Source organism: Ctenocephalides felis, unplaced genomic scaffold (assembly GCF_003426905.1).
Source record: "Ctenocephalides felis isolate EL2017-DRISC unplaced genomic scaffold, ASM342690v1 CF-g0.4_SCAFFOLD_00845, whole genome shotgun sequence".
NCBI classification, from domain to species: Eukaryota; Metazoa; Arthropoda; class Insecta; order Siphonaptera; family Pulicidae; genus Ctenocephalides; species Ctenocephalides felis.
Genome location: NW_020536999.1, coordinates 24,941,367 through 25,085,545, shown reverse-complemented (window position 1 = coordinate 25,085,545; position 144,179 = coordinate 24,941,367). Strand labels below are relative to the sequence as shown.

Sequence of the window (144,179 nt, the reverse complement as noted above, 5' to 3'; positions counted from 1 at the left end):
CTAAATAGTGTACTGTTTTGGTATTTGGATAAAAAAATCATAAAGGATTTATCTTCATTACTTTTATTATCATTTACTTTTAAACCATTTGTTGAATGTGGATGAAGTATTTGTACAAAGCGTAAAAATTTTCTTTTGTTGAAGTATATTTGATGAATATGGATTATATGTTTTAACTATAATGTACAAAACTAAATCAGCTACAACTGTTGTTGCGATATTAGCATCGTAAAGCTCCACGACAACTCAGTATACTCGTAAACTGTGATGGAAACTGCAAAATATACTTTGCAAGTCTTATGTTAATCCAGGAAAATAAAAAGTTTCATTTTTATTATTATTAAAACTGGCAGGTTCATGTTGTACAAGCATATCAAATACCTCAAAAATGTATTTATTTATGCATTGGAAAAATCGTGGCAAAAAGTTTTCTCATGTGAAACATCGGTTAATTTTGGGTACTTGTTCGCAACTAATCCAATTATATCGGAAGAAAAGTCCGTGTTTTCCTCTAATTGGACGCACATGTCGGTTAAGTTATATCTTATAGTAAGATAAGAGAGCGAGAACAAATATCGACTGGAGGAAAATGTATGTATTATGAACGGGGAACGGATATATTTCAAATGCTGTGCAAGCTTTCGCGGTTTTGTTCCATTGCGCCAAAACGCTAAATGTTTAGTGTTTCCAAATACTAATAGCAACTGTGTAATATTTCAACGAGAACTACTAACGTAAAGGATATACATATAATCATTACTTGTTAGTTGCACACCGTTTTGTGAGATGAATAAAAGTTACAAAATTGGTAATCAGCTATGCAAACTTGAGGAATTTTTACTTTTCATGAGCTCATAATAATTCAGGGTCACTTCTTCAGCTCTGCAGATGCGGGCTCCTGGGGTTGTTCTTACAAGATACCAAAGTTCTCTTTTGGCTGTCCTCGTTCGACTAACTAAATTTCTGGAATGATATAAATCTTGCTCAATTCATTTTCGCAAATTACCGAACTCTCCACCTAAAAATATAATCCAGAGAAAACGTGTCGAACACACAACATCGATGATGGTCGTCATAAAAAATATCATGATCCGGCTGTCTAAATAAATTCCGGGAGGATGACGGTGCCGGAGGAATGGCGGTGTGTGACGACAATGTGTTTGGACATAAAATACAATTTCATGTCTGGAAGCGAGAACTGTTTATGAACACTTAACTGTTATATATAAATTTTATAGAAAGCAGCGCCGTTACGAGAAATATGTGATAAATTGGACAACTTGAGGAATATATATATATATATATATATATATATATATATATATATATTGCCCACGACTACGATGTCATACAAAATTACCCCTGTGCTCTTGATACTATAAACTGTACTTAAATGATTTGTGCAAAGTTGTCTTCGTGCGGTAACCATCCGGGCGAGAGCATGGACTCTTTGGCCAAATGTTATTTAAATATTTGTTCTATCAATATTTCTATTGATACTACATATGGTTTAGATTTAAGACTGACTTCCATGATTTTGCACTGCACTGCCATTGGTTTCTCTCTCTAGACATAATAAATTTTCAAAAATGTTATAATAATATTTATATCTTTTTATTATTATTTAATTAATATTTTTGAACCAATGAAGTCCGACTGATATAGTCCAAACGTACGATTTTTTTATTTAACACACATATATATACACACACATGTCCTCATACAAGTGTGCAGTATTATAAAATGAGTAATCTCGACACGTAACGCACTCGGCGCCATCTGTTACTCACGAGCAGAATGAAGGAAACAAGAAACGGAGAATTTTCGGCCCCTTCTGATAAATTGCTTCTGTCTTCGGTGGAATAAGTGTTGTATTGCGCCAAAAAGGCTGATAAAATCGCCAAAAACACATTTCTTGCAAATTTATCTTTTGTGAGAATCGATGGAAACTACATTTATATATATTTATATATATATATATATATATATATATATATATATATACATAAGTGCATGCCTGTCGCTGATAGCTTATTTGTTTTCTTGAGAAACCGCACTAGTCTATAAGATGAATGAACTTCAAAATTGAGTGTAAAAATAAACATATAATAAAAGTGCAGCATTTATCTTTTTAATCCTTGATAATTCTGAAACAAGTTAGTAAGTATTAATGGTGTATGACGCACCCTTGTTCACAACAAAGAACACTTGAACAACTCGATATACTCAAATCAACCCTTAAAGCTGCATTTTTATAGAAAAACACTTTTGTTTCTGCAGCCAAAGATTAGGTTTTTGCATACAAAATTTAATAATTGTCGCCTCCCGCCATCTATAATTTTATTTCAATCAACACCCTGACATCTTTACATATTTTAATTATAATTCATGTGTATGTGTCAGTGGATATGTTGGGGTATACGTTCATATTTCGGTTATTAGGATTGTAATAATCCAGATTCCAGTTCTCTCATTGAAATTCTATTGTTTGTAGTGGGATTATGGTGTCCTGGTGGCGTCGGTGGAGGCTCCGACAGATATTACTACATATCTGTTCGACTCGCAAGTCGTCGTTGTTAGTTCAAAGTACGAAGATAAGTCGGACGGTTTAGTTGTGTACGAACATTTGTTATTAATAATATTTTGATAATCGATCTCACAAAGGGAATTGTGAGTTGTAATTTAATCAACTGACCGATTTGAGACGGTTGTGTACTTATCTTTTTATTTATTTCATAGTAACAGACATAAATACCTTCTTGATTGTTTTTAAAAATATCAGTTTTGGAGTACCCCAAGGTTGCACGCTAAGCCCCATTTATATTTATGCTTGAAAAATAATGTTCACTAATTATTACAAGTAGTATTGATATAAAAAATATTTTTTCCCTAGTGATGATAATATCTTAAATGTATGAACTTCTAGTTACATCGAACATCGTACCTTCGTACCATCTCGATTTCTCCACTTCACTTTATGACGTCTTCTTGCTACATTATTATCGCTATGAATAGTAGTGCTAGAGTTAGTGTTGATGTCGTTATTAATCAGCACAAGGAATCACAGTTGTCAACCTCTGGAATTGCAGCTACAATTGTAGTTCATGCCTTAATTGGGCTACAAACTACTGGGGATGGAATTATGGCGGATTTTACTCGTATCTGGTAGAAGAGAGGTAATTAAAACGTATTTATGAGCATACCGAGCGGGTATAGAGACGTAGAGTGCTAGACAAAGTCATAGCTTTGTATAACTTGTCTAAACGTACTATTTATAGTACACGAAAAGTTAGGTTATGAACTTTTAAGGGTTACAATATATATAGTAAATAAATGCACTTTTTACAAAACGAACTCTCCTCCTTCGCTTTTGGCGACATATGGCGCCTCCCAGTTCGATGTCAAGAAGTTAAAATAACCCATAAAAGTCTGAAATATGACCGCGGTAACTTATTTTAGCACAAAATGTGTCGTCTCAGAGCACCGGTGGAGGTTGTGGAGACTCCGGAGGCTCTGGGGGCTATGGAGGAGCACCTTGGAGGGGGTGTCAGTAAGTTATGATTTTACCGCGCGAACTGTAACTTTGTGTGTTACACAAAAGGCGGCAAGTGTGAAATGAAATGCAGCAGCCGCCGGTATTGTGTAATAAACATTTCTTGCGTTTTCATATAAATCATAGGATTTTGTATGATTTGTTTCGAAATATATTATTATACGCTTGCAGCAAACACGGTATACACTAAAATCGCGATTGAAATGGACTGTTCGAATCAAAGTGTGCATTTATTCACTGCATCATTTATAAATTGTAAAAATAAACATATAATTATCATCTAGTACAATATTTGTAAGGGCATTTTGTGTTCACATCACTAGCTAGTCTTAAACCATTTTTTCATTATTAATGATCAATTAGAAAATATGTTCAAAATTAAATAATGTAAAACTTTTTCCAACGACATAATATCTTACATCAATTTAGTGTATTTTAAATTTATTATCGAGCATTAAAAATTAATTCTGATGCATTTATTTGTAAACCCTACGTAGATTGATACCATAGATGTATACCGGCAATACGTTCACAATTAAATTATAAACATTGTTTTCTAATACCAAAAGTCTCTAAAACAATTCGTTCTACTCTAAATCCACATGAAAGCTTGCACAAACCGGATTGAAATACAACAAAACAAAACTCGGTTGTGGGGAAGGAAGCTTTGGGGGCAAAAAATACAGGACACAGAGAGGACAAAACGCGTATAAATGTTTTACGAGGAAAAAAACGCGAAAAAAATATAAAAAGTACGAAAATAACAAAACGTTATTGTTTCGGGCTCAGATTAAAATTAATCCGCGTGCACAATGTTTCATGCCCCTGGATAATAAATTATTAAAACTAAATAAAATACACTAAAAAATAAGTATATCGATGCGCTCGTGAATAATAAATCAATGTATTGATGGATGAATGAATCAATACATTAATGAAAAATATATTCAGGTATTCATTAATAAATAGATCAATAAATAAACTGGTGCATTAATTAATAGATAAATCATTACATTATAATTGCAATACATTGATAAATGAATAGATAGATGAATATAATATTGCAAGAATACCAATTTGAAAATATTGATTAATGATTTGTTATGAAAATATTTGTTTTTTATTTAATTTAAAATTACTTATTTACAAATAAATATTTAAATATCTATTTACTATAAAATAGTTTTTAACAAAATCGGTGCAATAGAAAGTACTTACGAACACAGGTTCGTTCTTTTCTTTATTATTGGTTCAATTAAAATATATTTTTATATGCACCGGGGGATGCATATACAACAATGAAATATGGTATTAAATATATATATATATATATATATATATATATATATATATATATAAAATTGTATGTGATCAGCAATTATTTGAAATTTTTGAAACGGACAAACGGATCGGATTTTCCACTCGATATATTTATAACAATTTATTTCGAGTTCATTACGAACTCTATCGTGGGTTTTTGCAGTAAATGGGTAGATAGATCTATATATATATATATATATATATATATATATATATATATATATATATATATAATCAAGCAGGCAATTCGTCAAATTAAAAAATTAAATATTCACAATTTTTTATTCGGTTTGTTTCGACATTGATGATGTTTACTCCATATACTGCATTTTGATAAAGTCTATATAAAATATGATAAAAACTACGAATTTAACTATTTATTATTATAATGTACATATTCAAGAATAAGATAGTGAAATTATATTATTAAATATGTCTAAAATCCAAAGAATAAAAGAACTGACTAAATTTTAAAGAGTATCTATTATTTATTAAATGTATAAACTAATTAACTATTATTAGTTAATATACTACTCAAACTTTGAATTAAAAATAATTATTTTTTTGAAATTGAATAATACATTTAATTTCAAATTTAATCATTCTTTCTGATGACTGTACTATACTCAAAAAATACATCGTGGTGTCAAAATCGGTTCCATTTCGACATCTCTAGTAGGTATGTGTGAATGTAGGTTTGTGTATGGATATATGGTTTTAGTATGTTTGGATTGATTTTTAGATGTGTGTATGTGGAGAAAGGATTTTGCACGAATAAGCGTTTATAATACAAATGGAAAATTGAAAATTCGTTTTGATAGAGGACATGATATGTGCTACTTGAAACTCAATTATCGTCCTCATATATATATATATATATATATATATATATATATATATTTATATATACATGATGCTGAAGGAATTGATTTCTCGATGATATGAGGAGACACACATATTCAAACTACAAGTACATAACAAATATACAATTAGGGACTCCGATTGTTGTACTGTTTTAAAAAGTTCTGCAGATCGCACAGTTTGTTTTATGATCTTGTAATTTAAATACGACGTACCTTAAAATATCTTTCACCATGGCAAATACTAAAATTGATAGGTTTTTTAACGAAGTTGGTAGTTGCAAAAGATTGCATACTAAAACACACCCGTTTTTGCTTGTGATGCAATCGTACAAGTGGTATTTTTAAAGATCTTTACATGCCCCCCTCTTTGTACTACAATACTGTAATTTCACTAGGTTATTACTTAAAGTGCCTATTTTGATAATAAATAAAAAAAATATTATTTTTTATATGAATATTTTAAATTGTGAACGTTTTCGTGCGAAAACTTACTGACATGTGAGCATAGATGTAAACAAATTAGTTGCATTTTCAATGAGCCCTGCTAGACGTACAGTTTGTACAAAGATCATATGATTTGAGTATATAATGTTTGCAAAGTGTCTGTTAGAACAGCATATACTAAAGTAAAACTATTAATTCACAAACCTTTTATATAGAATTTCATAAACATTTGCACTTGACTCTATTTTCGGACCAGTTTATTCAATGCAGATGATTCCTACTTTCCAAAGCCTACTTGAGTATACAAAATTCCTTAATTATCATAATAAAAAATAGAGTTTACTATTCAATGTTATGCAAATTAGCCAAATATTGTATCTATTTTAGGTAAAAGAATCAAAAGTTTCAGAAAATTTAATAAATGTACCAACGACTACTCGTACGATCGAAGTTGCCATACTACAAATATTCCTCGGTTAAAACTCAATCCTCAAAACTTGTAAATATTCACACAACTACACACATGTTCACCTACAATCTCTACAATGTAATTTCGCCCTCTCACGCACACAAGGGGGCCCCCATAGAGAGATTCGAGAGAGAGAGGGATTCCCGTATTCCGCGTCGCCGTCGTTGTCGACGCTAAAACTGATCATGCAAGAAATTCAATTTAACTTGAATTGACTGACGTGGGAATCTTATTGGGTAAAACTGGTTTCTGAGAAATTCCTCCAAAGGAAGAAAGGGGGCATCGAGAACATCCCCTAAACGCAACCCCTACGGTGAACTGAATTATGGAGTTAAAGATTACATTTCATGTAAAGGCAAATTAGGTACAGTTGTTGATAATTTATTATAATTCAAAAAATTTATTCAGAAACTATTGGTGGATACATTAAGGTAAAATATATTCAAAATACAAGTTCGTAGCACGAACAGTGCATCCTGCAGAGCTCCATTAATAAGATGAATAACAAGCACTAATATAGTGTATTATAACAAAATTGGAAAGGTTGTTTTAAAATTAATAATAATAAAATAATGGGTAGTACTGCCTTAGGGCAGATCTATGAGTTAAGTTAAACTCCAACTCGAATCAGGGAAGAAGAGTGTGAAAGGTTTCCCATTATGATTTTCACAGCTTCACATCGCAGTGCTCGAGATGGGCTTATTTTCAAATGGAAACATATTTTTAATTTATATTTTCAATTATTTTCAACAATATATGTATGTATTTAGTATTTCACGTTAAAATTGACTTAATGGTGAATAATATACTGAAATACCAATGTTGTAGTACAAACAGTGCGCTCTGCAGACCTCGCCAAAATATCATCTTGCAGTAGATTGTTATTCACTTATATACATTTACTCATGAATTACCTACCTGTCTACCTGTTTACTTGTCTGCCATTCCCGTCTACCTCTAAAATTCTAGAGCATTCTACATGTCTATTTGTTACTTTCCTACCTACCTGTTCACATGTTTATCCGTCTACCTACTGAATACATTGTTATTAAATCTCTTGTTAATAAAATTGTGCGTTCTGTAGAGCTCATTAAAAATGTAATTCAACTTTATATATATATATATATATATATATATATATATATATATATATTGTTGTTTCCGTTTGCGGTTGTTGCTTCCTGACCGCCCTTGCTCTCTCTTTTTCCCTAAAGAGTGGAAAATAAAAAGTAAAAGAATGAAAAGTTTTCGCTACCACTTTATTTTTGCAAAATTACCAAACATATTTCTTCATTTCGCGCGTCATAACTCAACACTCTGTGTTTCAATTACATTTTGCTCTATCCGCTCTCTCTCTCTATCTATAAATAAAGAGAGAGACAGAAATGTTAGTCCGAGAGCCAAGACATAAAAGAATTCAAAATAGTTATTAACTTCCCGTAAGGTAGTTATAGTAATGGGCCGAAAATCGAAAATGAAAATTTTTGCATACCTTCACGTTTTGAAGGTAAATGAACATTTTGGCATACCTCAGAAAAAATGGAGGTGTGCGTGTGTTTTGTGTATCCGCATTTTTTCATTCACGTTTTCGGGCGCACGGATCAACCGATTGGAATGGTTGAAAAAACATACCCGGATATAAATCCGTTCGGATATAACTCCGGTCGGATATGAATTTATCCGGATATAACTCCCGTCGGATATGACTCCGGTCGGATATGGACGAATCATTTAAACTTAATATAAAAATAAATAATATAACTAGTATTTTATTTTCTTCCTTTTAACACTTTTGTAATACATTAGTTACCATAAACATATAAAACTAATATAGATCCTGAAATATATGGATGGGCAATTCTTCGAGTAGGCAATCCTTAAAGTGAAACCACGTTTTTAGTATTTTAATATATATATATATTTATTTCCGTACAACAAATCTATATATTTAATATTTATATATATAATTCACAAAGTTTCTTAAATCCTATACAATTTATTGTTCATATTGATGCTGATTTTTTTATAATTATACAATAATTATTTTAATTTATTTACAAATTTTTAATAAAACAACTATAATTTTATTTTAATTATCTAAATATTTATATACATATATATATATAATTACATATAGTAAATGAAATAACTCTATAAAAATAGAAATTAACTAGTTAAAATAAAAAATTTGCATGAAGTGAAATGTACTTCTATCATAAATCAGCAAATAAATAAATAATTAAATACAAAATATTGTAATTAAATTACAAAAATATAGCCAATGCGAAATAAATTTAAAAACGTTTAATTAAAATTTAATTGCGCAAATGAAATAAAAGTAGAAACAATCGTAAAAATAAACTTCAGCATATTTATATTGAATATAAAAATAAACAATATAATGAAAATAAGAAAATAAAATTTAATATAAAAAGTTCCAAATTTTTAAACAAATTTTTAATACATATATAAGTACAAGTACAGTAACTGATTGATTGTACCTGAAGTTTTTTTTATAATATTAATATTTTTTATAATATAACAAATTTTTATAATATAAAATTTATTATATAAAATAATAATAAAAAATTATGTTATATATTTAATAAAAATAATTAAATAATAATATAATAGAGACACAGAGAGTGAAAAAAGAGGATAATAAATAATAGGTATATTATTATACAGAGTTTTTCTATCAAATATTTACAACAGGATAAATACTTATCATGATTATTTAATTTTTTGGCAAACACTCGTGAATTTGTTGTCGTTTAGTGTGTTAATTAATTAATTTTAATTAATCGTTTATGTTAATTAATTATTTTTCCGAATTTATTCTCTTGATTTGCTACCGCAGAATGCACAGAACTATGAAGACTCCGACAACCGTCGATGCTATAATTCCATTGTGGGCTATTGTGCCTGTAAGGAAACATAAAGGCAATAACAATAAATCAATAAAATTACTAATTTCTCTTAGATTTTGCTCTATACTTCGGTTCATAATTATTAATAATTAATTAGTAGTCTATCTAAATTGAGTAGGAGAAAGTGCAGAAAGCTAAAAGCAGAGGTTTATGATATAGAAACTTACGAGAAGTTCAAGAAGTTAATAAAATGTGGTGCTTCCATTTAGTGGACCTGCCTTCAGGCGGTGCATATATATATATATATATATATATATATATGTTACATATTTATAAGTTTTTTATTTCCGATTCTTCGTAATTCTCCCGTCCAACAAAATAAGATTAGACAAGAATTGAAACCTATCACGATATAAAAGTAGTGTGAAAGGAGCAGAAGCCATTTCATAAAATGAGCAGCAATATCAGGTTTCGCAATAAATTTCACACGGCGCCACTCACCATGACAAAAGACTCGAGCCGAAACGTGTGCTGCATCGTAAGGGCATAAACAGTGAGGGTTGGAAATCGATAGAAAATATAGTAAACTGGTAGAAATAGATACATTAGTTATTTGAAAAATTTGTTCGTCGTACTTCTGTTATATTGTCCTTCCCTGTTCTCCACTGTGTCAAAAGTTTGAAACGTTAAAACGAAAACTTTATCATATTACTATGATGAATTACGCTGGTGGAGTTGAACCGACGTCTGCACAGACGGTTCATTATTCATTAATTGTCAAAGTTTCAACATTATTCATTAGTTTTGCGACACAAGGATTTGTCAATTTTGTTTTAAATTGTTTCATGTACAGTGAAAAAGACGAGGACGACCGCCAAAGCCACCAAAAAAATCAAGCAAACTCAACATCAAAAGTTAACGTTAAATGAGAAGTGACAAAAAACCTTTTTGAATTTTTTGAACATTTTTTCAATTGCAGCAATGTGTATCTTTTCCTCACTTACCGCTCCCGGAGTCCCTGGTCGCCAAAATGGGCGCCAACCGGGGTCCTTCCTCAAGAATGACTTCTCCGCTAGCCTTGTACAATTGGTACAGCTCCGCGGTGCACCTGAGTTTAATTTTTCCGTCTTCGAACGCCCTCACGTCCAAGGGAAGTTCTAGATATATTTTGGACCGCTTTCGTTCTGGTGGAATGCCCCCTTTGGAGGACGAAGAGCCCCCTGCTGTAGATGGAGTCGTAATGTTTGGGGTCGGCAAAGTGTAGGGTCTTGATTGTTGGGCGCTTCTTGGGATCCTTTTGAGACCTGGAGTGGGAAAGAGAATTGCTTTGGTGAGTAAAAGAATCGAGATTGCTAAAATTGTGTATTTTGGGCTTTAATTATTTTATTTACATCGAATGCAATAGATTTCAATTAAAAAACTAGTGGGGTGAGTGGCATCGTGCCTTAAGGCAAATTGCTGGAACTTCCCGTACCGTAACGAAATGTTCGAGGAATACTGAATGTTTTCAAATAGATTATTATAAATATTGTAACATTGCCTAATATTTATAAGAATTATATAAACTGAATTGCAAAGTTGCAATTATTTGTTTCAACAAAAAACTAAAAAAAAAAAAAAAAAAAAAAAAATTGAACAAAAATTTTTTTTTCCAAAATCAATTATTTTGTTAAGACAAGCAAAAAGTTTTTTGAATCATTCAAAACGGACGCTTAGTTCTCTCAAAAACTGCCATTTTTTACATATTTGGCTCCGTATCTTCGAAATGGCTTAAACATAAACACTTCTCCCAATCATTACTAATTGAATGTTTTTTAGATCATTCAAATCGGATACTCCGTTCTCTCAAAAATTCGATTTCTATTTTCCGCACTCTTTGCTCCGTATCTCCGAAACGGCTGGACCTGCCTTTGCCAAAAACTAATCAGCTCTTTTCCCTATCAATAGGAATCGAATGTTTTTTGAACCATTCAAATCGGTTGATCCGTGCGCCCTAAAACGTGACTGGAAATTTGTATCCACACATACATACACACACACACACACATACACACACACACACACACACACACACACATCCATTTTTTCTGAGGTGTGCCAAAATGTTCAGAAACCTTCAAAACGTCGAGAAATGTAAAAATTTTCAATTCCGATTTTCGGCCCATTACAATAACTTACCCTACGGGAAGTTAAAAATATTTAAGAATTGCAAGTAAACATATTAAGGTTTTATTTTAAACTCGATTTCAAAGTATACCGAGTAGCCATATGGTTGTATGAAATATTGTAGATTAGAATTTGTAGAAATTTTCCAAATATGTAGTTTGTAACATCAGGCCAACGATTTAGAGGTTGTAATACTATTAACAGATACTGGGCTTATGATAGATGGTTCAATTTTCTATAAATTAGTCTAATTATCAATTTTCATTTCACTATTTGAAAGTTATCTAAGATTTAATAAATAAATGATCAAATAAGTCGCGCTACCGAAACGCGTATACTATAAATAGTACGTCGGGATTATTCTAGTATATTAATATTTATCCATCCAGTTATGAGTTATGAGAAATACTTTGTGAGTCGTATCTTAAAATAACTTCCGAGTCATCGTAAATAATGTAGATATAAAAATATTCATGTAATATCTAGGAATAATATTCATAGAAAGATGTATCGCGAATAGAGAGAGATCTGGGGAGCGAATTCTTCTAAATAAAATAAATATATAAAATAGATAAATTTACTAAGTTAGTAGAGTAATTTAAATAAAATAAAACTAAAGGAAAATCATATTTTTATATGTGTGCCTACTTTCTTCTCTACTCTTTTTTATATTAAAAGATAAAATATATATTATAATGAACTTTATATTATTACAATGAACTTCTTTAATATGTTGTTGTGTATCATTTTATTTTTTGGATTTGTAATTTATATTTTATATGAAATAATATTTTAAGTATTATGAAACAACTTTTGTGAAAATATTCTCACCTGGTTTTCGAAGTCGATAATCATCCAACAGGGCTTCAGCTCCAATATTTCGAAGCTCATCAATTCTTTCCATTGATATGCTTCTGGACTGCGCAATTGCATTGAAACTTTCCGGTGGATGGTTCGAGTAAAATATCTTGTTTATCTTTAAAGCAAAAAAGATAATAAGATAAAAGTTAATAGAACGATTTGTTTTATTTATTGTTTGGTACCTTGTTGTCGTTTATGTACCAAGTAAGGTTTGCTGGAGGCGTCGAAGGGGGCGACGTGCAACTTGCCTTCAGGGTGTCACCAGCGGAGTAGCGCCTCTTCTCGGCGTAGATGTCGGGAGGCCCAATCGGTAAATCTGGAATGGTAAAGGATATTTTAAAATAAAAAAACAGGAAGAGATAATAGTGAACTATTTTTTTTGTATGCTAAACTCGATCAATATAAATGATGTTCAAATCAATATTCTAAAAATGCACCTAGATCAACACTGAATATAGTAATTAAACTCATAAATTTGTAACTCGGAAATATTCTCCTAATGGTGTATAAATAAAATCGTCCATTCCTCCTTCGTCTCTTCATCTCCTGCTTCAACTTTTTAACACATGGTGGCTTTTTTATTCTATTTTCCCGGGTTTGTTAATTGAAGCAGATGTTCAGAGATATATTACTCATACTCATAAGTCCAGCCGGAAATGCGTATTGCATTAGTGCAGTTACACACACCACATGAAGATGATCCATGGCAACTGGAATCAGAGGTTCCCAAAGGAATGATGATAATTGGGAAAGATTTAACCCTAAAGTGTAGGATAACAGATACAGATGCCAATGACTTTTATAACAATGTGGCAGTGTTTTTTTTTTGTGCAGAACTTTATACCTCCTATAAATTTTGCCATACTCTAAGAATAGAAATCTATGTATATATGTATAGATCAGAGACATGGACTTTAGGAGAAGAAACACTACTTACCATCAAACTAAGTTCCAACGTCCGAAACTAATAAATCCATCAAAATTGATACACTATTGGCCTAGTATGTCGGCTTATAGGTAAAACGTATAATAGCAACCTGAGCGCTCATTCGAAAACTGATAAAATGCAACATTTGGACCAAGGAAGAGCAATATAAGACAAGTGATGAAAAAGATGCTCCTAAACCATCAACCTGCCTTCGTCATCATCAACACCCATATGGCGTCTTAAATCGCAAATTAACAAACGTGGGTGTTTCATCTATCCATCTATTCGGGGCCAAGTCATCAATAACATATATTGAGCACTTGTCAAAACATATACATGTCCGAAAGGAGGATTCTATTCCTGAATCGCTTTTAACCCGTCTTAACTCCTCTGTCGATTTATCAAAAGCAGCCCGACCGCATGCTGTACACATTCTCGGCAGATGCAGGGATTGGAAACATTTGGATAATGGATGGATGGTTGGGAAATTGGAGATGAATAAGACCATGCTGGAGTGTTAATTGATATTGGAGTCTGGGGTGTAATAGAAAGTTTTAGTACTGGTGTTGCTTAAATAGTTTATATCTGAGTTATGTGGTATTCTATGGGCATAATTTTGCATGGAGATAAAGATGTAGATACTAAGGCTTAATTAGAAGTCTCATTGAGCATTGTTGACTCTATTTGTGTCTTTGGAATAGTTCATATTAGCAATTTGTAGCATTCTGATCATTGGTTTTGAGGTTGAATTGTTTTATGGACACGTTCTTGAGAGGAATGCGAGAAAAAGTTAAGTATTATTTAATGTTGAAAATTTGCTTCTGATGATCTATATGAAAAATTAAAAAAAAAAAAACACAGAATGAATAATAAAAGAATTGAAAATAAATTAGTCATCAAAACAATGCAACGTTTGGCTAAACTCTGAGGCAAATGCATCATCTTCCAGACTTTTTTTCTTAAGTTTGTCTTATCAATGAAGAAGGAATAAGATGATTTGTTAAAAGAGACAGATGCAGAAAATTACTCCAACCAGGTTGCTAGCTCCTGAATTATGGCATCTAACACTCGAGCGTGTTAATTTCATATTTCCGTTACAGAAATAACAAGAAGCGTTTCAAATCTATTTACTTTGGTGTATATTTAGCTTCTTGGCTCATAAAATCCTTTCTGGATCGCAAAAAGGGAGTAATGTTCTCCTTGAAGATGACTTAAACGAATAATGATTATTTTATGGGTGCCTTTAGGCTTTTCATTGAAATTGTTTTTGAATCCTTTTTTAATAAATCAAGTCATGTGATGTAAAATAAAAACAACCGACCAGCGTGCCCCCCGGATAATAAAAAAGTATCCCGCTTTTGCCCACTTGATTAATGGCGAACGTGATAAGATACTGATCACTCATTTGTTTACGAGTTTTCTTTAACGTTATTTCCTCGGTTTTTCCTTCTTATCAAAACGTTATGGGCATAAATCTTATGCCATTTCTGTAGGCCATTAGAAAACGAACTGTTTTTTCCCTTTTCTTCGTTTTTTTCTTGATGGCGTGTTCGGGGGCCCTTTTACGAGACTTGTTTCTGACTTATTATTAAGAAGGAAGCCGTCTTTTGAGTACGATATCGAGATAATCGTGGAATGGTTCATAAATATTTATTTCTTTTTTTAGGTTTAATTAAGACATAATTGTGTAAATCAAGTCTGTAATGCTCAAGGTCTCGTATTAATTAATAAGCAAAGTCCCGTAGAGCTCATTAAAATTGTCGTCTGATGATGGATTAGAATTTTCAAAAAGCATATTTTGATAAAATCTATTACAATAAAAAAAATGTTAAAGAATAAAATTACATATAAGTATAAATTTTAGCAATCTTATCATTTTTAGTATTTATTACTAAAATGAACTCATATTGCAAGATTTTAGTGCGTTCTAGATAGCTCATTAAATATATCATTTAACTTAAATCTTCAATAATTTAGATTGACTTATAATTTTCAGTATTTGTTGACACTTTGTGTAATAATATAATAAAATTGTAAAATTGTAGTACAAACGATGTGTATTACAAAGCGATTTAAATATGCGTTTGTATAAAATTCTTTTCAAGAATTATGATATTTTTTCTTCCGGACTGCAAGAGATTTCCTAGAATTTGTTCCTTTCTCCTCTCTTTGGAGAAAATCCGTAAATCTAACGCGTTTACAATTTAATTATTATTAAGACGCAATTTCCTCCTAATTCTCTTATATCAGGGATTTGCATCTTGGACGTTATTTCTCAAAAGGGACGTGGACATTTATTTATTATATCTCTTGTAACTTTTAAAGCAGTTGGATGATATGGATGGTGTATACAAGTATTCTGTGCAAAATTAGATAAGTTACGATAATGGATAATATTTTGGCTGAACAGCAACTTGGTACACTTTAAAATTGTAACTAAATTAGGCGATTTTGTCCCATTTACTTTAAATTTATTATATCTATTGTAACGTTTAATTCGTACTTCCTACATAACAAATGTTTGACAAAGTTATTTATTTATAAATTACCTATAATAACAAATATTGGTTATTATCTCAAATCGGTATTGCAAATAGACAAAAGTAGGTATTTTATTACTTATTATAACATAAAAAAATTATAAGTTTATTTAAATGTGCTCTACGTAAGAGTATTAAAGATTTAAGTTAAATGATATATTTAATGAGCACCCTTTGTAATAAAATATTGCAATTTATAAATTATTTGTGAATTTATTTATAATATGTTATTATAATTATTTTTTTGTAACCAATTTCTTGAACGATTTCAAAATATACCTATATTTTAATATTAGATAAATAGTTTAGATTATTTAATTTTGTACAAATTTTCTAAATTCAACATTTATATCAATCAAATTGTTTAAAAGTTACAAGAGAGATTCAATGGATAAATTCACGAATACATTGGAACTCGACTGAATATTAAATTCGATGCACATACATAAGTATAATCTAATTAATTATTTGAGTTCAATTGCGATTTAAAAGTGCAGTTTCATTATTTCAATAAATATTGTAGTTCACATGTTATGGGTGATGCATAATATTTTTTACACTCAGGTATTACAATTTTACTTATATTAAATATTTTACTACTATAGATTTCATATGCAATAGTGTAAATTAGTGCATTATATCAGACATGTGGAAAAAATAAAAGGTTTAAGAATTACTTAAAAAATCCCACAACGATTTTTGAAAAATGAATAAAGTCCATAAGAATTGTCTTAAAGAGAGAAATACAAAAGCAATATGTTCTTATAAGTGCGTTCCAATTGTTGCTATGGGTTGATCAGGCTATAGTTTGGCATGGCGTGTTTTTAAGCAGCAAATGTTGTGGGACTATACAGTATTGTCCCATTTAATTTACGTATTATACGTAATATTAAAACGTATTATTAACGTACAGTCGTATTGAATATAATTTACGATTATACAATTTTTCCTTACAAATTATTCATCAATCAATCTATTGTTTCCAAATTTACCAGACTTTCAGTGAAAAAAAAAATGTACATGAACGAGTTACACAAGCGGGCTAACGCGTCGTTCCTCTCCCACCGGTGCGCCCCCCTGTCTATTTCGCCCCCGGGAACACCTTTTTATCGCAACGATCTAGTTTATGGCGAAGGCGCAATCGTTATGCTAATGCTCTCGCAAAGAGGAAAAAAAAAACGAAGAGATGTACAGATTTTGTGAAGTTTAAGCGCAAAGTAAATTACTACAGATTGAATTAATGGAGTTAGGAGCAAAGGGGAGAGGGTGGAGCACTCCCAACTGCTCCAACGTAGCCCATTTTCTTTTGTTTGTGCTCTAATGGATTTTTAGAATTGGAAAGTATTGTTTTAAATTGCTTGCTGGAGTTTGTTTATGCAGGTGGACCGGGATGTATATACATCACTCATATTGATGGAATTGATCGAAAAGTTACTTTTAAACGTGTCAGAAATTTATATTCGATAATAATTTAAGAATATTATGATGCATAAGAATTTACCTCATACTTCATCAAATATAATAAATATAAACATCTTGAATAACACTATATCTTCAAATGTGGTTTTAGAGTATACCGAGTTACTATAGGATGGTATATTGTTAGACATCATTACATATTAATCATTTTCGTACAAACTTCCGGAGTGCATCATCAAAATCAACCAAATGGTTTGAGAGTTATAAGAGAATGTAATGAAAAAATACACTAATCAGTTAGGAATTAACTACGTTATATTGAATTTGAATACCTTACCACTAACTTTTAAATTTCTAAAACATTAAAATTTCTACTTTATATTGAATTTGATTGCCTTGCCACTAACTACCAAATTTTAAGGTATACTAATTTGTTTTTATACATTATTTTATTAACGGTAATGTAAATGATTTAATTTATCATAAACTTTTCTCATACATCATTCACATTGATCGAATGCTTTAAGAGTTTTGAACAATTTAACAAACATATGCAACAATATAAATAGTCTACTTTTAAAACGATAACAAAATATACCGAATTATTGCATGGAATTATAATATAAGTAGACATTTTAAAGATTATTTGATTTTCTACAAATTCCTCAAAATTTATCATTGACACTTGAATTTTATAGACATATATTCAATACGAGCTTTAATTTCGATATTAACTATTATTTAGGCTTTAATTTATTTTTTATTATTTAAACTTATAATAAAAAAAAATTTGTACAAACTATTTTTTTTCAGATAGTCGACATTCTGTAAAAAAATTTTTTTACTTGTCCGTATAGTCCGTATAGTCCGTATAGTTTTTCCATGTGTTCCACATATTTGATTTGAACAATATTTGCAGTACTAAAAGAAAAAATAATAGGTTTTCGAATAACGCTAATAAAAAAGTAATTAAACAAAACGCACTATCCGAAAACATAAATTGAAAAATTATTTTATCCTTTTAAGCTAATAATAAATGATTATTTAGCATATATTAATATACATTATGTGGTCTAGCCAATGTGAGTAGAATCACATAGTTTCTTTTTCTTTATGGTTACGCCAAAAATTGAGTTTGAAAAAAAGGGCCACTTTGGCATATTTTCAATGATATCTCGGTCATAAGATGAGATACAAAGTTGAAATTTGGTATATCGGATGTTTTCAAAAAGACCTTCAAAATGGCGTACAAATTATTTAAATATAAGGGTTTAGCCGATTATATATGGCATTGCGCCCACAACCTTGCTCGTCGTAACTATTATGTACTCGACTGGCAGACCCTTGCCGCCGTCAGAATGGGCTGGCTGTTCACATATACTTTCTGAATAGTTAAAAGAATACACCCTCAACATTTGAGCTTTGTGGGAGCAAGTCATAAAAAATATTGTTTTGACATTTTCCAAAATTGAAGGGATGATGACGCAACTGCGGAATGACTGCCAGAATGGTACTTTCGATAATAAAATATCATTCAAAAAATTTCTAGCTTTGTGAAAACAGGATAGTCAAGTAGTTCACTGACTCTTAGACTAGTAGGGTAAGTAATTAATTTTTATTTTTGTCTTAATTCTCAAAATATCGGCTTTTCAAATATAGTATTGTTTGCTTTTTTTCGGCTTTTCAAAAATCGCATAAAATTCGTATCTCAAGACCAGATAATCTTTTTAAGGCACCATCCAATTAATGATCAACTGTATACATCCAAATACAATGTAAAGTATATTGAGTTTCTTTGACCTTGTGATGTTAGACAAAATCATAGATTAAATAATTTTGTACAAATTCATTAATCGATTTGCTTTAGATTTATATACCAAGTACAAATACACCTCAATCAAACCATAAACTATACCAACCTATTACAGTGAGTGTTCCGGCCACCATGGCGGTGTCGAACGATGGTGCGTCCGCCGACACCTCGCACCTATACCGGCCAGACATAGCAGGCGTCAGGTCCTTCAGGACCACCTGATGGGGCCCCGAGCGCCTCTCGTCGACCGACAGTCCCCCCGCTCCGGGAAAGGTGCGAGTGTGGGGCAACTCTTTGGGCAGGTACCGGACCGGAAGAACTCGCTTCGCCCTCGGTACCACTTGACGGTGTAAAGAGGGTCTCCTGGAAGAAAGGTAGGGTGATTGACTTTTGGTCCAGAGATTTAATTGATACAATTACTTAGTTATAAGGTTTTCATCTAATGTGTTTTTGTTGTTTTTAATAGCCGATTATGAGTACGTCGAGTTGATTTAAGAACTTGGTTGTTAGACCACATTTTTAACTGTTGAATTTCATATGGTTCAGAGGTATTATTTATAGTAAACTAATATTGTAACCTTTTCCACTCGAATGCCGCCTCTCCGGTGGCAAAATTCATATAAATCTCGGAATTTGCAGGTGGAAAAGGTTAAAAGTTATTCACGATTTATAATATAAATGCGCTTATGATAAATTAATTTTGTCAAACGAACCTCTAGTAATAATGTAGACATAGTCCTAAGATTAATTTTAGCTAAGATTAAAAAATTATTTTATTTTCAAACTTAGTTGATTACATAAATTTAATTAGTTGGTAAGTTTTCTTGGATTGAGTTAATTTTAGTTAATTTTTTTTTAATACACAATTAACAATAGATTTTCAGAATCTATATTAATTTAATGCTTGAACTATAGGGTAGCCCATTTAAAAATTGAAATTTATCGATAGCAACTTGTCTGTAGACCACACCGTGCGGAATTTGAAGTTGCGATATATGGGAAAAAAAACTAAGAATTTTGAAACCTTTCTAACGATGTGTAATACTTTATATGTTTTCTTTACAGAAATATCTAAACCGTAAGATCACTAGATCAATAGGACCACTAGATGGACTACCCGTTATTATGAAATATGCGATAACTAAATATATTATTACTACTAAATTAGTCTCAACTTTTTCTAACATTTTTTGTTTTAATTTGTTTTTAATAGCAATTTTTCACTTATCATAAATAAATAATAAAGACCAAGTTTGTTGTAAAAACCATTGTAACTAACAATATTTATTTATAAAAATGTACATATATTTTTTAAATCGTAGATAATTTTTGGATAACTAATCTTGCGCTATAATTAGTATACTCATCAGGCAATATAAACAAATTTTAATTTGTTCAAACCTTATAACAAAGTTGAAAACAATGACGTCAAATGAATATTGTAGTTTTTTTTTTTTTTGAGCTATGAGCATGTATGGGGTAAAAAGTCTTTTAACCACCTTCCATAATTCCTAAACCATTTAATTAAAATTAATAATAATTGATGTGTTTCTGTAATTTGTATAAAATTAAATAATCTACATGTCTGCCTAATACTAAACTCTTACGATAACTAAATATACTCATTAAGATCCCAGAAAATCACTTAATTAGAGTGATTCGCATATCGTTTATAATATATATTTGCATGTGTGTGTAAATATATGTGCAGCACCTGAATGCTGACTAATTAATCAATTTGGTTTATCACTCTGCAAATAATTAATTAATTAAATAAATAAATAATTAATCGGCATCCAATCGAACGGTCGATTGCGTTCGACGGTTTTGTATGAGAACTTCTGTTGTTAAATCATAATTACCAATAATTTGCTTGAAATTAATTTGTTCAAACAATTCTGAAACAACAGGAGATAAATTGTGTATTTGATAATCGGCTATTAGTGGGTAATTGACTGTAAACAAATCAGTATACTCATGAAAATGATTTTTTATAAATAAAATAATGGCACGGACTTTATAAATATATATATATATACTCGTATATATATATATATATATATATATTTGTAATTTTTATTATATTTAATTATTTACAAATCTATTTACCTTCTAGATCATAATGGCATTGAAGTACCACGGATTCTCCACTTGGCACTGCTTCTGGTATCGTCATTACCACATTTCTTAAACATTTCACTTCTGAAAAGAAAAATAAAAGGAGACTTTGAAAATTTTGGTAAGAAAATACTCTCATTCTAAAAATAAAAGTTTTCAGTTTGCTTCATTGTTAAAATATTTAAAAAGTATTGAAAATAATGAACTCATTTCCAAATTCAATAAATTAGTTTATCACTTGAACTAGTATTATTATTGTTTATTAATTTTAACCGTTTTTTTTAACTTTTTTCATTTATTTATTTATATATTATTTTCATATCTCAGTCAGACAGGAGTATCTGGTATGAGAGATTATGAAACAAAATCATATTTTATATAACATTATATATTTTATTAATGAAAAAGTTGTAATACTAATTGAATATTTCTAAATTATAATGTATCAACCATAACTCATTTTTTATAATTACTGTTATTAATAAATAAACATTAAATTACTACTAATATTACTAATAATTTAGGATCGGTTATTATTTTTTAAAATCAAAGGAACTAATTTTATTATTAACAAAAATATTGATTCTTGATGATTAATATTATTATTAATATTTATTTCAAATATTAGTATAATTAATTAAATAACCAAATAAAATAAATTAGTTATTCAGTTTTTTTTAAAATAAATTTGCATTTTCTTAAAGCTATTAGGTTCATAAATTAAAAAGATTCTTTTAAAATTTTGAAATTTTTAAATAAATTAGTATTTCCTTAAACCCATCGACTTCATAAAATAAAAAGTGTCTTCTGTATCAAAATCGCAAATAATTTTTTTTATTTTAATTTCCCACATTTGTTACTTTTTAGCAGTTAATTTATGTTGTATATATTAATACAATTATTATTAATCAGTTCATAAATCGTTTAAAAATATCGAAAACTATACAAATCAATTAGATCTATCTTAAATCTGTAATTATAAGTACAAATTTAAAATCATAATTATAAACAATACATTCAAAAAACAATAATAAAGTATCACCATAAAAATAGTAATTTTATTATTGCAAAGTACTCTATTAAACTTTATATATAATTAATATATAATATATGCATATTAATCTATTTTTATATCAAGAAGTCCTGAACTCTGCAGATAATTTTTATCAGTATGACAAATATGTTTATTGCAAATTTGTACGAAAAGATAACAATAGTATATAAAGTTGATATACGTTTATAATATAATTTCTACAAAGTTTTTTTATAATTTTTAAATAGATTGTTCAATTTTCTTCTATTATTATTGAAGGAAAAACAAAATATAACTAACAATAAAATAGTACAGTTAATATTCTCTGTAAACAATTTGCTATTGGAATAATAACTAATATTTTAAAATAAATTGTTTAATTAAATGCTACTAAATTGTAAATAGTAACACGATGATATATTAAATTATAACAAATAAATTCTATATAACAATAAATATCGAAAATTAATTGATAAACAAAATAAACAATGGCTTGAAATATTATATTACCATAAAATAATAAATATGAATATAACATAATAGAAAAATTATATATTTGTATGTTTTAAAAATAATGTTTCAGTATTAAACTATATAAAAAATTATATGAAATATAATAAAATAATGTTATTAATAATTAATCAATTTAATAAAAGCAAATATTTTATTAAATATTATATATATGGCTTTGAAGCAAATTAAAACGCTTTATGGAAGTTTTAAAATATGTATTTAAATAAATTGTTTTTGATCATACTATAATTTAAATAAATAATAATATAAATTGATAACAACAACAAAAAATCTGTGCACATACACACACACATACTTTTTCCAAATTTGGTCTCACTCGATTCAGATTAGCTTGAAACGTCAAGAAAACATAAAATTGGCGAATCGGATTTTTTATGAAAACATAAACTTCTCCTTCGGGAAGTTAATAATTTGGAATATAATATTAGTATAAATTAATAATATTAAACATTTTGAAACAAAACATACTCTATTTATAACAATAGAGCACAAATTATTTATTTGAATAAATAAATAAAATATATATTAGCCAAACCATTATATTTTTAGAAGAAATTTGTGTTAATTAAATGCAATTACATATAAAAAAATAATGGGTGTTTAATATTAAAAATTTTTTAGTACTGTAATAATAATAATTAAAATATATATCATTTATAAGAATTTGAATCCAAATTGTGCAAAACTTGAATATATTTTATTTAAATTAATATTTTTAATTTAAATAAAATATTATATATCATTTTTATTATTATAAAATTATTATCATCATTATCATAAAATAAATATCATTTTTTGCACAATTAGGATTCAAATTCTTATAAATGATTTATTATAGATTTTAATCATTATAATTATAAGGAAATATCATAACATAAATTATTATTAAGAATTATGAAAATTTTAGTATTTGTTAATATGAGAAAATGACAAATAAAGCAATTAAAGTAATAAACAATAATAAGAAGATAAAATTATGTAGATATTTAAGAATTTTTGATAAATAGATCCATATTCATCTAGTATATTATTATTATATAATGTATATATATATATATATATATATATATACTAGCAATTTACATTTAATTCCTTGTGTTATGTTTGTTAACACAAAATAATTACATTTTCATTTAAATGTACAATTAAACTCTTGGAATTTGAGATTTACCTTTCATACAACCACCTGCAAGTAATAACAAGAAAATCCACTTTACAGTAAAATAAACTGAAGGCATTTTTCACACACAACTTTCACGCACAATTTACACGCAAATCTTTTTCTGAGTTCATAAAATAATTATTCAAGTGTTAATAAATTATGACATTATGATAAATATGTATGTAGACTGGACATAATATTTTTTTTCATTTAGAATTATTATTTTAAATTTATTTATAACGACTGTTTCTTTCTTTCCTTCGCCGTGCGTCCGCGCGGTTCGCTGGTCGACGGTGGACTGAATACGAAAGCTCGGAGAGGCGATCACAGAGCTTTTGCCGGAGGGCGAATAAAGTTCGGGAGCTTTCGTTCTGTGAGAGTGAGATGGGAGGGTAGTTGATGAGGATGCATGAATGAGACGCATGACATTCTAAAAGTCCGGATAGTACGACGAGGTTTAGGAGACACCGGATTAAATGTATTTTTTAGGGAAAAAATTATGATTATTGCATATTTTTTATGAAAATGTATTAATTTTAGTATTTTTTATCATAATAAATATTTAAGTAAAATAATTTTGAATAAAGGAAATGATAACTTTGTTATAGATAATAATGAATTCCTTTGATGCACATCTAGTTTCTAATTCTATCAAATATCGAATGCAATTTTCTTATAAAAGGAAAAATAATTATTTGAGTTCTTACAGTATACATTTAATGTTTATAATTTATATTTATTCTCACTGTAGTGTATAATTATTTACTTTGTAATATTAATAGATATTTAATTATTAAATTTATGATGAAATATTTATAATTTAAGTTAAGTTTCTTGTCAATATGAATTTATATATCATTTGAAGTTTATAAAAATTTAAAAAAAAATATAGAACTAGAATTATAATATGTATATATATATATATATATATATATATATATATATATATATATATTAGCAAACCCGACGAACTTTGTTTCGCCACCAGGTGGTTTCGTGAGAAAGATGAAGAAATTTCTGGAAATTGCAATCGTTTGAAGTCAAACGGAAGACCAGTAGGAATCATTGGTATGTCACCAAATCGCCAGCAATTTTTGATTGAATGGCGAAATTCAGTGCGTGTACATCATTATTCTTTGCGGCAAGAATTGCTCGTTAACTTAACCAAGCATAAATCTGATAATTCTTACTAATGTCATTACTAGAATTTTTAATTACGGTGCGTGAAGTTCCTGCAATTTGCATTAAGGCACATTGCCATGCACCACTAATTTTCTTAGCTATAAACCGGGCGGAGCCCGAAAACCTTTTCAACGAATGCGAAGTTGTCGAAATCGGTTCGTGCGTTCTGGAGTTATATCGTCAGGAAGGAAAACCCGACTTATATATATATATATATATATATATATATATACATAAATATATATACATACATATGTGTGTATGTATCATTATTATTTAAATTTTTCTTGGTATTTATTCTTTACAAAATATAAATCGATTTAAAATTGCTTGCAAAATTGCATAAAATGTTATTAAATCAAAAATAGCCGACTGGGATTTTTTTTCGTTTTTAGGCTTTTTTAAAAATTTTGTGTTTACCACAATGACCAGATTCTTTATAAGGTGAGTACAAATAATTTCTAAACTTCACATATTTCAACTTGTTCGAACAAATTCGTTATAGTTATTTTCAACCATTTTAGCATAATTTATAGCTATTATTTAAATATTTTAAGTAGAATTAAACGTATCGAGATGGCGACAAACGTTTGCAAGTATCAATCTGTATGTTTTTATATATACTCAGCAAATGATTTGCAATATGTATCGTGGCCGAGGTGATTATTACCGTTGTCGAATAAAGCCTCAATTTGAATCTTAAAATCAACACATATTTTTCTAACATGTTTAGTTAAAAAATAAGCAAATAATTTTTCAAAGTATCCAATTTCACGAACAATTGATGGTTCTTTATTGCGTTTGGCCGTTGCTACTGTACTTTTCTTTGGAAAAAGCTTTTATTGAAACTGAAAACTATGTTACCAGTCTATATATATTTAGGTTATACTCAATGTTCAATTTTTGTTGTAAATATTATTAAAATAAATCAACAGTCTGTGCTGAGCCCTGCTTGTACAAGTGTCTTTATTAGTAATAAATTTTTATACCATAGATGATTGATTTAAAACTGTGTTTTTTCTATGAATATATGATTTATGTAAGTACCAAATAATGTTTTATATTTTAAATTTTATGCGAAGTGGTTTATGTTTATGTATTCATAAATATTTTGGCAAACAGTTGTGCATGATTTTAAATAAATAGTTCTTGAATATTTTCAACAAATGAATTGATTTATTGCTTACATCGTAATAATTATTAAATTCAAAACAATTTATGAAAACATGAATTTGTTGCTTTAAACATTACATCTATATTACAGTTTTTGAGGTTACAAATTTTAATTTGTCAAACTTGTTGACAGTAATGTTGATAGTAAACTGTGTAAGCAATCATAGATAAATAAGCATAAATGTAAGTAATGTTATTTTATTTTTATTAGGTGTAGTTCACCTAGAATTAACTTTAATATAAAGATATTGACGTTTATTACAGTAACTCGGTATAATTTGAATTTTAATTGTAATTTGAATTGACTATACCAAATTGTTCTGAAGATTTTTTAAACACATTTTACTCAAATCGTATATAATAAATATCAAATTAAAACCATAGACTATTTACACAATTTATATCAAAACGTTTCTCCAAGTTTGAAAGTGCATTCAAATATCCCGCCATCCCTGTGAAGCATGACGCTTGCAGCGCCTCTATGCAAAATCGTTCCCAGTTTGTTGGGAACTACGTAGTGACTACCGGGTTCATAGTGTTCTGTGTTAGATGCCGCCACCGGCGTCTAACGTTTGACAGTTCTTAAACGACAACTGAATATAAAATAATTTAAATATCCGTGGATAGATACTCATTTATTTATTTTACATTTTAATTTCACTTAGCAAACTCATGAAGTTAAATATATAAATGTATATATTAATGTTTTCATCATTATATATGGCCTAGTATACTTGGTTCGTATGGAAATTGGATATACAAATGTATATATCGATTTATACATGATTATATATGGCAAAGTGTACTTGTTTTGTAAGGAAATTGGATATATAAATGTATATATTGATTTACACATGACTATATATGGCCTAGTGTTTGTGGTTTGTAAGGAAATTGGATATATAAACGTATATATTGATTTATACAAGATTATATATGGCATAGTGTACTTGGTTTGTATGGAAATTGTATATATAAATGTATATATTGATTTATACATGATTATATATGGCATAGTGTACTTGGTTTGTATGGAAATTGGATATATAAATGTATATATTGATTTACACATGACTATATATGGCCTAGTGTTTGTGGTTTGTAAGGAAATTGGATATATAAACGTATATATTGATTCATACATGATTATATATGGCATAGTGTACTTGGTTTATATGGAAATTGTATATATAAATGTATATATTGATTCATACATGATTATATATGGCATAGTGTACTTGGTTTATATGGAAATTGGATATATAAATGTATATATTGATTTATACATGATTATATATGGCATAGTGTACTTGGTTTATATGGAAATTGGATATATAAATGTATATATTGATTTAAACATGACTATATATGGCATAGTGTACTTGGTTTGTATGGAAATTGTATATATAAATGTATATATTGATTCATACATGATTATATATGGCATAGTGTACTTGGTTTATATGGAAATTGTATATATAAATGTATATATTGATTCATACATGATTATATATGGCATAGTGTACTTGGTTTATATGGAAATTGGATATATAAATGTATATATTGATTTATACATGATTATATATGGCATAGTGTACTTGGTTTATATGGAAATTGGATATATAAATGTATATATTGATTTAAACATGACTATATATGGCATAGTGTACTTGGTTTGTATGGAAATTGTATATATAAATGTATATATTGATTCATACATGATTATATATGGCATAGTGTACTTGGTTTATATGGAAATTGTATATATAAATGTATATATTGATTCATACATGATTATATATGGCATAGTGTACTTGGTTTATATGGAAATTGGATACATAAATATATATTGATTTAGACATGACTACATATGGCCTAATGTTTGTGGTTTGTAAGAAAATTGGATATATAAATGTATATATTGATTTATACATGATTATATATGGCATAGCTGGCTTGTAAGGAAATTGGATATATAAATGTATATATTGATCTACATATGACTATATATGTCCTAGTGTTTGTGGTTTGTATGGAAATTGGATATATAAATGTATATATTGATTTATACATGGTCATATATGGCATAGTGTACTTGGTATGTATGGAAATTGTAATACATGATTATGTATGATCTAGTGTTTGTGGTTTGTATGAATTTTAGATATATAAAAGGATATATTGATTTATACATGATTATATATGGCCTACTGTTTGTGGTTTATATAGGATTTGGTTATATGAATGTATATATGGATTTATATATGATTATATGTGGCCTAGTGTTTGTTGTTTGTATGAAAATTGGATTAATTCAATATTATTAAAAAAGCAAAGCGCATACGCTTTTCTGTCTATTCAAACAAATCAAAAAAATAAAAGGCAAAATCTTTGTTAAAAATATCATGGATATCTTTGAAAATTTTAGAAAAATAAAACGGCAAAACCTTTGTAAAAAATACCATGAAAGTTTTACAAGAATAAAACGGCAAAAGCTTTGTTAAAAATACCATGGATATATCTTTAAAAATTTTACAAAAATAAAACGGCAAAAGCTTTGTTAAAAATACTATACCAATACCAATTATAAATGCAAACTAAAGAAGACATAGAAGGTGTTTGCTGCATTTGCATCTAATAAATCAACATTTAGTTTTATTAGTAAATGACTATATAATTTTATGTTGAATGTATATTTTTAAAACATTTTTTTTTATTTTCTTTACAGGTGTTAATGAATGTCTTACAAGGATTTTCATTAAGTTATAAAAATGCCTAACAAGGAACCTTGAAGCCTGGATGTCCCCTATAGTAGAGAAAAAATATTACCAAAAACACATCGGACAGAGCCTTATTGATGGGAAGGACGTAATTATCACAATTGATGAGCTTTCAGGACGTGTACCACTGCGAAACAACGAAATCTTTGGTTGCAACATTGGAATTTTATAAAAAAAATGGCTTTGCTTTCGCAATTTTTGAAATATTTTGACTAATTAAAAAAGATTTTAAAACGCTGATTTCAAAAATGCTATTCGTTTTTGGACATACACCCCCCGAAAAATCGAAATCTTTTGTTGCAGAATCGATTTTTCTTTAAAAAAATCGGCTTTCTTCGCGATTTTCAAAATGTTTTGATTGATTTTGAAACGCTGATTTCGAAAATATTATCCGTTTTTGTATAAATCCACATACACCCCCCGAAAAATCGAAATCTTTGGTTGCAAAATCAAAATTTTACTAATGAAATGAAAACTTTTTTTCGCGATTTTCAAAATGTTTTGACCGATTCTGAAAGTTTTCGAGGCGCTGATACCGAATATGGAATTAGTTTTTGGAAAAAAAAATTCTTCTGCCCCTGTTACCAATTTGAAGTTTGAAAAATCGCCAACTTTGAAGCTGATTTTAACTATGAAGACGATGATAAATTTGTATTTTTTTTGGTTTGGTATAAAGATTGTACTTTAGTCTACACAAAGCATTAATTAAAATTATTAATTTCATTCATTAAGTGCCTTAAAATTGCATTTGAAAGTCACGATTTTGGCCAATTTTGGCTGCTCCTGATAGACTGTCTTTTTATCGAAAAAATAATAAGATTTTCAAATTACACCAAAGTAGGTTTGGTTTACTGCTAACCAGGCGTAAATATGAATTTATTAAAAATTATCTTCCTACTTTTTCTTATCTTTTATATATATATACACGCGTATATATATATATATATATATATATATATATATATATATATATGTGTATATATATATATATATATTATATCGATTTTCGTAATACTGACACTCAATAAATTTAATTCTATCTATATGTCTTATTTATTTACACAGTTTGAAAAATTATTGGCTTCAATTATTTTTTTCAGTCAAATGGGGTTCGAACTGGCGAACCTCGAATTGATATTTTGTCATAAAGCATGACTTAACGACCTCGGCCATTCGCACATTTGGCATACCACATTTTTAGGAAACTTATATCTTTCATTTCAGAAATAAGACTTTATATTTTACAAATAGAAAACAGTTCTGTGTAACCAATTGGCCGAGATCGTTAAGTGACCACTACGGTTGCTCATTGTTTCTCGGTTCAAATCCCAAAGATGCTTGAAAATTCGAATGGTTAGTTTTTCATAAATATAAAATATTAGTTCAAGATATTAAATTCAGGTGTCGCATTTCGACCTTGACACTTAGAATATTTCTGAAAAACTCAAGGTTCGCACTTGACTGTAAGAGAGATACATAAAGAGAGGGGAAAAAAGGTAGAGGAAGAACTGGGGAAAGAGAGGGGTAGAGGCAGATGATGAATAAGAGAGATGTGTATGATACATATTCTTTATTAAAATTCAATATTAATACAATATGAGAATGAAAATAACTTTTATCATCAATAACTCAAATAGCCGAGTGGTTTAAGGGACCGCATACTCGGTGAAATCACTCTGGAGGCACAAGGTGAGACGGATCGAGTCCAGCTGAAGGCAACGACGACCAACTATGAAGCAGAAAAAATGGAGCAGTGCTGGTGAATGGCTGTTGGCAGGCGCAAAGAGGGTCCTGAAACGAACACACCAAGTGATGGTCAACCAGAGGTCCATGATGCGAGAGGTTACACGCAGGGAGACACATTACGGAAGATGCATGCCGAACCCAAAAATCTACCCAAAAACCACAACATGCGAAAAAAACACCAAAAAAGGAAAAAAATGTGAAAAAAAGCGGAAAAAAGGGAAAAAAAAGGGAAGAGAGGAGGAGGAGGAGGAAGGGGAGGGGCAGAACCAAAAAAAAAACCCCCTAAGTCCCAGATCAATTTTTCTCTTTTCTGTTCAGCGTTGAAACTTTTTTATGTTTTTTAGTGTTCCCTCACACCAATTCCCAAAGTCAACACTCGAATGAAATCAAGTCCACGTTGAAATTTTCACAACGAGAAAAAATTACTGGGACTTAGTTAAAATATTTAACTTTGCCCCAATAAAATTTTCTCGTTGTGAAATATTCAATGTGAGCCTCATTCATTCGAATGTTGGCTTTGGGATAATACAGCATGCATAAATAACTCGTCTGTCTTAATTGAAAAGGTTTCAGAAAATTTGGACTTAGAAAAAAAAATATCTGAAAGGACTTAGAAAAAAAAATTATTCGAAAGAATTATAATCAGAAAATTTGGACTTAGAAAAAAAATATATATCTGAAAGGACTTAGAAAAAAAAAATATTCGAAAGAACTATAATCAGAAAATTTGGACTTAGAAAAAAAAAATTATTCGAGAGAATTATTTAATTAATCGATGACATGAAATGATATTAATCGAATCAAAATTGTTTATACGACTTGATGAAACATATGAAACCTTTACAATTATTCGAGACAAAAACAAATTTAGTTGACTTGAATAATATACAAATTATTAGAAAAAGCCATAAAAGAAATTCAATAAAACATGTAAAATGAAATAATGAAAAATGTTCGAAAACTTGAACATTAAAAACTTCAAAACTGTTTAAAGCTGATTGTTATCCTTTAGAAATCAAGTTAAATAATTTTTACTACTTGAATCGAATAATAAACTTGTAAACAAAATTATATTTTGTCTAATCATTCAAGTCAACTCTTCGAAACTTTGATTGCAAGTCTTGATCAAAATTGTTTTTAGCAACAAAAGAATAAAAATTTATCATTTAGCTATGCAGCGATATAATTGAATAAATTTAGAATAAAACTACAGTCAAAGACTTTTAAAAGCTGCATTTAATTAACAATTTCGTAAGTTATATTGAGAGTTTTAAATATTTTGATCAAAACCAACAATCGTGTTATCATAAAAAAAAATGTTCATGCAGTCAATATCGCTACAGGGAAAACACATGATTCTTGACACTGAAAATATCAAATACAAATACAAATATTTTTTCTGTATAATAATGAACAAGAGATGTAATAAAAAAGAGTTTTTTGTTACAAAGTAAGTTTGTAATTTGTAACAAAATACCATCAATTTAGGAGTTACCTAAGGAGGATTGCTAGGGCCTCTTCAACAAATAAGTAATCAATGTACACAAAAAGCTGTATTGGTTAACTAATAATTTAGTTACAAACATTTTTATATACATATAACAATTCTGAATTCCACACAAAATCTGCCCATAGATATAAAATAAAAGAATTTCTGAACGTATTTCTGATTTCTGACTTTCTTCTTCGGCACTTGTATAAATAAATAAAAGAACTGAATCAAAATGTTTTCCCCGTAACAAATTAAATAAGAACATAGTCTTTCACACATATGCCTGCCCAATTAATTTAAAAGCTTTTATTCGCATAAAAGTTGTAGTTGAATATACAAAAGATAAATTGTATTTTATGCATTAAAAATTTATAAAGTATACCTTATTAAAAAAATGACATTGGCTCAAATATAAACAATATTTTTAGCAGATATATGTATGCAAAATAATAATAATGCACAAGTCAGAAAATATTTCAATAAAATATATACAGGTTAATTTATAAATGACACCGGATAACAAATGGACAAGTTCTCAAAGTACCTTCAAATCAATTTGATTTAATTAGAAAAACAAGCATAAAATACATAATTAATAAGAAATATTATTATTACAAGTATAAAAAGTAGCATACAAACTTAATCAATAATTGTAAACTCCTTTCGGAAAATAAATTCTATATCTTTTTATTTATTTCTATTCCAATCGTAGTTTTATTGAAGATGACAAACAATATTGTGTCAAAGAAAAAAGATTTTCAAAATTAATTGACTGCTTTAAAATCAAAATTAAGAAATACTTAATGCATATATACACATTATATATATATATATATATATATATATATATATATATATAATAGGAAACTAAATATTTAAAACATGGTGCATCGAATGCTATACGATAAATGCCTGTATATAATTCCAGAAATATAATCTTTGACTCGATTTGTATAAAACATTATTATTACTTACATTGTAATGAATCCTCTTCAACAGCTCCCAGAACACAAATCCAAGACTTCAACCACCTCTGTAGCATCTGCCAGAAACCTCAAGTACTCGACACAAAATCACTACTTTAAAACCACTATATAACTTTGTCTTTTACATGCCTATTGGACATGTTGCAATTGTCCGAGTAAAGTCTTTACACAACACACAATACATGACATACATTAGAGACTTTTGTGAACTTAAAATTCGATAACAAATTGATTTGAAGTGGAAATGTTTAAGCAATACCTACAAAAGCATACACATACATACATATATAAGTTGCACAATTGACAATTGCATATATATATAAATAAAGGATACTTTGGCTGTGCTGTAAGTAAAATGTTTAATTATAAAATTGATACGAAATAGGAGCCCTGAAAACAAATCATGGTACACACCTAAACATTTCGACACAAATCTATTTTTTGGCTATTTTTGACCATTCCACGTTATATTTTTTATATCAAGTTGTTCTACTAAATTAATTAATCAATTTGATGCACGAATTAATTAAATCTTATCAACAAATTAATTAAAAACTCTTAATTAACACGCGTACATGTTTATTCACAAAAATCTCTTTGACAATTAAAATTAGCAAAATGTCCGACATTAGTACAATTTAAAGCGCGAAATTTAAACACAAAATTTGAAATTTGCGAAATTCATTTAAATTCATCAAAATCAGTTCAAAGTGATTAGATTTGCATAAAAATATAAAATTTTTCAGTTAAATTTGTTTTATTAAATTATTTCAATTTATTGATGAATGTTTCATTTAGATTTGATACTTAAAACAAATAATATTATAAATTATATACCATAAAATTTATAATTACAATTACAATTATATATATATATATATATATATATATATATATATATATCCTCAAATGCAATCCAAGATACAAATAGCATACCAAATATTTAAAAATAGACTGAGTGAACATCTTGATGCTCACAGTGTTCTCTTCTTAAGTAAATACAAAAATTAGATTAAAATTGATATAGTTTATATATATATATATATATATATATATATATATATATATATATATATATAATATTTGCAATGTCCGTCTTCAAAGACCATTATCTCAAAAAGCATTTATCAGAAAACTGTCAAATCCTCCTCCGTCCCGACGGAGAACGAGGAATTTTCGCCTCCCAAGACTTAAAATCAGGAGATCTCCTTTTCCAAGATAGACCTTTACTTCTGGGCCCTAAAAATGCTGTCACTGCTGTTCAGTGCTCATGCTGTTATAAATCTAATGCGGATTTAAAACCCTGCAGAAAGGGGTGCTCTTTGCCATTGTGCGAAGATTGTTCGAAGGACAAAGAAGAACATGAACAAGATTGCACGATGCTGAGGAATTTGGGTATTTGTGATAGTAAGGATAATGGATATAAATATATATATATATATATATATATATATATACTAAGTATATATCATTGCAATTATTTTTTTTAGCAAATTCCTGGAGCCTGAACGTCCTCCGAGCTCTGACTCCGTTGCGTGCACTGCGTTTGCAAGAAAAAGATAAAAACGTCTTGAAATTATTAAAATCACTCAAGAACATTTCAACTAGAGATGAATTGGATAGTTTTTTGAGATTATTAGATAATCCTAATATCATAGATGTACAAGATATTGAATTTATGCATCAAGTTTGTAGTATTCTGCAAACTAATTCTTTTGAAGTGCCTGTTGTCAACTGTGGGGTGGAAATTAGTTATATCAGAGGTATATTATATATATATATATATATATATATATATAATTAACCTGGTAAAAATTCTTACTGGTTAAATTTGTTGAGAATGTGCAATATTTTTCTATAACTTTCGTAACTTTTAAACCGTAGCATGAATAGTAATTATGTATTAAGTAAATTTGTTCTCGATCAAATCATCTTCAACTTTGTCTAACATTATAATGCTCTACAAGAACTCGATCTACTTACAAAATGATTTTTTATGTAGGCATTTATCCCATGGCGGCTATGTTGAATCATTCGTGTGCGCCGAACGTGCGCCATTCTTTTGTTAAAGAAAAGGCAGAGGATTCGGTAAAAGGTAAAAACTTATTATAATTATTATATAAATTATATTTTATTATTTTATTGCTTACTCTTTTATCTAGGGGGTGTACAATTTTCGCCGATTTTAGAATTTCGTGCAAGACAAGATGTAAAATGTGGAGAAGAATTATTCATTACCTACTGCGATATCACTGATGTGACATCAGTCCGGCTCAAAAAATTGTCTTTGACTAAAGGATTCTTGTGCAAATGTCCAAGATGCTCAGATAGGACGGTAAATTATTTTATAATATGTATCATATAATTTTAATGTGCCTGTATGAAATCGCCATTTAACAACAAAAAAGAACAACTTTTATGCTGATTTTGATTAGGAATTTGGCACAAATATTTCTGCATTCAAGTGTGCGAACCAAGATAAAGACTGTGCAGGTATGATGTTACCGCAGGAGCCCCTAAAATTATCTACAGATTACATTTGTATATCTTGCAACTTTATTTTAAATAAAGATTTAGTAGAAGATTATCAAAAATCTGCAACAGCATTATTGGCAACTTTGAAAAATGGACAGTTAGACAAGGTAAGCGCTACCATCTGGTTCATACTGTCTGAAACTATTTATATAATAAATTTATTTAATTATTTAATTATTACAGGTGATAAAGTTTTTACAAAAAAACAAAGAATCAAATTGGCTGCCTCAATGTAGTTTTGTATACATAAAATTAAAAATGCATTTAATTTCTAATTTAGGACATCAAGAAGGATTCCAATGGCATGGTACATATAAATCTGTATTAAACTTTAATTGAAAATCATTATCATATTATGCTTGCAGAACTGATGACTGAACACTTGTTATTGAAAAAACAAGCATGTGATGATATTTTACAATTTCTCACCAGAGTAAATTATTGTAAATCAACTCTGTATGGTTCAGTATTGCATGAAGCTCAAAAATGTATTCGACATCTTTCACAAACAGAAGTAAATATAAAATGATTAAATATCTAGTCATTTAACTTTATTTATTCTTATTGTTGCAGAGTGATATAAAATTGGCGAATGATTATTTAAATGAAGCAAAAGACATTTTAAAAAATGATGTTACTGTTGTATTAGATGATTATTAAAGATCTTCCGCATTCTGCTTTAATATACAAGTGGGATTTAGTAGTATGTATATTATCCAAATAGATATACAAGTGGGATTTAGTAGTATGTATATTATCCAAATAGAATTAAAATAGAATGAGTCAAATAACGAATAATATTTTACAAAATTTATTCTTCATTTACTTTCAAAATATGTATATAATACAATCGAGCACCATAATTCCAATATCAACAGATATGTATAATAGTTATTTTATATATTTAAATTTCTTTTGTCATCAGTCAGCATTAAAAAAATCTTTATCAACTAGGCTGAGTATTTAAATTTCATTGTCAAATAATATCATTTAAAATAAATTGTTTGTAGTTACGCATTTGATTCAATGGCTGCATCAAGTGGTCCTACACCTTCTCCATAGTCTAATTCATCATCATATGCATCATAAGTGTCGTCTAGCTCAGCTGCTCCTTCTTTTGGTTCAGGACATTCAAGACATCTAAATAAAATAGAGATAATATTAACAAAAAAAGCATTAATCTATCATTTGAATTAGAATATTAATGTATAAAAAATGTACAAAATGTTGTTTATGCTTAATTTTTTCAATAATAAATTCTTAAAACAGATATAAAGTTATGTTTGTGTTTAAATTTTACCTGCTTTCATTAATTCCATAATTAATACAAGTGTCTCCAATACATTCACAACAACCATCATGGAACCATCGATAGCTGGAAGACCCCATAGTTTGACAATGATGTTTACATTTATTCCAAGACATACATTGAGATTGGTAAGCAACTGTGCAATTTACTGTTATGATATTGTCCCTGCTTTTAGGTTCAGTAACATCAGAGTCTACAGATTCTATAAAGCATTACAATTAGTATTTTATTATTAACTACATAAAAGTTAGTATTACTTACGTAAATAATACTCCTCTTTCTCATGCTGAATCCTGTATGGTGATTGATCAAAATCTACAGGAAATGTAAAAGTCAACCACCTTTGTAAAGGATCAGGATCTGAGGTCAAAGCTTTAAACAATCCTGGTATAGAATCATGAAAATCTTCAATATGACTTTTTTTGCTTAATACATTATTTGTCTCATTGGGCTTTGGGCACATATCTACACATGAACAACATTCGCTGTACAAGTAGCTTAGACAGCTAAAGCATTCCTTGCAACAGGAACAGTCTTTTAAATCGCATTTACAGGATTGAGTCAACATACATTTTGAAACAACACTTGCACATATAGCTTTGTTGCAACTCTCTGTAGGTCTGAATAAAACTACTGAAGCAATGAGAATTATAGCAAAAACAAGCCACTTTTTCATTTTCAAAAACTGGAAATAAAAAGGACTTAAAAGTTGGATAATCACTATTATTAATAAATCATAAAAAATTAATATATAACACTCAATTGTTGATAAATTAATAATATTACATAAAAATAAAAACTTGCTTATAAGTCTAAATAGATTAGTAATGTACAAAAGAAGTATACACAAATACAAGTAGTTTAATATTTAATCAACTCACTTTATTTTATTCCTGGTAATAAATAACTGTTTTAACGAAAAAACTACCTTATTTCAACAAAGGACAATTGAACCATCTCAACTTTAAAGGATTTCTAGGAATTATGTAAACAATAAATCAAAATAAAGAGAAAAAGAGCAAATACAAAAAAAATGCTGTCAAACGTACGTCATAGCAAAACAATGCGAGGTGTTATCCTTGGCCTTACACATTGGCAACACTGATAAATTATTTGAATTTACGCGGACTATAAAGGTATGAAAGAATAAATTAGCTCGTGCTTGTATCAATCATGCAATATGTAATTTAATAAAGTAAAATTATATTATAGTATATTTAGTAGTTTTCCACAGATTTGCATTGAAATTCATCGTCTACTATGGGCGTTTATTTAACAAAGAAAAAACAATATCCACATATCAAAATTCATATCATAGTATATCAACATTTTTAACTGAAGGATGAAATGTTATACCACATTCAGAATTCTTTACTAAATATGTACATAAATAAGTTTTATTTATTACATTTTATCTATACATTGTTTTCAGTTGATTTATTTATTCTATTATTTTTTTTACATTTGTTATACCTGAAATGGCATTTAAAACTCCGATCATCTATCAAATCTCTTCAAGCACCTTTATTTATTTGAATAAAATCCTCCTCTTGTATAAAAACATGGTGAATTCATTTATTAATAAAACATTCAACATATCTAAAAAAATATTGTTTATAAAATTTAATTCAATGAGTATTATCTAATATATACATCTCAAAAATGAGTATTAATTCTTAGTCAAGATGAGTTTTGATTTAGTGGCATCCACAACTTTTAACCACCATATTTTTATATTTTTTTAAAATAACATTAGTCTCGTCCAAGAAATATAAAACAGGTAACGGGAACAATTTCGTTGGAGCACAGCACGGTTTTGGAACCTACAATAAAAAAAATACAATTTTAAAAAACTATTTTTATTAAATTTCATATTAAAATTATATATCATATTAAATTTTTTACCTGTGTGGGGTTCATTAAGTGTACAAGTGTTTGTACAATTGCATGATTGGTTGCATTCATATGAGCATTTAATGGAAAATTACATTCTCCGCTGCAATAAAATGCTGGGTAACCTTCCGGAGCTATTATCCAGTCCTAAAAATTTAAATAAACACTGATAGAACATTTTCAAAATATTAATAATGTTAGATTTGGAGACTACCTTGATTTTTTTAAATATTCCTTTCACATTTGAAGCTTGAATAGAGAATTTATTTAAATTAAATTTATTTGCAAATTTTTAATTGTATTATTAGAAACATTGAGTCCTTGTATTGGAAAAACATTTAGATAATTTCATTTTATTGTTAAAAAAAATTAATATTTATAATAGATGTCTATATATAATGAATACATGGGTCATTTCAAGCAATGTTAATATGAGAATTATTTACCTGCCATTGTAAATCTTTGAAGTTTACATACAAAGTTTGAATTTGACAACTACGAGAAGATTTAGGCTGATACATTCCAGGATCTAAAATTATAACAATATATTAAAATGCATTTCAACAATATTTATATTAAATAATCAATCATCTTACCAGTATAAGGATTTCTATCATGTGTATAGTTTGGGCTGCTATTCTGATAATGATGATCGCTCTTCTTGCGCCTTCTTGCAGCGTCTCTTTTTCTTCTACCTTCAACGCTATGACGCCTTCTCCACGCACCCCTTCCGGCAACTCTGCTTTGCTCCATAGGCCCCCCTAAAGACTGACCGCCACGGGCTTCAAAAAATCCTACTATAAAAGCTTCTTTGTCAAAGTCTTCAGGATGATTGTGGTGGCGAGAGGTGATTATTCCTAGATCTTCTAGGTGCATTTCGTGAGCTGAAGAAAATTATAGTAAATTTGGTATTAGGCATATATTTTAGAATGCACAATTTATTGTTCAGGTATGCCTTATTACCTGGTCTATGTGATGGGGTAACAGAAATATATAAGCCTCTGTTATCATCATGTTTTTGAGCCCAAGATACCAATGCTGATGATACATTTAATTCAAGCCAGCCCTCAAAATCTCTAGTTGTATTAACAGACGATAACAGTTCTAGCTGCCTTTCACTAAATTAATAAATTTTCACGATTATCAATGCAAAATAAACTAAAGTGAATAAACTATCAATTATATATTATCTATGAAATTTGTGATGCCAAATTAAATTCAGTAATTATTCACAAAGCAACTGAAATGGATTAAAGAAAATACAAAAAGGACTAACCATTATCAAAGGAAGGGACTTACAAGATATGAATAATAATAAACTAACTTTTTAGTAACTCCAGATACAATTCTGTAAGCACTAACACTGAAAAGATGATCTTCATAATAATCGTCCTCGTTTTCCAAATACGTTTTATTTCCAGTCTGGTACAGACGAAGCTCTGCACCTCGAAGACCTGAATAGAATGAGTATTAATCTATAATTGCACTTATATATATATATATATATATATATATATATGTGTGTGTGTGTGTAAATTATAAATTACCTTCTGCTTCAGATTCTATATCAGATACATCAAAATACAAACGACGTCCAAGTTCATGAGGTCTTCTGGATGAATGGATTTTATGATCTGCAAAAAAAGAAATTATATATATACATATATATATATATATATATATATAAAAGTTTAAATAATCTAACTTAAATTAAATCGAGAAAGTCCTCTGCACTATAATTTAGTCACTCGTACGTTCTTCCTTAACTTGTAAGAGATGAACGGATTATTAGAGAAATTTATGCAAAATTAAAAAATCTATATGATTCTCTAATATAATAAAAGACTACAGCAACTCGACATAGTTCAAAATCGGAATTAAATGTAGCAAATTATAACATGCCCGTTGATAGCGTTATAACGTCTATAGATTCTGAACCATTCGATTAATATGAACAATGTATGAGAAAAATTTGTTGAAATAATCTACAAATATTGCTGATGACCAAAGACAGTAGAACGAATCGGTTTACGGTTAAATTCGCAATTTTCAACATTCGACTAATGCGGAACTTAGGTAACTCTAAAAGCCTGTAAAGATCATTACTCGTAATATTTTTTATTGATTATAAACAAAGGATCAAAATCAAAATAAAAAAATATCAAAATATTCTACAACAACTCGGTATACTCATAAATTATAATAAAAGATGAAAAATCTTCAGTGCGTCTGCTGATCCAGACGCGGTGTCTACGTCCATATCACAAAGCCGAGAACCGATATTTGTTTTAATGGATTTTTTCGAAAGATTATAAACGTAAAAGAAATAATAAGTATGTATATACATATAGACATATAAATGTACGTATGTATGTATGTATGTATATAAAAAAACAAACACCCAATTGAGACCTCACACGCTAAAAGAATGCGCCTACCTGTACAAGGAATGTCAGGGAGATAATTATTTTAGTGCCAGGTAATAAAAAAACAATGCAGATATTTCTACGAAGCTATTAAAAAATGGATTTGAAAGCTTCCAACGCACTTTACGAAATTATGCATAAATCTAGTGCAAATATTCGCACATCAATTCGATTGTTATTTTTTTATATAAAAACTAGTGGTGCATGGTATCGTGCCTTAAGGTAAATTGCTGGAACTTTACAAACCGATATTTGAATTTTTAAAAAGGTTGAACATTATTTGAAAATAAAAAAAAACAAATTTGTCTTCGATTTCTAACGGTTAAACATTATAAATCTTGGTACACAATCCATAGAATTGTAAACAAAATTTGTACTTATTATTAAAATCTCTATAAAATATCTGATAATTTCAAGTGCATATATTTAATGATCATTTTTGATGAATCAAATGCTTTTTGAATCATCAAATCGGTGAATATTGCTCTAGAAATCGTTGACGAAAAATTGTATCCGAACATGCATACATACATACACATACATATTACACATACATATTACACATACACACACATTCACACATATATCCTTTTTTTCTGAAGTATACCAAAATTGAAACATAAAGATATGCATAAGTTACCATTTTAGATTTTTTGAAATTGATTTACCCTATAGAAAATTTTAATAGCTTCAAAATTAATTCAATTGTCATTTTATATTCATAAATAAAAAAAAATTAGCTTTGCTACACTTTTCATGTTCTTCAATTTCTCTAAATAATCATATAATTCGAATAGTTTCTAAATTGTGGAAGCAGTTTACCAAGGCTATGACAGATTTATATTTTAACATTTGTAGTTTTATATATATTTTAATATTCAAAACAGTTTAAAGAATAGAGTGAGTTGTCTTTAGCAGTAATTACATATATACATATTATACGTAATAAAAATTAATTTTATCCGTTATTGTCTTCAGTTTCTAAACTGTTTATTATAACAATCATTTCTAGGTCATTAATAAACTTGAAAACACGGTTTTCCAAATAATATTATTATGCAATATTATAAATTTATTAAAGATAATGATGAACAGCTTAATATTAATGAATCCCAATAAAATTACTAACAAGTCAAAAATTGAAGTTGAACAATATTATAAACTATTTCATACTTCTACATATTTTTAAATGCTTATATATTGAAACATTTAACATTCGATTGTTTATATATATATATATATATATATATATACATATATACATATATGTATAAATTATTTTTACAAAGGAGATCATTTAACTCCTTTGATAACAAATCAATTCATAATTAAATCTGCAACTCACGTCTACTCTGGAATGTGACAATGACATCACTTTCATCAATAGCAATTAGATCCTCTCCACTCAAACTGGACATATCAGAGCTCCTGGTCTCCCTTGAATTTTCTTCCTCGGCTATAGACTTATACACATCCAACAAAAATTTAGGCGCACTTTTCTTTATAGGTATGTGATGTCGTTTTTTAGGTCTTGTCGGGAGTCCCAACAAATCCAAGATCTCGTGTTCTAATAGTATTTTTTCTTCTGTTGACATCACTCGTTGGATCATGGTTTGGTCCAGGCCATTGCTCATGTATAAACCAGAAAGGGAACATTGGCAGGGAATGGTTAGAAGGAATAGTATTGTGAGTGTTTTGAGGATCATTTTGAAGGATACATATAATAATAAGTGAGTTTATAAAAAAAAGGCACAGTTGGGCAATTAAAAACTAGTTTAATAAAATATTATTGGTGTGTTCACATTACGTTATTGTAACTTGTGTCACGATTTATAATATAATTAATTCATTAATTTTATTTTAGTTTAGCACAAACCACTCATTATTAAGCATAATATATTTATTCAAAGGTTTTTTACTAAATAAACAAACACAAAATGTTTTTAGCATTCGAGTTCTTCGTTCTTGTCAGTTCTTGTGAAATGACAGAATGACAGAATGACTGAATGTGGTACTTGAGCGCCTCTCGTGGCAGAACAATGAAAACTTGTTGACGGATAAATAAAATTCAAATGTAAACTTTCCAAAAAAATATAAAGTGTCTTTAACATAATTTTATAGTTACTAAGATGTAGATGCCATTATAAATATAAAATAGAAAAGAGACATTTTTATAATTCCACTTAGATTTACAAATCATTGCATAATGGTAAGATTTAATACAATTACTTATAAGCAATTATCAACATTTGTTTATCATTCATAAAGTTTATCCTATATTAATTCTATTTTCATTTAATCATAATATCATCAATATTATTTGAATAATATATTATATATATATCTATTATCCAGGGTACCAGACAACCTAGAAGAACCTCGCCGAGCAACTGGCAAAGTATAGTAAAAGATGAATACATTCCACTGAAAGTCGGTTCTATAGATGGTAAATAAGTTATAGAACATTAACTGGAGTTGTCATTATATATATAATTAATTTTAGCAACAGACACTCAGCCACATGACAGAGCAATAATCAGAGCTGAAACTTCAGAGTATTATCCGAATAAAAAAGTTACCGGTGAGGCCAGGAAGACTATATTTATAGGCAGATTGAATCCACATAGCACAGAAGTACTGACATAAATACTTGATTGCTTGACTGGTATTTTGAACTGCTGATTAATTATTACAGAATACGCTTATGAGATTTTTCTCAGAGTTTGGCAGGATCAGAAAGTGTCGTGTAGTTCGTGATATTGTTACAGGATTTTCAAAGAGGTATGCTTTCATAGAATATGAGCATTCTGCTGACGCCTTAAAAGCAAGTGAGAGAGCTGATGGAATGATTATTGATAAGGAGAAGATATTTGTAGACATGGAATGTGAACGGTAAATAGATATATCTGAATACTTTTATTTATATATATATATATATATATATATATAAATAAATAAAAGTACAACTATACTTTTATTGTAGAACTTTGAAAGGATGGAAACCTCGTCGCTTAGGAGGAGGATTTGGAGGACAAAAAGAATCAGGTACATTTTTGTTTATATTTTATTTCACATATATATATATATATATATATATATATATATATGAGAATAAACACAAATTTAATGTTATCAAGTATATATATATGTGTGTGTGTGTGTGTGTGTGTGTGTGTATAATGAAGACTTGATTTTCTTTATACAAAGTATTATTCGAAGCATGAAAAAACACTTTTTATTTAATTTTGGACTGGGAATTAAAGTCAATTACACAGCATTGTGAAATGTTGTGCAGAACAAAACATATATTTTTTGTGGGAGGGCCCCGCGATGTCCTTATATTTCATTCTTGCCCAAGTAGGTATAAGTTCTTATTAGAGATTGCCAGATGGCATGACAAGTGACAACAATCATAACCCCACTCATTATGTCAACATTAAATTTGTGTTTATTCTCATATTTGTGATTTTATGCAAATGAATCGTAGAAATATTAATTAAAAATGGGATTTAAATGCTGCGTACCCGATTGTAATAATAATTCAAAGTCCGAACACGTCGTATTACGTTCTTTTCCAAGTAAATCTTGTGACAAAGTAAGTATCCTAAAAAATATTGTTATTTGTATAATTTCAAACTCATTAGTTATTGTTTTCAAGATGCGTTTGAGGTGGCTCGATGCCATTAATAGAGACGATTTGAGGTGCAAAGATTTAGATAATTACAGAGTTTGCGATGAGCACTTCGAAGACGATTGTTTTTATCCAAAAGGTAGTGACAGATTGCAAAAGGGTCTTAAGAAAAGTGCTATACCTACTTTGAAGTTAACAGGTAAACCAGAGGAAGCACCTAAATTAAAAGAAGCACCTAAATTAAAAGAAGCACCTAAATCAAATGAAGCACCTAAATCAGATGAAGCACACATTATAGAGTTCGTGGATGAACTGGTTTATGTACTGGATTCTTCAGAATCTGAAGACAGTATGTCAATATTTGCAATATATTCTATACTTCTATAGTATCAACAATTATATTTTCTATTCTTATTTCAAGATGCATCTGAAACTCAATCTCAATCATGTGGTTCACCTCAAGTTCCGGATCATACATATGAAAATGTGACAATCAACAAAAAGCCCAGTTCGTACTTAACATTATGCATATTTTAAAATTTTGTATAATTTATATCTATTACCATTTTAGGACAACCACGTGCACGAACAGTTCTACAAACTTTAGGAATTGGCAAAATAGAATACTTGACGAAAAGGGAATTGAAAATGTATAACATGATCAAAGATCATGAAAAAACAATTAATGAGTTAAAACGACAAAAACTTACACTTGGAAAGCAGTTATATAGAGCAAAAGCAATGATTGCAAATTTAAAAGTTTTGAATAAAATGAATTTGAAACTTAGCTAAGAATAGAAATTATATATTCCTTGAAATTCTGTTTTGAAATGAAAGATTGGTTTATAATATGCGAGGTGTCAAGACTGAAATTTGTATTGAATGTGATTTCAATAAAGGATATTCAATAATATCAAGTTTCATTTGGAATTTAGTACTTTATTTTATTTATGTTAAGATATAATGTTTAATGTACATAAATATACATTTATATATATATATATATATATATATATACATATATAAATTAATTAAATTTCCCAAATATCTTGTATATATTGTTGGTATGATTTAAACATATATACGAGTAATGCATCTCGTTTAAAAAATGGGGGCATTTGTTATTAATAGAATTTGTAGACATTTTTTTGTTAAACAAATTTCATAGATACTCAATAATTAAATATTGTTTGGTTTTAGGTCAATTGAGGTTTGGAGGAAAAGCGAGACCATTTCTTAGACCTATTGACGCTTTCACAAGAAAACATTGAAGCTGTGTTTAGATTACTTTATTTTATAAATTTTGTACAATACTTCAAGAAATATACATGTATATATAAATATATTATCAAAAGAATTAATCAGTGTGAAATTTTCTATTACATTTTGAGATTAAATTTTTGATTAAGCATGAAATTGATAAAATAATTTTGAAGCAACATTTTATTTAAAACAACACGAATGCATATCTGGTACTTTATAAATATTATATTTAATTGAAAATGATAGGAATGCTATCATTAATAATCACAATAGTGATTTTAATTTTGTTTTTCTTTGTAATACAAATAACAAAGGTAATTGCTATGAAACTGTTGAATTGACATTACTTATATTATATTGTAATTCTTTTAATCTTATAGATTGAGGCAAGGAGTCATCATGGTCAACATAACTTGCCAAATATTGCTAATGGAATGTTTAGACCACACGAATCTCTTTTAGAACAAGATTTTGTGCTGGAAGATAATAATATTTTGTATATTTTTGATCAAAAAGATCCTTCTATTTTCGGACACCATAAGGAGAATCATGAAAAGGTATGCATATATATATATATATATATATATATATATATTGCAAAGAAATATACATTTATCTGAAAATGTACTTTTTACAGTTGATGAATGGAAATGACAAAAGGACAAGAAAGGGTTCAAGAAGCTTAGGACATCATCGAGATGCTTCACATGGTTTAGATTTGGAAAGTAAAGTTCCTGGTAAAAATAAGAATAAAAGAACCAGTGGTATGGACAACTTGTGTAGATTTGATAAAGATACTGGTTTGGATTTGTTTTTGATTATGCAGTTAATGAACGTTTTTGAAGGTGTTACCTTTCATGAATAGACAATACATTAAATTTTCATAAAAAAAATTGAACTTTGGACTTCAAAGTCATTGTGATAAATGTAGTATAGTTTAGAATTGTTTGTATATTATTAAAATAATATATAAGTATAATTTAAATAAGCTTTTTGATAGTTTTGTATTAAGTCACGCAGTCCTGTTAATTTGTTATATTATTTAACCTTATTTTAATCAATTTATCTTAATAATCTGTATTGGCCATTAAGTTTCTGTACTATTGATAATTCAAACAACGCATTTGTGCATTTTATTTATTATAGTTCTGTATCTTTTGAACGACTTGCTTAATGTGAATTATTAAGAATATTTGTACAAAGTTTTATATCATAATGCCCTAGACTTAGAGCAACGTTGGCAAAAGGTATTGTGAAAATAATTGCCACAATGTATGTAATTTGTTCGATACAAGAAAATTATCATAACCAAAGAGCAACAAGATGGAAAAGGGCTTTCTTTTGTTTGCGATCCTGATAGTTATTGGACAGAGATTTTTAATGCAAAACATGTAGCAACAAGTTGTACTGCTTGATGGAATTTAAATGTTATATTTATTGAAATAAAATTTATTCTTTATGTATTTTCTTAGAGCTTTTTGTAATAAAATATAATAAAAACAGCAAACATCCATTAAATAATTTTATATAATTATATATTTGTACCTGATATTGTTCATTGATGGCGATCCTAATATTGAGGACCTTGGATGTTCCGGAGGATCTATTTTGATGTCATTGTTCCTGATGATGGCTCATATCTGTAATCAAAAGAAACGTTCATTAATTGATGGAATTACTCTTTAAAATAGTAATAATTATTGTTTAAAATTTGTTTTAGTTGAGAACAGCAAGCGTCCAATTTATAATATCGTTGCCAAAAATAATAAAAAATGGCAAACGTCCAATTTATAATATCGTTGCCAAAAAAATAATTATAATAGCAAACGTCCAAATTATAATATCGTTGCCAGAAATATAATAAAACAGCAAACGTCCAGTTTATAATATCGTTGCTAAAAATATGATAAAAACGGCAAACGACCAATTTATAATATCGTTGCCAAAAATAATAAAAAATGACAAACGTCCAATTTATAATATCGTTGCCAAAAAAATAATTATAATAGCAAACGTCCAATTTATAATATTGTTGCCAAAAATATAATAAAAAGCAGCAAACGTCCAATTTGTAATATCGTTGCCAAAAATATAATAAAAAGCGGCAAACTTTCAATTTATAATATCGTTGCCAAAAATATAATAAAAACAGCAAAAGTCCAATTAATAATATTGTGTACTATATTAGTACCTGATAATTTCCATCACTGATGAAGATCTTAATATTGAGGACCTTGGATGTTCCAGAGGATCTACTTTGACGCCGTTGTTCCTGATGATGGCCCATATCTGTAATTAAAAGCGATTTTAATTAATAAATGGCATTACTATTTAAAATAGTAATAATTATTGTTAAAATTTTGTTTTAGTTGAGAACAGCAAGCGTCCAATTTATAATATCGTTGCCAAAAAAATAATAAAAATGGAAAACGTCCAATTTATAATATCGTTGCCAAAAATAATAAAAAATGGCAAACGTCCAATTTATAATATCGTTGCCAAAAAAATAATTATAATAGCAAACGTCCAATTTATAATATCGTTGCCAGAAATATAATAAAACAGCAAACGTCCAATTTATAATATCGTTGCTAAAAATATGATAAAAACGGCAAACGTCCAATTTATAATATCGTTGCCAAAAATAATAAAAAATGACAAACGTCCAATTTATAATATCGTTGCCAAAAAAATAATTATAATAGCAAACGTCCAATTTATAATAGCGATGCCAAAAATATAATAAAAACAGCAAAAGTCCAATTAATAATATTGTGTACTATATTAGTACCTGACAATTTCCATCACTGATGAAGATCTTAATATTGAGGACCTTGGATGTTCCAGAGGAACTACTTTGACGTCGTTATTCCTGATGATGGCTCATACCTCTGTAATTAAAAGAGACTTCAATTAATAAATGGCATTACTATTTAAAATAGTAAGAATTATTGTTTAAATTTTGTTTTAGTTGAGAACAGCAAGCGTCCAATTTATAATATCGTTGCCAAAAAAGTAATAAAAATGGCAAACGTCCAATTTATAATATCGTTGCCAAAAATAATAAAAAACGGCAAACGTCCAATTTATAATATCGTTGCCATAATTAATAAAAACAGCAAACGTCCAATTTATAATATCGTTGCTGGTCATTTTAAAAAATATAATAAAAACAGCAAACGCCTAAATAATAATTTCGTTGCCATATTCATCGTAAAATTAAAATATTAAAATAGTGTACGATGTATGTAATTTTTGTTCAATACAAAGATCATGATAATGAAAAAAATATGAACCAAATTTTCTAACAGGAAGGTTGATTGGTACTTTGCAAAAACTTCAAAAATAATTTCAAATTTTCATACAAAATTGTATTCAGCTCGTGCAATGCAATTGATTTATCATTATATTATCATTGCAGATACAATTGTATTGCTAAAATTGCATTTGAAACTTTCGTTAGTTGACAGTAGAGAGCCGCCATTTTCTTTCGGTAAAAAACCGAAAAATTTGATGTGGCTTTTTGTATAAAAAATATTGTACAGGCCCATATTTTAAATGTAATTAGATACACTGGATCGAAATGTATCGAATTTTCATTATTAATACATCATGGAAATGATTGTATTGTTTAAAACACAATAAAACCATCGGTTATGGTTATGGCCGCCATCTTGGATTTTCCAAAACCACAAATTTTAAATTGCGAAAAAAATGCAAAAATCCCAATCAATAATTAAAAAAGGTGCGATAATATCAAATAAATATACATATATTTATCGTACATCAACAAATAAAGCACGCACACGACATTTTGAAACACGCAAAATTTCGTTGGCATCTGAACCAGACGGCGTCACTTGCGGTGTTAATAAAATGCAATAATTATGCAAAATAATACAAAATAGAAGCACTTACCTTTTTTAAAAGGGTTGTACACCGGGACACACTTTTTAGACACTGTTTTGCTTTAAAATAATAATATTTACTTATTTGTTGCACTGCACCGCGCGGAGGTGTCAACAGTTCGGAGGCTAACGCGCTAATGAGCCGCGAGCTGATTAGTAGCTAATTTTATAGCTGTTGCACGGATTCAAAATGGCGGATGCTGATGCTGAAGAGAACAACCCCCGAAGGAAAACACAAATCCAGTTCGTTAAATCAGACTATATGGGCGAAATGATATGATAAATATAATAAACCGAGTTAAAACACAATTCCGCACACTAATTAAGCACTTTTCCTTGAGTAGCTAAAGATTACAACAGCTAATAGAATTGATTAAGCATTACACAGTAACAATCAATTTTAAAACAAATTATTGAAACCACATTAAAAATGAAGTACAATACCATGCTTTACACAATAAATATGCGAAAACTCAATCGCACACGTTAATTAACACATTTCTTTCACCAATCTGAATTTTGTATCTGTCAGTGACATACACAGCAACATTTTTTAACTAAATTATTAAAACTTCACACTGACACTAGCTGAAAATAACTTATAAAATATAAATCCTGGATATCAATTATTAAACAGCAAACCGCGTATTGTACTAATTAATTGAAAAAAATTCAAAGTAAATCTACTTGTTGACAATCAAATCATAACCGCATTTTCAAACACTAATAGTTTTACAAGTGTTAGCACCAAAATGGTAAAAAACGTTGGTAAACTCATTACTGATGCAAATTATCGTGTTATCAAATTATATAAACTATAAGTTATATTAATGAATATATAAATAAATAAACAAATTTTCCAATATTTTTTTGGTTTGAAATGACAGCAACATGTGAAGTACACAAACTTTGTTGCAGCGTCACCAACATTAAAAGTAATTCAAATTATCGCACAATATATATTTAAATAAATACACATTAAATATTAATTATAATTCAAATACGTATTGCTTAAGTACTCTAGAAATGATATTACAATATAAAATAATATATTTTTTTAGTTTTGGTTAAATTCTTTCACTCGTATGTCAAACCTGTACCAACGTCCATTTTGTAAATAACTATTTGAATTTCAACATTAAATATGATTATTTGTGTTTACCGAGTACAAGAACATAAAAACCTAATACATCAATACAATAGGTATGTTAATAATTTATTTAAAAAGATATTAGTATTTAGTACACAATGGTTTTTTACACACTGTTTTTTATGTGCATATAAGCACATAAAAAACAGTGTGTAAAAAACCATTTGCTGTAGCAACAAGCATATGTGCACACATAAGCTTCTCTATTTTTGCAGAATTATTAATTATAAGAACAACTATATTGATTTATAATTAAATTATGATTATATAAGTTTAAATGAAGATATTATGTACAAAATGATAATGAGAATAACATAACCATGTTATGATGACAAAATTCACAGTACAAATAAAGCAAGGTGTTATATTATTTATGGAGAATATTTATATATACTGCAAAAAAGGGTAAATATTTAATACAATGGGTATGTTGTTAATTACATAATTCATTAAAACACTTATTAGTATTCAGCTCACAATAGATTTTTAATCGGCCACAAGATATGCACACATAAGCTTCTTTATTTTTGCAGAATTATTAATTATAAGAACTGCGATGAATTTATAATGAAAATATGATTATTTTGGTGAAAATGAAGATATTATGTACAAAATGAGTACTCAGAATAACATAACCATGTTATGACATAACATAATTAATTCACAGAAAGGCACAATAACTGAATCTTTTCTGAAGATATTTGTATTCGCTGGCACAATAACTAAATCTTTCTAAAGATATTTGTATTCGCTGGCATATAATCTGCAATTTGAAGATATAAACATTTGCACAAGTACAAAACAAGACATTGTATGATTTATAAAGGATATTTGCATTTATATAGAATTAAGTCATTGTCTACAATCTGAATTAACTTTCTAGAATCTGGATTTTTCGTCTGGTTAAACTGGTAAGAACTCAATACATCAATACAAAGTGTATGTAAATAATTAGTTAATACATTAAAAAACTTGTTAGTATTTAGTACACAATAGTTTTTAATCTGCAACAAGCATATGCATGCATAAACTTCTCTATCTTTGCACAACTATTAATTATAAGAACAACTATATTGAATTTATAATGAAATTATGATTATTTAGGTTGAAATGAAGATGTCACACACAATCTGTTTACTAAGAACAACTTAACCATAGATACAATTTATTGAAAGGCAAAAGTTATTTATAAAGTATTTTCCTGTTCGCTTATATATATTCCACAATTTGAAGATGATTTACACGAATTTATTATGATTTTATTGTTGAATCAAGAGAAGTACTTCATACAGGTTACTAAACTGTACTTAATACAGGTTTTATACGTATAAAACCTTAATACATTAATACAATGGGTATGTTAATAATTACTTAATTCGCTTAAAAATTAGTATTTAGTACCAAGTTTCTTAAATGGCTAAAGTTTCTCTCTCTTTGTACGATTATCATTTATTTATTTATTTTATTACATTACGCACAGAATTGTTCCAAGTGGACTTATAATTATAATCATTACTAATACAACATAGTAGTATATATAATATAACAATCTCTTAAAATAACATAGAATAATTGTTAAACATATTTAAAAAACAAACTAAAACATATTTGAAAAGCAATATGTGTAAAGATTAAGTTGAGCAGTTGGAGATTATTTGATTTAGTGAACTATTATGATTATTATCTTTAATAATTGGATAAATTTTAGTACACATTACAATATGCGAATTGAACTAAGAATTAGATTTAGGAAAGGATAATCTAGAAACGTTAAAGAATAGTTGATAATATAATATTAATAAAAAGATAAAATACTAAAAAATTATATAAATATAATATTATTTATGAAGGATATTTATTCTCACTGGTAAAAACTTAATGCATCAATACAATTAGTATGTTAATAATTACTCAATTCATTCATAAACTTATTAGTATATAGTACACAATAAACTAATCAGTCACAAGCATATAAGCACGCATAAGCTTCTCTATTTTTACATGATTATTAATTTAAAAAACAACTATTTTGAATATATGATGAAATTTATTTTATCTAGGCTTAAAAGAAGATATGACACATAATCTGTATACTTAAAACTTTTACTTATGAAGGATATTTTTGTTCTCGCTGGCATATAATCGACAATTTGAATGAAGATGATAACAAATACACAGCAAGTCATTATATGGTTTATAAAGGATATTTTCATTTATATAGAATTTATATATAGTTATTGTCTATAATCTGGATTAATTTTCTAGAACCTGGATTATTCGTTTCGTTAAACTGATAAGAACTCGATCAATTCATCAATACAATGGGTATGTTAATAATTACTTATTTTATTCGAACACTTATTAGTAGGTATTTAGTACACAATAGTTTTTATTGGCAACAAGCATATAAATAAAAAACGACTTTAATGAATTATAATTCATTAAAATTAATCTAAATAAACTTAATTTAATTATTATAATAATTCAATTAAGTTTATTTAGGTTTACATGAAAATATAATACACAATTTGTTTACTTAGAACAACATAACAATGTTGTGAATGCAATTAGGAAATTTGCTTTATTAATCCATACGTTAATTAATTAATTAATTATAAAAACGACTTTAATGAATTATAATTCAATAAAATTAACCTAAATAAACTTAATTTAATTATTATAATAATTCAAATAAGTTTATTTAGGTTTACATGAAAATATAATACACAATTTGTTTACTTAGGACAACATAACAATGTTGTGAATGCAATTAGGACATTTGCTTTATTAATCCATACGTTAATTAATTAATTAATTATAAAAACGACTTTAATGAATTATAATTCATTAAAATTAACCTAAATAAACTTAATTTAATTATTATAATAATTCAATTAAGTTTATTTAGGTTTACATGAAAATATAATACACAATTTGTTTACTTAGGACAACATAACAATGTTGTGAATGCAATTAGGACATTTGCTTTATTAATCCATACGTTAATTAATTAATTAATTATAAAAACGACTTTAATGAATTATAATTCATTAAAATTAACCTAAATAAACTTAATTTAATTATTTGAATAATTCAATTAAGTTTATTTAGGTTTACATGAAAATATAATACACAATTTGTTTACTTAGGACAACATAACAATGTTGTGAATGCAATTAGGACATTTGCTTTATTAATCCATACGTTTCGATCTGCATCGAGACCGTCATTCAGTGAAACAAAGGCTACGCTGATTCATCGAAAACATAAATATATCTATAATAATAATACATCCAATAATAAAACAAATTTAATAAAGAAGCATATTTCTATTGCAGTTGAATATTTCATTTTTTCCTAATTGAATTGTTATTTATTGCATATTGTCATTTGTCAACATATGCGGGCAGCCGGGCCGCAAAAATATCTGCTGTGGGCCGCATGCGGCCCGCGGGCCGCGAGTTTGACACCCATGCCCTAGAGCAACGCGGTTCATTAATCATAAATGATAATGAACTAGTGAGGCACATGGCATCGTGCCTTAAGGCAAATTGCTGGGACTTTCCGTACCAAAAATTATTATATTTTTTAAAACGATTAACATTTTTGAAAAAGTTTTATTAAAAAAAAATAGATTTTTGAGAGTTTCTCAAATTTTTGGTGTTGTGTTTCATAAATTTAACACAAAATTACTTTTTTTTGAAAAAAAAAAATTATTGAAAAAAAATGTTTTCTTTATTTTGACATATTTTGAATGTAAACAAAATTTATACTTATTATTAAAATCTCTATAAAATATCTGATAATTTTATTTTGACATATTTTGAATGTAAACAAAATTTATACTTATTATTAAAATCTCTATAAAATATCTGATAATTTTATTTTTTGACCGCCAAATGGCATTTTTTTACTTTTTTTATTAGATCTCCGAAATCGCTAGACCTGCCTTCATGAAAATTTGTTCAATTCTTCATCTTGTCAATACAAGTAAAATGTTTTTTGAATTATTAAAATCGGATGCTCCGTTCTTTTAAAAACTGAGTTACCATTTATGGCCTGCCTTCGCCAAAAACTAATCAGCACGTCTAGTTATCAATATGAATCGAATGTTTTTTGAATTATTCAAATCGGTTGATCGGTGTTCCCGTAATTGTCGACGAAAATTTGTATCCGCACACACACACACACATACACGCACATAAACACACATACACACACACATACATACATTCATACAGATTCCTTAAGGTATGCCAAATGTTCAGAAGGTTTTGAAACGTAAAGATATATAAAAATTTTCATTTTCGATTTTTTTGCGATTACTATAACATGCTCTACGGGAAGTTAATAATGAATATTTCGAGACGGTGCTGGTTGATTATATGTAGGGCATAGTATTACAGTCTATAGTATAAAGTATTCTAGATCATACATTAAAGGTCATTAAAAGTCTGTAGGATAAAGTATTGTATAGATCATACATTAAAATCTAATAAGAGTCTCGTAACATATATATTTCAACAAATTTTAAAAAAATGTGTAACTATTTCGTGTTATTCTTTTTCCTTTTCACCTTTTTCTTGATTCAGGTTTGTTTTTCAAGGAGATACGGTAATTATAATATTTTTAGCTTCGATTGTATTTTTAGTGTTGCTTGTGGGTGTGTAAGTCCGCACGTGACGTGCAATGCGAACGTTTCATTTTATCGAGCGGATGTGGAAAACATTTATAGAAATTAAATTAAAATTTATTATTTGAAAAAAAATTATATTAATTCATATACATATATGTATAGTAGGGCAAGTCAATTTAAAAATAGCTTAAGCACATGTGATTTTGGATTCTAGGGATCAAATAAGAAACTTTATTTAAGAAACCATATCTCTAAAAATGAATTCCGATGTTCCGATGTAGGTTCAATTCACTTTACCATATTACAACATATCGATTTAGAATTTAAGTAAATGTACTGTATTTGAAGAGTATTTTATATGTGAAAATTCGAGTCCAAGGGTAACAAACGGTGTGTACTCTTTGAAGAGTATTTTATATGTGAAATTCGAGTCCAAGGGTAACAAACGGTGTGTCCTCCAAAATCTTGACCATTCCCAAGGTCTTTCTCCCCTGGTGTCGCGATCAAAACAAATCCCACCGCCAGTGACGTCATTCCGGCTTTCGCACCATCGCATCATCACTTCACCATCACGTCGTGCAGTCTCACCCGTCATTCGCCTCTCACGTTGCGATCACGTCGCGATCACGCATGGACCGTTCGCAGTTCACGCGCTGATCACGCTCGAAATCGGCTCCGATTGGCGGGCGGGCGACGAGCCCTCGACCCGGATTGGTCGAAGAGGCCCGGAGCACGTGGTGGTCGGATGACACATAGGACTCATACACTGATGCAGGTTGTGGCGGTGTGGTGGTGAGCGAATCGATGGATTTTAGTGCTGGAAACAATGGGGGAAAAGACGAAGCAACAAGGCTGCTGTGAGGGTTGATTACATAGATAGTATACGTTTTAGTTGATGATTTACGAGCAACATAGATCGCACCGCTTGTACTACAACCTTAAGGTGGTATTCTAGTGTAGACCGATGAATTTTAGGTCATCTTTAAAGTGTCGTAAAAGAAAGCATTAAATGTTTTTACTATCCATTTTTTTACCACTTGTTTATTAATATTATTAAAATACAAAACAAAAATTAAAAAATAAAAAAGTTAAAAATTGTAAAAACTGGCAACTGATCAGTCAGTCTTGACATGATTTCAGCCCTCCTAGCCATCGAAAATGCAAAAAGTAAAAAGATTATTAATCTACAATGATGTCGCAATCGCCCTAACTAGTGATGAGTAAAAAAATTTTTTTTCACAAATTGGCGAGTGTTTGAAAAAAAAAAGGTTTTTTTACTGTTTTTCTGAGTTTCTCGAATTTTTTAAAAATAGTAAAAATAGGAATTTCGGGATGATTCTAGTTCAGACTATAGATAGATCTATAAACAAGATTCTCTGAAAATTTCAAATAAACTGGTCAAGTAGAACTCCAGAAATCGTGACAAGAGTACTGAAAAAGTAAGTTGGGGAAAAACGCATTTAAAGTTTTGCGTGAAGCCAAACCAGTATGGAGACCGAGTCAGTAAAATGCCTATATCTCCAAAAATAATTCAAATTTTCAAATACCTTCTCGTACTTATATTCTTAGATAGTTTTACTTTGCAAATATGAAATAAAAAAAATCGATTTTTTTGAATTTCTACACTAGAATACCCCCTTAAAATTTACACATATTATTCATTTTTATACTCTTCTTTTATCTATGTATTATTCTTTAATGTGTATACGTGAAACGTCAGTTAAATCGATAAGTTTATGACAAAAAGTTAGAGACAGAAGAGATTTTATAACGATTTGTAAGCTTTACAATCTTCAACTTTTGTTTACTTCAATACATTATTATAGCTGCAAATGAAAAAAAGAATAAGTATTAACGCGCAAAACTTTTAATTAAAATTAAAAGTTTTGCGCCCGACCACCCGATTTCTTGCAATTACTATAACTTACCCTATGGGAAGTAGTAATATACATATGTAAATCATTAGTAGGAATGATAAAGATGACTAGATATGGTTATTTAATCATAAAAATGATTTCATATCGTCCTAAGCATTTATTAACAATTATCAATTTACATCGATTTTTATAAATTTCGTCCATTGCACAACACTATTCCAACCGTTTCTATGCGTTAGTATTAGTTTTATTTAAATTTAACAACAAATCTGTATATATACATTTGTTTATTACTAGAAAGGGTGTGTGCCTACATTTGACTTTTTTAGTATTTGTAGAAGAAATTGATTAAAAATTAAAATAAAACGACATTCTATGATTTTTGTTCTAAGTTGTGCGCGCATTTTGATTTCAATTCGCGACGGATCGTCGTCCTGAATACACCTATTTAAAGAGAACTGTTGTAAAAATTAATTTTAATTATTAAATATTAATTAAACTAGCGTGACTAATTACATTGTATGTTAGTTTAATAGTCTGACAGTATAAAATCATTGTAAAAAGTGACTAGTTTGTGTTTTTTACAAAAATGATTTATGAAAATTGTGCAATTTTGTCACCACCTTGGTCTCCGGATCATTTAAAGGAGGTATGGATTTATTTAATATTTTTTATAACTTTTATATCATTTAGTAAATTCGTAGAAAACTATAAACAATCTTAAATATTTTCTAATATTATAAACATAACAGCAACTATCGGTAAACTTTAAAATCGCAATAGAAAATATAGGTGAAGCGTTTTCATATCTTCTATAAGTCTTAAAATAAAAGATTTATATAATCAATTTATTAGACAAATGTGCCTAAAATTAAATCGTTTACAAATTTTACTCAGAAATAGAGATCCTGGAACAACTCTATGAACTCTAAAATCAACATTTGAAGAAATTAGTTATCAATTGAGAAATATAAAAACATAGTGTGTATTAGAATAGTGTTAAACTATTCGTGTACTATAAATAGTACATTTAGACAAATAGTGCAAACCTAAATCATCTACACCTTGGCCTGATATGAAACACCTCTATAGCAATTTTCTATACTTTTAACATGCAACAGAAATTAACCAAAGGGTAGTATGTACTTAAAAGAGATGTATTAAAGATTACTGAACGTCGAATTTGTTTTTTAAATTAATTTATAGTTTATATTTATTATAAACAATGAATTATCCGCGATCACTCACGGTTCACGTGAACACTTGCTGAATGTAGTAACAGATATCTCTTTATCTTTTCACACCCGTTTGCATTTTGTTCCCGGAGTACATTGCACGGACGCGTGGTCGGTGCGTGATTGATAAAAATCTTTGTTTTTGTATTGAAAACCCTTTAAATTTTAATTTTATCGTATAGTTTATATTAAGTTATGTTTATTCTTGATATTCTCCATGATATAATACTCTATATTTTTTATTTTGTACAAATTTAATGCATCTACTTGTTCATCCGTATTGTTATAACGGTTATATTACATATCCGCCATGAAAGTTCCGTTTTAAATAAGTTCAGTAGCGTTAATTATATTAATAATTAAACACTTAATTTTTAACAGTCAAATACTATTATAACAATTCTTATCTAGTATTTCCCCGAAAAATTGACACATTGCAATAAATAAATAATAAAAAATAAATTTATTAGAAATAAATTAATGTTAAATTAAGATATTAGATTAACTTTTAACAAATATTTATTTTTTATTTTCAGGACAATCAAAATGATCTTAAAAGAAAGTACGTGCCGTCTAGTTTTCAGAATCAAGATATTTCCGAAAATGATACTGATCTTCCGCTCAGAAAACGGCATTGTTGTCGATTGGACTTGGATGAAGCAAATAATAGATTATCAGAACTTAATAGAATTTCATCAGAATTTCAAAATAACTTAGCTGAATCTAGTAGATTCCAACAGCTTTCTAGTTTTGAAGAAAATTCGTTAGATTGTCCAGACAAATCAATGACTCACCAAAGAGAATCAGTTATAATGCGTGTGGATAAACAAGGCAAATGTTTCAGAGACTCTGATATAAATCGTGATGGTGTTTTAATTGAATTCAGACCGCCAACGCCGCCACAATCTGATAATGAAGACAAAGAAGTGCCTTTCAACGTAGTACGTTCATTAAAATTTAAAATCAAATCAAAATTACAAAATGAAACAACACAAAACAACTTAACCGTCAACCATGGCGTGACTGAACCTTGCTATACACCTGTTGTACAACAAACCAAACCTGTAGCAACAATAAAATCTGCGCCAAAAATTTGCGAAAAAAGACTTCTGCCAAAATTGGCACCAAAACAAAACGTCCAACATATACTGGATCCGACATTCATCACCCATGCCAATTTCCAAATGGAGAACAGACTCTTTCCGGTTTTATTAGTGACGCAGAATCCTGCACAAATGGTCAACTTGGTTGGGACAGTAGATGTCGCCACTCCTGCTACTGATGGTGCCAAAACTGTCGGTAAACCAGAAGACACAAGGCGAAGGATTTATGAATGCCAGTATCCTGGATGCGGAAAAAACTACTTTAAATCGTCGCACCTTAAAGCACATAATAGGTGAGAATTTTTATCATATTTACAATTGTTTCTAAGGGGACAACTCAGTAATTTAAACTCCCGCCTAAGCAGACCTTAAAATGCAGAGAAAATATATTTGTTTTCAATTTTCAACTGTTCTTTTAAAGTGTACAGAGTTGCTTTACAGCTATATAATTTCAGACACTTTTGCAAATCTCAAAACTTTGTACAATTTTGGCATATATACGATTCATATAAACCAATACATTGCAAGTTACAATATAGAAAATAAATTTATAAAGATTGACGTTGTTTGCAACATCTTACATATTAGTATTATATTTTTACCTTTCTCCTTTCTTCCAGGTGTCACACAGGCGAAAGGCCCTATCGTTGTTCCTGGCCCTCGTGCACCCGTCGTTTTTCACGTTCTGATGAATTGTCAAGACACAGGAGGTCCCACACGGGCGAAAAGAGATTCGCCTGCACCATTTGCACTGCTCGATTTATGAGAAGTGATCATCTGGCAAAACATGTTAAAAGACATAGTAAACAGAATAATAGTAATAAAATAACAGAGCAGAAATGTGTTTGAAATATAAAAAATGGATAGATAGCTTCAAAAATATTATATGATCAAAGAAGTATTATCAGTTGGCAAGTGACTGGTGTCCAATGCCAGAAAGAAGTAATGAATTTGTTAAAAGGTCTGATAAAATACATAAGATAAAGGATGATAATATAAAACCAGACACAAAAAATAATAAACACAATGATGAAGTTTAATAAAGAAATGAAGAAATGTTTATAAAGATCTGGTTAAAGACTTATTTAAAAGATGGGAAGTGAAGATTTTTTGTCTAATTCTGAAATGACTGAAGAAAAATTAAATATTGGTAGAAGAACAAGTTTATAACGTTATCATTATATTTAAAATAAAATAAATGTATTAAAAGCTGATGTGGAGATTCCCTGTAACTGGCTACAAAATGACGTAAAATGCATGAATTGATAAATGTTGATATAATATATAGCGATCAAGAAAAGATGGAATACAAAAAAATTTTAAGACTAATTGCTAAAACTTGTGCCTTGAATTGACTCTAGTTCAATTATAAAAGTAAAAAATAATATTAGGAAAACATAGGAAATGATATATTTGAATGAACAATATGTTATAATATGGGCAAAACTGTCAAATAGATTTTTTGGACAAAAATTGGCTGGTATGGGTTAAATACAAAATGAATGAGGAGAATTATGTATAATTGTGATATCAAAGTCGACTAGAATAAGGATTAATTTGTTTATATGCATATATGTATATTTATACTTGTATTGATATATTTGCTGTGATCATGAATCTATTTATATGAAAATAATATTATTAAACTATATGTATATATAAATATAAAATTTAATACAAATATTAATATTCACAAATATAGTTTGAATTTATATATGTATTTTAGTACCATTGAGCAATTTCATGTTTTATTTGGCATTGTGACGTTATACTCCATGACGTGTGAGTTCTTGCAAAATAAACCTGGCTAATTTTAAATTATGCAGGTATTATGACGCCCGAAATTTTTTTGTAAATTGAACTTCTTCAACACAATCTGATGGTACATACTATACAATCAATTCATCATAAAATAAATTCAATGAAATGAAAAAGAAAGTACCATGAACGGAAATATTGTGAAAGCTATTATAGTTATTGTTTATTAGCATTTTAACAATGATTTAGTATCTAATTTATTATAATATAATGTGTATTTCAACTAATTCTAAACTTATAAATTTTGTGTCCTACTTTCGATCAAAAAATATGTATTACAAATATAATAGTACAACTTAAATATGAAAAATAAATACAAAAAAAATCTAATTTACAATAAATTTAAAAAATGAAGGAACGTATACACAATTATATAAAATTTAATATTAATACCTGGTATATTCCAAAAAATATATAAAACCAAAGCTATTTAACTTAACAATAACTGATTTTCTTTTAAACTGTACCTATATGTTCTTTAAATATGAATAGATAAATTTGTATTTAGATATTCGACAAGCTTGTAAATATTTAAATAATAATTAAAATGCCGAACATCATTATAATGAGGTTGTAACTACCAAGAATAAATTTGTTATATTATCTAGGAAATATGTACATAAGTTCTCCTCTGTCTTATCCTTCATGCACGTTCCATTCGCGGGCGTGTAACTTTCGTAAATGACTCACTTATAAATGACTCACTGGGTTTGTCAATGTCTTAACTTTGAAACAAAAGATTAGTAAAAAACTAGTGTTAAAATTTAAATAAATATTATAAAAGAATATTTTTCATTTGTTAAGGTATGTATAAGTGTTATTTTTATATATTAAATGCGTTTGGTTAATGTGCAATGTGTCAAAATGGAAAAGTATGTCGTGCTATTGTCTTTGTTGAATTTTGCATTTGACATATTGGGAATAGTTTTCTAAACATATAATTAATAATACAGAATATATGCATATATGTAAGATATGTAATTTAATAAAAGTAATTTACATGTTGTACATAAATTGTGTAAATTTTGTACACATCTTATCTATTGTATGAGTCATTGTTTATCAAGAATTTGATATATATACATATATATATTATATATATATATATATATATATATATATGTGTGTGTGTGTTTGTGTATATATTATTGATATGTTCAATTATCCTTACTTTTCAGGTTTTCAAATTAGTTATTTTCCACAATGTCAGCTCGCAAGACAGCTGGTCGCCGTACCACAACCAAGAAACGTGCCCAGAGAGCCACTTCCAATGTCTTTGTTATGTTTGATCAGGCACAGATTGCAGAATTTAAAGAAGCTTTCAATATGATCGATCAGAACCGAGATGGTTTTATTGAAAAGGATGATTTGCATGACATGCTTGCATCTTTGGGTAAAGATATAAATGATGAGTGAATTCAATTGTAATGAATAGATTTTGATGTTAATTGTTTGTTAGGTAAAAACCCAACTGATGAATATTTAGAAGGAATGATGAATGAGGCTCCAGGTCCTATTAATTTTACTATGTTTTTGACTCTTTTTGGAGAACGGTTGCAAGGTACTGATCCTGAAGATGTTATCAAAAATGCATTTGGGTAAATATGAAGCATACACAAAAATTAATATATATAATATATATATATATATATAATAATAAAATGTTTTTTTCTTAGGTGTTTTGATGAAGACAATACTGGTCACATAAATGAAGAGCGTCTACGAGAACTTTTGACATCAATGGGTGATAGGTTTACTGATGAGGATGTTGATGAAATGTACAGGGAAGCACCCATCAAAGGAGGCTCTTTTGATTACATTGAATTTACACGAATTCTTAAACACGGTGCCAAAGATAAAGATGAACAGTGAGATTTTGTGGAAAGTTGGAGTTTTGTAAGATTTTTTTCATGTTTTAAATATAAATGCAAATTGCAAATGCTCTTTGTATTATATAATAATGTACTTACTCGTATTAAAAGATTGATGAGTATTTGCAAACAATATTTTGGTTACCAATTTTTATATAAAAAGTTTGCTATGAAAAATTTATCTGAATGGTGATCAGAATAAGTCGAAAAACTATTTGTTAACATATTGAATATTATTACTGAACACAAAATTGTTACACAAATAGTTCTGAATTTATGTTTTATAGTTTATAGTTGGCATTTTATGTATTTATATCTTACTATTGTAATATTTTCAATTAAATTTATTTTTTAACCTATCTTACATATCATTATACATATATTTTAAATTGCTTACATCAAATGACAAATATTTAACTATTTACAATATACTTAAATTCTATTTACAAGCCGGGCATAACATAAGCAATATTATCAAGCAAATCACTAAAATCCATATCAGAATTAAGTTCTGGTACCTGTTGCGATAAGCAAACTAAAGGACCTACAGAACACAAAAGACTATCAAGTAAAACACTTAAAGAACCGGACACTGCAATCTGTCCCTACAATAAAAATTAATTAGCAACATTTGCATGAATAATAAAATAAATTGTATTACATTAGAGTTGTATACCTCATGTTCTTTTAATCGTTCACCAATTATACTCAAACTCTCGCCAAGTAACTTTAGATAAGCAGCTATGTCAATTGGGGAACTTCCTGTTACCTTATACATGCCTTGAGATGATAAACCGCTGCTCATTGCTGATGATTTGGGGCTCAACATTAAATTATCAGAATTTTGTTGGGAATTAGGCATCACTTCTAAATCTTCTATATCAAGTTTCTTAGAAACTGTTGGTGAAGTGGAGAATTGGGAGGGCTATAAAGAACATAAATCATAAAATTCATATCATAACAATAAGACGGTAGTCATTTATTACCTTATTAGATTTGCTTTTATTTATAAATTGTGCTTTATTATCAGATGTTTTTATTTCTTCATCTCTCGCTACTTTCATAGCCATACGTTTAGCCCTTCGACGCCAATTATACTTCTCTCCATTAGGCACATTTGCCCAAGTCACCTAATGCACATAATGAAGATGAAAATGTAAATATTTAAGCAGAACAATTATTGCAGTATTATTCACCTAATTTTTTGATATAGATGAAAAATCAATTGAAGGATTTTCTTTTACGATTTTATTTCTAATTCCTTTAGCCCAGAGCATATAAGCTGTGAAACGAGATTTACCTTTGTCTTTACGTTGTACTTTACCTTTTGCTGGACTTTTGCTGTCTCTCGATAAGGTAGATTTTTTTCTAGACAATTCCTGCTTAAAGTAAGAAAAATATTAAAGGAATACAATACGTTTTATAATTTGTAATTAAGTACCTGTAAGTAAACACTTTGTGAAGGTGTATTTTCAAAATCTTGATGTTCATTTAGATCATTTTCTTCTAAATCAACATCAGAGTCGTCTTCTCGTTCTGATACATTCTATCGTTTCTAAATTTGAATCATAAGCTTCTTCTGAATCACCATCTGAAAGATGTTGTTCCTGAATATCATATTCAACTTTTACACGATTTTCTGAAAACATAAATATAAATAATCAAAACTGTTAAATCCAAAGAAAAGCACATGCTAATCCATTACTACCTTCTCCAGATGGGAAATCAAAATTAGATGTGTGTGGCTTTGTAAAGCTTTTTTTAGGCCTTGGTTCTAGGTCATCAGGAGACTCAAAATCTGTTAATTTTGACGATTTTTTTCTAACACGTCCGCTTCTCGATACTCCAGTCACTTCCAAGTCTAATTGAAGAAAAACGTTTTGAGATAAAAATCAAAGAATAATGTTTTCGCGGTTTTTCTGTTCAGTAAACATAACCTTCTTGCTTTGGTTTGCGTCCGATTTGATCTGGGTCTTCACGTTTTGATTTTAACGATTTGTCGTTGGTGTACATTATGATAAAAGGGATTATATAATAACAATAACATAAATAAAACACACAATTAAAATAAATAAGTGTAATAATGTATTTACATCATTACCAATGTAGCTTCATGTTTGGTATACACATTAAAATTATGTAAATTACGACCCTGCGTAATTAGCTAAAAATTTATATAAATAATAATTAAAATCTATTTAATTATAAAATATATTCAATATTTATTTTAATATTATTTACAAACTTAGACAAACGCCATTTCGGATCGAGACAGTGTTACCAACTTTATACGTTATGTCATTTTTTGAAACAGTGATGGCAAAGGATACAGAGACAAATTCGTTTTTTATAATTTAATTTGAAATAAAGTTTTAATTTAAAAATTAATATGGTATATATTGATATGTATTAAAATAATTTATTTTGTTTTTGACCATTCTTATTAAAATTAATTAAATTAATAATAATCTTATTATAATTAATTAAATATCATAATTGGAAAAACAAATATTTTTTAAATATTTAATTCCTAATCTTGACAAATCAAACCAAATCAATTTAATTGGAATTGTTTTGTTAAAATGATAATATAAAGGATTAGCTCAAAACTAATAAATAAACATTAATCTTAAAAACTTGAATGCGTTTTATATTTTATATAAAAAGGTTGAAAAATATTAGTTTTGTATTTTTAACGACAATTTTTGAAAACTAGTGATGTAAATGTTAGATATATGTTAGAATCAGTTAGAATATTGTGTAGATTATTTAAATTTATATGAAATTTTTAAACTTCTTAAATATATATCAATCGGATAGTTCAAAAGTTAGAAAATATATAATAAATAACTGCAAAAATTGAACGTGGTCCAATGTGCAATTTTTTTTATTATATTCAATTACTACTTTGAAGTATACCGAGTTACTAAGCTTAGTATTACTATGTACGGTGCTACGGGCTTATAACTCTTTCATCAAAACCATTTTCATTCAAAAGCCGTTTTGTTTAAAAATGATCTTTTACTCCTCGACCTTAACCAGCACTGTTCTTCACAAGATTAAATATTCCTCGGACCGAACGATCCTCTTCGTCTTCACTTCACCAGTTATGTCAATGATGTGATGTTGTACAACCTCAAACTATTAATTAATTTTATTTGTGATATAAATAAATCTATAATAATGTCTAAATGTGATTAAATGCCAATGATTTATTTTATAATGCACAGTTTAATAATAAGCGAGTGATATTATTCAAGAATAAAATAGAAGGAGGATCAGAATCGTCGTCATGGATCCTGAAAAACGTGTATATAAAATAGTACTTACAGGAGGTATGTGAGGACATTGATTTATTGTTGATTGTTTAGTAGTAATTTTATTAATTTGTATAAAATCATTCACAATTAAACACGTGCTGGTAATCTTCCGGTTGCCGTGCGCCGAGTTGCAAATGAAAAACTGTGTGGATACAGCTAAAAATAGTTATTTTATGTAATATCATGTTACAGTACTAGAATAATCTTAAATATATACATTTGAAGAAATTTATAATAGTTGGGGATTGTGCAAAAATGATTTAACTAAATTTTGCAACTTATGTGTGTGGAAAATCACATGTCTCATGTTTATACAGATACATATATATCATAAGTTATTGTTTGTATCTTTTATGTAATACCTTAATTTAATATAATGATATATATAAATACACATATACACAAATATGAGTATATGCATATTCTTATAGTGCTAACAAGATTTGAACTAATCCGCTATAAATATATTAAATATATGCAAATGTTCATAAATGAACAGTATAACCATATAATTCTTAATATAATTCACATTATGATAATGTAAGTTTTTATGATAACTTTTAGCTACAATCAATACACGATCGTGCAACTATAAGAATTTTTTAAAATACTTTGTAGAATTCAAAAATATTACAAATTACATATATATATATATATTATATATATATATATATATATAATAAATCAAGTTTAAAAGCGCAAGTCCAAATATAATATATGTTCAAGCTAAATGAGTCGAACACAATAGGAGAATTATTAATTATGCAATATTTATCAAGAGTTTCATTTATCGTGTACTATTTTTATTCCAGATGCTTTTCAAATTAAATTCAAAATTTATTATTGGATATGAATGTGTATGTAAACAAGACACTTAGTTTAATTAATATTGTGTCTTTAATTGAATCGAGACATTCAATTTGAATTTATTGTTAAATAATTGCTCTAAAGTCCAATATTTATTTTACAATTAAACTCCATTTTATAATTGGAAATATGATATTCTTCTGGTCCAAATGTAATATATATTGTTGAAGTTAAATAAGTCGAACACAAGAGGAGAATTATTAATTATGCAATATTTATCAAAAATTCCATTTATCGTGCACCATTTTTATTCCAGATTCTTTTCAACTTAAATTCAAATTTATTATTGGATATGAATGTGCATGATGATTTATTAGTATATGTATATACAAGACACTTAATTTAATCAATATTGTGTCTTTCATTGACTCGAGACATTTAATTTGAATTTATGGTTAAATAATTTCTCTAAAGTCCAATATTGATTCTATAATTAAACTCCATTTTATAATTGGAAATAAGATATTCTTCTGGTCCAAATGTAATATATATTGTTGAAGCTAAGTAAGTTGAACACAAGAGGAGAATTATTAATAATGCAATATTTATCAAAAAATTTTTTCATCATGCACTATTTTTGATCCAGATACTTTTTAAGTTAAATTCAAAATTTATTATTGGATATGAATGTGTTTGATGATTTATTAGTATATGTATATACAATACAAGACACTTAGTTTAATCAATATTGTGTCTTTAATTGACTCGAGACATTCAATTTCAATTTATGGTTAAATAATTGCTCTAAAGTCCAATATTTATTCTACAATTAAACTCCATTTTATAATTGGAAATAAGATATTCCTCTGGTATGATGGATTCGTAGAAAACAATTTAATGAATCATGCTTTTAATGGAACACGAACAAAATCCTTGATGCAGATCTGAGCTTATTAGGAAATATTTTTAAAACTGCTAATTGAATTTTTGTTATTTTATTATAGCTATTGTAGTTTTTGCATAATTTTGTTTCAAAGAATTTCTAAACATAAATCATAAAATCAATTACCAATGTTTGTGATAAGAATTTATTATCCAGATAAAATCAATTTGATTGTAAATATGCAATGTTTACATTAGCAATTAATTTGCATTTAATTGATTTGTTGTTTATAATATTACTAATTTGATTTTAATGATTTACTGATAAGGATTTCATGACGCAAATTTATTTGATAACATTTGCTATAAAATAATTTAATACATTTTATGAACAATAAATTGTTTATAAAGCATTTGGTTTTGTTTAGCATTGTTTATAAATATGATGGTTAATTTTAATTCAGAGTTATTTTTTATTTCAATTATGGTTTTAACATTTGAATGCAATTTTCTACTTCATTAAGAATTTTTGTTTATACAAGTGTTATGCTTAACGTTTTGCAATTTTGCAATTTGAAAAAAATGGAGCAGGTCTGACGCACTTTATAATTATTTTACAAATATATATATATATATATATATATATATATATATATTACGTGTTTATTTTTGTTTTAGTTTTATTCATTACCACTTCTTTTTTTATATTTCAGGGCCATGTGGTGGAAAAACAACAGGTCAATCAAGATTGAGCACTTTTTTTGAAAATTTAGGATGGAAGGTAAAAAAATTAATTTTGAATTGTATATAACTAAATAATTTTTTACCAATTTTTTTCCATTCTTTAATTTTCATAGTAATCTTGTCTACATTCACAATTTTTATATAATATTTATTATAATACAATTTTGCAGGTTTTTCGTGTACCTGAAACAGCAACAGTTCTATTGAGGTAAGTTTATTTTTATATATACATATATATATATATATATATATATATATATATATATGTCATAATAAATTTTGTAACATTAGACGCCACTTTATATTATCATATCTAATTACAATATTATGCACATTTCATCACGCAATTTTCTTATTTTTCACATTTTGGTATTTATATAAGATAAAGTAATCTCATATGGATATTTGATATCATTTTAAGGGCATGTAATAATTAATTTTCTTAATGTAATTTGTAAAATTGATACCAGGGTTCGGAAATTATTTTTGCCTGGTTTTTGGCATACATATTTAATAATAAAATAGCGATGCATTGTTACCTTTGTTGTATTTTAAAACATAACTATTTTATAGCATTAAATCGTGTTGAAGTTAAATCGTTAACACAAATATTTCCGATGTTGTGTCGCCATTGTTCCATTGTAAACAATTCGGAACACAAATAACTGTAGAAACAATAAAATACTTTTTAATAATACCTATTTGCATTTTTTCGAAAGAACAATGATTTTATGCAAGTCTATTATATTTTATATAAGTATAAGTTTAGTGTATATTATATGTCATTTGGAGTAAATATTTGTTAATTGTTTTATTAATTTTATTGAAAAATATATCCAACCATTTTTTTAAATATTTTCCGTTACGCATCTTCAAAAAAATAAATTGAGAAATAATTTGGAAATCATTGTTTTCAAAATTCGAAGAAATTATTTCATTTAAAATGAATTTTTCTACACTTTTATGCATATTTTTTTTTATTAATATTAATATTAATAATATAGGGAGTATTCGAGTGTAGAAATTCCAAAATAATCGTTTTTTGTTTTTTTGAGGATGAAAATCTCGTATACTTTTATGGATATTCATTAATATTTTTCGTTACCATCGTTCAACAATAAAGATGTTAGGGGGTATTCTAGTAGAGAAATCCCAAAAAATCTTTTTTTTTGTTTTTTTTTTTCATATTTGCAAAGCTTAACTGTACAAAAATATGTGTATGAGAGGGTTTGAATTATTTTTGAAGATACAGCTGCTTGACCATGATAATCTTCTTATGTTCTTCATGTTGCAAAATTTTAAACGCTTTTTCAAAGCAGTCTTTTTCAATACAATTATTGCGATTTCTGGATTTATAGTAGGCCGATTCACTTGAAATTTTCCTAATATGTTTTTCATAAACTTAAATTTTTTACATTGTTTTATATGTATATTTAGATTGACATATAGAATAACTATCTAAAATTTCAGTTTTATTAATTTTATACATTAGTAATATTTTCAATCAATTCATTATACATATGTAATTAACTTGTTCGGGATTAACTTTTATATATATTTCTTCGTCGTGCCAATGAACGTATTAATGATAAGAACAAGTTTCTGCAAGGTCTTCTTATTAGAGTTTAACATCCGTATTTAATAATCATAACCGATTTTATCTTTAAATTTAATATTAGTGATTTAAATGATGGATCAGATTTTTGTCAATAAAATGAAGTGCATTTACCTCTTTTTAGTAAGACCTATTTAATTTATTGTCATTAGATTATACAGTTTACTTTAAATATTGATTTGTTCTATGTAAACAAGATACTAAATGGATTCTAGATGTAACCGAATTGTCATTGTGTCGATAAAGAATTATAATAGATAATTAAATATACTAAATTATATAACAGATATTCTCAAAACTTCATGTTTAAATGGTGATTAACATGTAAACATGTTTCTTTGTAAATTGTTCAACTAAAGTAATATTCCAAAGGGCTTTACATTCTTTTTATATTTTTTGTATCTCTCATGGATTTCAATATTATTGTTAATATTATTAATATAACCATTTGACTATATTTTATAATTTTTATTATATTTAAATGTAATATGAGCTTTAAATGAAAGTCAATTTTCGTCTCGGTTTTTAGAGGTAATAGACAATATACATTTTTTATATGTATTTAAATTATAATTGAAAAAAAAAATGTCTCGGTCGAATGCAGTTGTAATGATGCTTCTTTTTTATTTTTAGTTGTGAATTATTTATTATATAATCATTATACTTCTTTAAATCTACAGTAATATATATTATATACATTTTTATCCTATTTAATATTTAAACTATTATTTTATATGCCATGTTCTTTCGAATGATTACATTTCATCAAAATGAATATAAACCAAATTTAAAAATTTTGAAAAAAAAAATTGATTTTTAAAGAATTTACACATGCACGCGGACATACGCATGCACAGTTTTTATTTTGAATTTTTTTTTGAAATCCAAAGCATTATTCAATTACAATTCTTTAAATGTACGATAATATATATTGAATACATATTTTGTTTGTTTCTTATTTAACCCTTTCCACTCACTTAAGACAAATTTAATACATATTTTGCAGGTGGCATCGAAGTGGAAAGGGTTAATATTTAAACTAATCGTTTTATAAGCCATGTTGTTTTCAATTGAGACGACATTTAATCAAAATTAATTTAACTAACGTTATTTAATACTAAATTATGTATACATTTTATACCATACATATATATTTTATATCATATATATATTTTACTTAAATTATTTGTTTGTCTTCTGTATCTTTTATATATTTTCTGTCCATCATTTCGACTATTTTGGACTATCATCATCCAGTTTAACATCAAGTTATTAATGAATGACTTTAGGTTATCTTAAGATTAACTTTGGCCTATTTTTTAGCAAATCGTAAACAACTAAAATTATCTACATTTTTTGCGATTAATCTCGAAATTCAAGGACTTCGAATTAAAAGATTATTCACGTTTAAATATAAATGTACGTGTTTCCCACATTGTGGTGATTCCGATGAGTCTTATCGCAAAAATATATGGCATTTGCGCGGAAACTTACATACAAACTCAGAAATAAATATGATAATATATAAATTTAACGCAAATAGTTTGTATTTGCACAAAAACTTAAATAAACGTGAGAAAACTAACATCCTGTCGATTGTACGAGGTGTGTTCAAAAAGTACCCGGAATTACTAATAATTAAATTTCGCGGGTCTGGAGTGTCTGATTGTCAAAATTTTATTGTGTTGGTATACATGCCCCTAAAGTATGATGAAATTTTCAGCTATATTCACTGTTTACTTTGTCTGTGGTAGTCGCTAAGGTTCGACGTGTTTTTCTGAGCTCGGCGATTTTTACAATGGAAGAATTGAAAAGTCAAAGAATTTGTATTAAATTTTGCGTAAAAAATGAAATAAAGTGTTGCAAAGTGCAAAAATTCACCAGATATGGCTCCGTGTGACTTTTTCCTATTCCCAAAGTTGAAGAGACCCATGAAAGGACGGCGGTTTTCCTCGATTGAAGAAAATCGCTGAGAGTGCTCAAGGACATATCAAAAAGTGAATATCAAGGGTGCTTCGAAAATTGGAAAAAACGCTGGCATAAGTGTATTATATCTGGGGGGGACTACTTTGAAGGGGACCACATTAATGTAGACGAATAAATAAATATTTTTTTGAAAAAACGAAAATTCCGGGTACTTTTTGAACAGACCTCGTATGCACATGAGGATGCATAATCAATATTGAGGTCTTAATTATCAAATGAACAAAAAAATAGAGTAATACAATATTTTTAATTGAAGTTCGATTTATTTAGACTATGGGACAGAATACTTATAATCCTTCAATAATATAAATATCCTTCTTAGTCTGTTTACAATTTATGCAGAAGAGAAATTGACTTAATTTTTATCGCCAAGATAAATTTATTTACTTCAATAAATTTTCCATATCTTTATCGACATGCATTTAATTTTAATAAATTATTTTACACAGTAGCAATCGATGTTTACCCATATTTAATTACCAAATGTGTGCATATTTTTAATATAAATATTATTTTTCAGCGGTGGCATAAAATTCTCTGATCTATCAGAAGATGAAGGTAATTTTTGAATTTTTACCATAACTATTTTTTTTCCATACTAGTTAAACATAGAATATTCAATTCAAGTTTAACAAAATTGCCAAAATATAAAATATTTTTTTATTTTGCTAAAATAGTAAATTTAGTTATTTTACTTATGAATTTATTTGCTTTAAAATTAATAAATATTGTTGTTTACATTGGAAATATGCAAAAACATCACCGCGTTTTAATAAAATAGGCACAATGATTTTCATTTTTTTATTGTGATTTAATTGTAGAAATTGTTATAAAATTGTTGAAATAATTACAGTACAAATGATAGTAGTTACTGTAGAATTATAACAGTACAAATAAAATTTTAAATTTCATTATGACTTTGTTAAAAATAGTTATACTGAATTACTTAATTTGATTCTTTTTGCTTTCATAATTTGTGGAAGGTTATTGCGGTTATCAAATAACATGAAAAATATTAAATAATAATTATCGTCAACGTGTTTGCAGATAATATATTTGTTTACATGTAATATTATACATGCAAATGCGTCTAGCAGTTCAATAAAAATTGCCAATTATTCCAATTGACATTGAAGTTTAATCTTTATTTATTTTGTGTATATATATATATATATATATATATATATATATATATATATATTGATTACTGAATATTTGTGTCAATTGATGCTGCTTATACTTATATATAAATATAAATTAAATACCATCAACATATATCGAAAAGGCTCTCTTAAATTTATAATGATAATTACGAATTATAAAGTGTATATTTTAATAAAATCGTTTCAAACTATCACTTTTCCACTTATTACTATTACAATGACTTTCATTCCTCTATTATTTTTCAGCTCTCAAATTTCAAGAAAACCTCCTCAGAACGATGCTCCAGATTGAAGACACATTCTTCGAGCTGGGCAACAGTTGCAAGAGGAATTGTCTTATCATATGTGATAGGGGTGCCATGGATGCAAGTGCTTGTAAGTATAAATTAAATATAAATAATTGTGTTATATATATATATATATATATATATATATATTTTAATGTGCTTATTTTGTATTCTAGTTATATCTCGCGATAAATGGGAACAGATGATGTTGGCAAACGAGTGGAATAGTGTAGAGCTCAGAGATAATCGGTATAATCAAATTATACATATGGTATCTGCTGCTAAAGGAGCTGAGCAGTTCTATTCGACCGAAGTAAGGAGGAAATAAGCACTAAATGTGCATGTATTTTTTATTCCCCTTTACAAATATTAAATAATTTAAGTAACTTGAGTGAGGTGTGTGGGAAATTTAGTTAAATGTCTAAAATATCTACAATTTTGCCACTAAAAACACTAAGCCTTAAATTAATATTGTATATTCATGTCTCAATAGAATAAGAGAAATATTCTTAACAAAATTTATATTTATTAACATTATTTATATTTATTTCAGGAACATGTTTGCAGATCAGAAGGTGTGGATGTTGCTAGATTGCTTGATGACAAGGTAACATTTATAAAGAATATCTACTAGTACCTGATTAAATTTCATTTTAAACGTTAGATTTCAACAAAGTCAATTCAACTTAAAAATTTATTTTACATAATTATAAAAAAAATTAAAGTACCATAATTATTTTCTAGGCAGCTGCAGCCTGGGTGGGTCATCCTTATTTTGATGTCATCGATAATTCGACGGATTTCGAAGCTAAAATGAATCGTATGATTGAAAGTATCTGTGTCAAGATTGGAATTGACACAGGAGATCGTCTCAGAGTGAATTCAAGAAAACTCAAATTTCTTGGTAATTTTTTTCACTTATTATTGCAATAATGATTTAAGAAAAAAAAATCACATAACTATTATTCTATTAGTGTCAGGCCCATTGCCAGATGAGTCTGTTTTTCCTCCTTTCCAAGATTTCGATGTCGTCCACAATTATCTGCAAGCTAGTGGACCACGAGTCCAGGCTAGGTTGAGAAAACGTGGTCAAAGAGGACATTGGAGTTATATTCATACGATACGCAGGTAAGAACAGAAAAAAAAATTACTATTTAATACTAGAACTATTTAGTAATTAGTTAAATTAATTTTTGTTTTTCTTTTAGACCAAAGGTTCATGGTCAATCTGTAGAAGTGAAGACACAAATAACCCATCGAGATTATATTAATCTACTCTCTCAAAGAGACGATGCCCATTTCACTATTTATAAAAAGAGGAGGTGTTTTCTGGTGAACAATCAGTATTATCAACTTGATATCTATCGTGAACCAAGTCATCCAAGGCAAGCTATGCTCTATTTATAAGATAATTTATTATTATATGATAAATTATATTATATTATACAGATAATTTATATTTAATTCATAATTTCAGGTGTAAAGGTCTTATGTTACTTGAGACTTATACAGCCCTGGCTGATGACCAATTAGCAAAAACTCTACCCAAATTTTTGCAAATTGAACGTGAAGTCACTGGAAATCCTGATTATTCTATGTTCAATCTGTCTTTGAAAGAGGAATGGACAGATACTAAACATTTTTGCCGCTCCTTACTTAATGGTAATAGAATTAATAAATGGAATTTTATATATGTATATATAACAGATATTTGAATTTTCTTTTATTTTTTTTCAGGTGTCTCATCAAAAGACGATTCATTAAACAATCATATAAAAAATAACTGCAAAATAGTAAATGGTAAAACTTGAGAATCAAGTTAAAATAAATGTGGTCCAGATAGTTATATATTTAATACATACTTTAAAAATTAATATTTTTTAAAAAATAAGTGTACAATACTTTAAATGTTAAGGAAAATCACGTTTTAAATTACTGAAATTTTATACAGGGCTGTAGGAAGTTTTGATCATTTCATTCTTAAACTAAGTAATTAGTTTTCAAGTACTGGAAGTGCTAGTATTTATTAATCTAAGAAATTATAAATATTTTTTTTTATAAGTTAAATATTGAATATGCACACAGTTAGTATTTTAACCAGATTTAAATATTTGTAACAAAACTATTACAACTTTTTGTTTTTTTTTTTATCTAAGCATTTTTATCCGGATAAATTATTGTTTTTACATTATCCCAATGCCATTGAAGGGCTTTTCTTTCACTTTTTTTTTTTTTAAGTGATCATATTTCTTACGTTTCTTGAACAATGTTTTAGGAGTAAACTACCTACTTTTTTTTTTAGTTTGGGTCATTTTAAAAAATATCTATAGTTATAAAGAATTAATGTATTATGGAATATAATTCATTGCTTTAATTCTAGCAATGCTCTCGTGTGAGTTCAATAAGAAATTAGAAACATATTTTATTAGCGAATGTATATTAATTTTATTTGATTTTATAGCCCTGCTGTTTTAACGATTATTATAATATGCTATTTAGTTGTTTTGAATTTATTGTTGTTACATTATGAATATTTTTAATTGTAATATATTGCATTAATAAGATTGTTATCATGAAAAAACACTATTTAGGTACTTATTTGAAAAAGTAATATTTTTGGCACTTAGGATAAATTAGTTGTTAAATATTGTTGTTACAATTTTGTTGATGTAAAATTATATATATATATATATATATATATATATATATATATATATTTATAATTTAATATTTGATACATCTAAATCGTAGTAATTTTCATTATATAATTTGTATTTTTGATTTAGATGTGTTATTATTATTATTATTGTATGATTAGTTTAATTCTTCAATTTGTTAAGTAAGCATTATATCTTGGTTTCCATGTTATTTTTTATGCAATAAGTCGATGTCATATAGAACTTTATATATATCAAGTATTGTAATTTTAAGAATTCTTTTCAAAACATGTAGTTTTAATATTAAAATGACTTATAATCAAATGATGTTAATTATAAGTATGTGTACTTAAACAATCAAAAAAGTTGGGAAAAAATGCTAAGAAATTGATACTTAATGTATAGAAATATTTTTGTCAAAGACTTAATAAAATTATATTTATTGAATGATGTGTTTATGAAAGTCTAGCCTCAAAAGGATATGATAGTTTGGAATATATATATATATATATATATATATATATATATATATATATCATGTTCATATTTTGTTTGCAGTTTGAATTTGAATTTGCCGCCATGGGTTATTAAACTTTTCAAGCGTTGTCTTTTTCATTGCAGGTTCCTCCATGTTTTACCAGCGCATGTGTTTCAAATCCATCAAAGAAAAGAGGTTATAACATAAAATTAGTTATTATCAAGTTTTTATTTTATAATACTTAAGAATTCGTATACAAACATGGGACGTAAAGCGAAATTTGATGAAAATGATAAAATCATTAAGAAAGGTCCTGGGCGTAAAAATAAGAAACAAAGGGATCCTGTTTTCGCACAGGAGAAAGGTAATATTTTGAATAAAAAGATACTTAGTATGTTATCCAATTACATTTATTGTTATATATTATTTGATAATTATATTATCTGAAATTATTGTATAAAACTTATTTTTATATGGGAACATAGAGATTATGATCTGTCGAGCTCATGTCTCTTAATCAAGTTGATACTCGATTATAATTATTATTTAGTAGTAATATTGAATGGGTTTTGATCTCTGTTTGCTTTGTTTTTAGATGGCAAGATCAGCAAATCAAAAAGCCATCGACAAAAACAAAGAGAAATGAAAAGGCAATTGAAACAGGCAGTGAAGAAACAGAATACTTCACAAGATAAGACTACAGCTATTAAGAAGAAATCTGGTGTTAACAATAATATCATAGCAAATAAAAAAGGTAAATAATTATTATTAGATATACATTCTATATCATCTTTTCATCAATAAACTTTTATTTAGACAAAGATTCTTCAAAGCACCATAAACTAGTAAAACCACAAAGTGTAACATCTTCAGAAGAATCTGAAGAGGAGATAGTTTTAAATACCAAAAAGAAGAATAATACCATTAAAGAGTTTTCTGATTCTAATAAAACTTGGTTGACGCCCAAAAAGAAAAAAATTGAAGAAGAAGATGACGATGACGATTCTGATAATTCAGAAGTAGATGAAGCTTCCGAAGATTCAGATGAAGATCAGCAAGAATCTGACAGTGATGATGAAGAAGTTGATGGTGTGCATATTTTTTATTGTAAAATATTATAAATTAGCTAGCATTAAATGTATGTTTTTATTGTTTGTAGATGATTGCAAAGTTGGGTCATTAAATGACGTAGATGTTGAAAGTGATGATGATGATTCTGATGAAATTGGAGATGATTTTGGCAATAAAGACGGTATGTGATTGTTTATACATATTAATATCGTCGGTTGCATATTTTACAAATTCATAATTGCAGATTCTGATGATGATGACGAAGATGATGAAGAAGATAATGACAATGATGATGACGAAGATGATGAAGATGAAATGTTACCAATAGAAAAAGAAAATAAGAAGCTCAAAAAACAACAAAAAAGAGAATTGAATGAATCTCAAGCAGAACTTCAATTAAATATTGCTGATAAAGAGCATTTTGCTTTTCCTTCTGAATCTGAGCTAGAGAAGCCTATTTCATTGCAAGATGTGCAGAAACGAATAAGAGATATTGTAAATCTTCTGACAAATGAATCAGAACATCTAAAAAAAGATAAGGAGCATTCCAGGAAGGATTATATGGAGTTATTGAAGACGGATTTATGTTCTTATTACAGGTAGAAAATAGTTCAAATGTATATATATATATATATATATATATATATATATATATTTATATAGGCATTACAAAAGTATTCATATAATTATTTTATAAATTTGTTGCAGTTATAATGATTTCTTAATGGAAAAACTGATGCAACTGTTTCCATTGAATGAGTTATTGGAGTATTTGGAAGCTAGTGAAGTCCAAAGGCCTTTAACAATACGTACAAATAGTTTAAAAACACGTAGAAGAGATTTGGCACAAGCTTTGATCAATCGTGGTGTTAATTTAGATCCAGTTGGGAAATGGACACAGGTATAAAATGCATGCATTATATATATATATATATATATATATATATATATGCAGGATCATTATAGCTGAAAATTAACATTGATATGTTTTAGGTTGGTTTAGTTGTATACAGCTCAACTGTACCTATAGGAGCAACTCCAGAATATCTGGCAGGGCATTATATAATTCAAGGTAATACACATACTCTTCTGAAATTGTATTTATTAGAAAATTAAATATGTTTTATATTTGTAGGTGCTTCTAGTTTTCTCCCTGTGATGGCTTTAGCTCCTCAACCAAATGAACGAGTTCTTGACCTCTGTGCAGCTCCTGGTGGCAAATCTTCACACATAGCTGCATGTATGAAAAACACAGGAGTTTTATTTTCAAATGACGTTAATAAAGACCGTGCCAGGGCTATTTCTGGAAATTTCCATCGGCTGGGTATTGTGAATAGTGTTATTTGCTCCTATGATGGGCGTAAGTTTACAAATGTTATCAAGGGATTCGATAGGGCTTTAGTTGATGCTCCTTGCACCGGCACAGGAGTTGTTGCTAAAGATCCCAGTGTAAAGACATCTAAAGATGAATTGGATGTACAAAGATGTTACAATATACAAAGACAGTTGTTGTTAGCTGCTATTGATTGTGTTAATTATAAATCAGCGACTGGGGGCTACATTGTTTATTCAACTTGTTCAATACTTCCTGAAGAAAATGAATGGGTTATTGATTATGCTTTAAAGAAACGTGATGTCAAGCTTGTTCCCACAGGTTTAGAATTTGGAACAGAGGGCTTTGTAAATTATAGGCATCACAGGTGAGCATCATATACTATTTGAATACATACTATTTCAATTTCAATTTATACAATTCAACAATACTTTTACAGGTTTCATCCTTCATTAAAATTGACAAGGCGTATCTATCCTCACACGCATAATATGGAAGGATTCTTTATTGCCAAGTTGAAGAAGTTCTCAAATATTACACGTAGTGACAAGAATGAAAATGATGCAGAGAGTGATGATGATGATGATAGAAAACCAAATGCCAGTGTGGAAGAAGTAGAGGAGGAATCAGAGGATATGGAAGAAAGTAGTGAACAGGAAAAAAGTCCTACCTCAGTAGGTGTTGGTAAATTAAAGTCTAAATTAGCAAAAAATGTTAAACAAAGTCCTAAAAATATTGGCAAAACTGAGAATAAGAATAGTAAAAACAAAGCAAAAACCAATAATAAAGTAGCTGTAAATGGTGCTAGTGTATTGCCCAAATTAAAAAACAAAACTGTCAGCAAACAAAAATCAAGGGTTTCACTTGAAACCTCTCCTTCCGATGAAGATTCTGAACTCAAATCAACCAAATCTGATACTAAAACATCAAAATCTGCAAGTATATCACCCATACCAAATGTTATTAAGAAAAAATCAAAAGGTTTGAAAAATATACCAGATAAAAATATAGATACTCAAGCAAATAAGACAAAGAAAAATAAAATTAATAAAGATGATAGTTCAGAAACCAAAGCAACAACATCTATGACGAAAACTTCAAAACCTAAACTCAATAAATACAATTTTCAAAGACAAAGTGATCAATTAAACTCTTCAGTTGTAGATAGTTTTATAAGCGGTTCACGAAAATCTGCAGAAGATTACATGTTTAGTTGTCTCCCTAATGATATTGTAATTAAGGATTTTGATGATTCAAATGATGTGGAGAGTCAATTCAAAGTTAATAACAAACGAAAACAGAGTACTGATGCATCAGATGCAGTTTCAAGCAAGAAGGGGAAAAAGAGTGGTCAGAAGTTTAATAAGAAAAATAAAATTAAGTAATGTTAAATTACATGTATTGATCGTTAATAAATGAATAAAATTATGTATGGAAGTTTACATTTTGTAGTAAATTTATTTATAGTCACAGGTTTTGTTTTATTTTTTCTGCAGATTTATACAGAATTAAATAATCTATATATTTGTCATAGATTATATGAGTATGAAATTATTTATTATCGTTATAAATTTTGATTCAAAATGGACGATGCGTACTGCTAGCGCTCAGTGTTACATTTTTTATTAAAGTTAGACAGAACTTTTAAATTAATTAATTTATTTTAAACCTATTTTCCGTAAGTTTATTCAAAATTAAATTATCACTATTTTTATATACATAAATATATATTATGTATAAGGATATTTGTGACAAGACGCATCCTTCGCACATGCGCACGTTTTCACAAAACCGCATTCAACATTAATATTTCAACAAATAGATTAATTTTGACCAAATAAGTTTAAGTTTGTGCCAAAATTATAAATAAAATTTGCATTTTGCATCATATACTCTGCAATAACATGTAAACACATCGGATTATAAGTCAAAATGTACCGGAATCCTAAATACTACTTTTTGTTATTAACTTTATTCATACATTTCGAATTAATCAAAGGAGCAGCCGAAAGAATTGTGTTTTCTTTCCCCGAATTCCAATATAAAGAATCCAGCAGAAATGTACTGAAGTTATAATTTCGTATACGTGAAATTAGTGCTGTTAGTTCTACTATTTGTTTAACATATGTTATTTATCTATTTAGGAATTAATTTTTCGTGAATTTGAATCAGCTTGTGAACAAAGTAGCAGGTGCTCACATTTGACTAATATTGCAGCAAGACAAAGGTGCATCAGGGAATGTGTGTCGCCTTCTTGTTATGAAGATATTTATACACAAGATCAGGTAAAAATTATGAAAAATGATATTATTGTTTAATAGTTTTCATTTAACTATTTGTCTATATTTATTTTTGCAGCTTGAAGATGGTGAGATTGATGTCCGTTTGAACTCTTTCAAAGGATGTTTCATACAAAGATCTGGCAGGCCAAGAACTTAAACATAGTTTTAAAAGGGGTGTGCAAAGTTAATTTATTTAATTACTGTCCTAAATGAAATGATATATATATAACAGAATAGCAGCATATTATTATTTAATGCTGTGTATATTTTTGACGTATTTGTACATACAAATACAAAGCAACACATTAGAGTTAAACTAAAGTGGCAGTTTTATTTCATTATAGTTAGTTTGAACTAATGTAAGTACTATTTCACTGTAAATTAAGACTTTATTATTAAGATAAAAACTCAATTTTCATATAGAACTTATTATATATTAACTTAAAAACATGTTTATCATCATATAATCATAAAAACATTACAAAAGATTTTACATACATATCGATTCTAGTATTAAAATATTTTAAAATTTATTCAATTCCATATAATTTAAGTGTTCTGTCCATGCTTGTAGATGCTATATACTGAGCATGTCTTCCAAACCGAACACCAGTAGCTGATGCTGTGTGGTCATTGAAAACTTTCAATTCTTGCCATTGTTTGCATAGGTAAACCCTAAACAAAATAAAGTTGTTAGTTTATTATCTACTATAAAAAGTAATTGATAATAGTTCATTGATAGTGTTTACCTAATGTCTGAACCAGCAACTGCCAAATAGGTGCCACTCTGATCGAAGCACAAGTCTTTAATTTGATGTCCTTCATCAAGTTGAATTGTCTTAAAATTCTTCAATTTTCTCAAATCCCAAAGCTTAACACAAGAATCATCTGCTGCAGTAGCTAAATAGTACCCATTCTCAGAGAATGATATTGCAGTAATTGGCCCAGTGTGTCCTAAAATTGACAAAATGGTCAAGTTAAGACAATCATAGTCTAAAGTTTTAGTTTTATTGTACAGAAGTTACCTGGAAAATTGGCAACATTAGTTTGCTCCTTCAAATCCCAAATTTTAACTTGGGAGTCTTCGGTACCAGTTCCAAAAATCAGACCGTCAGGATGGAATTGTGCTGCTGTGAGACCCATATCGCCAGTGTCTATAACCTATAGGCAAGTTTGTTTATTTTAAGATTTTAAATATTTCTACCTTTATATTTAAATATACATACTTTAGTCAAGTATTTTCCTGTACGTATGTCACAGAAAGCCCAATGTTTATCAAGAGAAGTGGATAAGACATAATCCCCAGTTGGATGAAGTGATAAACCAGTAACAGGTGCTTCATGACAACGAAGAATCAAAGTTGTCTGAGACCTGTAAATTAAAACCAAGATTGAAAAATAAAGTATGATATTTGTTTTAAAATCTACTTACGTTGGCACATTCCAAACTCTAATAGTTTGATCAGGCGAAGCTGTTAAAACAATATCATCATCGGGATGACAAACAACTTTTGTAACTTTTTTTGAATGTCCTTTTAAAATAGCAACAATTTGTTCAGTGTCTTTATTGAAGACTGTTGCATTTTTGTCATTTCCACCTGTTAATATCTTGCTGTGATCAGTGGGATGAATATCGAGTGACAAAATACCAGGAACTGATGCTGAATGTAAACCCTTAAAAAAAAATCAATCATTACTTGAACTTTTATAGTCAATATTGATGTAGTTTTACATACAGGATGACTAGCCAATGTAAGGAATCCTTTCACTTGTTCAGCTGATATCAATTCTTCTGGTACTGTTCTGCCTCTCTTCTTACGCTCTTGAGTAAGAATTGTAGCACGTTCTTGCAATTTCTGTACAACTTCTGCAGACATACCGACAATTGTTGATTGAGATAGCTGTTGATCTTGTGCAGAAGCTTGAGATGCTTGTTCTGAAGCCTGATGGGATAGATACATTAGCCTGAAGTATTGCTAACACTATGCATGTATATTCATCAATTTACCTGTTGTGATACATTTGTAACACCAGCTTGAGGTTTCAAAGTAGCCAAAGCCTCTCTGGCGGCTGTAACTTCTTTTGTTAATCTAGCTATAACTCTACAGGCAGCATCATGTTGATATAGAACATGGGACAATTCTTGTCTTGCAGTCTACATGATGAAAAAATAATGTTAACACCAATAAAATTAAAAAAGTGATTATGTTTCATTTACCTGTAATTGTTGTCTTTGTGTAAAAGTGTGTAACATCAATGCATCCCATTCATCTTGCATAGATTTCAAAGTAGCAGGAATAGAAGTTGAAGATGGTGGTTTTGGCTTGACAACTGATGTTGCTGTTAGCGATAAATATTAATGAGTATTTATCAAACATATTAAAGTATTTTATTAAATGTATTACTTTTTATATCAATAAGCTCTTCAATAGTACATTCCTTGCCACTAATAGGATCTATTCCATTTTCAGTTATATATTTTTCTATAATTCGCCTTTCGAATATTGCTCCTGAAGAAGGTGATAACACTGGATGTTCTGGCACCTCGTTGGAAACTAGAATACATTATTATTGCTAATTGACAATACATAATATTTTGCTTACGGATAACTAATAATAGTTAAACTAAACGAATATAAGAGTGTTTATAAAAATTTTGTGATTTAATAAAAGTTTGTTAGAAATGCGCCATGAAAACAATTCGTCTTAACCTACAAAACCGGTGGTTGTAAAATGAGAAATTTAACTATCGCCGTTCACTATTTTCTATATTACTTACTAGCACAACAAAGGGCCATTATTATTATTTAATAATTTACAATTATTCTCACTACTTATGTCTATTTCTAATAATATATTTATTTATTTAAAACAGTATCAGTATCTCTCATAAGCAACTTGTTCTTCTTTATTTAAATGTTGCCAGATTTAAGAAAATGTACATGAATATATGATCTCTTGATAATCTGGTAATACTGAAAACTGTCAATATAAATTTTTATTGCACATGTTTGTTGTTTTAACTGATTGCACTTTCATGATTTCATATTTATCATGTAGATTAAAGTTCTAAGTTCATCTTATGTTGTAATTATATTATCAGTTTGTTGTAAACACTTCTTATTTTATATCATAAATATCGCTGTATTTGATTTACACGATGGCTGCAAGATTGAATTCATTGTTTAAAACAGATTTCACAAATTACATAAAACGTTTAAACAGCGTTCAAATACGTTGCTTAAATTTGCAAGAATATCAAAGTAAAACTCTACTTCAAAAAAGTGGCGTTGCCGTTCAAGCCTTTAGATTATTAGATAACACCGAAAACACAAGTGTCTTAAATGATTTCAAAGTCCCCGAATATGTTATCAAGGCCCAAGTTTTAGCAGGAGGTAGAGGCAAAGGCCATTTTGATAATGGCTTTAAAGGTGGTGTTCATATAACAAAGGACCCTAAAGAAATATTGCCAATTGCTAAAAATATGATGGGTCACAGACTTATTACAAAACAAACAAAAGCTGAAGGTATACTTGTACAAAAAGTTATGGTTGCACAAAGCGTTGACATTTGTCGGGAAACATATTTATGTATCATCATGGACAGAGCTCATAATGGTCCTGTTATCATAGCTTCTCCTGAAGGAGGTATGGATATTGAAGCTGTTGCCGAAAAGACTCCAGATTTAGTTAAAACATATCCAATTGACATAATTGAAGGTTTAAAACCTGAAATAGCATTAGAGGTTGCTGAGTTCCTTAACTTCAAAGGAGACTTGAAAACTAAAGCACAGCAAGAAATTTTAAAGCTTTGGAACATGTTTAAACAGATAGATGCAGTACAACTTGAAGTAAATCCTTTAGCAGAGACTACAGACGGTAAAGTTATAACAGTTGATGCCAAAATAAACTTTGATGATAATGCTGAGTTTAGACAGAAAGAAATTTTCCAAATGGGTGATGATTCAGAAGATGACCCTAGAGAAGTAGAGGCTGCCAAGTATAATTTGAACTATATTGGAATGGATGGTAATATTGGTTGTTTGGTTAATGGAGCAGGTTTGGCTATGGCTACTATGGATATAATTAAATTAAACGGAGGGGAGCCTGCCAACTTTTTAGATGTAGGCGGTGGTGTGAATGAAAATCAAGTTGTAAACGCATTTAAAATTTTAATGTCTGATACAAAAGTTGAGGCCATCCTGGTTAATGTTTTTGGTGGTATTGTTAATTGTGTAACAATAGCTAATGGCATTGTTAACGCTTTAAAAAAGATAGAATTGAACATGCCATTAGTTGTGAGACTTGAGGGTACAAATGTAGAAGCGGCTAAAGACATAATTAAAAATTCAGGTCTTCCAATAATATCTGCAGTTGATTTAGATGATGCTGCCGCTCAGGCTATTGCAGCTGTGGCAAAGAACAAATAGATACTATTTAGTGTTAAGAATATTTTGATATTGCATATATAAGTCTGAGGTTGTTGTATAATATTTTAGGAATAGAAATATATAAATTTGTTACATGAACATACAGAAGTTTATTTATAAATAATAATTATTGAAAAGCACACAGTCTAAACATTAGTCCTAAAACGTGTTATTAGTGGAAAGGTTTGAATCTTGAATATATAACAGTATAGCTTTTAGCGTTTAGAGGGCACTGCCACTCAAATTTATTGACAACCAAAATATTGTTCTTTTGTGACATTTTCAAAAAAAACTTGTTCGAATTGGTCACGAAATAGAATGGTCGTAAGTAAATGTACATTATATTTAAAAGTACTTACATATATATAAAAAAAATTAAAATTTGTTATATTTTTAGAATACAAACTATAGATACCCGCCACCACAACAATTGGATCCGTACGGAAAATTAATACAATTGGGGGTACAAATAGGTAAAGAAATAATGTTTGAGTTATTAAACATTATTCTACTTATTCAATTATTTTTTTCTGCTTAGGTAAAGATGTTACTGAACGCATAAATTTTTATTTAGACGAATATGGATTTTACAGTCGTTGTGAACGTCTTATGCACTGGCTTTTAGAGCACCCTCTGGCTTCAATATGCATATTCATGTGCCTAATCGCTTGTGGTATTCCCATTATATTATTTTCAGTATTTGCAGTCACTTCAGTTTTTATGACATTCACTGGATTTTTGCTAATTGAAGGTGAACCTTTAGACTCATTTTGTTATATTTATATAATACATAAATGTGATTCTGATTTTCTGATTTTAGGTACAATACTATCGATAGCCATACTATTTTTAGTGGGAATTTCAATGGCTATATTTTCCATAATATTGACCGGTGGTGCTTTTTTGACTTCTATATACCTGACATATTCGTACGTGATAAAACGAATACAAGCATACCAGTAAACCAAAAATATTATAATATTTAAGCTCTCTGGTTTACAAAATTGTAAGATTAAGATTATTTAAGTATTGACATATTTATTTGTTTCAAATTTGCTGTGAAAAGTCTTAATTTTAGTTTCTTATTGACCAAATGATTTGTAAAAATCTCAGTATTATTAAGTATATTTTTATTTATTGTTTGACTAAGTATTAATTAAACTAGTACCGGTGTAACTAGGATTCGTATTAATAATGGTATTATGTTTATAATTTATACTTATTTAATAAAACTGGCTGTTCGAATCAGATTGAATTTTTTTTGAAAACTCTTGCTTAAGTAAGGTCAATGATATATTATAGTATAATTACATTGTAAATTTATTATAAATTATTATTCATAACATATTTATTACAAAATGGCCGTGTGTATGAGAGACCATTTATTTTTTTATTTAAAAAAATGGTTGAATAACATACAGGTGAAGGCCTGTAAATAAAATTACGGCGTTCATAAGCTTTTTTTATATATTTTTTGTGCATAATTCATTGAATCGTACCTAGAAATAATATAATAATTTAACATTTCAGCAAGAGAATTACTAAGCTGTTACCTGTTCTCTTGTAAGGTTTTACTCAATACAACTCTAGACGCCATTGTGTTCGTGAATCTTTTGTGTACATGTGAAAGCATAGGCGTGCGTAAAATATTTATAGTTTATAAAAGATTGATTTGATATGAATTGGGTGTCAGGCAAATTTGTGTAAAAGTAAATAATGAACTTTTTTAAACCATAAAGTACCCTGAACGCTTTACAAATGCGATTGAAAACTGGCTTTTAATAAAATTGATTTAGATGGTACATTTACTTTATCATGGCTAACTTTTGACTGTTGATAATTAGTGTGTGAAATCATAAAATATTGTTTAAATAAATAATCTAAAAATAAATACTTTTCTAACCAAACGTTTACATATTATCACTATTAATTTTTTTTTATTTTATTTTTTCTAGTTAAAAATGAATATTCTCCTAAATCTACCTACGCCTATGTCAAACGTGTACCCCATGCATGCATTTACAACAGTGCGTGCTTTGAAAGCAGTTTGGAACAAACTTTACATCTGCATGTACGCGAACACAACATTGTGTAACTTTCACGAAAAAATATTAATAAAAGATAAAACTATATTAAAAAACATTAATAATCAACAATTTTACAATGGATTGGATATAATTAATTAATAGTTTAATACACTACGGCATGATTTAGTGTACGTGAAAGATTTTCGAAAATGGTGGATGGTTGAAAAACTTTGTGGACAAAATGTAATGGACTTTCACGTGTTTTTGTGATGGATGTAAAATAGTTTTATTAAATTCATTGTTTTACCAACACGTTTGATTTGTACCCAAAGGTGTTTTTTTTACAAAATGGTTTGAATTAAAATTGTTTTTGTGTATTATTTATGCAGTTCGTAAATTTTCGTAAGAAATGGGGATTTCTTTGAGGTGTAGAAGATATTTATTGTTTTCCTACATTGTGATCTTAGCGGTGAGTAAAAATTCCTTTGTTCTTTATCGCAATTGTTTAAATAATATAGATTTAAAATATTGTATGTAAATTCTTGATGTAGATTATAAAGATAAAAATTGTTATAAAGTGAGAAAATAATACAAACCACGAAATTTGACATGACATACGAAAATTTCAGTGTGAATATAGCTAATTTAAAAAAGTAAATATGTATTAATTACCAACATTCTCATCCTAAAGTTCCGGTTAAACCGGAAATACACTTACCAAAGGTCATTTATATTAATAATTGATAATTATTTTTGATAAAATAAAATATTGATAATTAAAAACAAATTTATATAATTAATTAGAACACAAAGATATATATGATTTGTCGAATCATCGATAAAATAAAATTGCTTAGATTTATCTTTATTAACCCTTTTTTATTGTTATTTTAAGGTATACCGAGTTGCTGTAGGGTTTTACGATATTAAACAATGTTATAGATAATTTAATTTTGCACAAATTTCCCAAATATTTTATTTACTTTAGGCGAACCGTTTAAAAGTTACAAGATAAATAATAAATAAATGCATAGGATCCTAAGAGTAGTTGTCTGGTTTAAAGATAATTTAGTTTTGCACAAATTTCCCAAATATTTTGTTTATTTTAGATGAACCGTTTAAAAGCTACAAGGTAAATAATAAATAAATGCATAAGTTTCGAAGAGTAGTTGTCTGGTTTAAAGATAATTTAATTTTGCACAAATTTCCAAAATATTTTGTTTATTTTAGATGAACCATTTAAAAGTTACAAGATAAATAATAAATAAATGCATAAGATTCTAAGAGGGGTTGACTGGTTTCAACTGCGATTTTAAAGTACGAGGAGTTGTTGTATGGTCTTTTAATATTAAACAATAATATAGATAATTTAATTTTGTACAAATTTGCCAAACATTTTGTTTCTATTAGACAACACGTTTAAAAGTTACAAATTTAATAATTAAACGCATAAACCTAAGGGTAGTTACTTGGTTTCATTTGCGCTTTTAAAGTACAAGGAGTTGCTGTATGGTCTTATAATATTAAACAATATTATAGATGATTTAATTTTGTACAAATTTGCTAAATATTTTGTTTATTCTAGATGAATCGTTTAGAAGTTACAAGATAAATAATAAATAAATGCTAAAACGTAAGTCTGAAGAGTGTCTATTTGTCTGTTTAATTTTGATTTTTTTTTATTTATTTATTAATAGCAATCAAGATACAATTTAATCTTATAAGCTATTGTGACACAAAGGAGAGGAATCGAAAGAGAAGAAAAATAGTAATAAGAATAAGAATAATAAAAGAAAAAGAAAAAAAAAAAATAATAAGAATAAGAATAAGAATAATAAAAGAAAAAGGAAAAAAAAAATAATAAGAATAAGAATAATAATAATAAAAGAAAAATAAAAAAAAAGAAATAACTATCTAGAGTTCACTCCAATGAGTGAAGCCTAGTGTTTCATTTAAGGTATTTAATTTTCATGTAACAATATTTAAAATATTGTTACATGAAAAAGTAATCTAAAATATTATATTTTAGATTACTTAATTTTGTAAGAACGTGCCCAATATTCTATTAAAATGTATAGTTTCCATTGAATATATTATTCCAATAAGAAACTAAACTAATGTTTTCTTCAAAGAATGTTCTTAATGAGCCTATTGTTTTATTTTTGGCTCTCAATAACCTGTACAGGTGTGGTATTGTCTTTTGCATTTCAATACCAACTTTGTGTCATGCAATCAGGTGTATAAATTATTGTATATGGATTCAGACTTAACGGGTATTGCAAATGTAGTTGTATTGATGTCAATGGGACTTGATGTTGTAGAAACCTTAAGAAAATTTCACTATATATTTGCATCTATATATTAGCACTTATAATAAAATCATCGACAATATTTTTTTTTATTTTATTTTTTTTTTTTTGAACAGTAATCAGAACCTTACGTCCTATAAGCTGTTGGGCTGAAACTTCTCCTTACTTCGTATTTTTAGATGGTAACCCAATGGTTAATCCATCCATATTTGATGATTTTTGTTATTAGAATTAATCTAATAGGGCTGACTTTTTATTGGTGCAGCAATGCCCGTCAAGGGCTATTTTCACTTGGAAACATATTGCTATCTATATTTCCAAGTGAAAATCGTTGTCACTGCTGCCTGACAACAGGCTGCTCGAAGTGGGTATCGAACCCGGGACCTCTAAAGCAAGTCCCGACGCTCTTAACTGCTTACCTACGGTCGAGCCCATCGACATTATTTAATAATTAAATATGATCTTAAAAATTATAATTTATACATATTCAGTGCAGATAGTCCAGTCATTATAGTAAGTTCACCTCGGAATTCGAGATACCCAGATGTAAGTCTGTAAATACTTGTACCTACATATGGTAAGGTGTCAGTACCATATGTAAGTTTTGAGACAACTTTAGATGATTGTCAATATACAAGTATTTACAGACTTACAGCTGGGTATCTCGAATTCCGAGATTTCTTACCTAATTTAAGCTTAAATGACTGGACTAAGAGATTTGAATCGTTAATCGACCGTGCATTTATTTGTTGTATCCTTTGTAACTTTTAAACCGTTCGTCTAATATTTATAAAATATTTTGGAAATTCGTACAAAATTAAATTATCTCATAATCACCTACAGCATTTTGGTATACTTTAAAAACGTATTTCATACCAGACAACTTCTTCTCTTGTCTTATGATGGTGACATCCTTACATTGTAGTAAATTGGATTCCAATACGTTTATGCATTTCTTCAAAGTTTTTAAATTTCATATTAATAATTTTTTTTACAACATCGTACTAAATTAAATAATCTGCAATGTTGTACATTATTATAACCCTTTTTAGCAACTTGGTATACTTATAATGGCAATTGAAATTTATGGTGAGGCTCCTATTTTGGAACAACTAATAAATTTATAATAAATATAATTATTATACTTTTATTTAAAAAATCAATAACAATTTATATAACTTAAGAATGATTAACGTACCTATTTGAAGTATGTATTCAAAAATCATAATATACATTTTTATAAAATATGAAAGGATAAAATGAAGTTATATACAACTTTAAAGTTAATTTGCATACAAATTTGTTTTTTAACTTCCCATAGGGTAAGTTATAGTAATCGCAAAAAAATCGAAACTGAAAATTTTTATATATCTTTACGTTTCAGAGGTTTCTGAACATTTTGGCAAAATGGATATTATCGTGTGTGTATGCGTGCGGATACAAATTTTTGTCAACGATTTCGGGAATACCGATCAACCGATTTGAATAATTCAAAAATCATTCGATTCATATTGATAAGAAGACGTGCTGATTAGTTTTTGGCGAAAGCAGGTCTAGCCGCTTCTAAGATACGGGGCAAAAAGTGCCAAGAGCGGTAACTCAGTTTTTAAGGGAACGCCCGATTTTAATAATTCAAAAAAGATTTTACTTGTATTGGCAGGATGAAGAACTGATTAAATTTTTGGGAAGGCAGGTCCAGCGGTTATGGACTCTCAATAAAAATAAGTTAAAAAAATGTAATTTTGCGGTCAAAAATGTGTATTGTACATATGTACATCAAATTATCAGATATTTTACAGAGATATGTGTACAAATTTTGTGTAAATTTTTTTGGGTTCCGTACTAAGATTTTTAATTACGGTTCGAGCAATTTGCCTTAAGGCATGATGCAATGCAACCCACTAGTTTTTTAATTTTTTTGCATCCTCAAGGAGCTCCTTTTATGCGTTCTTTTAATTTTGTCGTTTTCTTAGAATGTAATCCATGTGTTCTTATTTAAAAAAAGGGCACAGTACAATAATAAAAAAAATAATCTGGAGTATCCGGCGGAAGCTGATTTTGATGTCGTCACTATTTTGCGTCAAAGTTGCATAGAAATATCTCTTGTATAACAGATAAGAATAATAGTAATAATAAAATAAATACACAATTGGATAAAATATTAGTTCTATAATAAATTGAATTAATTTGTTATAAGGTTATTTAAAAGTATTTTTAATATTATCTTTTCCCACACGCATAATTAGAATTTGGTATTTGAAAGGTTGTAGTAAAAATGGTGCGTTCTGTGATAGGTTTAAATAAAATCTCCTATAACACAAAATTTTATGAAATCAGACTTCAATTTTTTTTTGTATTTGGATTGTTTTAGTATTTTTTCACGAGGTATAACATAATCAAATTGCAAACAGAACAATAAATAATGATCTATCTATTTATATTATACGTTTCCACACGGTATGTGTGTCATCATTCAGCAACAAGAATCAAAGAGTTGAAGAATTATTTTTTAAAAAATGTATAATATTATGGTAAGAATCATATACTAAAAGAGCAGAATTTTGTTCATTAACGCAAAGATGGTTTAAAAACATAAATTAAAAAGATTCAGCAAATGTTCTGAGGTCACCATTCACTTCCTTATGTAAAATAATAGATTTCTTGCTATTAAAAATATTGATATGTTCCGAAAACATAGTCTTACATTGATTTGGATTTCTCCAATGATTAGCAATTACAATCATTACAATCTAATTTCCTATAACACAAAATTTTATGAAATCAGACTTCATTTTTTTTGTATTTGGATTGTTTTAGTATTTTTACACAACGAAGTATAACATAATCAAATTGCAAACAGAATAATAAATAATGATCTATCTATTTATACGTTTCCTCACGGTATGTGTGTCATCATTCAGCAACAAGAGTCAAAGAGTTGAAGAATTATTATAAAAAAAATGGATAATATTATGGTAAGAATCATATACTAAAAGAGCAGAATTTTGTTCATTAACGCAAAGAAGGTTTAAAAACGTAAATTAAAAAGATTCAGCAAATGTTCTGAGGTCACCATTCTTTTCCTTATGTGAAAAAATAGATTTCTTGGTATTAAAAATATTGATATGTTTCGAAAATATAGTCTTATATTGATTTGGATTTCTCCAATGTTACAGCAATTACAATCATTACAATCTAATTTCCTATAACACAAAAGTTTATGAAATCAGACTTCAATTTTTTTTGCATTTGGATTGTTTTAGTATTTTTACACAACGAGATATAACATAATCAAATTGCAAAATTATATCTGAAATCAAAACAATTTAAATAAATTTAGGAAAACATCTTCGTCTGTCTGTCTATCGGTACAATTCTTTTGAAGAATATTTACAGAATTTTTTCTTCAACGTTCTATTTGTAAAATGTAAACGTGTCAAAGTTTATATATGTATATATATATATATATATATATATATATATATATATTAGTTTATTTTCATAACTTTTAAGGAACAGTTTATTTAACTGTTTTATGTACATGTTTTATTACTACTGCAACGCATTTTGAGTGTATATATAAGTATGTCTATGTATACTTGTATGTACATATATACGCATATTAAAACCTAAAAACATTCTCAGAAAAAATTGCAACACATGTGGCAGACATATCAAAAAAAGATTTATGTATATATACTAGATGACCCGACAGACGTTGTCCTGTATCCATGTCTACAACTCAAAAGTTCCACATTTTTTAATATCCTATCCTATACTTTTTAATAACCTATTTGATGTCCTGCCTTTTTGATTCATTTATGGTATAATCATAAGCAGTATAAGAAATTCAGAAAAAATAATATAGTGTTAGCGGTAAAAGAACAATATCACACTTGATTTTACCATACAACTTCAATAATTTAGTCTATAATTTTCATAATCTCGTACTATATATTAGTAGCTTTTTGCAAATTATGATTTCTAAAGTACATTTTTCTGACTAATAATTTAGTAAACATTATTGTTTATGTTCAAATCTTAGGTGCATTAATTTGTAAAATCTCACTCTTCAATCCAATATCAACTTGCTAAATATTCAATATCACAAATGAATTTTTGTCACATGAAACAAAATTCTAAATCATTTTTTAATAAGTAGAAATATTTTTTTGTATTGTTAAATAATTTGGTAAAATGTATATGCAATTTTGGATTTGTTGCGTTGTTTATTAAACAGAATTATATAATTTCATCTACCAAACATATACAGTTGACTGTATCTTATACTATTTTAATTTCTGGCACATCTCGGTTGCTTTTCGGTAATAATAATGTAGACATTACATTTTTCTTGTATATCATATTCTAACATTATCTAGGTTTATAATTTCAGCTAAACTCAAATTTCAAATGAATTGACATTTCTAGCAGATGACAGTTCTAGCAAATGTTTTCAATGTCAAACAATGATAAGTGTTCTTTTTTGTAATTTTTGCCATTTATTTCTACAATATCACAATAGTTTTATTGTTCAGTAATCTCAAAAATTTCCTTTGACAAACTCTAAAAAGAATTATCAAAATCCGAATAACCATTTAGAAGAAGTACCAAATCATACACGGAATACCAAATCATATGGTGTGTGTGTATAGATCGATATAATAAGTAAATTGCCATAAAATAATTTAATGTATGAGTAAACAATTTAATTTTATAATTATAGTTCTTTATTATACATTTGTATGATTTATTGAATTTAATTTCATTGTTTTAACACGGAAGCTGAACAAGGTTATAAACATACACACATACAAACATACACACACCCACACATATATATATATATATATATATATATTCATATTAAAATATTCAAATGTTTTTATTTTTACATATAACCATGTATATAATATTGTTCTCTTATCTTTCTACTTGTTTGACGTAAGATTTTAAGATAATATTTTCTTTAAACAAATATATTTTATTTTCTCAATCCTTTGATAAGATGATGAAGATAGAAAAACATAGAATATAGAAATTTGAATAAAGAAACTCGAATTGATAATAATTGATAATCTTAATAAAATTTCATCCATAAATAATAAATATAATTGTTTTAATATTTATACCATAATAGTGCAATTTACTCACAAGTTCAGATACTAATATTAATTCTTCTGGTCAATTCTTTGAACCATGACAAGGAGTTGAAAATTATAAAATGGGACTTTTATAAATCCATTATATATATATATATATATATATATATAAATGATATATCTGTATCAGATATCTCATTCGTATGGGTATATAAATAGTTATAAATACTGCAAAAGTAGACATATATATCGGTTGAAGTAGACTGAAAATAGATTGTAGTAACACTGCCTCTACTGGCCTACTTTAAACGTTTTTAATCCAATTCTAACTTAGAAATTTACCAAACTGTTTAATTTGTAGATATAAAAGATACACAAAGTTGGAAAATATTACAGATATTATAGAGACAACATAAGATAGTCTCATCACTCACCAATTTCTAAGACATTTAAGAAAAACCAGTGACAAATATTGAAATAAGATAAATATAGATACTAATACAAAATGTGCATTAATTGTACTAATGTATATATCATATATACATTGTACATGGATATATACATATACACATGGATGAGTAATATTTGCCCAAAATAGGGGATGCTGTCTGCAATATCAACCCCTCTTATATATATATATATATATATATATATATATATATACAATGTTTGGATCGATATAAATATAGAACGCAGTTTCATCAATGAATCAAAATTGCTAAATAATACCAAGCTAAATTAATGTGTTAATTTTATCATAAATTTACAAGTTAATATTTAATAAATATATATTCTAGAATGTTAATTTGCAGCTAATCGTCGAAATAAAATAACAATAAATAATAACCTATTAATTTATACGTTTCGACGCGGTATGTCATCATTCAGCAACAAGAGTCAAAGATTTGAAGAATTATTTCTAAAAATATTGGTAATATCAATTACTTTCTCAAAATATGTCATTCTAATTACTAAACTTATATGACTGTGTTTATAAACTAATTATCTTGGAAGTAACTCTAAATAGAGCAATTGAACAAAGTAAATAATATATGTACTAAAATACACACCTACTTCGAAAATCCGTTTAAAACTCTCCGCAAATATTTGTTAAAGATAATAAATCTGTTAGACACTTTGTCACATGTCAGATAAATGAGATATATATATATATATATAGGATTTAGATTTTTTATTCGACGTTGAGACTTTCAGTTCTTTGTTAATTCTAACCCATTACATTTAATTAACAATGTAATTATAAACAGGTTAAATTTTCTAAAAAATAAGTTTTTTTAACATTCCTCTGTCTGACAAATATATCAATGTTAATGTTTCAAAAAGTTCTCTTTTGCCTAATTCAGATCCACCTTTTTTAAATAAATACAAAGGAGGTTTTTCTTTGCCATATTTAGATAGTTTCTCACTTTTTCTCAAAAAAAAAATGCTTTTAAATGAAGGTTTTCTTGTTAGTTTCTAATTTTGACAATACTTTCAACTCCCTTTTCGTTTCCTTGAAGTCTATAACTCCTGTTGAGCGTATTTTCAATATATTTACAGGAGAATGAATCAGTCTATTTAGGGATTCAAAAAATCCAAATCAATGTAAGACTATGTTTTCGAAACATATCATTAATTTGAACCATACTTTCAATACCAAAAATCTTTTTATTTTACATAAAGATAAGAATAGTGACCTCAGAAAATTTGCTGAATCTTTTTAATTTATCTTTTTAAACCCCCTTTTCGTTAATGAACAAAATTCTGCTCTTTTAGTACATGAATGGAGATATTCAATGAAATGACCTTTTTGTTCTATAATTGCAATCTGATTATGCTTCAAAATGTCTTATATCATTATAACGATTATTACAATTTTATTATTATTATAATGATAAATAATAAAATTGATGGTTTTCTAATAAAATTAAAAAATAAAGATTTAATAAAAAATTAAAAATAAAATTTTCATCTGTAAACTATTTCAACAGTCTTTGTACATATCTTGATTATATTGCTTGCACATGGGTATTATTGATTTCAATGAGCTCTCCAGGACACACCATTACACGCACTACTAAGGGGGCGTCCCTTAATCACGTGATTGATTTTTTAAGAGTTTTTGGATCTCCACTCCTCCATGATGATACATGATATTCAAAATTATACCCCTCGCCTACCAAACAGCACGTGTATTTTTAGTTACGAGAAAAAATTGTAATTTTTTTTATTTTTTTCTGAAAATGTTTGGATTTTTTGAAAAAAATTCAGGTGGAAAATAAACACACGTTATATCTTACTCCACCTCCCTCCCCCACGTGATGTTTTATGATTTTTTGTCAAACACCCCTCTCGTGGTTAATGGACGCCCCTTAATTTGTAATTTTAGTATGTTATATCTTAAAGTTTTGCAATGCTGAGATAATATAAAAGTACATTTTTAATTATATATTTATTAGAATAATATTAACTTCTTACAATAATTATTTTTATATTCTTCATATGTTAACATAGTTATACATACTGTTCTGAAATAAATGTGGTATAATAAACAGATGATGAAACTAATGTCGGCTAAAGCGATATAATTATAGTAAAATTAAATATTTTTCCGATGACTCATGTTTTTGCAGTGTTGGTCAAAGTAATAACAGAAAACTTAAGAATTATTATTATTCTTATCGTTATCATTATTATAATTATTTTTGAAGAGAAATATTCCAGCAATAATAAAATATTTGATTTTTATTCATGTAAAAATAATATTGTAGACTTAATAATAACAACATTGTAATAAAATATTTTTCATACACATATACATATGCAGTGTGTTATTTCAACGAATAATAATATTTACACTGCATTCCATATAAAGTAATTTATATTTCTGGTATTAAGTTTAAGTTATTGTAATAGTTCAAAAATCGTAATTGATTCCCATGTGCAGATTAGTTTTTGGTGAAGGCGGGTCTAGTCATTTCGAAGATATGTGGGTAAATGTGCAAAAAATGGCAGTTTTTGAGAGAACTAAGCATCCGATTTGAATGATTCAATACACTTTCTGCTTGTGTTGGCTTTTGGATTTTTTTTAATTTCAAAATTTAAAATTTCCAAAACTATAATTAGACAATTTTACCGTATTTATAATAATCTATTTGAAAATATTTAATATTCCTCAAATATTTTGTTGAGTTACGGGAAGTTCCAGAAATTGCCTTACGAAAAGTTTAAATATTAATTTTACTAAAATAGTTGGAATTTTGTGTTAAATATATCATTTAATTTTTAGATATCATCTTTGTGCCCCAGTGATAAATTTTGATTTTGCATACTAATGATTAACCAGATTTTACAATAATAATCGTTATAAATAATAATATACAAATATATATATATATATATATATATATATATTAGGCTGTCAAATATCTTCCTTCCGCTTTTTTGCTCTTGGTTTATAATACAAAAAGGCGGAAGGGAGATATTTGACAACCTAATATATATATATATATATATATATATATATATATTATAAAATTTAATTAATTAAATAATTATATTAATGAACTTGAAATAAAAATTAAACGATGTGGGCTGATAATACGGGTTTATATCAATAATTTTAAATTGATTGTGTTTTATTAGATTACTCGGTTATTTAATTAAATATATAAGAAGTCTAATTTATAAATTACGCGATCATTCTAATATAATCAATTAAAATATACTAAATCAAATTGCTTTCATATAATGTTAGTTATTTGAATTTTTACAAATCATATGTATAGTATTTAATTAAAATTTTATGTTGCAAAGTGGGTATCCGTCTTGGTCAAGCATTCATTTCTCCTACAACTCACTGTGGAGATAAGAAGACTATCTTGTCTTTTAATAACAATCAATAAATGTGACTTAATTTTAGTCTAAATAAGGTATCAAGTTTCTTATTTGTGTGTGAAAATAATTCAGGATTCCGATATCACATCATATATGACACATAATTGTTATCTGACTAAAATATTTCTCGGAAAGTTCATCATTGTTTAAATATGCTGGCAGGTTTCTTGTTACTTTGAGAAGATAAATGACACATTGCCTAGTTATATATGTGTATATATATACACATGTTTATTTATTTAAATATATATTATTTTTGCACAAGTTTTGCGTTAATAGTTTCACATTTAGCATTTATACATTGAATTTATCTGCTTAAACATATTTTATTTACTATAATTTCCGATTCGTTCCCGATTGTGAAAGTGCGGCCTAAAATCAAACATTAAAATGCAACAAGATATACTCCAACTAAAATATATAGAGAGAGATCTGTTTCATAGCACTGTAACATCTGGCTACATCCAAAAACCATTAATAAGCCCACAATATTATCTTTGTGTTGCTAAAAATAAATACGAAATGATATCTTCATTCATGTATCAATATATCTGACAGAGAAGAAAAGCAGTACATCTTTATTTATATACTTTTGTTCTTTATTTAGCTTCTGGGAGTCGGCATAACCCTATGCGCAGGTTACCTTCTCCTGGACGTCTACTCCTTGTCCCATGGCCTGGTTCTACATTCCTCGGCATGGTCGCCGATGGCCGCACTTTGCTGTTGCGGTGTAGCCGCAATTTTCTTCGCCTGGTACGGATGGGGGGCCACCAGCAAGAGGAAAATTAGCAAATTGAATATGGTGAGTTTTAATAGCTGCATGGTAGATAATATTAACTTATAGCGAAACTGAGTTGAACATACCAGGACAAACTCCTGGTCTATACAACGCACTATTCTGTTCGTTGCTTTTAGGAAATATATAGTCTAGTTCTCGTTAATTTTAGATCGTATTTAGTATAATCGTAGTTTTTCATTGTCATCTAAACCATCACAAAAACATCCGCATGGCTTCTCAAATTAAATCTGGTGTAGTGACTTAGATGTTATCATGTACTTTATTCTCATCACGCACTAATAATGAAAATCACGCTTGGCACATTTGGATTATTATTTCTGGAGAATATGGCTTGTTAAAATCTAGTGATATTTTCCCAGTTGACATGGATGCTGATCTTCCTCGCCGGTGCCCTGTTTGCAACCTGTGGAGTCTCTTTAGCCTTCCGCCACACCGTCGGCGACCGCTCCACGGAACATATAGAAATATCTTTTAACCAGGCCCAATTAGGCGACGTCCGTCACGATAAATTTTGGGAAAGCGTCCAAAACGAACGACGCTGCTGCGGCTTAGATGGACCTGCCGATTACAGAAGATCCGGACGGGGAGTTTCCTGGTCCTGCTGCTCCGCTGCGCCTGGTGGAGAGCATATTTCTACACCGTTTGGATCTTCTTGTGCCTCGGTGTACCAGAGGGGATGTTTAGATGTACTGATAGATTCAGTGAGGTTGCTGCTGGTATATTCGGCGGGCGCAGCCTTGGTTAGTGGACTCGTTGTGGGAGCAGGATTGTTTTGTGTGTGCCAATTATCGGGAAAACTGAAAAGCTTGGCTAAAGTGCCGCCAGTTTCGTATAAACCTGGATCAGGAAGGACCAGGACAGAAGTCTCAGCGAGACGATTTTCTGATGTAGATACTATAGATAAAGTTTAGCCATGGATAAATCTGCCAAGTTTACTGCCGGAGGATTTTAGAAATATATTTTATATTTTAGGGAAAAATATGTATTATTTTACTTACTACTTTGTTACTAAAGAGCAAACTACTTTTTTTGTTTCTGATTTGTATACGAACATTGATTCATTCGTGATACTCCAGAATTTGCATTTCTATCCTTGAATCTCAGGATCATGAATTTCACATTGGTTTAATGAAGAATCTCATGGTTCTCGATTAAATAAAAACTAATTATATAATTGATTGGCTTAGCGGTAAAAAATTTCACTGACTGGAAATAAGCTGATAAAAAGACAGTACATCTACTTACATATCAAGACAAAAATATCTGATTTACTTTTATAATATTATTTTACATCAAAATCTTTTATTTTGTCCATGTACATAATTAGATCTGTCTTCGAAGACAAACTGATTGATTTTTAGGGACTGAACTTCACTTAAATGAAATTTAGTATTAAGAAATAAGGTACAAATATTAAAAAGTACTCAATAAGCGTTACTTATAAAATATAAGGCCTTAAGTACTTAATGATAATGAAAACAATAAGTGCGCAGCCTGATGATAATGTGAAAGCGTAAGTTTTTTTCTTTGTCTCAATCTATTTAGTCTTTTGATGGCAAAGTACTTAATATGAAATAAAAAATAGATTATTGATCATATAACCATTTTGTAAAGTATATGTGCGAATAAATTATAAATACTTAAGTTTAAGAATGTATTTAGTTTATAAGTTAGAAGTATAAGTATTAAAATTTTTATACAAGACGTTTATATCAAGTGTAATTTTTATGAAGTTTTTAAAAAATGACATATTTTTTATATATACAAAATGAAATAATACATTTATTGAAAAATGCAACATTGATTTGATTTTGATTTGTAAGATTTGAATAGAAGATTTATAATTTCGTTATTGACAATGTTAATTTCAAAGTGTAACCTTTTCCCGCCATTTTTTTATTCCTGGCTGATAGTTGGCGACAGTGCTACCAATCTCCATATTGCACAATGTCCTTTACTTTAAACTGTCGAAATGTCAATCGTAAAATGTTTCGTTACACGTTGGAATTTAAAATAAGCAATAATTAGTTTATATATACATCAAAGTCTTCCATAACTTACGTAACTTAAACACTCTATTTATATATTTAATATACAACTCAATAAAAAATTGACGAATCGATAAAAATATTATAAATCAAACTTATAATCATAACCTTAAATATTACAGTCTGCTTTCTCCTATTTATATGGCCTGCTTTAAATTAAATTGCTAATGTTGTGATGGTATTTTGTAAAAATTAGAATTTTTTCAAAATATTGCAAAATAATGGCTAATATTTTTTAAATTTTTGACATACAGTATATATGAAATATGTCACTAGAATATTGGAAAGATCTTATAGCTGCAACGGCTGTGATTACTACAGTATTACAGTTTTTAACAGGAATGTAAGCACAAACCAACTATTATTATTTTTATTTATGATCACATGATTCTAAAAATGGTCATTTTTGTTTTTAGTTTAATATGCCAAAAGATTGTGCAGAAAGGTAGCACAGGTGATACTTCAGTATTTCCTTTCATCTGTGGCTTTCTATCGTAAGTTTGAACCAATATTTACCTAAATTAAGATACACTTATATGTGTTACTAACAATATATAACTATACTGTTGTTTAGTGTTTGTTATAGCAAAATACTAAAAATTAGGTTTTATGAAATTGTAGATGTAGTTTATGGTTGCGTTATGCATTTTTAACAAAAGAACAATCGGTGATATTAGTCAATACTATAGGAGCCACATTACAACTGGCTTATATTATAACATTCTATGTTTACACTATAAATAAAACTTCAGTCCTACGTCAATTCTTAGCAACCTTGTTGTTAATTGTAACAACATTAGTTTATGCTGAATATGAAAAAAATGCTGAAAAAGTTGTTAAAGTTATGGGTAGGTGTAAATACTATTATATGTATACTTATATATAACCAAGTTTTTATTAATAAGTTTAACATTTTCCATTTGCAGGTATTATGTGTTGTTGTGTGACTGTAACATTTTTTGGGGCGCCTCTAACAATGTTATTTCATGTTATTCGAGTTAAAAGTGCAGAAAGTTTGCCTTTTCCAATAATTTTAGCATCCTTTCTTGTTTCCGGTCAATGGTTTATATATGGCATACTTATTCAAGACACCTTCATACAAGTACAAAACTGATTGCAAAATGATCAAACAAATAATAATTACTTTATATTATATATGTTTTATCTTTTCAGATACCTAACTTTCTAGGATGTCTTCTATCAATTATTCAACTGTCCTTATTTTGTATTTATCCTACAAAGAAAAACAATGATACATCGTATCTGATAAATCACCAGTTTTAATATTTATTTATGATGTATATTAGTATAACTTATACTAATGTTAAGTATTATTGTAGATACGTAAGTACATATTTATTTTTTGGTTATTGAAAAATAGTGAATTGCTCATGATCTCTAAAATTTTATATTGTTAATAAAGTATTGAAGACTATTAATATATGTGTTTAATTATGCATATTATAAAGTTTATACTTACTATTACTTTGATATAAAACAACTTTTCAGATAAATTTATAAATTTTATTTTTGTACCGATTATTACACATTTCTTTAAACATTAACATACATAGAATATCTAATTTGTGTTTGTGTATACATTTGTATATATATATATATATATATATATATATATATATATACATACATGTGTAGATATATTTTTTGTCTTTGTGTTTACTTCGATAATATATAAAATAACATTACAAAAATATTAAAAATATTTGTTATTTGAGAATAATCAAATTGTAAATATTAATACATTTAAAAGCATTTGACAACACTCCAAATAATTCCTAACGTTTAAATAGTTCATAAAAATGTTCTCAATTATATAATATTTCTTAAATTAGTAAGCCTTTAGTAAAATTTGGCTTTTGTATACATACATCGAATTATTATTTTCAAATTTGAAGGTATAATTGTTGATTGTTTTTGCATAATAATAGATATTTTGCAAAAACGAATTACATATTCACACACAGTATTGAAGTAGATCTTATGCGTACCTGCAAATAACAATTTTTTAATTACTTGTTTATTTTAGTAAATGTTTCACTGGTAAAACTTACATGCTAATTTAAATATGAGCAAATAGTAATATATTTATTATTATTATTAATATTATATTCCATTATATGTAGTATGGTTCATACTGGATTTTATCCATCAACAAAATATTTTTGGTGTGACAATATTGAAGATCTTTTGAAACTTATGAGAAGGCCTTATTTATCTTGGTTGAAAAAAATTATGAAAACTTGAAAAGAAAGTAAAAATAAAAACAACATCTAAAATCACAAATCTACTAAAACAAATTCAATGCTTTCAAACATTTAAATTTCTTAAAACAATAACAATTTATTATTAATTACTGCAAAATTTTGATTTCTGTGAAAATTTAATCATTTAAAAACAAAATGACAAAGGTATGAAGAAATAGTCTTAAATAGAATCAAAATTATATAATTTTGAAAATTAGCTTGCAATGTAAATATCACGTATATATATACATATATATATATATATATATATATATATATATATATATATGTATATTAGGGTGGTCCTTAAAATAGTCATTTTCGAATTTCCTTGCTCCCAGGGGCTCAAATGGTTCCAAATAGATAAAAAACAATTCTCTGAAAGTTTTAGCTCTTAATATTAACGTTTAGATAGAGCGCAATTCAATCAAAGTTTGTATGGAAAGAGCATGGAAAAATTTTTGAAAATTAAAAAAAAATGTTTTAAGTATAACTTAGCGACAAATGAATGAGTTTTATTCATTCATTTGTTCGCTAAATTACATTTAAAAAACACTTTTAAAATTTTTGAAAAAAATTTTATGCTATTTCCATACAAAACTTTGATTGAATTGCGCTCTATCTAAACGTTAATATTAAGAGCTAAAATTTTCAGAGAATTGTTTTTTATCTATTTGGAACCATTTGAGCCCCTGGGAGCAAGGAAATTCGAAAATGACCATTTTAAGGACCACCCTAATGTATATATATATATATATATATATTTCGATCAATATCACGCTATGTCTATGTAAATCTCTATTCCTTCCATAATTTTGTTATTTCAATTTCCCTTAATCCAAATAATTAGTTTATTACTTCTTACCATATTATGAAGCAAAATGATTAATGCAAAAATGTTTTTTTATATGTAACCTTCAATTTTAATTATTATTATTTTTTTAAATACAACCTGAGAATAACAGTTCAAAATTTCTATAACACATTCTACATTATATATATATGAATAGTTTAATATTAATAATTATATTTTTAATATTATTAACAACATCAAGACACTTAATTTTTTATTCAGTATATAATGGACGAATTTATTTCACATTATATATTTTGTATCAAGTAAACTACTTTATTGAATAAATTTGAGTCATCATTATCATTATTAGATAAAAAATAATTCCATTTTTAGACAAAAATAATTCTGTTAAATGTTATAAATGACAAATATTTTTCTACTTGTAAATTTTTTATGAACAATTTTGTTAAATTTCTGTATTTTCATCAAGTGTTAGTTGTATGTCTACAATATATATATATATATATATATATATATATATATATACATTTCTATCTAACAACGATAACAATAACTTATCAATATTTTATAATTTCAGCATGCAAATATATTAAATAATTTAGAAAATATATTATCTATTTCTCAAATATTTTTTTTATAATACTTTTCGGTGATTTATTGTTTGCAAAGGCGAAAATGTCACATGCTTCAATTATTATTTATTTCATTAACCCATATTAGCCCAAGAAGTCAATATTTAAAACATATTTAAACAATGCTTTTTCAATTTTCTTTTAGAGTATGTATATTGAATATTATATTAAATTATTTCATTTTGTACAAAAATACATACAAAAGTTTGAATTTACAAGAAACGCAATAAATAAATGCAGTCAGTAGGCTAATACAAGTTAAAATGTTAGTACAATTTAAGCATTTTGTTACAACAGGCACATTCATGGACAGAGCAAAGAATCATTATGAAAAATTAGTAAATATTATTGCATTATTATATCGTAATTAATTATATTAAAACAAGATCTCAAGTAGATTATTCATAGTCAAATACAATTTTAATAGTTCGAATCGAGCAAATAGTAAAGATGATGTTTTAATATGAATTAATCTGTTGGACAGTATTGTTTGTTTATTAGTATCATTAATAAAGAATAAAGATGCTTAAAAGGCAGACCTCCTATCTTCGTTGCGGATGGAATTTGCAAGACACAGGGCAAATATGGCTCCCAGAAGCTGGAAAAAAAAATTTTAAATTAGAAAACAGTTTCCAACTTATAATACACAAGTTTATTCTGACAACAAACTAGTATATTTATCAATTTTTTTTCATACTCAAAAATTCCATCATAATAAATCTGTGTGAATTTAAAATAAGTTCATGCGAAGTACTTAGTTGGTACTTACTATAAGTTATAGCGCAATTAAGCATCAAACATTTAAAATATACAATTATACCACCAGTAAATAATTGATTATATCTATTTATTTATTTATTATGCATATTTATTTATGAATGGTGTATTCATAAACATGTATTGAAAAATACAGATCAAGTTTATACTATTGTAAAATAGTTGCAAATTTGAAACAAGCTTCAATTTGTGGTTGGTACTCAATGTTGAGATCAAACACAAAGCATGCGAAAAAAGTTCAAGTTTCTTTATTAGCATATTACTTTACTGTAAGTTATTAAAATGAATACTAAAATAGTTTAAACTCAATAGTTGTCTATGTGTTAAATGTTTTCATAAGGTTTTGTGTAAGAAACGTCTGATACAAAGGTAAGACTGCATTTAATTTGACATTCAAGTTTCTGTATCAAAGGCGGCGGCCTGCTAGTTTTATAATAATTACTTTCCATACTCAAAACTCATTGTTGTATTTTTTATTACCTCAACTCCGGCAATGATCAGAGCAACAATTCCAATGGTTTGGCTTCCTCCTTTCACGGTGTCAGACAGAATGGTTTTGCATCCATGGTTATAGCTGTTGGCAAATGTGCAGGCAGCATCTCCAGCTGGACAGCAACTCTGGGGCAAATTGGCAATCACATTGAGCTGGTAGTCGGTTTTGCCGTTGACACCGCAGCATTCGAACTGGGGATTGGAAATAAACAAATTGTGACTCTTGTTGTATAAGATCCTTAAGACATTGTTCGAGCAAAAGACACTAAAAACTATATGATTATTATTTTCCATTATCATTACCTGTCTTTGTAATCCATCAATGATTTCCATATTAGCAGGTTGATCCCTGTGGTCGAAGGTGGTCTGGAGGGTCTTCTGCAGAATCTTGTTGATGTCATCGACATAGACGAAGACACAGACGGCGATCACGACTTGGACGATCAGCAAAACGATTAAGAAGACTGCGTACTATGGAGAACATGATAATTTGAAATATTTTTTACAAAAGATGATAATGGTGTTGTGAAATAATTACACATTTAGACATTGTGCCAACTTTGTTGAACTTAATGAAGCAACAGATACAGGATGAATGATGATGAAAATTATTTAGACAAATGTGGAGATCATGTGGTCTGGTATGGAACAGTGCATTTATTATTGTAATTATGTATTTGTATATTTAGAGTTCTAAGAGAATCGTATGTATGATATATATATATATATATATATATACTCGTATATATATATATATATATATATATATATGTGTATATATATACATATATACACTCTTTAAAGTACAGTTGATTCTTTGTCAACACTTATAAAAAACTTCTAATCTAATCTAAATAGCTTCTTCATAAATATAGAAGTTATCATATATATATATATATATATATTATCATTTTTCTCTACTTACAGTGACTGTCATACAATGACTTTCCCTAATCGCTCCGCAGCACCCGAAGAAGGCGATTATGAAGACTATGCTTCCAACGGTGATGAAGAGTATTGGTGCGGCCTGGACGTTTAAGTCCTGGAGCATTTGCTGGATCTCTGAGAACTTCAATTTGAAGACCACGCCAACGGCGAGCACTGCGAGACCGCATAGCTGGAAGAAAAAAAGAAAAAATTGTAAATAGTAATAGATTATTATAGCCATAGATAAAAGAAGAGTATAGCTATTTTAAAGACAATTATAGTTATTTTAAATGATGAAAAATTCATATCTTTTGATGGAAAGTTGGTGGACTTGCTTATTTGTGTAGCTATCTTCACGCTGAAGCAGTCCATATAAGATTCCTTAAATATTTTGACAGCTGATCAAACAAATTTTACGTGTGAGTGAAAAATCAACATAATATAAGTAGTTATTAAATGTGAAAAGTAATTAAATGACCTGTATTTTCTTTTTTTAAGCCATTTAATAAATTAATCTTCCGTGGTACATAATTTAAAGTGTAATATTACCGGCATAAAAAAACTAAATTGCATTCGGTGCAGATTTTAACAGGAAGTTAAATGTCATAATTATCTGTTTTTTTTTTAAATCTTTCAAGATTAATATATTGCTTAAATATTGCTATTTGAGTTAATGAGTTGTTCCAAAGAATAATTGTATCAAGGTTTACTTAAAGAACTGATATTGCACAAATATGATACATTTGACAAAACAAGAATATTATATTAAAGATGGCTGTGTTAATTTTCAAGATTATCAATTATAGTAATATGTTTGAGTACTTTAAAATCAACAAACTAGTAGTAATAAGCTTTAATAGCAGTAAAAATACTGTAATCAAGTTTCCATTTATTTTTTTAACGGTTTTAAAATTTTTAGGATTTAAAGATACCAGATATCCAAAAATCTAAGTTTTGGTCTACATTATTGATTACTACCGTAGATAAACAAGTATAATTGATTACTACTACATTATTATTTTGGCAAATATTGATTAGAATTGGACGAGAATTGGATATTGACCTCTTTAGGGTTTAAAGATACCAGATATCCAAAAATCTAAGTTTTGGTCTACATTATTGATTACTACCATAGATAAACAAGTATAATTGATTATTACTACATTATTATTTTAGCAAGTATTGATTAGAATTGGACAAGAATTGGATGTTGACCACTTCAGGTTTTAAAGATACCAGATATCCAAAAATCGAAGTTTTGGCCTACATTATTGCTTACTACTATATTATTATTTTGGCAAGTATTGATTAGAATATTAGATATTGACCAGCAATTAATTGTGGATACAGTTGAGGTAAATAGATTTAGTTATCTTGTTAAGTCAATTAAGTATAAGTTTTGTTATTATGATTCAGTTTCAATTTGTCCAGTAGCCAATAGGATTAGCTATACTTGATATTACTTCATTTCTGGTTTCTAAGAAAACTTTATCTTAACGTTTTCTATATCAAAGTTTATTTAATAAATAGCAAAGTCCGCAGGAAACAAAACTATGTTTAAATTTAACTTGACTGTGTTTACACTATGTGAATTTATCTTGAAAGACATGTAGACCGATATAAAATGTGCTGATTTTTATTATTTTGGCATCGAGTAAAACGTTACATAAATAACAGAAATTTGCACATTTTATTCATTAATTTGTCTGGCTTGAAAAATATCAATTGCATTAAAAAATGAAGCGCCACAAGATAAACTATGACCGCATTTGATAACAAATGGTTTAGTAACAAAAGATAAACATTTATTATGCAGAATGAAAGATAATAGGTGTTTATCTAATTGTAAGACCTCTGAGTTGGTTTTGCAAAGCCCTGGCGATTCTAGCCAAGTTTATTAACTAATTTAATCTAACAGAGTGTGAGATCATTTAAAATTACTATTGTCAGGTCACTCAAATGCTTTTATACAACAACTGTTGGTAATATATTGATGGTATAGACGTGTTTAAAATTTAAATTTGGACATAAACTGTTTTTAACAATTACAGAAAGATTAAAAAAATACGTATTAAAAATTCCACCAGATAATTTTGCATGCAATCATAAAAATTGTTTCTACAATATTTTTACATAAATAATTTAATATATATTAATAATTATTGCTAATCTACATTTAAAAAACATAACTCATGCTGTATATTTTTGTCAGAACGTGTTTGAAAACAGGAGTCCTGCATGGATTTTAGTTTCATATAACTTTTTAAATATGAACTGAAATATGACTTATATTTTGTAAATTCGTATTACATTAAATAATATACCACATTCAATCATTACTATATATCTTCAATATTCAAAAAACTATAACCTGTAGAAACACGTCCTACCGAACTCCATTTTTTTAAATTAAGATGTCATATTTTGTAAAATTAAAAGTTACTAATAAATACACAATTAGTTATAGTATTATAAGACTAGTTTATTACTTAAGTATACAAGATTATCCAGGATTGATTTTTACCGACCTATATTTTATCTTATCGATTAATAATTTATCTAAATTATACAATTAATTATTCATTTACAGTCTGAGGAAAGTGTGTCAGTGTCTAAATATAGACAATGTTTTCATCTTTACACAATTTCGTAATGGAGAAGAAAAGTTTACGTACTGAAACTCGTACAAAAACACACGCCATAGTGTAACAGCTGAAGGAAAAGGAAAATAAAGGAAACTGAAAGCTCAAGCACATGACACGGAAGTTTATAAGAGAAACTGGTAAATGTAATGTGGTGCTCTCACACCATACACCATAGCACTAATTAAAAAAACGCCCTTTTATTTGAAATTTAAAATTTTAAATCCTTTCTCTTGTAAATTTTTTATTATACGTTTACATGTTTTTCATCGTTTACATCTTTTAGCGCCCTGTCTATGAGCAAATTTGAAGTATTTCGTTACCGTTGATTGCAAACCGGTTTGTTTGAACCGGACAACCGAAATTATGAAGTAAATTCAGCAAAATTGACGTCAGTTTTTTTAAGATTATTTAATGTCACACATGCTTATGGCATACCACATTCATACAAGATTGTATCAACTTCCCGTAGGGTAAGTTATTGTAATGAGCCGAAAATCGAAATTGAAATTTTTTACATTTTTCGACGTTTTGAAGGTTTCTGAACATTTTGGCATACCTCAGAAAAAATGGATGTGTGTGTGTATGTATGTATGGATACAAATTTCCAGTCACGTTTTCAACCGATTTGAATGGTTCAAAAAACATTCGATTCCTATTGATATGGAGATGTGCTGATTAGTTTTTGGCAAAGGCAGGTCCAGCAGTTACGGAGATAAAGAGCAAAGAGTGCAGAAAATAGAAATCGAGTTTTTGAGAGAACGGAGCATCCGATTTGAATGATTTAAAAAACATTCAATTAGTAATGATTGGGATAAGTGTTTATTAGATTTTGGCGAAGGCAGGCCCAGCCATTTCAAAGATACGAAGCTAAATGTGCAAAAATGGCAGTTTTTGAGAGAACTAAGCCTCCGATTCAAATGATTCAAAGAACTTTCTGCTTGTCTTAACAAAATAATTGATTTTGGAAAAAAAACTTATTTTGCTTCAACTTTTTTCTTCATTTTTTTTTCAAAAATTTTTTTTTGTATATCGAAAATAATTCAGATTTTATTTTTAATTCTGACTATAGTTCTAATATACTTTAAACAAATAATTTCAACTTTGCAATTCAGTTTATATAATTCTTGTAAATATTAGACAATGTTACAATATTAATAATAATCTATTTGAAAACATTCAGTATTCCTCGAACATTTTGTTACGGTACGGGAAGTTCCAGCAATTTGCCTTAAAGCACGATGCCATACACCTTACTAGTTTCAATTTTTAAGTTCAAATTGCGATTTAAAAAAATGTATTTTCATTTCAAATATTGTAGATTATTTAATTTTATACGATTTTTACAAATTGCAAATTCCGAGAGATCCAACTAATAAATGCATAAATTGAAGAGTTGAATACAGTAGAGTAAACTAATGTAGGTTAAATATATATACATAATGATAAAATATTAATTAATTTTGTATTGTTATTATATTGAGCTACCACCAAAATAGAAGCACAATGCTTTTGTTGTATGTTTTAAATTAAAAAAATGTTAATTGTATATATAACTTACATTATTACTACTATCATAGATAAACAAGAATAAATGACTACTATCAATATTGAATTGTGGTATTGATTTTAAATTTATATTATAGCATTTTAAAAATGTATATATACACTATGCTTTTAAATTAAATGTTTAAATTTCTATTACAACTATTTTCTATCGTAGGTGACTAGACAAAATAAAAATGCTCAATTTCAACAACGATGGGACCGATGGGCGTTGTCTGAATGTGAGTTTAGTTTTTATTATAAATTTTGTTATAACTTATTAATGTTATATATATATATATATATATATATATATATATATATATATATATATATATATATATATATCGGCTATAATTGTATCTTTTATAACAAAGTGGGCGTCCTTGGTACTGAAATAAAAAAATTATGACATCATCTAGCGTGGAACGAATACATAATGTTCATGTAGTTTCTCTTGTTCAAGGGTATTTGTGAAATATAAAGGCAAAAAATATATATACAGAAGATATCATATATATATATATATATATATATATAATGATTTTTATGGAAAAAGGCATTATAATCTCCAACGTTCATCTTAGAATCTAACTTACAAGATTCATGTTAGAAACCAACTGGTTTTTTGACAAACTTTGTCAGGTTCGAGTATGTCTATTAATAAGATCTATTCCTTTAATAGTGCAAAAATATTTTTTAAGAGATAAATATTCATTAATAAGAAAATATTCATCATGTAAAATTGTACTTGCAGGAATTTGTCATTTTTTAAAGTTTGTTTCAATTTTAACTTTTATGGGCTTTGGATGTCCTACAATATTTTTTTAAATATTGAATACAATTTCTGAGCTGTTAATTATTATTATTGTTAATAGCTTATTAACAATTTTTAAAAAATAAATATATTTTTTATAAAACGTTTATGGTCGAAGTATTTTTAACTGTAAAAATACAGAACCTTTAATGTTCTTCTATTAACATATATCTTCTGTATATACATTTTTTGACTTTATATTTCGTTTACAATTTCATTATGTATTATAATTATTATTCTTATTGTTAGTTAATTTATTGCAGGAATAAATATTTTATTTAAAATCTTGATGATTAATTCCATCAGACTAATATTATAAATATTTATAATATATGATATAAATATTTATAGATAAACAGAGTGTTCATTGAACCTCGAGTAGAAACTTTGGATGTTATAAATACACATTTTTTAATTGAAGCTTAACAAATGTTTATCCCGTGTTATATCATAAATATTGAATAATCGCGAAAACTTTGAAATTTAAATAATTAATTAGATTATAATTGTATTAAGATTTTTAATTTTCAAGGTTCCGTACTCGCATCAGTTGCGTGTTCAAAAATAGGAGCCGTGGAAGAATAATTTATTCCTTATATTGTTTATCAATCGTTTTAATAAAGGAAGTTGTTCAAAATTTAATAATATTTAATTAATTTAATATTTGTGTGTGTGGTTATGAATGTTTTCTGTATACTATGTACATTACAGTTATGACAATATTAGTAAATTGATTTTATTCTGTGCCCCCCTAGGTGCATTCACATAGAATTCAATATGTGTTGTCTTGGCTACTGAAAATGTCAAACATTAAAATGTCGATTGTATTAATTATGTGTTTGTATATACACACACACACACATATATATATATATATATATATATATATATATATATATAAGAAATTATATCATGTTTAACTTTTCGAACTTATACAATAATAGTTTTGTATTCCAACAAATTGTTATTATATTAATATTTCAATATTATTTATATTGTTTATATTAATTATTCAATATTATTTTAGATAATTGAGATGCTATTCTGGCTGTGAACAAGAACAGATCCAATTGGTCTCAGATTTTGAAGAAGTTCGTGAACATTTAAGAAAATATTTTAAATAAAGATCTTTTAGGAATGGTAAGCCAAAATTAAAGAGCTCTACTGGACGTACCGTTTGTACAACGATCTTGTTATTTGATTTCTTTATTTTCTACTACTAACAATAATTATAATTAGTATTGTCAAAAAATTTGGATGTACTATATACTTCATTAATGTCTACATTTATGAGCATGTTATTATATAAAGTCAAGTAAACACATTAAGAAAGTGTCAAAGAACTCTACAGGACGCTTCGTTTAAAATTAGTACATTTTTCTCAAAGTGTCTATTGCAACAATAAATAGAAAACCCATTAATTTTCATACATATTTTTATCAATTATCGACTGCACTATTTGCACTAAAATGTTCCAATTTTAGTATCTGCATCAAATTAGAAAAGTTTTCTCTGTATCATAATATAATAATTAATTATTAATCAGTGAAATTCCCATACTTATTTAATAATGAATACATTAGCTTACATGTGTAAAATGTGTCACATTATTAATAAATGACCTATTGATTCATTCCAACTCCGATGAATAAAATATAAGATAGTAAGGAAATTATTCATCAAAAAAATTCCCAACAAATTTGTTTAAAGTATTCAAAACGACGCATTGCGTCTTGTATTATTATATTTAATTTAATTATTTAAACAAATAAACCAATCTGCGTTTGCTGAACATGTTATCATTACATATTTGCACTCGTATGGTGATTTCATTCCGAGTCTGTTTTTTTTATATTGTACATGAAACATATGATAATGTTGATGTTTTTGCAAGTGCAATTATTTTTATTATACCATGCAATGTATCCAAAGTTCGAAATTATTATTTCAATGATAAAATTGCAGTAACTGCTTGACAAACTCCAACATAGAGAGTTGGATAAATAAAATATTTCACTACATTTATTTATGAATATATTATACTATTTATTACGTGTATTTTAGTGAATACTTTATATTATACTTTCTTCATATAAATTAATATTTGGTCTAGTATTAGATAAAATCATGTTTGAAATATTAAAAATAGCAGAGTTTGGAGAACTCTATGAAAATATAAACGTCTCAATGAAATCTTTTATGGCTCTTTATTTTGTTAATAAACTTATACTTTTTAGTATTTATTATTGCAATGAACACTTTTAAGAATAATGTATTTAAATTACAAAACTGTGAGTCCTGCAGTGTTCCTTGAAATTTCCTTGACATATGAAATGAAGTATATGATTAATATGCTCATTAATCTAGAGTTTCGAATTAGATAAAATACCTAGAACATTGTAAAACTTTGTGAGAAATCTTATTAAAAATAATATTTGTTACTGTAATAGAGGAAAATACCCAAATTACAAGATCACTGTACAAACGATACGTCTTGTAGAGTTCTTAAATCACATGTGTAGTTGAACAGACCGCATGTTTATTTTGTAAATACTATATTATACTTTGATATCTTAATTTTGGAAAGCCTGATTTTGAAAACTCTACTATTTCTTCTAAAATTAGCTAAGTATACTTTTACGTAATTAAAATTCTAAAAACCAACTAATTCGTCATCAGATACATCATTGAGGATCTGTTAGTGACCTCACACAATGTATGATCTCACTAAATAACAATATCACGCGACTCTAAGTGACCTCTGAACGTGACTCAAAGGAAAAGACCTCATCTTATTAACTAATCTGAGTAATAGTTATAAACTAGATTATTAATAATCCTTATTGAATAGTATTATTATGGAAATAATTATTTAGACTAGTGTTTCATAAAAAGTTAGTGATTATAATTTTTTTGTGGGCACAGAATTTTATTATATATGTTTGTTGTTGTATGCATGTATATATATATACATATATATGTTATATATATATATATATATATATATATATACATATCTATTAGAGATGGGTAGCTCACTCCGATACAAGTACTCCCTCGGAGTGAATCCGAGCGGAGTTGTGTGGGAGCTTTTGTCATATCCGACTTTCCTAAACTGGTATTAAATCTGTTAACTCGTGCAGACATTTACTGCGTTTTTGCTTTGAGAAGGAAGCGGTCGCTTTCTCGTCTCACAGACAGTTTTCGGTATACGAGTCAAAATAATGCTATTGTGTATTTTCCAGAAAATGCAAAAATATTACTTCAAAGATTCAGAACAATGAAATTGTGTTCAAGTGTGAATAGTTCAAATGTGTAATTTATTGAATAGTAAGGGGTCATATTTCTAACTACGACAATCTTTGGCCGTGAATGACGGTAATCAGGAATATACATACCAAAAAATACACGAAACAAAATATATTTAATCTGGTTTTTCCATAGCCTAAAATAACAATACTTTAGAGTGCAAAATTTATCAGTGATATCAATAGTATTAGAGCAGCAAAAAATATTTAGTATTATATTATTACTTTTACACAATTATTTAATTGTGTAAAAGTAATAATATGCTAATCGAACTACCCGATATAATATTAATTCTCGAATGGCAATAGCAGAAAAAAATAATAACGTATATATATATATATATATATATATATATATATATATACACACGTGTGCTTAGGCGCAAATTCATTATTATTACTAATTTATACTAATTAGTCATCCATTAGCACGCACAAGAAAAAAATAGTTTGATCTTCATCATTTAGTCTTATCATGGGCATTCTCACATAAATACATCTAGTTTTTGCTGAGTTTTAAAACATTTTACGATATTTTATCATAGATAATAAGCAACTTTATTGACATAAATATGACGCCCGTCTGCCCGTCTGTCAAAATCTTGCATAATCTCAAAATAATGTTTTGCTTCCTCCGCAAGTCGAATAAATTCTGCGATATATCGAGTTAGAAATGCCGAAGGTCGTTTCGTGGAAAAAAATACATTTGCCTTGTACAAAATGCTGCATGTTTATTTAATATTACACATTCAACATTAGTCAGACTGACAATCAGAGATAACGAATTTGTTTAAAAAGAAAACAGTTTCGAAGGAGCGACCTGTATATACTCGACGACATGTTATTTGATTATTGATAATATACATATTTGTAGTAAAATGAAGTGTATGTACAAAAATAAATGGGCCAGGAGCCAAATTATTCAAAACGTAATTCCACTGGTAATGTTATAGTAATCGAAAATGAAATTTTTTGCGTTTCTTTAAGTTTTAGAGATTTTTAAACATTTTGGCATACCTTGGAATGTAAGTAGGTATGTATACATGGATACAATTTTTAGTCGACGATTTCGGAAGCACAGCTCAACCGATTTGAATTATTCAAAAAGCATTCGATTCCTATGGATAAAGAGACGTCCAGATTAGTGGACGTGCAAAGGCAAGTCCATTCGTTTCAAAAATACACAGCAAAGAGTGCAGAAAAGGCAAATAAAGTTTGAGAGAGAACGGAGCATCCGATTTGAATGATTTAATAAACATTCCACTTGTATTGACGCAGTGAAAAATTAGTTAGGTTTTTGCAAAGGCAGGACCAGCGGTTTGGGAGATCAAGAAAAAAAGTTTAATAAAATGCCATTGGGCGGTCGAAAATCAGATACTTTGTCATTTGAATCAACCTTTGAAAACTTTCAAGTACTTTCAAAATTTTCAAAAAAAAAAAAACGAAAAATTTCCGAGTTTCAAAAATATAGTCGGCTTCAAGAGCACAGCTCAACCGATTTGAATTATTCAAAAAGCATTGGATTCCTATAGATAAAGAGACGTCCAGATTAGTAGACGTGCAAAGGCAAGTCCATTCGTTTCAAAGATACATAACAAAGAGTGCAGAAAAGGCAAATAAAGTTTAGGAGAGAACGGAGCATCCGATTTGAATGATTCAAAAAACATTCCACTTGTATTGACGTAGTGGAGAATTGGTTAAGTTTTTGCAAAGGCAAGACCAGCGGTTTAGGAGATCAAGAAAAAAAGTTTAATAAAATGCCATTTGGATCAACTTACTTTGTAATTTGAATCAACCTTTGAAAACTTTCAAGTACTTTCAAAATTTTCAAAAAAAAAAAAACGAATAATTTCCGAGTTTTCTAAAATATAGCTATTTTCAAAAAAAACTATTTTTTCAATATTCAATATATTTAAAAAAAATCTTTTTTTCTTTGATGAGCTTTTAACAATTTTAAATTGCGGTATGGAAATTTCCAGGAATTTGCCTTAAGGCACCACTAGTTTATAAAATATACTGATATAATATATATATATATATATATATATACATTATATATATATACAAGTGTGTATATATGTATTACATTTCTATATTTTATAAGTAATTAACTAGAAACCATATAATTAATTAGAGATGACATGAACAAAACACAAAAGGGTTGAGTACCATGACACAACACGCAATGTTTTGTTTGTTGGCAATATCATGCGATGGAAACAAATTCCAAATATTTTGTAATATAATGAATTTATGCAATATATATATATATATATATATATATATATATATATATATATACTGTTTTAATATTGTTAAAATAATAAGCCATTCATAATTTCATTACTCATTGCAAGTTTTTGTGGTAGTAGTATTGGATTCAATTCAAAAAGTTGTATTTGTAGTTGTACTTTTGCTTTCGTTCTGTATTATTTAATTTAATTTAGTTTTTAATCAAAACACATTAAAATTTTGTTGTAAAAAATACTTTACTTATGAATTTTACCTAGCAAACATAATTTGCTATTAAATATTTATTAAAAAGCTCATCTTGTACTGAAGATTTTTCTTTCAAAATGGACAACAATCGAAAAAGCAATAAAATGCAAGTACACATATTTAAAATTTAAATATACTGAGTGTTAAAATTTATTATAGCTATAATACAGATTTAATTATATATATTGTCTAGGAAGGTTTAATTTAATTAACGAAAAATTGGAATAGAACACACCTCAAATGCAAAGTATGTTCATGTGAAATTTTTGTTTCTATACACACAAGTTTTTGAAACCATATGTATATATACATAATAAATAATTAATTATAAATAATATAACGTCTTAACTAATCATAACTTACAATTATACTTAATAAAACAGGTTGAATTGCTATCTTGTGAGGCCAAAATTATTAGATTAATTTTTTTGAATGTATTTGATTCATTATGAGGTATTTAAGAATAAGTGAAGTCATATCAATTAATTTATTACTTAATAAATCTTATATATATATATATATATATATATATATACATGCAAGGAAATAATACAAATCAATTGTTATCAATCAAATTCTGTTTCTGAGTATTTGATATGCACGTGATAATAATGACTAATTTATAAAGGTGATAATGCTATTACGTTTTGGATTCCAAGTAAACCATATTTCATTACCAGTTTTGTCTTATATAACTGTTAGAATAATGTATGACTAAACTTATACTGAACACACATACATTTTTTCATACATATTATAAACAGAAGTACTTATTGATAACATTTCAGAAATTCCATTTTCGAATGTTGAAGTTTGAAAGTTCGCGCTATTATTTGACAAGTGAGACATTTTGTATTTATGTATGTGAAGTCAGACGATTCTAAGAAATTGAAAACGATTTTTATTTGTAACTATAATTGTAAACAAATACGTTTTAAATATATATATATTGATGTTCGTCAGTTATAATAATTATATTATAAAAATATTTTTTAAAATAACCGCCTAACATCCCAATATCGACAGGTTGGTATCAATGTACAACAATGAGATGGTTCATCCGGCTCGACCGTTTGCCGCAATGTCGGCAATAAACAACACATGTTTTTAATAATGGTGTTCTCAAAAGGATAACTTTGCAGTTTCGAGCAGGTAAATGATTCAAATTTTATAAAAAGCCAATGTGCTCGCAATATATATTGTGGAATTATGTTGTAATATCAGACTGGAAGTGATAAATCAACCGGTTTGGTTTCATGTCCATGATGGCATGTAAAACATTACGTCAACTTTACTAGTTTCGACAACTTTGTGCAAAATTTTGTCATAAATTTGTGTTTTAATGCATATTCTTCGAAATCAAATACTGTTAATAATTGTTTGGATAGTAGCAAATCATTAATTTTTAAATAATCTAGGTACAATATGGAGAAAATTACAAAGATGATGTTGTTATGGAATACTAATCAATGATTCAACAATCGACTACTTACAAGTACCTGTCAATACCGAACTTTTCATCAGTAAGTATTATTTAATCTATTAATTATTTAGTATTTTTACATATTTATATACCAATTGACGTCTTGGTCCGAACAATGATGGGGCACGCCTATGACTTTATGTTTTACTTTAATTTTTATTTGTACGCAAGGCCGTGCGTGTTTCTAAATTTTCTTCTGATAAAAACAATCAGTAAAGTATTTTTATGGCTCGCCAAAATTATTTTCTTGCCAAAGAATTTAAGGAAATGATGGCTGTCGGCACGTTGTAATATGAAACTTGACGAAGTAGAAGATCTTTAAGTGTGTTTTCTTGTTGACCTCGGACAGAAATGATAGAAAAAGTGTATTGAATCGATGTTCAGAAGTGAATGTTAATGGAAAATATTATTAGAGGATTATATTTTCTTTCAATGGTTGAGATCGTATTTGACCAAAAGTTATTTTGGAATAAATATTTTAATTATTTTGAATGAAATGTATAAAATTACAAGAGAATGAAGTTACTAGCGTGAAGTTGCACATGGCGCCCTTTCATGTTAATTTCATATATTCAAATTAGATTTGGAGGTAGATTTGTTTAACATTGTATTTAATTGCAAGGAAAATAGTATTCTTCTATAATTATTTATATTGTATATAATAGGTACAATCCATGTTTCATAAAATGATAAAAAAATTAAATAATTTCGGAATTAAATCATTAATGGACAATAGTTAGGCGCCCTTTTATGCTAATTTCATATATTCAAATTAGATTTGGAGGTAAATTTGTTTAACATTGAATTAAATTATTGAATTAAATAAAATTATTTTTATTGTATATAATACAATCCATGTTTCATAAAATGATAAAAAATTTAAATAATTTTGGAATTAAATCATTAATGGACAATAGTTAGTATATAATCAATTTCCAAGTATAATGTTATAAATTATGATGAAGTATAGTCTGCAAAAATATCTAACAAAAGGATAAAGCAAAACATAAATGGGTTATTTTGTCCATATTTAATTTTTCATATTGGTTTTTAAAACTATACTGGTTATATTTAATAATGATTGCACTTTATATTTATATTATATCTAAATTTGCACTGAAGATGAACCAAATCACGATTCGAAACGTATGATGTGGTAATTAAATATTCAAATTACTTATCAATTAAATATTTAAATTAATTAATTATGTTTATATCTACTTATATATGTATTTAAATAATTATTTATATTATAAATTACTATGTTTCAAATTAATTTATGGAACAATTTCCATGTATTTTCAACTCGCGTCGAACTTTGAACGCATCAGGGGGCTCTTATGTTCTTTTTACGTAACCATTAAACAAATTGCATAATTAAAGTATCTATTATTACTATTAAATATTATTACTTACCGCAAATATTAAATTGAACACGAACAGAACGTATTTAACGAACGATATTCCGCAACCCATCTTGTATGTAAATCTTTCCTCGCGCTTATATATATGGCAACACTAAAAATTCCTGTCTGGAAAATTAACAAGAGCGTTGTACGTTCTCAAACTTTTGATAATAATAATAATATAAATAATATATCACACGTTTTAATACTTTGTTATTATATTTGTTTTATTTTATAATTTTATTTAATTCGATTTGTTTTTAGTGCTTTCGACGTGGCATACAAGTTGGCGTCACACAAGTTATTTACTCACTGACTCTATTGTGCTCCTATGAGCGTTGTTGGAATGAAACGAAGAACACCAATACAGACGGAGCCCCCCTAGTGTACAATCAGAGGTTGTTGCTTTATAGTAGTGGTGGTGCTCGAGCAGGTGTGGTCAGGGTAAAAGATAGAATAATATTTAGTAGTAAAGTAGGAAATACATGATTTTGTGTAACGATGTTTATTGCACTTTTGAATTCTAGTATTGTTTTTATTTCCCAAACACTTCATTTATATAAATCAAATTATAGATTTGATTTTTATATACGTACAGATTTATGAAATACGATATATTTTTAAATTTATGAATATCAGAAGTTGTTGTTGGATAATTTGTCTCTAGACAATGTTGTAAAGTTTGTAATTATGTTCAAATGTACCAAACTTGCTTTCCGCGTATAATTTAAAAGTTTGAAGTAATATAATAAATAGATCCTCAAATTAGTTTGCGCGCCAATCAAATTATTTATGATTGTTTATGTATAACTACTATATTATCATTTTCAATTGCGATTTTAAAGTACTCAGAGATAGTTTTTGCCCGGTACCCAGTTGCTGGTAAAAATGCTGTTATAAATGATTTTTATCTAAAAATTTCATCTAATTTACTATTTATTTTAGATAAATCTTTAGACAATTTTAGAGTTAAAATTAATTTGAAAGTCAAAGGATATAAAACTGAAAACTTTATTAAAGTGTCTTTGGAACAGTTATCTGTTTTCAAAAATGAGTTTAAAGCATGCCGAGTTGTTCTATGTTTATGTTGTTATACAACATTGTAGATTATTTATTATTAATGCTAAAAATAACAGCTAATTGAATAACTGCACTTTCTATTGCACCTAGTATAACGATTTTGTTAAGGAATTTTTAAGGAAAGTACGACATATTGTTCACATTAACCGAATTATTTAAATTCGTGCAAACTTCGAAATATTTGATGAACTTCTGCAAAAACTAATTGCTTTTTATTCGAAAAGTTTTTCATAAAAAAGTTCAATTCACTAATTTTATGTTTTCTCGACGTTTCAAGCCATTCTGAATCGAATGAAACCAAATTTGGAAAAAGTATGTGTGTGGGTGAACAGATATTTTGCCATAAAACTCGTTTGTCAGTTTTGTGCGACGATCTGCCGAGCCGTTTCTTTATAATTTGGAAAAAAGTATTAAACATTTTGTCAACATTTAAGATCATTCTAATTTAAATAATCGATTTAAAAAAATTAAAACTTGTTCGAATCATAAATTAAGATATTGGGAATGGTACTGATTAGTTTTAGGTGAAAATCTACCGAGCCGTTTTCTTGTAATTAACTGTTAAAAAAAAATTTAAGCCGATTTTTAAGGAACCTTTTTGGCGATATATATCATGGCCTTATAAAACATACTAAAATATTACAAATATTACGACAAGTAGTTTGATTTTAAAAATTCTTCAAAGTTTAAGATAATGAGTAGTTTTTTAGACGTTTGTTATAAAATCTAAATTAGAATATTTACTTGGTATAACAATAGAGTACTTGGTCTTAATGAACATACTAAACCATTAAAGTCCTACTGGTTCAATTATAAAAAATATTGATTTTTGAAAATTTGTTTTTAGAAAATACTCCGAGTTAACGTGTTTGCTTGTTTTCACTTATGTGTAATAAATCCACTCGGAATACTTTTAAGCACTGCTAAATTAATTTATTTTTTATTGATTAAGTCGATTATTTACACATATCGGAAAGTTCATGTAACTTGCCTCAAGGCAAAATACCAATACCAATTAGTTTAATTTTAAATTTGATGCAAGAGTGCCAACTTTATTTACCCCGCCCTTCTTTTTTTGTATATAGTTTACTTTTTATGGGTGTGTAATGAATTTAAAGATTTTGTATATACATTTTATATATAAAATTATATATAACTTTTTTTAATTATTAATTTTTTAGTACTCTTTCATAAACAGAAAATTTTTTTCGGCGAGCACTGTTATCTTTGTTAAAATATGTGTGCGTGGACAAAGCATGCATTTATACACACAATTCTATATATATATATATATATACATATATGTCCGTATATATAACTATACATGCATATATAATAGTTACTGGAAATGTTGTTTCCTATTGTCAGGTTGTTGCGATGACGTTCATGTTTTTTTCTCAATTGTATGTGTGTGTTTTTGTCCGTTATAAATCTACAAAGAAATAATCACAATGTAAAGCTATTATAGAAAAATGTGTATATATATATATATATATACATATACATATAAAATAAGAAAATTTCTTTGAAAACCGCGAACGCCTCAAAGTAAACATGAGTAATTAACTACGTCTAAAATTAGTCAGATTGTTGTAAAGTACTCTTTTCAGAATATTATTGTAATTTTGATAAGAATTGCTGTACATATTGAACTTTTTGTGTTATTCATAGTATATATGAATCATTTAGTCTAATATAATTGATCAATTTGACTACAAAATTAAATAATCTACAACATTGTCTAGCATAAAAATAATATACAACAAAATCTGCTCATAAATAGTAATGAAAATGAAAAGTGTTCTTTCAGAATTTGAGGAATATTTTTGCTTGATTGGGAACATAACGAGGCTGCTTCTTTATTTGTAATTATTTCTATCATATATTATACTTTGTTTTATTTATTGATTAAATATTGATATCAACAAAGATTATTTGCAATCGATATCTTTGAATGAATAAATATTAGTAGTACAGAATCGTATCTAGATGAGAGATGTTGGAAGAAATGAGAAAGTGTTCAATTATATAACTGCTTAGGATATTACATATATATATATATATATATATATATATATATGTATATATATAATATATAATAATAAAAGATAATATATATATATATATATATATATATATATAAAAATATATCTTTTATTATTAGAAATAAATGCACAAATAATTGGCAAATACTATGTACGAGAGAACTCACTAAAAGTCTGTTTTTCAATTGCCAAGATTATTGAGTTTCTATTTGATATTAAAATGCTAAACAATTTTATTCGTTATTGATTTTGCACAAATTTTTCAAATTATTTATTAACTTCCCGTAGGGTAAGTTATTGTAATCGACCAAAAATCGAAATTGAAAATTTTTGCATTTCTCGACGTTTTGAAGATTTCTGAACATTTTGGCATACCTCAGAAAAAATAGATGTGTGTGTGTGTGTCTGTATGTATGGATACAATTTTTCGGTCACGTTTTCGGGCGCACGGATCAACCGATTCAAATGGTTCAAAAAACATTCGATTCCTATTGATAGGAAAATGTGCTGATTAGTTTTTGGCATAGGCAGGCTCAGCCATTTTGAAGATACGGAGCTAAATGTGCAAAAAATGGCAGTTTTTCAGAGAACTAAGCGTCCGATTTAAATGATTCAAAGAACTTTCTGCTTGTCTTACCAAAATAATTGATTTTAGAAAAAAAAAATTGTTGTTTCAACATTTTTTTTAAATTTTCTTTAAAAAAGAAAAAAAATTGTATATCGAAAACAATTCAGATTTTATTTTGAATTTTGACTATAGTTCTAATATACTTTAAACAAATAATTTCAACTTTGCAATTCAGTTTATATAATTCTTATAAATATTAGACAATGTTACAATATTTATAATAATCTATTTGAAAACATTCAGAATTCTTCGAACATTTCGTTACGGTACGGGAAGTTCCAGCAATTTGCCTTAAAGCATGATGTCATACATCCGACTAGTTTATTTTAAAAAGGCTCATTCAGAGTTATTATATGATTAAAAAGTGCGTTTGATTACTTCATGGCAAGTTCATTTTCAATTGTGTAAATAAAGTATACCAAGTTTCTGTAGAATATTATAATAATAAAAAATATTTTTTTCATTTAATTTTCACAAAAAATTTAATAACTTTTTACAAATTCTTACAAAAGATAACACAGATAAATTCACAAATAAATGGTGATATAATTGAATTTTAAGTAATTAATTTTTTATTGTTTAAAAACTAGGTCCATGTATAAATTACAAATGTAAATTCATGTGTTGTTTCATAATATATAGATGTATACAAAAAATCAACAAATGAAAGTGTACGCGTAGTTTATGAATAGTGAAAGTTATATGTGCGTGGGCCAAAAATTTTTGACTGCGACATGATTTTTATCTCTTTAGACAATTGCCAATTAAATTTTCGAATGAATCTTACTAATTTAATAAATATAAATAAAAGTATAAATCTTGTAAATTTGGCATTTTAATTTAATGTTACTAATCAAAATATTATTATTAAAAAATTGAATTAGACAATAGCATCCAAAAGAAACAATTCTGTGGAAATATTAATAGTAATTAATTTTGTATTTATATATACTATTAATAATTAGTACTATATCTTACATAGAGTATTAAAGTTAATATACAACAACTATTAATAATAGTAAAATTCCATTTGTATTTAATTTTACTGAAGATGAGTCGAATCAAGATTCGAATTAATTTAGCTATTCTTTAATTAATTAAGCTATCTAACTTTGTATAAATGAATGAACGCCTGAATGTATGTATATATTACATACACACAGTTATATATATATATATATATATATATATATATATATATATATATATATATATATATATATATATTGGGCATATATTATAATTCGCAATCGAATTTATCTCTCATTCGCATATGTGCGAACATTTGCGAGAATGACCGAGTCTGAAAGACGCCAGATGAATGATTTTATATTTTCAGGGACGAATCAGGGGTCGTTTGATAAGGGACAATGGCGCATTACAGGGTCAGCTAAACTTTACCAGAGTTTCACGTAAAAGTGAAAAGTTGATTATTTCAAGAAGAAAAGTTAGTTGTATTACCTGAAATCCTAATTTAGAGGGCAACAAACAGCGGTTTTCTAAACCATGCATATTTACGGGTGAAAGTCGGGCTCGAAACGTAAGGTGAGGTGTTTTTTGGAAATATAGTTTAGTTTTCTGTCTATTGTGTACATGAAATCTATTTAAATCATGGAATTCTATTTAAAAATTTTATTGGTTTTTATCTGTGTACCAATCATCTGATTTTTTTTTCTGTTTATATATATTTATCATAAATAAGAATTTAATTTAAGTGCAAGTTTTATAATTTAATATTTTTGCTGTAAGCTTATGAAATAATATTATACATTGCATACTTTATTTATCATTTTGTAAATAACGATAAGTTATGATAGTAGTTATGTGAAAATATAATAGATAAACCTTGCAGAAGGAAGGGATATGTTTCTAAATATATATACATACATACACACATATATATATATATATATATATATATATATATTGTATATACATTCATGTCCATATAAAAACGTCCATTTTATTATGTTTTTAATAAAAATAAATTTTATACTCTTACAAAACAAGAAAATACAAAATTCATTTCTATCCAAAATCAGTTCAACCTATAAAGAATCTCCAGTATTCTGAATAAGTGCTTGGATCTTTGGTAATTCCTGTAAATATTTTTTTTAATTTTAAATTAAGTTTTAATACTAATTCTTCTTTTTACGAATGTCTTTTGGCGTAGATTTCATGCACGACCTACAAGAAAATGTACATTTGAATATAAAGTAAATCACAGTTTATTAGCCACAATTATCATAAATCTGTTGTTATATTTTATTTACCTGAATGCCATTTTACAGGTAAAATACAGGACCAACAGAAAGCCTAGTACAACAGCTGCCACAAATCCGATAACATCAAACAACCAGATTTGGTACCATTTTAGGAATTTACCAGGTGTCCGCAGTTGTGGAGCGCCTTGATGACGCAAAACGTACTCTGTCCAGAAAACTGCAGTATCTAATGGTGGCGCTGGACGGTCTTTGAATTGTTTTGATACTCTTGAAGGTAAAAAACATATCAGTCAACATTAATTCTTTAATATCCTGATGAAACAGATAGTTATTTTACTTGAGAGCAGTTTCCTTGAATTTTTTGTCAGTCAAAACTTCATTTAGGGATTTTTCAAACTTTTCTTCAATTTCTTGCACGTTCACCATGAGTGCGATGCCTCTTCGAACGTAATTTTTGATATTTGATAATTGATCACCAAACATTGGGACTCCAATCATTGGAATTCCACAGTAAACTCCTTCCATTGTGCCCAAGAGACCGCCATGAGTTACAAACACCTGGAAAATGGAAATGTAGTCACAGGTGATATAAAATTTTGGTACCACTTGACGAATATTATATATCCACAAATTCAATTTGTGGTCTTACCTTAACATTTGGATGAGCAAGAATATCTCTCTGCGGTAACCATTTTTGTGTTACCACGTTTTTAGGCAAAACTAAACCTGGTGGGAAGTTTTTAGGGTTTGCTTTCCATAAAACCAAATGAGGTTTTCTAAAAAAATTATATAAAATTTTCAGTTTATGCTTTTAGACTTCATAAATGATTTCATATTGTTACTTGGCAAATGCAGCGAGCATGGCTTCTAAAGATTGTCTAGGAATAGTCTCGGATTGAATCATTGATCCAAAACTGAAGTATATCACACCTTGCTTAGCATCATCAAGGAGTTTTTGGATATCCTGTTGAATCAATTTGGATATTAACCATTCGGTCTATTTTAAGTAGTGATCTGTTACCTTTGGCAAAGGACTTGGTTCTGGAGTAATGTGAATTCCACCGACTTCGACGTGTGCAGGAACTCCTGGTCTGGACCCTGTTAAACTGAAATGACTGTTGGATAAAAGTAAACTAGCACTTCGGCTCAAATCATACAAATCAGGAGTTTGTGGCAACACTTCTCGTGCCACACGTTGTGAGGGAATTCTTGATACGTAATGATACCTGAAATGGAATTAAAATTTTTATAGTAAAAACTAACTTGCGTCTATTTTTGTAGTTGGTCGTACCCGAAGAAAATTCCAATGTGCATCAAGAAGTTACCAGTGCGTTCCCAAAAGTCCATTTTATCAGGATATGATGTCAACATCAAAGGAGAAGTACTACAGGAATAAATAACATGAACACATATTTGGATGTATACCAGGATAAAATTTTACCTTGGCAATATTGGCATATCAATCTGTTCTGCCATCCAGTCGAAAGGAGTTGCACACGACATGGAAATCCAAGGAGTTTTGAACTTGTCAACAAAACTCAAAAAGCAATCGGTACCAAAAGTTTCTGTTATGATCAAATCATACTTTTCATTGGATTTAGCTAATTCTTGGAACTACAATAAAAGAAATTATCCAGTTTTCAAACGGATAAAATATACTGAGAGATCGAAATGCATAATTTTCTTACCTGTGGTGTGTGCAATAGATTTTTGCACAGTTCAGCTCCTGCCATAGTCCATATAACCAGGGCTCCACCCATGAACCCCATTTGAGTGACGAAGGAGTAACTTACATTGTTTACGAAGTCTGGTAAGGTTCCTGCCAAACTAATATCTTTGTAACTGAAATAAATACATAGCAAAATTAATAAAATAAATTTCTTAATTTATTAAATATTTCAATAATGTTCAGTTATAATTTATATTGTTAAATACTTCAATAACAATTTATGTAGATGTTATATTTTTTATCAAGTTTTTTTATTAATAGTTATCTCTTATATGCAGGTCTTACTTTGGCAAAGGAGTTTTTCTTGGAAAATGACCAACGACAGTGACTTCATGTCCACGATTTGCTAAAGCTTCCAATAGAGCCTTGTTTGGAGTCCAGTGACTGTGACCATTTAATGGAAAAATACCTAGAAAAATTTTTAATTTATTCTGATGAAATGATATAGTTTTGTGGAAGTGATCATGATCCTGGAAGAAGGCCAGGAAGAATTTATAAACCTCATGGAACTTTTGGTAAGCATCAAGAAGGTAAATTTATCTTAAATTTGATAAAATGGTATATTAATTACTCCTTATTGGGATGTTGTTACTAATTTCATACCTAAAATTTTAGCACACTCTCCATACTGAGTCGATAATAGTGATATTGCTGCTACTGCCAAGAAATAACGCAACATCTTGCTGGATCTGAAAAAAATGGCAATTAAGTGGAAGAAGTTAAATAATTAAAAGAAATTTTAGGTAACTTGGCTAGTCATTAGCTGTCGATATATTAGTTTGAAAACCACTGTCTTATTATTAAAAGTATTTTAATAATAATTTTGAACATAAGCCATATTTAAATTTAAATTTCTAAACCGTCGTTTTGTGATTCAAAATTTACTTCCGCATCAATAAGCGCAGCTCCTATTTGGGAACATATTCGTTATTTATTTATTATTATTTTGAAACAGATTTCTATAATAAATAATTAAAATATATATAAAAATAACTGCATTTGTAGAACAGAATAAATTTATTTTAATTAATTTTAATAATAATATAATTAAGATTTTAATTCAAATTATCAGTACATTTAAACCTTTTAAATTCTTGAATATACAAAAGCGTTCAGAATACATTACATTTTATGACAAAAAAATCTGCAAAGTAATCGTTGAAATGACTTTAACTGTTTTTTTCTTTGAATTTGATTTCAATTAAAGATTCAGTAAATTTTTATATTATTTTATGGTAAATCATATAAAAATATTATAAATATATTAATAAATTGAATTGAATAATTGATTTATTCAATTGTTATGCTAAATGTTGCGAAAATAAAAAAGTCTTAGAAAAAGAACAAAAAACCTAGTTAATAATTATAACATGTATATATTAGGGTGGTCCTTAATATAAATATTTTCGGTTTTATTTGCTCCCAGGGCCTCCAATGCTCCCAAATTGATAAAAAAATATCTCTGAAAGTTTTAACTCCTCTCCAACCAAAGTATTTAATGGAAATAAATAACATAAGTAAAATTCCATTTGTTTTTCAGAATTTTATAACTTAGTGAATCAAAATTTTGATAATAACATTGTATTTGATTAGTTTGATCATAAATAAAAAAATTACAACAAAAATTTGATGTATTTTATATAATAAGTATTTACCAAAAAGCCAAAAATTTTAGTTGAAGTGCGGATTATTTTAAAGTTAATATTAAAAACTTAAACTTTCAGAGATTTTTTATCAATTTGGAAGCTTTTGAGTTCCTGGGAGCAAGGAAATTCGAAAACATCCATATTAAGGACCACCCTAAAATATATTTACTAAGTAAACTAAATAGTTAGAAATGCATGTTAACGGTTTAATAAAAATAAATGTTTACATATTAATTATATTTATACAAATTAATAATTATAATTATTAATTTGTATATATATAGTTAATATGTAATCAATTTTGCTTATTAATAAAATATAGTTAATATGTAATCAATTTTGTTTATTAATAAACAAAATTGTTTACATATCAACTATATTTATACAAATTAATAATTATAATTATTAATTTGTATAAATATAGTTAAACAATTTTGTTTATTAAACTGTTAACATGCATTTCTAACTATTTTGTTTATTTACAATTAGTACATATATTAGGGTGGACCTTAATATGGATGTTTTCAAATTTCTTTGCTCCCATAATAATGATTAATTAATTAATTTTATATAAATAACAAATTATTAACTAATTTTTTTGTCACAATACAAAATGTTGTGTAAATATTTTTAATTATAACGTTAACATGTGACTTTGTTTTTTTCTTCAAAGAAATTTCTTTATTTAATAATAACATTATTTATAATATATATTTATATTAGGAAGCACAGTATTTAATAAATATTAACATTTTGATTTTAGTTTAGGATATGAATTTTAAATTAAATTAACACTAAATATAAACAAATTCAAAATTGTACTTTATACCAACTAGACACTTTTTGTAACTGAATTAATCTGTACTTAATATTTTTATTATTTGTTCACAATTCACATTACAATTTAATCTCATCAATTACATAACTACAAGTAAATATCGAGTTTATCAATCACTTACAACAAGATTATTATTTCTTTATAAATACTGATTCCGCCACGTTGTGTCTTTTGTGTTTAAACCTCAACTAATTATTTCAAGACTTTTCTAAGACCTCACAAAACATTTCGTGTGTACTGTGTATATCTCTATTTCAAATACTAATACATGTTTTTTGACCATCGGGAATGTTTGATTCTAATTTTTTTGAGAGTATATATATATATAATGTAGAATGATTATTTATCTAGCCTTGTTGATAATTTAAATTTATGACATTGATCATGATGACTGGACAGTTTAAAGGTTGTAGCAAAAATTATATAATCAAATTATGATAAACCCATTTGGTGTCTTCCAAAATCAAAATAAAACTAGTTAAATCAAGTATTTATTTTTTCGTACCTTTATAACTTGCAAACTGCTCAGATATCATAAGTAACTATTGAGTAAATTGAAGTAATATATTTAATCATAATAAAAAAAAAACTATATGTTGTATTAAATTATATAATTTTTAATATAATATAATAATTGCATGAGCTTTTTCAAATCTTTAACACAGTTTATTTATGATATTGCATTGAATTTATTTATAATATTATTACAGTATTATTAGTACTGACATAATAATTATTTTATTTGTTTTATTTATATATTTTATTCTATCTTAAGATTATTATTACTATCAATATTATTATTATTAATTTTTATCATTATAGTGTTTGTACCTTTGAAGGCTTTGTATTAAAATATAATAAGTAAGTATAAAATATAATGTTATAAAAGATATTATTGTATAATTTGTAATATAAACTGAATTTGTATTATAAACTAAATTAAATAATAAGAGTAATTTATAAAAGAGTAGAATGAAAATTTGTAGTGCGATAGCACATGTCAGTGAATTGTGTGTTTTGTATATATATATATATATATATATATATATATATATATATATATACGAGGTCTGTTCAAAAAGTACCCGGAATTTTCGTTTTTTTCAAAAAAATATTTATTTATTCGTCTACATTAATGTGGTCCCCTTCAAAGTAGTCCCCCCCAGATATAATACACTTATGCCAGCGTTTTTTCCAATTTTCGAAGCACCCTTGATATTCACTTTTTGATATGTCCTTGAGCACTCTCAGCGATTTTCTTCAATCGAGGAAAACCGCCGTCCTTTCATGGGTCTCTTCAACTTTGGGAATAGGAAAAAGTCACACGGAGCCATATCTGGTGAATTTTTGCACTTTGCAACACTTTATTTCATTTTTTACGCAAAATTTAATACAAATTCTTTGACTTTTCAATTCTTCCATTGTAAAAATCGCCGAGCTCAGAAAAACACGTCGAACCTTAGCGACTACCACAGACAAAGTAAACAGTGAATATAGCTGAAAATTTCATCATACTTTAGGGGCATGTATACCAACACAATAAAAAAAAATTTTGACAATCAGACACTCCAGACCCGCGAAATTTAATTATTAGTAATTCCGGGTACTTTTTGAACACACCTCGTATATATATATATATATATATATATATATATATATATATATATACATCTTATTATAATAAGTTATTTTGTACTGAAGTTATAATTATTAATTATATTTAAGATTTTTTTCTAATTGACTTGTGACACCTGTAAAATAAATTATTTAGTCTGTTATGTGTGCATAATTCATTTATATTATTTATATATCTTTATGATTATATTTATCTGAATTAAAAACTTTCTTTCAAAAAATTTTTTATATTATGTTTTCAGGAACTATTACTATTATTACATGAGTACCAAGAGTATATACCAATTTATGTATGGATGCATATGTAATATATATGAAATAAATTCATGATATAAACGTAAAACATTTGTTTAATTGTCCATTATAATTAACTATTTATAAACGATTTTTTAAAATTATTATGTAAAATTAAAATTGTTAAAATTATTAGCTTGATAAAAAATGTATTACCAAAAAACGTAATATATTATTAAGTATATTAAATATATTATTATCATGAATATTATTAAGTATATTAAAAAGAGTGCCAGCGATAACTGTTCTAATAACTCAACGTTTTTCGTTTCGGAATCGAAAAATCTACCAGGAGCCCAGACACTCTCTCGTCATTAAGGCTTACATCCATACAACGTTGCCTTTCTCATAAAGTCGAACAAGTTTCGGTACAAAAGCGACATGAATTACCAGGGTAGCAAACACGTTCGAGTATTAGAAGGGAATTGTAATGCGATTTTTTCGGCTATTCTTATTGGTTCTAGGAAGTCCTTTTGGGCCAATCAGAGCGTTTTAATTGCATACCGAACGCAAGTCCTTCATATATGTATGCCTATCATTCAATCGTCAAAATATTTCAAACAAATTTCAGTACAAAAGCGACATGAAATACCAGGGTAGCAGACACGTCGGAGTATTAGAAGGAAATTGTAAGGCAATTTTTTCCGCCATTCTTATTGGTTCCAAGAAGTCCTCTTGGACCAATCGGAGCGTTTCAAAATCATACCGAACGCAAATCCTTCATGTATGTATGCCAAACTGTCATTCAATTGTCAAAATTTATTTATTTAATTTTTACAAATATATTTTCATATATATAAGCAATAATTTGAATAATAGTGAAGTTCAGTGTATCATTATATTAAATATGGTTCGTAAATCATAAACTGTCAATTTATATTTATCCAAATAATTTCGATTTATTGTTGGTTTCAGATCATTTCTTTTTAATATTATTAAATTAATAGACATTGTGACATAAATTATAGATAGTGGTGCATATCATTTCTATTCTAATTCGTGTGCGCGTTGTAAAATTTTATTGTGTAAAAATTACACAACTTAGTGGAAAAGTTTATGGCGTTTAATTCAAGTACTATATACAATTGACAGACTATTTGTTTAAAATGTGTATAATTTTGCTGAATTTTGTTCCACAAACACTAGTTTATTATGAAGGCCTGTGCTCGAGGTATGTATTTATTTTGACCCACCTGCTTTGATTCCATTTAATTATACAGGGGCTTCTTGATGTAATCTGCACATTGATGTCTACAAACATCACAAAAATTTTATTTAAATTGGATGAATTGTTCAAAAGATACAAGAGATGTTATAAATAAAATGCATGCATGGATTGACAATTTGTGTTGTATTAAATCTTATATTTGTATAATACAATTATTATTTTTAAATATTCATGAACAAAACGAGATCCAAAAAGAAAGAAAGCAGAATTCTTTCTTTATGATGCTTAACTATTCTTTGTATATTCCATTCGATTTTCTTCTGCTTGCATGTTGCATGTCGCTTAATACATTGTTAATATTCTTGAATATAATTGTTAACAGTATAAACCTATCACTCTGTATATATTTAATAATAAAATATGCTTAAAGTTTATTTTATACATACTTTGGTTTTGTATTTACAACTACAAATATAATTTATTTAATTGCATAAGTGGTTAAAATGCTATAAGGAATTATTTGTAGACTTGATTATATAATTTGAAGAATTACTTTTACAGACTACAGCGTAAAGCATAAAATTATTATAAAAATTAGTGTTACCAAAAAATTCTTCTAATTTATATAAATTAATTCATCTACAATCCTAATAGTTGAATAAATATTCTATATATTAATTTGTGTAAGAAGTGAACAATTCCCACAAGATTGTAATGGTTCACACACTTCCAACAGTTTCAGTCTTTTGTATAATTCCATCTAATTTGAACCAGTACGAACCTTGTCCATTAATTCTAATGCTACTATTAAAATAATAATAATACATAAATATCACCCTATTGACCAGATCAGATTAAAAATAAAAATATTAAATATAAGACTAGTTAACTTTGGTAGATTAGGAAAAACAGTATAAATATCACAAAATAATAGGAATGTCTTAAGTTAAGATGCAAGCAAGTTGTTTAGAAATGATCTAATCTAAATTTTGGTGGGTTTGCTCATATTCTTATTACTAAAGATAAATACAAGTTTAAAATAAATATTTACTAACCAATAAATCACTAATAGTATGTTTAAAATATAAATAAATTAATATGTGTTTGTATATAATATTATTATCATACATGTCTTCAAGTTAATTTTATATAAACAAGTTATGTTAACTATTAACTTTTATAAAAGTACATCACAAATGCTACGTGCATATATATATAAAATAATTCTTTGTCTATAATACTGTTGACATCAAAACAATAAACAAGTTTTCTATCACAATCTTCAACAATATCTTTCTCAAACTTTCAAACGTTTTTATCCCTGTGTCCATTACCATTACACATAAACTAATACATAAACGTGCAACAAGAATATGAGCAACCTAAGCAACATTCATTTCGGCACAAGCCCCCTAGTCTTAGGATACACCCCGCCCTCCTTATTGGCCCCCATAATATTCCCAACTGAAGTAGTCTTCGGTCTAGATAACTTAGTACCAGATGCTGAATAGTTTTGATTGTGTCGGTTTGTTGTACTAGGTCTTTTCATGATTTGGGCAGTTCTGAAGAACGGTTGACGGGGTGAAGTGATTTCTAAATCTCCTTCTGGTTGTAAAGCATCTTCTAATACTGATTGTAACGCTGGGGACACTGTTGGGGCTTCGTATTCAAATGTGGTGCGAAATGGCATGTCCAAGTCATACTCAATAATATTCTCACCTCTGTGACGTATACCTAAATATACAGATTTAAATTACTAATAGTAAATTTTGAATAAGTGATTATGTAAGTACCTGCCAAGCCAGGGTAATGTCTTTTAACCAAAGAGACCTCAGAAATAGGCCTGCGCCGTCCTGGTTTGGATATCGGTCGTCTTGGTGGCAACATTTCTTTAGTTATTGCAACTGTCCATATGTCCAAATCTTCATCAAACTTTGCATTTGCATAAAATTTATCTTTGATTTCATTTGGTATAAAATTATCAATAATCATCAATTTTAATTTCATTTCTTTCACTAAAGCATTTTGTGTCAATTCTAATTCTGTACGGTCACGAATGTGCTCATCTTTTAAATCCTGCAATTCTTGTTTTGCTGCTTGGATTTTGCTGTTTATCTCTTCTATTTTCTTTGTCTTGGCTTCAACTTCTTGCTGCAGAGAGCTGTAAGTCTCTCTTATACCTAGAAAAGAACACATTAAAGATAAAAAATATTGCATATAGCAATCCTGTAATGCGGTTTTCTTGTATTTACCTAAGGTTGTTTCCTCCTCCTGCATTAATTTCTGTTGCATCTCAATTTCACGCTGTTTCCTCTCTGCAATGGCTGCTAAACGTTCCTCCAGTTCAATCTGATTTTCAGCCACACTGTCAATTATATTGACTCCACCTCGTACCAACTGACTTTCCAAATGTTCTAATTGTTTAGCCAAAGCTTCTGTGGTCATTCTTTCATCTTCAAGTTGCTTACGCCTTAATTCCTCTTCTTTCTTCATCATTTCTCTCCTCCTAGCCATTTCTTCTTTATTATTCTCCTGAGCTAATTTATCCATTTCAATCTTGTGCCTGGTGGTCTTCTTTCGGTCTTCAATCTCTTTCAGTTTGCGTTCTTCAATCAAAGCCTTTAGACGAGTGATTTCACTCTGGTATTCCCTGACTTTAGCATCTTTAGGATCTTCATTAACAACTGGAAGATTTTGTATAGTTTTAGCACGATGAGCATATCTTAAAGTGGTCAAAGTTTCATCATAATTGTAGCTAGCCGGCCCAATATTTGCAATCATGATAGTTTTAGAATTGCCTCCTAATGAATCTTGTAATAACCTTGTTAACTTAGAATCCCTGTATGGAATGTGTGGAGAATTTTCTGCTAGAGCTGATATAACATTTCCTAAAGAACTTAAGGACTTATTGATTTTACTTGCTTCTTTCAAACGTTCAGCAGTAGCTCCAGTTTTATTTTGCCTCTCGCTACCTGCTAAATCAATTAAATTAAGTTTACCAACAGTAACACTGTTTGTGAATGTATCACACATTTCTATGGTTATCATAAAAGCAGCATGAGACCTCGAGCTGTGTGTGTTCATGTTTGTATGGCCGATTGTTCTATTTTTATTGCCTTTGCGCATTACACGCATCATGTCCTCCACGCTTTTGCAAACCACTGAGGTTAAATCAGGGACATATGTGCCCCAGCCTTCACGTTCACGAATTTCTAAATTCTTGTCATTGTTTTTGTTTAATAAATCTTTGAGCTCCTCCATATATATCTCAAGATATGAAGTGGTTACTAGGAATAGATTAAATGATAATAACTTTATACAAGTGTTGCATTATATATACTACTAATTACCTAAAAAATTTGTATTGTTTGTCCTATTAATATGGTTCCAGATTTGTTCAAAACTTTTTGGTATTACTCCTACTTGATCAGCATCTCCTTCCATTGTATAAGTTTTACCCGTCCCAGTTTGTCCATAAGCAAAAACACAGCCGTTAAAACCAGTTAGCACCTAAAACCATGTTGCATAATGTACACATACAAAACATATTAAAAGAATTATTCTATCAACTTACCGAAGACACCAATGGTCTAACAACTTCATCATATAACATGGTCTGTGTTGTATTACAATCATAGGCACAGTCGTATGTAAAAATTTTCTTAGCATTATCATGTGCCGGATTACAAATTTGTATAAGTCCCCTTTCAGGCACGACTTTGATAATAGAAACATGATTGTCTTCGACTTCTTTCTTGCTGATCGGTCTACACCTGACTACAACTTTAACACATTCGTTTAACGGCAGCTGTCTTTGCCTCAAAGGCTTAGCAAGTATTTCCATTTTAGAAGACACTGAAACAGAAATTAGAATAGTATTTTATTGATTTGCTTTGTGTTTTCATATTTATCACCATAGATACTAATGAAAGTTTAGTGTGCTTTAGCTTACTTGTTGGAATGTTTACTTATAATTTTGTACAGAACTATGAATTAATGAATATATATTATGTTATTAAGTTTAAATGACATTTTAATTTTAATGTCAAACTAAGAATTATGACAGCTGCACAATAAGCAAGGAGAAAAACAAAAATCAATAATTGTATCCACTGTAGAGGAAGGACTTATGAATGACTCATTTTATATATTTCTGTTAATCAATATGCACTTCATACTAAAAGCACTTTGTAGTTTGAAAAGCTTTCAGTCATTTTGAAGTATTTTTAGTATAAAAGTAATGATTTTATCATTATTATTTGATAAATAAAACTGATTAAAATTTCAAATCTTGATCTTGTTGTAAAGCTCCTCAAAAGATGGCTACACAGTTAAATGACTTTTTAGACTTAATACTAATATAAAGTTGTGTTTTGAAAATAGCTCTTAACAGACATCAAGATATTAATATTTTATATTATACCTTAATTTCTCCATTGTGGTGTCAAGAGCTTTGGCTAATAAAAGGTCATCCAGGACTTTTATTATGGCCAATTTATATTTAATTGTCATAAATTTTCTGAACATTGTTAATTCATATAATATATAAACATTTGCAGAATGTTCCTTGAAAATTCATTCAAGCTTTAATATGTTGTGTCACTGCTAACTATCCTGAGCTTTCCATAACCATATGAATTTTCTTTTCCATTTTATAGCCCATTTATCAATTTAATTAAAATCCTGATGAAATGTTTCATTTTATCCCAGGATTAAAAATAGTTCCTGCAATATAATAACAATAAATAAATCATGTAGTAAATTTTCATATGTAACAATTGTTTGACAGTTGCACAACTAACTTTAATTTTGATTTTACATTTGCATTTGTAATTATAATCATTAACGTATATTTCGAATAATAAACTAAAGTGCTTAAAATTAAATTTACTTATATGAAATTCCGTACTTTTGACTATTTTGACTAAATAAATACTAAAAGTTATAATTTGTCACGCAATTTAAAACCTATGTTATTAAAGTTTATTTGTAATATATTAAATAAAAGCTTATTGTTTACGTAAATGAAACTTGCAAACTCATCATAATTATTATCTTATCATATTATTACAACATAATCTTTAATTCATCACATTTTTTACCTCAATTTTTTATTTAATTTAATGAGTTAATTACAACAATGGCTGCAATTGTTTCTTACTTTTCCAATACATAGGGGGAAGTCCCGTAATGCCGGATGGCACCAAGCGCCGGACACTCTATTTAACACGTATTATTTAAGCGAGTATATATCTTTTTATTTCAAAATACAAGTGAAAGATGCAGGGGGGTCACAAAGATACAGGATCACGCCCCAAGCCTCGCCTGTGACGCACACGGCCACGGCGAGAGCAACACTTTCCTGTTTTATGCGCAAAATCACGGCGTTATCTAAATATCAATGGAAGTAATTCTAGCATATTAATGCATTTACAATTGAGTGGTATGCAAAGATAAAACTTGTACTTGATTGTTATCCGTAAAATAGTAGAATATTATTAGATCTTTTAACCAATTTTAATAGGTGCCACCAAATGAACGAAAATGTCTGTCCCTTAGCACCGGACCCTAAGTCGTTCCTTAGCGGTGGACAGTAAACATATTGATATTTCTTGTGAGAATTTACGTAATTTATTCCAATTATTTAATTTTGTTCTGTAGGAGTGCTAACGGTCACTACATACCCTCATTCTTCGTATTTCCTAGTCAAAGAATGAAAATCTTTTGATGAATGCTTCAGCTGAGAGCATCGGTGTGGCCCAGCCAAAAGGGTGGATAAATAGTGATTTTTTTGCAATATCTAAGAATATTTGTCAAAGACACATGTGCAAACATTCCAAAGTGTGGAGATGGCTACGTATGTGATCAATGCAGGTTATTTTGAAATGTCCGGTACTAGGCTGTATAAAGTCATATTTTTTGATACCAAATTTTGATTGATAGTGTTAATTATTTTTTTAAAAAGATTGCGGTTTTGTTAATTTAGTTTGATTTCGAACTTTGTTATCTAACATAAATCATAATTTAATAAACTTCTCGTACAATATTTTTTGATTTATTTATAAATAACCTTAGGTGTCCGCCACTAGGAGACTTTCCCCTATATTAAAAAATATTAATATAAGTATTAATTATATAAAATTAATTGCATTGTTTTAAAATTGAAGATTTTTTTAGTTTTCACTAAGTTTTATTAATAAAATAGGACCTTTCATATTTTTAACAGACGTGAAGTTTTTTTTTTTAATGGCTGACTGACAATTATAAATGTGTAAATATTTTAAACTATAATTACGTTTCAGGCTATGATTACGATTAAGTATATAAAGATATTAATGACATACTTATTAGATATTTAATTAATTGCGCAACCATATAATTGTAAAATTGAAATTAATTGCCTGACTATAAAATTTCATTCATTTGAACTTTGTTCAGGTGAAGATAATTATAACGTTGGCTGTACTGCAGTTGCACTTAATTTTAAATTACATTTTACTGAAATTAATTTATATTTTGCAATTATAGCCATGCACGTAATAAATAATATGTATAAAATTGTTTTCACAATTGAAATTGTTTCACTAATTCATCAAATTTATTAGCAATCAAAACTTCTTATTAAAATTCTTAGTAAAATCAATATATAAGTACAACAATTGTGGCATTGTCGGTTGAAAAAATGAATTGTGTTTTAATTGCGTGTAAATAATCAAAACATAAATGCCAATTTCCTAACTTTTCATTAGTTTTCATTGTATTTTTTTCCTTAGTTAGGCCATCATAGGTTTTGGTCAATTTTTGGTCATATACCGTCTACCAATTGTTTGAAACCAAGACTTATTCGCGATTACATGTAACATTTTGTAAAATGTTAAATCGTGCAAAATGTCCGAAAATACTTAATGCAACTCTAAAAAGAATTATCAAAATCCGAATAACCGTTTGGGAGAAGTATCAAATCATACACCCGTACAGAAGAATTTTATATATAAGATTATTAATTTGTATAAGATTTAAATGTTTTAAATCTTTGAAATTACTTACAAAATTATGATATTATATCTTTACCTTGCTTTTCATTAAATATCCTTCTAATTTTCGTCTTTTTATTACTACAATGGGAGAGTTGACTGTTGTCAATAGTGCATATAATTTCATATTGCGTGGTATTAAAGCCTATTAAAGTTTATATGTAATAAATATTAGACTGAAATATATGATTTTATTACCGCAATTGCAAAATTCCCAACTTTCCTGCACATTTCATGGTATTTCTTTCTAATTACACTTTCTATTTACCCGCGCGCACCCAGTTAATTACAACAATGATTGCATTCCGTTGTTCTCTCTGCCAGTTTCGTTCTGTAATTAATAAACAGTTAAATAGTTTTCTATTTATTTTACTTTAGTTCATTATAGAAAGATAAATAGACATTTTGCACAATTTATGAAACTACAAGTACAATATTTTAGTTTGAAATTGCAAAATGTTTTGAGGTTATATTTGTTTGCTTTCTACTAACATTTGACTTTTCCAAGCCCTGTTTTTCCAAAGCACTCCCGGTAGATTATTAAACTGGCGATTTGCCAAGACGTGAGAAAAAATTACCCTTCGAACGAATAAAAAGTAACATAAAAATCGTAAAGACATTATTAATCACTGCTGGAGGAGCAAGAAAAGCAGAGGCAAAAGGAATATTCAAATACGTTTGAAGGACGTTTCTTGTAGAATAGATCCTTCATGTCCAAGTTATGCGAAAATAAATATTAATTATACTAAACTGGCATAACCTTCAACATGATCTTGTCTACAGTTACACAATCCTTCCCCTATCATAAATTTTTATCTCCAAAAGTCCTAAAGAGCTTTTCGACCACATAGTAGGTCCGTCCATAAGCCCCTAAGTGGTTTATGATAAGCAATTTAGTTCCTTGGA

The 144,179-nt window shown here is 27.8% G+C and overlaps 20 protein-coding genes and 3 long non-coding RNA genes across 25 annotated transcripts; 13 read left to right on the top strand and 10 right to left on the bottom strand.

Moving 5' to 3' along the window:
• Positions 1 to 9,426: 9,426 nt before the first annotated feature.
• Positions 9,427 to 19,541, bottom strand: LOC113363768. Its single transcript, XM_026606253.1, has 5 exons — positions 19,353 to 19,541; positions 12,729 to 12,862; positions 12,517 to 12,661; positions 10,524 to 10,823; positions 9,427 to 9,574 (listed from the first exon to the last, which is right to left on the bottom strand). Exons 1-5 carry the CDS (start codon positions 19,435 to 19,437, stop codon positions 9,501 to 9,503), a joined length of 738 nt encoding a protein of 245 aa, XP_026462038.1. The 5' UTR covers positions 19,438 to 19,541; the 3' UTR covers positions 9,427 to 9,500.
• Positions 19,542 to 19,550: 9 nt separating this feature from the next.
• LOC113380863 lies at positions 19,551 to 24,210 on the bottom strand (the record flags this gene model as incomplete). The annotated part of the gene is made up of 3 exons (XM_026619928.1): positions 24,103 to 24,210; positions 21,356 to 21,448; positions 19,551 to 19,609 (listed from the first exon to the last, which is right to left on the bottom strand). Coding segments are annotated over exons 1-3 (219 nt in total), but the record flags the coding sequence as incomplete, so codon positions are not given.
• A 10,330-nt stretch (positions 24,211 to 34,540) lies between these two features.
• Positions 34,541 to 36,315, top strand: LOC113380853 (SET domain-containing protein SmydA-8-like). Its single transcript, XM_026619923.1, has 6 exons — positions 34,541 to 34,859; positions 34,943 to 35,215; positions 35,455 to 35,547; positions 35,615 to 35,787; positions 35,888 to 36,094; positions 36,268 to 36,315. The coding sequence occupies exons 1-6, from the start codon at positions 34,541 to 34,543 to the stop codon at positions 36,313 to 36,315; spliced, it is 1,113 nt and encodes a 370-aa protein (XP_026475708.1).
• Positions 36,316 to 36,359: 44 nt separating this feature from the next.
• On the top strand, positions 36,360 to 37,125 carry LOC113375121. Its single transcript, XR_003367009.1, has 3 exons — positions 36,360 to 36,501; positions 36,561 to 36,690; positions 36,998 to 37,125. It is a non-coding gene; the product is annotated as an uncharacterized LOC113375121 (long non-coding RNA).
• On the bottom strand, positions 36,821 to 38,289 carry LOC113375111 (twisted gastrulation protein homolog 1-A-like). The gene is made up of 4 exons (XM_026615063.1): positions 38,178 to 38,289; positions 37,558 to 37,981; positions 37,288 to 37,498; positions 36,821 to 37,127 (listed from the first exon to the last, which is right to left on the bottom strand). Exons 2-4 carry the CDS (start codon positions 37,970 to 37,972, stop codon positions 36,998 to 37,000), a joined length of 756 nt encoding a protein of 251 aa, XP_026470848.1. The 5' UTR covers positions 37,973 to 37,981; positions 38,178 to 38,289; the 3' UTR covers positions 36,821 to 36,997.
• A 537-nt stretch (positions 38,290 to 38,826) lies between these two features.
• LOC113375085 (protein 60A-like) lies at positions 38,827 to 43,472 on the bottom strand. The gene is made up of 8 exons (XM_026615035.1): positions 42,961 to 43,472; positions 40,737 to 40,823; positions 40,514 to 40,643; positions 40,153 to 40,307; positions 39,786 to 40,073; positions 39,636 to 39,718; positions 39,202 to 39,336; positions 38,827 to 39,119 (listed from the first exon to the last, which is right to left on the bottom strand). The coding sequence occupies exons 1-8, from the start codon at positions 43,319 to 43,321 to the stop codon at positions 38,994 to 38,996; spliced, it is 1,365 nt and encodes a 454-aa protein (XP_026470820.1). The 5' UTR covers positions 43,322 to 43,472; the 3' UTR covers positions 38,827 to 38,993.
• A 203-nt stretch (positions 43,473 to 43,675) lies between these two features.
• On the top strand, positions 43,676 to 46,532 carry LOC113375095 (U11/U12 small nuclear ribonucleoprotein 35 kDa protein-like). Of its 2 annotated transcripts, XM_026615046.1 has the most exons (8): positions 43,676 to 43,824; positions 43,971 to 44,061; positions 44,119 to 44,249; positions 44,311 to 44,507; positions 44,599 to 44,660; positions 45,446 to 45,595; positions 45,668 to 45,754; positions 45,818 to 46,107. In XM_026615046.1, the coding sequence occupies exons 1-8, from the start codon at positions 43,822 to 43,824 to the stop codon at positions 46,036 to 46,038; spliced, it is 942 nt and encodes a 313-aa protein (XP_026470831.1). In that variant the 5' UTR covers positions 43,676 to 43,821; the 3' UTR covers positions 46,039 to 46,107. The 2 variants fall into 2 exon arrangements, with proteins under 2 accessions (XP_026470831.1, XP_026470840.1); XM_026615055.1 differs by lacking the exons at positions 45,446 to 45,595; positions 45,668 to 45,754; positions 45,818 to 46,107 and adding an exon at positions 46,447 to 46,532.
• Positions 46,533 to 48,054: 1,522 nt separating this feature from the next.
• LOC113375126 lies at positions 48,055 to 49,401 on the bottom strand. Its single transcript, XR_003367010.1, has 3 exons — positions 49,301 to 49,401; positions 48,701 to 48,798; positions 48,055 to 48,149 (listed from the first exon to the last, which is right to left on the bottom strand). It is a non-coding gene; the product is annotated as an uncharacterized LOC113375126 (long non-coding RNA).
• Positions 49,402 to 58,514: 9,113 nt separating this feature from the next.
• Positions 58,515 to 61,922, top strand: LOC113363158 (protein odd-skipped-related 1-like). Its single transcript, XM_026605636.1, has 3 exons — positions 58,515 to 58,729; positions 59,852 to 60,711; positions 61,039 to 61,922. The coding sequence occupies exons 1-3, from the start codon at positions 58,670 to 58,672 to the stop codon at positions 61,265 to 61,267; spliced, it is 1,149 nt and encodes a 382-aa protein (XP_026461421.1). The 5' UTR covers positions 58,515 to 58,669; the 3' UTR covers positions 61,268 to 61,922.
• A 1,019-nt stretch (positions 61,923 to 62,941) lies between these two features.
• Positions 62,942 to 64,342, top strand: LOC113363165 (myosin regulatory light chain sqh). The gene is made up of 4 exons (XM_026605645.1): positions 62,942 to 63,040; positions 63,415 to 63,629; positions 63,696 to 63,834; positions 63,913 to 64,342. Exons 2-4 carry the CDS (start codon positions 63,440 to 63,442, stop codon positions 64,106 to 64,108), a joined length of 525 nt encoding a protein of 174 aa, XP_026461430.1. The 5' UTR covers positions 62,942 to 63,040; positions 63,415 to 63,439; the 3' UTR covers positions 64,109 to 64,342.
• Positions 64,343 to 64,550: 208 nt separating this feature from the next.
• Positions 64,551 to 66,303, bottom strand: LOC113380842 (HMG box-containing protein 4-like). Its single transcript, XM_026619914.1, is given in 8 exon segments — positions 64,551 to 64,712; positions 64,784 to 65,032; positions 65,094 to 65,237; positions 65,304 to 65,486; positions 65,549 to 65,634; positions 65,666 to 65,746; positions 65,816 to 65,968; positions 66,045 to 66,303. Coding segments are annotated over 8 exon segments (1,134 nt in total). The 5' UTR covers positions 66,121 to 66,303.
• LOC113371612 (TRPL translocation defect protein 14) lies at positions 64,712 to 76,861 on the top strand. The gene is made up of 13 exons (XM_026612259.1): positions 64,712 to 64,731; positions 67,390 to 67,442; positions 69,830 to 69,897; positions 70,031 to 70,068; positions 73,982 to 74,019; positions 74,871 to 74,999; positions 75,088 to 75,224; positions 75,465 to 75,518; positions 75,656 to 75,815; positions 75,886 to 76,039; positions 76,120 to 76,296; positions 76,389 to 76,573; positions 76,649 to 76,861. Exons 2-13 carry the CDS (start codon positions 67,400 to 67,402, stop codon positions 76,720 to 76,722), a joined length of 1,257 nt encoding a protein of 418 aa, XP_026468044.1. The 5' UTR covers positions 64,712 to 64,731; positions 67,390 to 67,399; the 3' UTR covers positions 76,723 to 76,861.
• Positions 76,862 to 78,201: 1,340 nt separating this feature from the next.
• Positions 78,202 to 81,880, top strand: LOC113371604 (25S rRNA (cytosine-C(5))-methyltransferase nop2). Its single transcript, XM_026612247.1, has 9 exons — positions 78,202 to 78,410; positions 78,642 to 78,800; positions 78,863 to 79,135; positions 79,206 to 79,298; positions 79,362 to 79,716; positions 79,826 to 80,018; positions 80,111 to 80,189; positions 80,253 to 80,817; positions 80,890 to 81,880. Exons 1-9 carry the CDS (start codon positions 78,308 to 78,310, stop codon positions 81,833 to 81,835), a joined length of 2,766 nt encoding a protein of 921 aa, XP_026468032.1. The 5' UTR covers positions 78,202 to 78,307; the 3' UTR covers positions 81,836 to 81,880.
• A 331-nt stretch (positions 81,881 to 82,211) lies between these two features.
• LOC113371621 lies at positions 82,212 to 83,029 on the top strand. The gene is made up of 3 exons (XM_026612269.1): positions 82,212 to 82,511; positions 82,595 to 82,735; positions 82,809 to 83,029. The coding sequence occupies exons 1-3, from the start codon at positions 82,383 to 82,385 to the stop codon at positions 82,887 to 82,889; spliced, it is 351 nt and encodes a 116-aa protein (XP_026468054.1). The 5' UTR covers positions 82,212 to 82,382; the 3' UTR covers positions 82,890 to 83,029.
• A 212-nt stretch (positions 83,030 to 83,241) lies between these two features.
• On the bottom strand, positions 83,242 to 85,629 carry LOC113363243 (pre-mRNA-processing factor 19). The gene is made up of 10 exons (XM_026605730.1): positions 85,511 to 85,629; positions 85,137 to 85,286; positions 84,950 to 85,071; positions 84,740 to 84,886; positions 84,468 to 84,674; positions 84,164 to 84,405; positions 83,959 to 84,103; positions 83,758 to 83,893; positions 83,482 to 83,686; positions 83,242 to 83,407 (listed from the first exon to the last, which is right to left on the bottom strand). The coding sequence occupies exons 1-10, from the start codon at positions 85,527 to 85,529 to the stop codon at positions 83,263 to 83,265; spliced, it is 1,518 nt and encodes a 505-aa protein (XP_026461515.1). The 5' UTR covers positions 85,530 to 85,629; the 3' UTR covers positions 83,242 to 83,262.
• A 144-nt stretch (positions 85,630 to 85,773) lies between these two features.
• LOC113363245 (succinate--CoA ligase [GDP-forming] subunit beta, mitochondrial-like) lies at positions 85,774 to 87,204 on the top strand. The gene has a single exon (XM_026605731.1). The coding sequence runs from the start codon at positions 85,892 to 85,894 to the stop codon at positions 87,158 to 87,160; it is 1,269 nt and encodes a 422-aa protein (XP_026461516.1). The 5' UTR covers positions 85,774 to 85,891; the 3' UTR covers positions 87,161 to 87,204.
• Positions 87,205 to 87,461: 257 nt separating this feature from the next.
• On the top strand, positions 87,462 to 88,247 carry LOC113363242. Its single transcript, XM_026605729.1, has 4 exons — positions 87,462 to 87,484; positions 87,558 to 87,633; positions 87,699 to 87,911; positions 87,981 to 88,247. The coding sequence occupies exons 1-4, from the start codon at positions 87,479 to 87,481 to the stop codon at positions 88,121 to 88,123; spliced, it is 438 nt and encodes a 145-aa protein (XP_026461514.1). The 5' UTR covers positions 87,462 to 87,478; the 3' UTR covers positions 88,124 to 88,247.
• Positions 88,248 to 88,935: 688 nt separating this feature from the next.
• Positions 88,936 to 102,991, top strand: LOC113375795 (23 kDa integral membrane protein-like). Its single transcript, XM_026615743.1, has 4 exons — positions 88,936 to 88,959; positions 89,116 to 89,656; positions 101,103 to 101,297; positions 101,654 to 102,991. The coding sequence occupies exons 2-4, from the start codon at positions 89,597 to 89,599 to the stop codon at positions 102,203 to 102,205; spliced, it is 807 nt and encodes a 268-aa protein (XP_026471528.1). The 5' UTR covers positions 88,936 to 88,959; positions 89,116 to 89,596; the 3' UTR covers positions 102,206 to 102,991.
• Positions 102,992 to 103,444: 453 nt separating this feature from the next.
• LOC113380832 (sugar transporter SWEET1-like) lies at positions 103,445 to 104,626 on the top strand. The gene is made up of 6 exons (XM_026619908.1): positions 103,445 to 103,520; positions 103,597 to 103,685; positions 103,759 to 103,836; positions 103,964 to 104,190; positions 104,269 to 104,444; positions 104,516 to 104,626. The coding sequence occupies exons 2-6, from the start codon at positions 103,609 to 103,611 to the stop codon at positions 104,624 to 104,626; spliced, it is 669 nt and encodes a 222-aa protein (XP_026475693.1). The 5' UTR covers positions 103,445 to 103,520; positions 103,597 to 103,608.
• A 303-nt stretch (positions 104,627 to 104,929) lies between these two features.
• LOC113363160 (23 kDa integral membrane protein-like) lies at positions 104,930 to 123,135 on the bottom strand. 2 transcript variants are annotated; one of them, XM_026605640.1, is made up of 6 exons: positions 122,962 to 123,135; positions 109,250 to 109,441; positions 108,628 to 108,795; positions 108,313 to 108,516; positions 107,595 to 107,653; positions 104,930 to 105,351 (listed from the first exon to the last, which is right to left on the bottom strand). In XM_026605640.1, exons 1-6 carry the CDS (start codon positions 123,019 to 123,021, stop codon positions 105,342 to 105,344), a joined length of 693 nt encoding a protein of 230 aa, XP_026461425.1. In that variant the 5' UTR covers positions 123,022 to 123,135; the 3' UTR covers positions 104,930 to 105,341. The 2 variants fall into 2 exon arrangements, with proteins under 2 accessions (XP_026461425.1, XP_026461423.1); XM_026605638.1 differs by lacking the exon at positions 104,930 to 105,351 and having other exon boundaries at positions 107,496 to 107,653.
• LOC113363161 lies at positions 121,155 to 128,230 on the top strand. The gene is made up of 4 exons (XR_003365863.1): positions 121,155 to 121,214; positions 121,481 to 121,585; positions 123,216 to 123,384; positions 128,044 to 128,230. It is a non-coding gene; the product is annotated as an uncharacterized LOC113363161 (long non-coding RNA).
• A 572-nt stretch (positions 128,231 to 128,802) lies between these two features.
• On the bottom strand, positions 128,803 to 133,351 carry LOC113363159 (UDP-glucuronosyltransferase 1-9-like). The gene is made up of 12 exons (XM_026605637.1): positions 133,264 to 133,351; positions 131,262 to 131,347; positions 130,944 to 131,067; positions 130,618 to 130,771; positions 130,371 to 130,543; positions 130,221 to 130,313; positions 129,951 to 130,155; positions 129,772 to 129,893; positions 129,579 to 129,705; positions 129,267 to 129,487; positions 128,978 to 129,196; positions 128,803 to 128,891 (listed from the first exon to the last, which is right to left on the bottom strand). The coding sequence occupies exons 2-12, from the start codon at positions 131,335 to 131,337 to the stop codon at positions 128,843 to 128,845; spliced, it is 1,563 nt and encodes a 520-aa protein (XP_026461422.1). The 5' UTR covers positions 131,338 to 131,347; positions 133,264 to 133,351; the 3' UTR covers positions 128,803 to 128,842.
• A 4,188-nt stretch (positions 133,352 to 137,539) lies between these two features.
• LOC113377018 (kinesin-like protein Klp68D) lies at positions 137,540 to 140,218 on the bottom strand. Its single transcript, XM_026617181.1, has 6 exons — positions 140,192 to 140,218; positions 139,814 to 140,094; positions 139,590 to 139,749; positions 138,492 to 139,526; positions 138,033 to 138,419; positions 137,540 to 137,973 (listed from the first exon to the last, which is right to left on the bottom strand). Coding segments are annotated over exons 1-6 (2,205 nt in total). The 5' UTR covers positions 140,193 to 140,218; the 3' UTR covers positions 137,540 to 137,632.
• Positions 140,219 to 144,179: the final 3,961 nt, after the last annotated feature.

Coding starts and splice junctions, on each gene's coding strand:
- LOC113375095 (XM_026615046.1), top strand. Junction 45,596..45,667: donor TTCTTCAGAATCTGAAGACA/GTATGTCAATAT, acceptor TCTTATTTCAAG/ATGCATCTGAAACTCAATCT. Junction 45,755..45,817: donor GACAATCAACAAAAAGCCCA/GTTCGTACTTAA, acceptor TTACCATTTTAG/GACAACCACGTGCACGAACA.
- LOC113371604 (XM_026612247.1), top strand. CDS start 78,308: ATGGGACGTAAAGCGAAATTTGATGAAAATGATAAAATCATTAAGAAA. Junction 78,411..78,641: donor TGTTTTCGCACAGGAGAAAG/GTAATATTTTGA, acceptor CTTTGTTTTTAG/ATGGCAAGATCAGCAAATCA. Junction 80,818..80,889: donor GTAAATTATAGGCATCACAG/GTGAGCATCATA, acceptor ATACTTTTACAG/GTTTCATCCTTCATTAAAAT.
- LOC113371612 (XM_026612259.1), top strand. CDS start 67,400: ATGGATCCTGAAAAACGTGTATATAAAATAGTACTTACAGGAG. Junction 69,898..70,030: donor TTGAAAATTTAGGATGGAAG/GTAAAAAAATTA, acceptor ACAATTTTGCAG/GTTTTTCGTGTACCTGAAAC. Junction 75,519..75,655: donor CTAGATTGCTTGATGACAAG/GTAACATTTATA, acceptor ATTATTTTCTAG/GCAGCTGCAGCCTGGGTGGG.
- LOC113363242 (XM_026605729.1), top strand. Junction 87,634..87,698: donor ACAATTGGGGGTACAAATAG/GTAAAGAAATAA, acceptor TTTTCTGCTTAG/GTAAAGATGTTACTGAACGC. Junction 87,912..87,980: donor TGGATTTTTGCTAATTGAAG/GTGAACCTTTAG, acceptor TTCTGATTTTAG/GTACAATACTATCGATAGCC.
- LOC113363158 (XM_026605636.1), top strand. CDS start 58,670: ATGATTTATGAAAATTGTGCAATTTTGTCACCACCTTGGTCTCCGGAT. Junction 58,730..59,851: donor CTCCGGATCATTTAAAGGAG/GTATGGATTTAT, acceptor TTTTATTTTCAG/GACAATCAAAATGATCTTAA. Junction 60,712..61,038: donor CACCTTAAAGCACATAATAG/GTGAGAATTTTT, acceptor CCTTTCTTCCAG/GTGTCACACAGGCGAAAGGC.
- LOC113375111 (XM_026615063.1), bottom strand. CDS start 37,972: ATGAAAAAGTGGCTTGTTTTTGCTATAATTCTCATTGCTTCAGTAGTT. Junction 37,499..37,557: donor GAAAGAGGAGTATTATTTAC/GTAAGTAATACT, acceptor AATGCTTTATAG/AATCTGTAGACTCTGATGTT. Junction 37,128..37,287: donor TATGGAATTAATGAAAGCAG/GTAAAATTTAAA, acceptor TATTTTATTTAG/ATGTCTTGAATGTCCTGAAC.
- LOC113380853 (XM_026619923.1), top strand. CDS start 34,541: ATGTCCGTCTTCAAAGACCATTATCTCAAAAAGCATTTATCAGAAAAC. Junction 34,860..34,942: donor GAATTTGGGTATTTGTGATA/GTAAGGATAATG, acceptor TATTTTTTTTAG/CAAATTCCTGGAGCCTGAAC. Junction 35,548..35,614: donor GGCAGAGGATTCGGTAAAAG/GTAAAAACTTAT, acceptor TCTTTTATCTAG/GGGGTGTACAATTTTCGCCG.
- LOC113377018 (XM_026617181.1), bottom strand. Junction 139,750..139,813: donor TTAGACCATTGGTGTCTTCG/GTAAGTTGATAG, acceptor ACATGGTTTTAG/GTGCTAACTGGTTTTAACGG. Junction 138,420..138,491: donor GGAGGAGGAAACAACCTTAG/GTAAATACAAGA, acceptor GTTCTTTTCTAG/GTATAAGAGAGACTTACAGC.
- LOC113363165 (XM_026605645.1), top strand. CDS start 63,440: ATGTCAGCTCGCAAGACAGCTGGTCGCCGTACCACAACCAAGAAACGT. Junction 63,630..63,695: donor TGACATGCTTGCATCTTTGG/GTAAAGATATAA, acceptor ATTGTTTGTTAG/GTAAAAACCCAACTGATGAA. Junction 63,835..63,912: donor GTTATCAAAAATGCATTTGG/GTAAATATGAAG, acceptor TTTTTTTCTTAG/GTGTTTTGATGAAGACAATA.
- LOC113363245 (XM_026605731.1), top strand. CDS start 85,892: ATGGCTGCAAGATTGAATTCATTGTTTAAAACAGATTTCACAAATTAC.
- LOC113363768 (XM_026606253.1), bottom strand. CDS start 19,437: ATGTCTGGCCGGTATAGGTGCGAGGTGTCGGCGGACGCACCATCGTTC. Junction 12,662..12,728: donor GGTACATAAACGACAACAAG/GTACCAAACAAT, acceptor TTTGCTTTAAAG/ATAAACAAGATATTTTACTC. Junction 9,575..10,523: donor GACCAGGGACTCCGGGAGCG/GTAAGTGAGGAA, acceptor GTTTCCTTACAG/GCACAATAGCCCACAATGGA.
- LOC113363159 (XM_026605637.1), bottom strand. CDS start 131,337: ATGTTGCGTTATTTCTTGGCAGTAGCAGCAATATCACTATTATCGACT. Junction 130,772..130,943: donor AGAAAAACTCCTTTGCCAAA/GTAAGACCTGCA, acceptor TATTTATTTCAG/TTACAAAGATATTAGTTTGG. Junction 130,314..130,370: donor GATATGCCAATATTGCCAAG/GTAAAATTTTAT, acceptor TTATTCCTGTAG/TACTTCTCCTTTGATGTTGA.
- LOC113375795 (XM_026615743.1), top strand. CDS start 89,597: ATGGGGATTTCTTTGAGGTGTAGAAGATATTTATTGTTTTCCTACATT. Junction 89,657..101,102: donor CCTACATTGTGATCTTAGCG/GTGAGTAAAAAT, acceptor TTCTTTATTTAG/CTTCTGGGAGTCGGCATAAC. Junction 101,298..101,653: donor AAATTAGCAAATTGAATATG/GTGAGTTTTAAT, acceptor ATATTTTCCCAG/TTGACATGGATGCTGATCTT.
- LOC113380832 (XM_026619908.1), top strand. CDS start 103,609: ATGTCACTAGAATATTGGAAAGATCTTATAGCTGCAACGGCTGTGATT. Junction 103,686..103,758: donor TTACAGTTTTTAACAGGAAT/GTAAGCACAAAC, acceptor TTTTGTTTTTAG/TTTAATATGCCAAAAGATTG. Junction 104,445..104,515: donor TTCAAGACACCTTCATACAA/GTACAAAACTGA, acceptor TTATCTTTTCAG/ATACCTAACTTTCTAGGATG.
- LOC113375085 (XM_026615035.1), bottom strand. CDS start 43,321: ATGATCCTCAAAACACTCACAATACTATTCCTTCTAACCATTCCCTGC. Junction 40,644..40,736: donor TATAGAATCTGAAGCAGAAG/GTAATTTATAAT, acceptor CATTCTATTCAG/GTCTTCGAGGTGCAGAGCTT. Junction 39,337..39,635: donor TCAAAGATTTACAATGGCAG/GTAAATAATTCT, acceptor TTAAATTTTTAG/GACTGGATAATAGCTCCGGA.
- LOC113363243 (XM_026605730.1), bottom strand. Junction 84,104..84,163: donor AGAGTTTGGAATGTGCCAAC/GTAAGTAGATTT, acceptor TTTAATTTACAG/GTCTCAGACAACTTTGATTC. Junction 83,894..83,958: donor CAGGAAAATACTTGACTAAA/GTATGTATATTT, acceptor ACTTGCCTATAG/GTTATAGACACTGGCGATAT.
- LOC113363160 (XM_026605638.1), bottom strand. CDS start 123,021: ATGGGTTGCGGAATATCGTTCGTTAAATACGTTCTGTTCGTGTTCAAT. Junction 109,442..122,961: donor TGTTCAATTTAATATTTGCG/GTAAGTAATAAT, acceptor TTTTTCTTCCAG/CTATGCGGTCTCGCAGTGCT. Junction 108,796..109,249: donor GTCATTGTATGACAGTCACT/GTAAGTAGAGAA, acceptor TGTTCTCCATAG/TACGCAGTCTTCTTAATCGT.
- LOC113371621 (XM_026612269.1), top strand. CDS start 82,383: ATGTACCGGAATCCTAAATACTACTTTTTGTTATTAACTTTATTCATA. Junction 82,512..82,594: donor ATAAAGAATCCAGCAGAAAT/GTACTGAAGTTA, acceptor TTATCTATTTAG/GAATTAATTTTTCGTGAATT. Junction 82,736..82,808: donor ATATTTATACACAAGATCAG/GTAAAAATTATG, acceptor TTATTTTTGCAG/CTTGAAGATGGTGAGATTGA.